Source organism: Amblyomma maculatum, chromosome 10 (assembly GCF_055883805.1).
Source record: "Amblyomma maculatum isolate TAMU_Amacu chromosome 10, ASM5588380v1, whole genome shotgun sequence".
Classification (NCBI taxonomy): domain Eukaryota; kingdom Metazoa; phylum Arthropoda; class Arachnida; order Ixodida; family Ixodidae; genus Amblyomma; species Amblyomma maculatum.
The window spans coordinates 160,055,858-160,200,036 of record NC_139353.1 but is presented as its reverse complement, the minus strand read 5'-3'; the positions used below and the strand labels follow the sequence as shown (position 1 = coordinate 160,200,036).

Sequence of the window (144,179 nt, the reverse complement as noted above, 5' to 3'; positions counted from 1 at the left end):
TTACTACCTGTCCTAAGTAGACATATTCGCCTACTATTTCCAGTATTTCGCTACCTAATGTAAACTGCTGTTCCTTCCCGAGGCTGTTGAACATTACCTTAGTCTTCTGCATATTGATTTTCAAGCCTACCATTCTACTTTTTCTGTCTAGGTCATCAATCATTATTTGCAGTTCATCCCCCGAGTTGCTTAGCAAGGCAATGTCATCAGCAAATCGCAGATTACTGAGGTATTCTCCATCTACCCTTATCCCTAACTGCTCCCATTCCAAGTCTCTAAATACTTCCTCTAAACAAGCTGTGAATAGTACTGGGGAGATTGTGTCTCCTTGCCTAACACCTTTCTTTATGGGAATTTTATTGCTTTCTTTATGTAGAACTATGGTTGCTGTGCAGCCACTATATATATCTTCCAGCACTTTCACGTACGGCTCGTCTACCCCCTGATTTCGCAATGCCTGCATCACCGCCGAGGTTTCAACTGAGTCAAATGCTTTTTCGTAATCAATGAATGCTATGTATAAGGGCTGGTTATATTCCGAGCATTTTTCTATCACCTGATTGATGGTATGGATATGATCGATAGTAGAGTACCATTTCCGAAACCCTGCTTGATCCTTTGCTTGATTGCAGTCTAAGGTTGTCCTGATTCTATTGGCGATTACCTTAGTAAATACCTTATACGTAACAGACAGTAAGCTGATTGGTCTGTAATTTTTAAGGTCCTTAGAGTCCCCTTTCTTGTGAATGAGGATAATGTTTGCATTCTTCCATGCTTCCGGTACCGTCGATGACACCAGGCACTGCGTATACAGGGTGGCCAGTTTTTCTAGCACGATATCCCCCCCGTCCTTCAGCAAATCTGTAGTTATCTGATCCTCTCCAGCTGATTTCCCCCTTTTCATAGTTTCTAGTGCTTTCTTGACCTCGTCCTTCGTCACTGGTGGAACGTCTGACTGTTTTTCCCTACCGCCAATCTCACTACGGTCCTGACTACTTTGGCTACTGTAGAGATCTGTATAGAACTCCTCGGCTACTTTGACTATCTTGTCCATATTAGTGATGACGTTGCCCGCCTTGTCCCTTATCGCATACATCTGGTTTTTGCCTATGCCCAATTTCTTCTTTACCGCTTTAAGGCTTCCCCCGTTCTTTACAGCATGCTCAATTTTCTCCATGTTATACTTCCTTATATCGGCCACCTTGCGCTTATTGATTAGCTTTGATATCTCGGCCAATTCGATCTGGTCTGTTGGATTGGAAGCTTTCATACTCTGCCGTTTCTTAATCAAATCTTTCGTCCCCTTAGACAGCTTACCGGTATCCTCTTTAACTATCCTACCGCCTACTTCTACTGCGCACTCAGTAATGATATCTCTGAAATTATTGTTCATTGCCTCTAGGGTAATGTCGCCATCCTCAGTTAGAGATCAGGATCAGCTGCGACTATATCCACCTGGCTTGGTAGTGCGGATGACAAGGACAAAATGGCGACAAAAATAGGAAGTGTGAGAGGCATTTAGCTGTGTCCTCCCATTGCCGCGGCTGGCTGTTTTAACGCGGCAGCGTTAAGGGCCCCGCGTCGCAGAAAAGGTGGTGTCGTCGTCGGCGGCCGCCATCCCGCGTAGTCCAGCGTTGGCTGTGAGCGCAAAGTCCTAGAAGCATTATTAAATAAAAAGGAGTAGGAAAAATAGCCGACCTGAGGAATCGAACGTGGGCCTCCGGGGGGCGAGACGAGCACGCTAACCACTGCGCCACGCCAGGCTTTCTTTTATTTCCTGACTTTTGTAAGGCAACACAAACACACACAAGACAGCATAATAAGCCTGCCAGGGGCTGGCTTTGTCGTTATAAAATTTCTTTAGAACCATCAAAGGTTCTACCTTTGGCAACCACTCAGGATTATCATCGGAAAACTTCACAATCTCGATAAACCAATGGAGAGCCTCGCTAGATGGTTTGAAATGGACAAAGGCGCGTCTATTGATTGCGATGTTCTCTCAGAAATGTCTCTTCGAGTAGAATATTGTGGCGTATAATAATAATTATGAGCATGTAACTTACAGAATTACAGAACACGCAGTTAAGCGAGTGGAAAATTTCTTTTATGCCGTACTTCCGCTCCGCTTGGCGGGCGTGTATTGATTCTTCTGGGACGTCGAAGCGCTGCCAGCCACCTTGCCGAAACGCGCGGGCCTCAAGTTGCAGTCGTATGTCGTCGGCAACATCGTTGCCGATCCGTGCCGACACGATGAAGATCTCAGAGACCATGCCATGTCTATCATGCGTTTGGCGCACGGAATAAGATAGACATGGCATGGCCTCCGAGATATTCATAGCGCCGGCTCGGATCGGCAACGATGTTGCCGACGACCTACGACTGCAACTTGAGGCCCGCGCGTTTCGCCAAGGTGGCTGGCAGCGCTTCTACGTCCCGGAAGGACTAATAAATACAAATGAGTATAGAAAGTTGCTCGATAACGCTATCGCGTTCCATTCTTAAAGGCGAAGCTTAAGCGTCCTCCAAATTTTTCTCCCTCTGACTTCGCCTTGACCACCGACCTTTGCGCACTTGCCCTTTTTCAAAATCGGCCAATCAGCGACCGCTTAAGTGGCGCCTCGTCGTGAGTTCTTGCGACCGCTTGCCCCGCCGGGGTGGAGCAGTAGTAAAACGCCCGACTACTGTGCCGGAGTACCCGGGTTCGAACCCGACCCCGGCGGCTGCGTTGCGATGGAGGCGAAACGAAGAGGCATCCGTGTGTTGTGCGATGTCCGCGCACGTTAATGATCCCCAGGTGGTCGAAATTACTCCATAGCCCTCCACTATGTCCTCTCCTTCTCTCTTTCCACTTTCACTCCCACCTTCCTCCCTTCCCTTACGGCGCGGTTGAGGTGTCCACAGAAAATAAGTGAGACAGACGCCTTTCCTACTCTATAAATCAATCAGTTTCAGTTTGCGACCGGTTTAGGGAAGATGGTGGTGGTAAGCATTTAATACAAAAAGAGAGGTTGCTTGGAGAGCCACCCCTAGTGGGCCGCTCCCCTTACAATACTAGGTGGAGTCCCTTATTCCGGGACGCCATTGGTCTGGGCCGCCACAAGAGCTCGCTGGACCAGCGCTTGTTGTGCCGCTAGATCCAGGCAGCCGAGCAGGGCTGCCTCCCAATCCTCTCGGTAGGGGGAGGGGTTATGGGTAAAAGAGAAGAATTTAGCTGGCATGCCCGGACCATGTGAAAGGTGTCAGCCACCTCTCCACAGAAAGGGCAGAGGCCAGAAAAGGAAGGGTCAAAATGTTTCAGTACTGCCGGGCACAGTAGAGTATTAGTAAGAAGTCTAAGAAGTATTCTTTCCCCCGCTTCCCTTAGCCCCTTGAGAAGAGCCGAGTACTGACGGTGCGGGTCCCGGTAATAGGCACAGATTTCTTGAAAAAAAATTAAGAGAGGATAAGTGTCCTGGTCCAGATCGGTAGGGTCTACGTCGGAGTCCTGGTTAGTGAGTGCGCGGGCGGCCGAGTTAGTGGCCTCATTCCCTGGTAGGCCCTGGTGGCCTGGAGTCCAAATGAGAAATCGGGTCTAGGGATCCTGATCCCGAGCTGCTCTCCGAAGTACTCTTTCTGCTGTAGGCGTTATCCAGCCCAGCTCATAATTCCGACAGGCCCCTCGCCAGTCGGATAGGATGAATTTGGATTGAGGGTGGTAGGCAGCCAGGGAAATTTCTACCTCCTCCACGTGGATTGCGCTAGGGACCTTAAAAGTGAGGTTATCCACCGGTATTTCCTCGTGAACGAGTGCAGCCGTGTACCATCCTCCCCTGGAATGGTGCGGGCCCGCAACATCCACATAGAAAACAGGGTTTTTATAGCCATAATGGCGGTGCAGGGCATTTGACCGCGCCTGACGCCGTCCATTGTGCTCTTTGTCCATTTTGGTGGGAAGAGGTCGAACATGGAGGGCGCCCCTCCATTGCTCTGGCTCTCGTACCCTTTCCTCAGTGTGATGGTTGTGCTGTATATGTAGCCGGTCCAAAAGGCGATGACCGGACACGGTCTGGGCAAGACGCGTGTATTGATGAGTGAGGTGCACCTCGCGTAGCTCCCGATAGATGTTTACTACTCCCAATGCAAGGAGCGTCGAATTGGAGGTAGAGATCGGGAGGTCGAGCACCCTCTTGATAATCTTGACGAGAGTGACCTCCAGGATGTCTTCATCATGCTTACGCAAGTTCAGGTATGGAGTTGAATAAAGAATTGGACTGGTCACAAAAGCATGGGTGAGTCGCACCGCATCCCCGCTACTGAGGCCCCCCCACTTGTTGGAGACGCGGCGGATCATTCGGGTCACTTGGTCGCCAAGCGTGCGAAGCTTGGCTAGTGTTGTGTCAGCGCGACGATTTTAATGAATAAAGAGTCCGAGGACTCTAATCTCGGTGGCTTCGCGTATGTGTCCACTAGCCAGAGAGAGAAGCATTGGTGTCTTGCATCTCGGCGATGGGCGTAGATGCACGAATTATGATTTTTGAGGAGAGTACTGGAGACCACAGTACGTAGCATAGTGTTCCACTATGCCCGCAATGTTTGCAGGCTGTCCTCCAGTTGACCAATGCTGCCCTCTGTAGCCCGAACGGCGATGTCGTCGGCATACAGCGCATGCTGTGTACCTTGAACCTCACCTAGTTGGGCAGGGAGATGAAGCATTGCCAAATTAAAGAGTAGCGGGGACAGCACTGCGCCATGTGGCGTGCCCCGCGTACCCTTAGTGTAAGGACCGTGCTCCTTGTCCTGAATGCGGATAAGGGCTTCACGGTCCTATAAGAACTGCCTTACGTAATTAAACGTGTTGTGTCCGCATTGTGTCTCGCTGATGTGAGCGAGGATGACACTGTGTATCACGTTGTCGAAAGCACCCTTCAAATTCAAGGCAAGAACCACCTTGTCATTGTGAAGGTGCTCGACAGGCGTGAGTACCTCGTGGCTAAGTTGAAGCAGAATTTGCTGTGCTGACTTCTGAGGTCGGAATCCGAAAATAATGTCTGCGAAAGTATTGCGCGCCTCTAGATATTCAGAGAGGCGATCTCGAACCATGGCCTCCATGAGCTTAGCTGCGCAAGACGTTAGGAAGATAGGTCGGAGCTGATCGGTATTGATCGGCTTACCCAGCTTAGGGATGAAGGTGACGAGCGCTGTTTTCCATTCTAGGGGGAGGGGTGTTTCTTCTTTCCAGATAGCGTTCATATATTTTAGCAGGGACTCATACGCCGGAACAGGAAGGTTGGCCAAAAGTTTGACCGTAACCTTGTCTCTGCCGGGAGCGGTACCCCGTTTCATGTTAGCAAGAGCTGCCCACAGATCATGGAGCGGAACGAACGATCCATATCCGGATTATCTCTGCCTGCAGAGATATTCCTGTCCAAGGGTATCTTGAACTTGACACAGATACTGATCCCGTAGATTCTATGCAAGTTGGTCCGTATTTCCTTTGAAATTATGGATTCCTCGTTGCAAATGTTTCTGTGTTTTTGTGCGGGTCTGAGTGGGATCTATGAGACTACGGAAAGCCTCCAAGTATTGCGACTAGACATTTGTCTAGCAGCAGAGTCGCAGCGATCCACCCAGTTTAGAGTCGGGTAGCTGGGCAGCATACTGAGCCGCCTTTTGGGTGAGCTCGCGAATCCTATAGCGCGGCGCTATCGAGGGAACCTCTTCGTTTCTCGCCCTTGAGAAAGGAGGTAAGTGTACGCTTTCTTGCGTCCCTCGATAGGAGGAGACACGGCACTCGTGATTTCCATAGCATATTATGCGGTTATGTAGCGTTTGACGGTTTGTATTAAGGGACATTCAAGTTCGCCTGGAGAGTAGCCGTGACAGCCTCTAAAACCACCTTTTCACTTCGCAATGTGTTACAGGTTTTAAGCGGTAGCTTCCCTACTAGAGGACTCCGGCTCTCTTCGGCGTGCGCTGACCATGACCTTCAAGGTTCAGCCATGGTCAAACCTTCAGTTTATAAGTTAGGAGAACCACTAGATGTTCAATGGCCAGACAAATAACCAAGCCATTGCATATGTTAAAGTTCAAGGTCATTGCATGGTCAAGCCGGAGACGTCAAGGTCAACCAAAATGTAGATATCCACGTGATTGACTCTGGACTCGTTAAAGGTAAAATTCTAGAGGGCGCTTTGGATCACAACAGTACGATGAGGCGAAAGTCTAAGCGCGGTGGATCGTAGCCCTCCACTACAGTACCTCTCTTCTCTTCTTTCACTTTCATCTTCATCCCTTCCTTTACGGCGTGGTAAATGTGTCGCCCCGCCGGGGTGGTGCAGTGGTAAGACGCCCGACTACTGTGCCGGAGTACCCGGGTTCGAACCCGACCTCGGCGGCTGCGTTTACATGGAGGCGAAACGAAGAGGCGTCCTTGTGCTGTGCGATGTCAGCGTACGTTAAAGATCCCCAGGTGGTCGAAATTACTCCGTAGCCCTCTACTACGGCTCCTCTTTCTCTCTTTCAACTTTCACTCCCACCTTCCTCCCTTCCCTTACGGCGCGGTTGCGGTGTCCACAGAAAAGTGAGACAGTTACCATGCCTTTCCTCTCCTATATATAAATCAATAAATCAGTCGGTGGAGAATTCTGAGATATACTGCGCTGTTTCTATCCTGTAAACCAATTTCAAACGCCGCTTATGCCTGCTGTACTAACGCCTCCTAGACATCTGGGTCGGCTTACGTTTGAGGTGTGGTGTGGCGTGTGAGGAAGTCGCAAATGAAAGGCGGCGCAGGGACGCCTGGATCAGATGTCCGAAGAGATCACCTTCGTATGTGCATGAATCGCCTGGTTACGTCATGACCTGTAATGACGGTACATCCCGCGCCCCTTGTAGAACACAAGCATTTCATCGAACGCATCAAATTCACTGGCGTTCTATATTTCATTTACAGGAAGGGAAAGGCGCAGTATCTGTCACTCGCGGAATACCGCCATTATCCCTCTGGCAGACAAGGGCAATTATGAGGAGCGTTTCACGATCCGGGACATAGCGCAGTTGGTAAAGCGCTCGCCTGTGGATTCAAGGAATGAAGGTTCAATTCACGGTGAAGGCAATGTTTAATAATTTGATTTATTGCAAAAGCAATACCTCTAGCACTTCGAGCCTTTGGCGTGTCGTGGCGCCTCCATACATGACCTTTCACGTGACCGTGTGACGTCACGCCGAACCGAGCGACGGGACCCCAGCTCGCGCCATCGGATGGTGGCGGTGAGTCCTTACAGGAGCCGCAGCGATGACGTCATGCCAGACCGAGAGACGGTGCCGCAGCTAGCGCCATCGGATGGGGCCGGCGAGTTCATACACGGCGCTGTGTCGCAGCCGAGAGAGGGCGCTCGCTGTTTGTGACGTCAGGCTAGGAGGATAAATGGTGTGCAAGGAAGGGTACTCCCCTAACGGGGCTGGGACAGGTGGGTCACCGCCGCTTGCGGCGGGGGCTGGCCTGCCACACAATTTTTATCTGTTGTAGGCCGTCATTGCACCCGCCACCGTTTTGGTGGTGGACGACGGCTGTTGCGGCGCGCGGGGAAACGCAGAGGCGTCCGTGTGCTGTGCGATGTCAGCGCACGTTAAAGAACCCCAGGTGGTCGAAATTACTCCACAGCCCTCCACTACGGCCCCTCTTTCTCTCTTGCCACTTTCCCTCCCACCTTCCTCCCTTCCTTTATGGCGCGGTTGAGGTGTCCACAGGAAACAAGTGAGACAGTTACCGCGCCTTTCCCTTCCTATAAATCGATCAATCAGTAAATCAATCAATCTGTCTGCACGAGGCAGCGGAGGTGGCTCAGCTATAGAGCCAGTAGCAGGCCCGTGCATTTTCTTTTCTTACAGCCACAACAACAACAACAAATGGGGCTGTGGCTCAGCTCCTCTCAGTGGTCGGGGCGCAGCCTTACGGCATGTCGGATGATGGGTATAAGCTGAGGCTGGAACGAGCTGCTACAGCCAAGCGGCGGCGCCGTGCTGAACAACAGCCAAGTAACAATGTATAGCCATAAGTTAATCAAGTGCAACCATGGCACACCACCAGCCGAACAAGGCGCAGCCAACGGTATTGCTTTCGCAATCTTCCAGGCTTAACCAAGATAAGCCTGCAGCCAACTTTTTTAACTCGCTCTCGAAAGCGTGACACCTCTGCTGACAACATTCTATCGACAACGGTGAGGCATTAAAGACTTTCGTTTTAAAACACGGTACCTGCGTGATAGGGCATAACTGCATGTCGTCCGACACCGAGTACATGACAGAAGGAGCGCCGGCGCGCCTAGGAATAAGGTGGTGGTGGTGGTGGTAGTGGTTATTTATTGTATATACAAAAGGAAAGAAAAGATGTTTGCCAGCCCCGGTATCTGCTGTCTGATATCTGAAGCACCTGAACTGGGGCGGCGGAAATAAAGGGATAGCGAGGAGTAGGTAGAGGAAATCAAAGAGGTGAGTAAAAGGGAGAAAGAAAAGGGTAGGTAAAAATAAAATATATACACTATGGTACAGTATACAGTAGTTTGCTTGAGGCCCACCCGCAAATGTCTTAGGTCACTGACTACTGGGCACATCGGGCGGGCCTCGGCAATAGCTCTGCGTCCAGGCAACTGTTCATTACGCACGCACTGGCACACTGTACAAAACACTGACGGCTGTCGTGGGCTATCGGCATTTATTGTGGGAAATAGCACATGCGGACCGTTCAGTCACAGCGCGCACTATCTGGCGAGGTGAAATAGGCGGGTCATGAAGCCCGCCTGTTCGATGTACTCACACAGGCCCACGTGTGCTCGCTCGCGGACGCGCGCACTGCCCGGCGGCCACAGGAGCACAGCTACGCTATCCGGGATAACCCCCTGCGCTCTGTAAGCCGCCAGCAACTCACGTCGTGGTACGACTAGCGCGGTGCAGTGCAGTAGATGTTCGAGAGTTTCTACCGCGCCATAGCCGTCCCACACGTCACACACGTCACTAGTGGCAAGTCCGTGGCGCATCCGTCGTTCCCCAGGCCACGCACATCCAATGCGTGCACGGAGGATCATTGCGCGTTGCAGCCGAGTCAGCGAGCGGCCGCTGACACTGTGAATGCGCTCACCTCTTGCGATGCGTGGGTCGGGGTGCTGCGTCCGGAGGTAATCGTCGATCACCGCACGCACATCCTCCAAAACGAGTTGCTCGTCGCTAGGAGGGAGTTCACGTGCTGCGGTCGTGAGCTCGTCGGCACGTTCGTTGCCCTCTATGCCGCAGTGCCCGGGGATCCACTGTGCCCGTAAGCACAGCCACGCTCCTCCAAGCGCTTGAGACGCGCGCGAATCTGACACTGCAGCGGAGTTCCCCAGCCGGTGGTTCGAAGGCGGCTGAGGGCAGCGCGACATCATCGCCGCTCGAGCATGGGAGCGGCGCTGCTCGAGTACGAGCAGCTCACCAATGCAACGCCCCCCTACGACCTCTTCTCGCCCTGGCCCGCTGCTACGGATGTTCAGCGAGAGATTGTCGGAATCGCGGGGAAACGCACCACACCGCTCTGTGCAGTGCAGCAGCTGACCAGGGCCGTCATCCACGAGGAACTCCAACATCACCTCCTCGTTTACACCGACAGCTCCGTGGCCAGAGATAGTTGCTCGCTAGCAGCGGCGGCTACCATCCCCGCCCTGCAACTGCACAGACAGCTGCACCTGTCATTCCTGGGTTCTTCCACCACGGCGGAGCTGCTGGGCCTACGGCTAGGCCTGGATCTACTGCTGGAACTGACTCCGCCGCCACCCAGGTGTGTCGTGCTATGCGACACCCTAGGAATAAGGCGAAATGTGGTTTTCATGTGCAAGGCCATGACGTCACGGCCATCTAAACCGATTGCATAACGGAAGGAGCGCCGGTGGGCCTCGCACGAAGTCCACATGTGGCGTTTATTTGCCGGGCCGTGACGCAACGCGTTCAAGCGAGCACGTTGCGATGCTCAAGGTGACATCGCACAACCAATGCCTCCTATAACTTTGGCACAACCCAGGGCTGCCTCCATTTTTAAGGCGAAAGTCTTTATTGGCTCATGCTGTCGTGGACAGTGTCCCGCTTTTGCGGCGGAGCTATTGATTTAACTGATTGATTTATAGGAAGGGAAAAGGTACGGTAACTGTCTCACTTGTGTTTCTGTGGACATCTCAACCGCGCCGTAAGGGAAAGCAGGAAGGTGGGAGTGAAAGTGGAAAGAGAGAAAAAGGAGCCGTAGTGGAGGACTACGGAGTAATTTCGACCACCTGTGGATCTTTAACGTGCGCTGACATCGCACAGCACACGGACGCCTCTTCGTTTCGCCTCCATCGAAACGCAGCCGAAGAGGTCGGGTACGAACCCGGGTGCTCCGGCACAGTTGTTGGGCGTCTTACCCTTGGTCTTACCACTGCACCACCCCGGCGGGGCCGACAGGAGCGATGGTGTACAGTACAAACACACTTGCCGGAGAAAGTGTGATAGATACTGCGCCTTTCCTTTACTGTAAACCAACTAAAATTATATGTAGCACTGCAACGAATTCCGACAAGAGGCCAATGATGGGAGCAAATAATAGGATAGGAAGGTTAGGCTTCCGCCACTAGGAGACCCTCTAATTTTTTTTAATTGGTTCATAGGAAAGGCGCAGTATCTGTCACACGTGATTTGATGCGCGCCGTAACTGAAGGTATGAAGGTGTGAGCGAAAGTGGAACAAGCCTGGGGATCTTTAACGTGCGCTGACATCACACAGCACACGTACGAAGAGGCGTCCGTGTGCTGTGCGATGTCAGCGCACGTAAAGATCCCCAGGTGGTCAAAATTGCTCCGTAGCCCTCCACTACGGCTCCTCTTTCTCTCCTTCCACATTCAGTCCCTCCTTCCCGCCTTCCCTTATGGCGCGGTTGAGGTGTCCACAGAAAACAAGTGAGAAAGTTACCGCGCCTTTCCCTTCCTATAAATCAATGAATCAATCAATCAGCTGTGCATAATAATAATAATAATAATAATAATAATAATAATAATAATAATAATAATAATAATAATAATAATAATAATAATAATAATAATAATAATAATAATAATTGGTTCATGTAAAGAAAAGGCGCAGTATCTGTCACACTTGCTCTGTGGACACCTGAACCGCGCCAATATGGGCAGGAGGAAGGAGGTGTGGAAGTGAAAAGAGAAAGAGGAGCCATAATAGAGTGCTACGGAGTAATTTCAGCCACCTGTGATTTTTATCGTGCACTGCAATCGCAAAGCACACACGCCTCTACGTTTCTCCTCCTTCAAAACTCAGACGCGGGCATTCATGTGAGCCGTGTCGTTCCCAGGATTCCCAGAGTGTGCTGGTACCCATGCAATTTCCGCCTCCGTAGTCCCTCGCCCCGTGGCCCGATTCAGCAATCGCGCCTCTGTGACAGATATTCTGCCCCTCGCCAAATTTCGGATGGCTGTTTTGGAATCGCTGAAGATCAAGTCAGCATTACTACTAGTAATAGCTAGTGCTATCGCCGCTTCCTCTGCAGTTTCGCCAGCCGAGTAGGTGAGCCGGACGTTCCGGGAAGGTCCACGAGAGATGGGCTGGTATCCTTTCATGACATTACTAATCATTTCAAACTTGAGCGGAGGATTTACCCACCCCCGGACAAGCAATTGGTGAAGGCGCAGGAATGCGTCTGGCGACGATTGCAGACTAGATGTTTCTTCAACCCATACGTGTTGAGCAAACTCTACCCGGACATTCAGCCGGAGTGCAAATGGTGTCAGGAATTGGCAACCTATGACCACATATTATGGAGCTGTAGCATAGCACCGCCACCGGCGAATATTATGCGTGATCCTTCCCTCGAGCAGTGGGAGGCCGTGTTGGCCAGCTCAGACCCGGTCGTCCAGACCAGGGCCGTGGAGTGGGCCACCCAGGCCGCCGTCAGCCATGGGTTGATGGCCATCTAACACGGATTCATCCATACATGCTCTCTGACGAAAATAGTTTTTCCATCCATCCAGACGCGGGCGGTCGGGTCAAAAAAAAAAGGAAGGCCCGGTATCCTTTTGGCAGGACGCCACGAAATGATGGACACATTTTATACAATTCAGTCACACCCCTATTGAAAAACCTATATATATAGGACCTATTCATATCGCGTTATTGGACATGGGAGTTGTGCCAGTGGTAGGAGTAGTAGGAGTCTCAAGAGTCGCAGGTTATGTGCGTTGGAGAATGTGGTCAGCGCCTCTCGTTGTGGGGAAAATGCGGATGCAGGCTAGAAAGACGTTCAGGTAAATAAGAAAATGTACGTAAATAATGAAATTGAAAAAAAAAGAAAACTTGTCGCGCCAGGAATCGAACCATGATCTCAAGGATTACACCGCATACCAGCCCAGCACGCTAACTACTAACCACGGCGACTTTTTATCTTTCTTTTTTTCTGACATGGTATGTATTATACAGAAAGGGTTATGTACACAGACTATTTACAATTCACTCAGCCATTGCTGAGATGCACAAAAGAAGACACAATTTTTTAAAAGGCAGGCTAAAATGAGCACCATGTCACCAGCGGGAACCAGTCAGGTTGAAAATCATTTTCATCGTAAGTGTCCTTCAGTTGCAGCATCGTTCTGCTAAAATGAAGTCTAGGTGGAAAAACAGGTTTAGCGTTGCTATCCGACATGCGTGTCTTCCACAAGCTATGAAGTCCAATAAAGAAAAACATGTCATATGGTTCGTAATCAGATTGTGTAACAGCAAGATACCGCACACTGTACGAATTTAGAACAAAACCTTTCTTTAGAGTTCTTTGCAGCACATCCCAAAAAAGAATTGCGTCTTTGCAGTTAATGAAACAGTGCTCAATTGTTTCAGGCACATCACACAGACGGCAGTTTACAGAAGATACAAAAATATTTTTCCTATGGAGCCATGTGTTAACAGGTAGAGCTTCGGTGTGTAATTTAACAAAAAATGTTTTCGTACAAGGAGAAATCTGCATTTTGCGCACCCTTTTTAACACATCATGACCCTTAAAACCAAAGTATAAAGAACGATACAGTGGTGGCGGAAAATCATTGCTACCAAATCCTTTTATAGTATCTTGCGCGAAACAGAATATAAGTACTCATTCGAGAATCGTACTGTCAAAAACCTCACCGAAGCATAAACTTCCTGCATAAATCCTAGTAACTGCGGGCGGTCAGTAAAATCTGAAGAAACCACTAAGTTGGGAAGCAGATTCATGAAATTAACTTGTAGGAATGCTCTAATAATCAGATGCGAACAATCACGAAAATAGAAGAAACGGGCAACTGACTGCCTTACATACAGATGCACTAAGCCGAGCCCCCCTGCACAAACAGGTCTGGATAGGTTATCACGCCGAATCGGTTCAAAATTGGATGACCAAATAAACGTCGCAAATATTCGGTGAAAACGCTGGATGTAATGCCTAGAACAGTGGAGGACCTGAAGCACATAATAAAGTTTTGTCGCCAAAAACATGTTGCAGGCATGAGCCCGACCGAATATTGAAAGCCGATAGGGGACAAATGTATCAGCATAACGCTGGACGACTGGAACGCGCTCTTTACAGTAATTTGAACTTGACTTAAATGCATGCAGTGGAATGCCTAGATATTTAGGGGGCACACATGACCATTCAACTCCTGCATATAGGGGGGTGTTGAGCCCCACGAGCCAAACCAAAGTCCGGAACTCTTGCAGTGATTCATCTTAGCTCCAGAAACAGCGCCAAATTCTTCTATGCTGAATATAACTTTTTCTGTGCTTGGTTTTCAGTGCAGAAAAACGCAAGATCATCCGCATATGCAAGCACTTTAACCTCATTTCCAAGAAGAGGGAAGCCATGGATACTACTGTTATATAAAACACTCTGACAAAGTGGCTCCAAGTAAAGAGCAAAAAGCAGTGGAGTCATCGGACAGCCTTACTTTACAGAAGAGTTGATTGGTACGGGGCTTGATAGGTGGCCATTTACAATTAGGCGAGTCCTACAATTTCTATAGCAAAGTTGCACCCCCTTCAGTGCTACAGAACCAACGTTCGCTTGTTCCAGAAAAGAAAACAGGAAAGACGAACTCGATCAAATGCTTTTGCGAGGTCGACCTGAAGTAAAGCAACCTGATCATGAGAGCAGGAGCACGATTCGAGGATTGTGCGTGCAGTATGTACATTACTTTGTATGGCTCGGCCCCTCAAGCCGCGCGTCTGGTGAGGACCAATGAGAACCGACATTGCGAACTGTAGGCGATTTGATAAACTTTTGGCGAAAATCTTGTAATCCACATTTGCCAGTGTGATTGGTCTATAGCCTTCCACTGAGCGTAGTTTTTCTTCATCAGGACTGTGTGGCATTTTGTAAAATTCTCGGGAAGGGCTTCTAGATCAAAACTTATCACGAAGACATCTAGCAGGATAGGAGCAAGAACAGTTTTAAAAGTTTTGTAAAATTCAGAGGACATGCCATCAGGACCAGGCGTTTTTGAGAAAGGTAATTGATTAATTGCTACTTCTACCTCTTGCTGCGTGAAAGAGCTACTAATTACAGAACAATGATCTTCTGATAAACGGGTCACCAGGGATATGAAATGCGAGATAATGTCAGAATTTCTTACAGGCGGAGTGGAACTAAACAACATCGAGTAATAATCCACGAATGCGGACGTAACCTCACTCGTACTCGTAACCAATGTGCCATTACGCATTAATCCCGGAATCAGCTTTGCAGTCGCATGATGACGTTCATCAAGCAAACATTGTCGCGTCGGCCGTTCGCAGTGCTAAGCACGCTTGACACGAGATCGAATTAAGGCACCCCTTTATCTTTCCGCATCATGCCTTTGTAACTCACTTTTGACACTAGCAATTTCGTCCGTATATGATACATATATTATGTTGAGGCACGAAAACGAAAGAAAAATAAGGGGGGATTCACTTTCTACCTCATACAGGTTACACAAGTTTTTGTTAAGTGTCTCCTCCTGATGTTTCCTGTAGAAAGATTTAATTGATCCAAGTTCAATTGCTATCGCACGTACTTCCTGCTTGAGCATTTCCCAAGCGGCGAACAATGGTAGATTTCTGGAAAAACATGATTGGAGCTGTGAGCGCACACGAATGATAAATTCTTGGTCATTTACCAGCGATGAGTTTAACTTCCAAAGTTCCCACTGCGGCCTAAACTTTGAATGGCCAATGCCACCGAGCCGGGCTACTACCATGCTATGATCAGAAAACGAAACCGGTGTAGTTTCGCAAACAAGCCAGCGGGAAACTAATGTACAAAATGCATAGATCCGGTCAAGACGAGCGTGAGAATGCCCCTGAATGTGGATGAATGATCTTTTATAAAAGCACGGCAGGACGGCCCTGCATCAACCAGTCCCGCATCTTCTGTAACACGGAACAAAAGTTCCCCACTCCTGTCACTGCGTACGTCTGGACTAGAACGATCTATGGGGTTGCAAACATAGTTGAAGTCACCCATTAGCATAAGATGTCGGTCACAGTCAAGTAAGCTGGCTATGTGTTAAAAAAAAACCTATTCGCTGTGTCACAGTATTAAAAGCATAAACATTAATTGTCCGCCATGGCTTCCTAAAGAGTAGAAGATCGCAACATGTCAACCGACCCTCGGCGCCGATATTAACAGTTAGGCCAGAACAAGGCGGCGTCTTTCGCAGAAATAGAAAGCAACCTGTCGACAAGCCCACAGCATGCGCAACATTGACATTAAACTCTGCCAAAACGGGCTGTAGCGCCCTATCGGGTTCCTCCTCTCTCTCTCTGTCTTCGTCTCTTGGACTGCCACAATATCTAGACGCCTGCTGTGCAAAAGTCGGCGACGTTGCATCTGTCTCTGGCGAGACCAAAGACCCCGTACATTGAGAGTGGCAAGCACTATCTCTTCAGAGACCGCCGTGGTGACAGCACATAGTTTTGTCTACAATTCCATTTACCTCTCGGAAGACGGCGAAGCCGCCTCCGTACCACCGCCAGGCCTCCTCGACCGCGAACGCCGGCACTTCCCTTTGTTCTTCGACGCTCGACCGCGACGACGATGCTTGTTGCCAGCTTGATCGTCCTTCTCACTGGACTCGGAGGCACATGATGCACGACGTTTCAAGACTGGCTCGTCGGCAGCCGCGAGCCGTCAGCCACAGGAACTGGGCCCTGGTCTGGACGTTGTTGTACAGCAACGGCCACAGGGGTCACAATAACCGCGGTGGCACTCGCTGGGTGTTCGGGAACGAGTGGTGGATGGACTGCGGTTGGCTCCTTGTCGGAAGCTTGACACGACATCTCGTCCAAGGCCTGAGACGCTGAGTTGTTCCCATTAGACGCATGAGCAGTATTTTGTTCCTCAGTATCCTGCGCATTAGCACTTGAGGACTCAATCAATCAATCAATCAATCAATCAATCAATCAATCAATCAATCAATCAATCAATCAATCAATCAATCAATCAATCAATCAATCAATTAATCAATGTATTTTATTTTTCCAGAAAACAAGCTGGATGGTCTCCTGGGCTAAAAGCTCCTCAAGAAGCTTGACTAAGGCCCAAGAGACCACTACGTGACAGTAGAATACAAAAAGAAAACACAGCAGCAGGATATAGCACCAACAATCGTTATATAGTTGGTTGATAAACAGTCGAAAACATGATATTGACATAGGACATTAAAAAGGAAGACAAAAATCAAACAATTTATTAAATACATCCTAAAACTGTAAACACGAAACAGTTCAAAACACGAAATTCACATCCGGGATGATTAAAGAAAAAGAAAGTAGTGAAACAAATGCAGTAGCTTCAACTTAAAAAAAAATGGGTTGTTCGATCTTAGCAATAAAAAAAAATAGAAACAGCAAACAGGAATTTTATTGCTGTAAAAGCAAAGACCTGAGCTCTTTTCGATTAGGGATTACTATGTGCAGAAGTTTTTTCATTATGACTGGTAGATTGTGAGCCAAAGATTGGAGCTTGTAAAATGTACGGAATCGTGGAATTTCCCATACATCCAGATTTCTGGTAGGCATATTAGTATTTCGGCGTTGTAAGCTTGCCGGTGATGTCATGTAGTTTGCAATATTAGGAGAGGAAAAATAGTATGTTTTTAGCAATCGGAATTGATAAATGCGTTCTACAGATACAATTTCATATAACCGAAAGGCATTTCTTGTACTGGAAATATATTCCATATTTCCGATGTGGCGAATTATTCGTTTTTGTATCATGAAAATCCTGTTTAAAATTCCTTTTGTGGTTGTACACCAAACTAAGGTGCCGTAAGATGAATAGGAAGCAAACAAAGCTTGATATATTAAGATTTTTGTTTTCACAGGTAGTACGCTGCAATAGCGTGATAAAACTCCAGTTATCGAATATAATTTCTCGGGCACAACGCCGACAGGAAGCTCGCCAGACGCATCAGTTATCTCAGACGCGTCCATGAAGTGCTCCCGTAATGCTTCGTCAGGAGGCCGGACTCGGTGCCGAAGCTTGTCCGCGTATGTAACCACACACTCCTCCGCTGTGTGGCCGAAACGCCGGCAATCTTCGCAAGCGGCGTACAGCAGTGCCGACGAATGTGGCCTACACGGTTGCAGCGGAGACAGAGAAGTGGTCGGCCAGGTATCAAAACGAGGCTCTGCACTCCACACACAGCTGATCTGGAACGTCACCAACGCTAACCCCTTCGGCAAGAGTCAAAGTCACATCTCGGCTGAGTGTCTTCATCTGTTCCATATCGGCAACTTTCCAGTTTTCCCTCGAAATCAAGGTGACTTTGCCATAAGCTTGTAGAGCTTCGCAAATAAAGGAGTCATCCAAGCGTTCAGGCAGCCAGAGAAGTTTCGCCTTTATCTCCTTCGGTTCTGGATCTACAACAACACAGCGACGGTTCTTAACCAATAAATCTCCACATGAGACTAGTTTCGCTTTAGAGTGCACCGATTTACATGTAACAATCTAGACATAGACATTTGAAATTGTCCGATAGAGCTTATTTCTTCCAAATCCACCACGTTCCGAAGCGCGTCTCTGAAGTCATGGGCACTGTAGGGCCGACCGGCGAGGTCAGCATGCAGAAAAACAGAGTCGGCGACAAGCTTACCAGTTGGGAAACGGGGAAGGACAACACGGTAATCATTACTGCTGTCATTAACCTGAGCAGTACCTCGGCCAGAGGCCGATTGAACCTTTGTAGCGGAGAGCATCGTGAAACGCTACCACACGGTACCGATAGTTAGTTTGCTTAGATGCACTGTTTTCTATTGCTAATTTGCTCTTTGCATCTTTTTCTCAACTGCGGTCGTCCTTCGACGATTGTCCTGTCGAAGGACGACCGCACGATTGTCCTGCCAATAGGGACCTAATTTTTCTATGTGAAGCAGAAAGCAGAATTACTTAGACTCACCGTGCTTAGACCAGACCATGTTTTCAGGAAAACAGGTGAAGCTGTCTGATGGCTTTCATAAAGTAAACTTCGTCTAATATGCGCTTCAGCTTATGGCATCATTAGGGGCTTTTAATGTAAAAGTTTATTTTGCGACATATTTTCATTAATTATTTATCACTTTACCCGGAGGATTGTTTTTGTGTTCTACATAGTGACATTACTTGAGTCAGTCCTTTACATGATAGCATTAACTTTGGATTCATGTGCACCGTCACCTACTCCACACACATAAAAGTTCGATTTTTAATTCACTTTGGAAATATCGTTCATTTTTGGCGATTAATGCACCTCTGCATGATGAATTCTTTAGTGGCCTTCACGATTGCTAGAATAAATTTGGCTAAATATGTGCCTTTATTTTCGCACCTTTTGATAGGTCTACCGCAAAAAGTTCGCCGTCGACCACCTGAATTTGCGGCTCTACTATGGCCAGATACTGGTGCTCTTGGGGCACAACGGTGCTGGCAAGACCACAATCTCCGGCTTGCTCTCCGGTGGGTACTCACCTCCTTGTGACGACCTTGTCTTGGCTGTCATTGAAGCAGTTACTGTTTTTTTAAAAAGCCGTGGTTTAGACACCAGAGATTATCAGTCCACTTTACATGTTTCAAACTGCGGCGAACAAAAGCGTTTCACGTAGACGGCTCCAGTGTTGTAACTTATGAAGAGTAGACAAGACCAAGAATATCGCAGCAACCAAGTTGTAGTAACGGGCCCATGTTAGAGCTCATCAGGAATAAATGGTGAAGCCTACTTTTAATATTAACGATATCCTGTGATTTGTTGCGAAATACCAATATGACAACGCACCATTCCGTATTAGTGACAATCAATAGTTTTTCGCACAACTAGCGGTAAAATATCTGCATATAAATTACACATAATGGAAGCCAGCAATCACAAATATCAATGAAGGCATAGGAAAATAATTCGTGAATCCCTAAACGAAATATTTTATTATTTTTCAAAGAAACCCACCGTTTACTACCCGACACTACTCGTCTTGCAGGGATGAGACTAAGTTTTTTACTTACAGCGGTAAGTAGAAGACAACTGGACATTGATATAACGATGCAGGAGAAAGAGGAAAGAGCAGGTGGGTTTTGATAAAGCTACGATATTGGTGGAAGAAGTTGGAGGGGATGGGGGGCACCTTTCATAAAGGAACCAAGACGGCTCCGAAACGTCGGGCTTCTTTACAGAGGCTCAAAGTTTTCATTCGAAGTTCATCAAGTTTCACTTATTTTGTACACAGTACGAGAAACATGTTATTTACAAATATAAAAATGTCGAAACAGAATATATGCATAACCCCAATATGTGCTACGAGTTTTCTTTCTACATATTTGTGCAAACAACATGTGAAAGAGTTTGTTAACTGCCGTTTGTCACACCTCAGCTGTGTATGTGAACGCGGGTGCTTTCACAGTTTGTCTGCTCCACACATCGTTATGTATATTATATCTGTATTACATATGTCGGTCGGTCGAATATTCGAATCCTTGTCGAATATTCGAGGTCGAATCCTCCCCAAGGTGGAGTAGATTTTGTAATAAGGGAGTAATTACTCACTAGCTTCCACCCAAGCACAGCTATACGGCTTCAAAGGAATCTATACAGCTGTCTTAGATACTTCGTAGGTAATAAAAATTTGTCTTGGTCCGCTATCTAAGCCGGGACCACCGCCTTTCCGGGGCAGTCGCTCTATCAAGTGGGCTAATGAGGACAGATATATATTTATTGTATTAGAACTAGGGCCTCCACTCGACCATTCCGCCATCATATGATGTCTAATGAATTCTTTGATTTAGGCGAGCTGGTTCATGTCTGGTAACGCGCGCGTTTGTGCCAAAAAAAGAAAAGACTGGAAAAAACGCCGAAACACTATTACATGTACAGAGCGCAAACCTACAATTGGTTTATTAAGAAGACAGCGACATTTGTACCGAATAAGTTGCCACAAATTTAAAATATTCATACACGTGAGCATGCAGTCCATGTCAGCATGTAGCTGCCAAGTGGGCAGCCAGATATTAATAAATCTAAACTGTAACAAACCCACTAACGGGACGAGCAAGAAAGAAGAATGATGAATCAACGACATGAACGGTGACAGAGAGTGCCTTGAAAACATATCTTAGTGATAAGTGAGGAAAAAGCATGCGCTATTAAAGCTCAACAAATACGACTAGTCGACAGAGTAAACGGCGAAGCAAAGCAGAGGTAAACTTGAAGCTAAAACAAACAGAAATTACTACGTCAATACGAATATGAGTTACACCAAATTGTTTCTGTGTCTAGACGCAAAACGCAGACAGAGCTGATGTGGTTGTCACCAGTGTTAGTGAAATGGAAGGTTACAGTTACCTCTCTCTCAATTTTAATTTTGTCATGTTTGAGCCATCATCGTCATCAGCCTGACTATGCCCCCTGCAGGGCGACCGCCTCTCCCATATTTCTCCAATTAACCCGGTTTTGTGCTAGCTGAATCCACTTGACCCCTGCGAACTTCTTAATCTCATTCGCCCACCTAACTTTCGGCCGCCCTCTGCTACATGTCCTGCCCATGCTCATTTCTTCTTCTTGATTTCCACTAGATTGTCAGTAACTAGAGTTATTTCTCTGACCCACTCTGCACGCTTCCTATCTCTTAATGTTACCCCGGCCATTTTTCGTTCCATAAGCCATCTGCGTTGTCCTCAACTTATGTACAACCCACTTGGCTAGCCTCCACGATTCAGCCCCATAGGGCTAAAACGTGGAGGCTAACCATCAGGGTCTCAGAGATGTCTCAGTATTGATCTATATTAACGGTATATACACAGGCTTACATATTGTGACTTGCAGCTTGCTCTTTTTTCGTCGTCTGCTTATGTTCATGCACGCTGCGCCAACATAAGCGGATATAAAAGAGCGTGAACATAAACAAATCATAAAAACCAAAAATTAGGGCGCCGGCTAAATCATATTGCAAATTACAGATGCAAGCCTATGTTTAGAAGCACCCTAATTCTAGCACATAGTAAAAGTACACTTCTAAAAAAGGGAGATATAACTGAGGCTTTCCATATTACTAACACTGGTGACAAATGCATTAGCTCTTCCTTCGCTTTGCTGCTAGACCAAGAATTCGCATTCTTAGATGGCCACGTGTATTTGTTATGTCTCTAGTTGTTACCGCAGTATATCGTGTCTGTTTTTTCTGGTTTAGTTTGGTCTGTGGGGTTCAACGTCCCAAAGCGACTCAGGCTATGAGAGACGCTGTAGTGGAGGGCTATGGAAATTTCGATCACCTGGGGTTCTTTAACGTGCACTGACATCGCACAGCACACGGGCGCCTTCCTATTCGCCTCCATTTGAAAAGCGGCGGCCGAGGCCTGGATTCAATCCCGCACCCTTGGGAATTAACAGTAGTCGAGCGCCGTAACCACTGCGCCACCCCTGAAGGGGGGGGGGGGGGGGGGCTGTTCTTTCTGTTTCCCAGTCCGTAGCTTGGAGTTTACACTGCTGGATATCTAGCCGTATTTATTCCGCTGTTTTTTAAATGATGTTTTGGCATGAGTAGTAGTTTTACGTTTTTACCGGTTTTGTTGTTTTTCGTTTTTGGTTTGTTTGTTTATCATGTGTACTTCTTGACATTGCTATTGCTACGATATGTTTTGAAGTCGCCTTCTTTTATTGTTCACCTAGTGATCCATAATCCTTCTTGCTCGTGCTGCGGAAAGGTTTCGGTTTAGGCTTGATGATATCTGGCTGCACACTTGGCAGCGGCAAGACATACACTGCGCTCGTGTTTCAATCTTGATAATGAGCGCCTTCTCAAAATAAAGCAATCCTAAATTGTGCTAGGGACACGTCACTTGTGTCACTTTGTTTTGTCCCGCCTTGGCGCAAGCAAATACCTTATTAGATATGATGTCTGAAGTCTCCTTGCCGTGGAAAAAACTAAATAATAATAGTTATGGTTGTGAGCGGAGCTGGAATCCATGGGTACGCGAACAAATCACCAAAGGCGAACATTCCATCAAACCATTATGTCATAAAGACAGCCCACTATCTCTAGCGCAAGTCTCTCGCTCTGTCCAATGAATGTCGTTTGTTCACCTGCTTCCGATCGTACGCAATGGATCCGAACACAACATTTTTTCGTAGCCGCCATAGGGCGCCCATTCGTGGTCCATATTTGGCGGCTGTGCTTTGAAATTTATCCCCGAACCGACATCTAAACCATCGTGAACTTCGACGTGCATGTGCAACTAATACGCAGTTTATGTAATCACTCCAAGACATCGCTATTGTATTGTATGTCAGCATGGCCAGAATTGGTCAGAATAGATATCAGAATCGGCCTGGTGCAGAGTACACTTCCAGGACACCACGTATTTTGTTGGAACTGTTTATGGGATGCCAACACTCCTGATTTTCTCCATGAATTGAGACTGTTGCTATCCGCGCATGTACATGGCGATGCACGGTTGGTAATGACTGGTGATTTTAACCTGCCGCACATTGACGGGGATGCTATATCACCTGAACACATAGAGACTTCGAGTGCAGAAAAACTCTTAGAAATTACGAAAATACTAGAGCAACACCTCATTCTCAGTGTTTACATGATCTTGTATTTGTTTCAAATAAAGTCGGCGATTGCGAACTGACTGTCAGGGAATGCCGAAAGTTGGGCGAGTTGGTTAACATTCATGATGGAAAATAGCGCGAAAGTACACGAAGGACGGAAGGAAGAAAGACACGGACAAGCGCTTGTCCGTGTCTTTCTTCCTTCCGTCCTTCGTGTACTTTCGAGCTATTTTCCATCATGACTGTCAGGGATGGCTTATTGGATCATAAGATGAATTTCCTTAACATATCTGTCTAAAAAATGGCTTCTACAGAGACTTCTCCTCAGGTGCTAGTGAAAGATTACGCACGGGCGGACAACAAATCTATATTAGATTACTTGGAAATTTTGTTTAGCGTATGTGAGTTAGCCTTCGAGCAGGAGTCTGTTTAGCACTTATGGCAGCGGTTTAAAAATATAATAAAGATTTGCGTGGATCGTTTCATTACTACACAGCGCAATAAGATGCCGAAACACAACCCATGGATTACCAGATATATCATACACATGAAGCGTAGACTACATAGATTACGTAAGAAGAAAATTACTCCTGTCACCCTGATAGAACTAAGTCACAGGATAAAAGCTGCTGTATCAGCATCGAAGCAACACTTCTTCGATTAAACATTTACGGACTATCTCAAAGCCTCTCACGATAAATTTCATCGTTATTTAGGCAAAAAAGCTTAAGATATAAACCACATCAAACTGAGAACAACAATTTTGACTGCAAAGTCTGATATAGCGGATGGGTTTAATAGTTTCTTCACGAGATCTGCCGAAAACATCAGCACCGATCACGTAGGTTTCGCATGGCCTTAGCAAGTTCAATGGAAAACATTTCTTTCACGCCAAGGGGCGTGCTTCAGCTATTACCTGATTTCAATCCGGAGAAGGCTGGTGGTCTCGATTGAATACCCACTGCATTTCTGAAAAGATATGTCGAATTGATGTCTTCTTACTTGGTCGCATTGTCGACAAATCGCTTCAAGTGCATTCCGTACCAGAAGATTCGCGTTGTGCTGCCGTTATTCCTATTGTAAATAGGATGGGCCCCTTCGTTGGACGCTCACGAAGAGGAAGCAGATGTGGAATTGCCATCGCGCAGATTGTGTTGGTCTTGATCTCCCCGCTTCCCCGCCAACCTCGACGTACTTCTACATTTGGTGGAGGTGTGACCTGATATCCTTGCCTCACGCTGGAGCTTCGCACCCGCACGCTCCCGGTAACTCGTACGGCTGACGACAAACATCCCCCCCCCCCCCCCCCCCGATGACCCCGCCGGCTGTCAGCTCTGGCTCCTTACGCCAGCGAGTCCCTGCGCTCTTCAGCGGGACTGGCGAGACTGACTGCGATGACTGGCTCGGCTCGCTTCGTACGAGCGAGTGAGCTCATATAATAAGTGGGACGACGCCACAAAGTTAACAAACGTCATCTTTTATTTGACCGGTGTTGCCAACTTGTGGTATCGTAACCACGAAGCCAATATCCCGACTTGGGACTCATTCAAGGCCAATCTTACAACCGTCTTTGGTCGCCCTTCTGTAAGAAAGCTCCGCGCCGAACAACGCCTGCAAGAGCGACAACAGCGGCTTGGCGAAACATTTACATGTTACATTGAAGATGTGGTCCATCTGTGCAGTCGCGTCAACGCGCAGATGTCCGAGAAAGACAAGATAAAACAGACACTGAAGGGCATCGAACATGACGCATTTCAAATGTTAACATCCCGCGATTTGACAGCTGCTGTCCAAGTTGTCAACCTTTGCCAGAGCTACAATTAGTTGCGCAAACAGCGTCTCCCGTGCCTGTCGAATCACTTTCTGGTATCTGATCTGCATCTTGGAGCTCCACGCTGCTGCAGCAGCTTAAAGATTTCATTCGGGAGGAGGTGGCTCACCAGATATCACTGCTGCCCACGAAGTGCAGGCTGTCCCAAAGTTTGGCGCCTCTTCTGCAGGTCATCGCCGACTGCGTGGTGGAGGCCCTCCGTCTGTCGCTCCACCAGCGCTCATGCCTCAGCCCGCCCCAGCTGTTGAGCCCCTCGCATACGCCGACGTTCCTATCGCTTCACCAATGACACCCGCTCCTGTCGCACCGTTGACTTACGCTGTCGTCGCTTCCCGACCACGGCCACCTAGCTGCCCTTTGGTCTACGCTGCGCCTCCAGCGCCTGTACAGGAATCTCTTCAATCGCCGCAGCCTTTTATTCCACCTGGTCCGCAGCGCTACAAATCCATGGCTAACCAGTGATAACCATCCCATCTGTTATTCCTGCGGATTCGCTGGCTATATTTCCCGCTATTGCCGAAATCGCACTCCCGATGATTTCCTACCGCGCCGAATGTCAGCTTCCTGGCAGCCGCCCCAAAATCACTATGCGGCTGCCGATCCATCTGCAATTTAAGTCGCGCATAAACGTGCCATCTTTTCTCCTCGCCGCTCAACCTCGCCGCGTCGCCGTTCTCTATCCCCTCTGCGACGGCGTTCCAATCGTGCGGAAGAGGAAAACTGAGTGCCGCAGTTCCTGAGGCGAGAACGGCGCAACGAGCGAACTGCCGAAGGCCTGTTGTATCTCCCGCAAATCAGCTTGAAGTTGCTGTTGAGGGCGTTGTCGTATTGGCTCTGGTCAACACCGGCGCTGCTGTTTCTGCCATGGCTGCAAGTCTTTGCCGTTCATTGCGCAAAGTAACGACACCAATCTCAGAATTCTCGCTGTGCACGGCAAATGCCCAGCCTATAGAGCGTATAGCGGTGTCCACAGCACGAGTCGTCATTCAGGAAGTTGTGTGGAAGGAAGTTCGGCGGTTTGTCTTCCTGCTGGCATGATCTTTTCTTGGGCTCGGATTTTCTGTCGCGTTATAATGCGGTGATAAACTGTGCTTGTGCCGAACTGGAGATTTGTGCGTTTGACGAACCGGCGCCCGACGTTCTTTTTCCCAAAGCTGTCGTTGCCGAAGATATTGACTTCCCTGCGTACTATTTGGCCTTGTGTCCTCCGCTTGTGCTTTTTCTCGCAGTACCGATGTTCTTTTACACCATCGCCAATCTTCCTAAACCGCAAAAGTCTTCCCCTGCCTTATGCCGTACGTTCTATATCAGCTGGCCTCACCGCGCTCTGGTTTTCTAATCCGTTCTCATTTCCCGTATCCCTGCGTCGCGGTGAATGCCTGGGCACCAGCCAGCTTATTGATTCTATTCTCACCACTGACGAAACTGCCTCTTCGCAGCCCGCTGACTTGGCTGCACTGACACCACCTGTTCTTGCGCTGGACCAGTCTTCTGCCGATGATTTTCTCCGCTCCATCGACGCCAGTCTTCCGGGCCTCATTGTTCTGAACTCCTCGCACCGCTTCATCAGTTCTGCTCTACATTCGACTCTCATCAGCATGCTTTGAGCTGCACATCAACTGCTGCCCACCACATTGACACCTGTTCCCATGGATGGATGGATGGATGAAATATAGGAGCGTCCCCTCTTTTATTTCCAATACCTTAAAGACCCCAGGATTACGGGGTTTTACATGAGGGGTGGCTTGATAGTATTGTCGAGATTAACAAAAAAAAATTTCAATGGCTGTTCTGAAATGGCTTGTGCTAGCGTGAGCGACGATGTCAGCGGGAAGATCATTCCAGTCGATGGCTATCCTTACAAAAAGTTAGTTACTGTGCGTTGTCGTTCGGGGAACGCTCCTTTGAATATAGGAGCGTCCCTCAGGGCCCCTATCGAGTGTCTGCCACCATGCGCGAAGCCCAAGTTCATACTATGCTTCAGAATGGCGTGATTGAGCCGCCTAACAGTCCGTGGTCCTCCCTGTTGTCCTGGTGAGGAAGAAAGGTGGTTCTATACGCTTCTGCATCGACTGCCATCGCCTACCGTCGCCTAAACGAACTCACGAGGAAAGACATCTACCCCCTTCCACGTATAGATGATGCAATGGACTGCTACAAGGTGCTGAACTCCTTTCTACGCTCGATTTACGATCCGGCTACTGGCAGGCGCCTATGGCTCTGGAAGATCTCCCTAAAACAGCATTTGTCACCCCCGATGGCCTCTTTGAATTCACCGTCATGCCTTTCGGTCTATGTAATTCCCCTGATACATTCGAGCATATCATGGTATTAGTGATCAAGATTTCGACGAAACATCGTCTGGCCAGGTGGGGACAAAGAAAATTATAGGGTCACTGACCTAGTCAAAGTTTAATAAAAAAACGTAATGACGCTTCGAAAGTCCTACGGCTTCCTTGTTCCCAATGGAGAAACCTTACATAAAGCATGTGCTTATAGCTTCTTCAAAATGCATCGCAATAATCTTGCATAATCAGACGGTAGATTCTCTTGCGTCCGACTGAGTGTGCCATGAGTGGTCTGAATCATCAAAGACTCTAGATACAATCGTCTAGAAGCGATCCGTTCTCTGGCAAGCACACGTTCCCCGTCCCATTTGATGGCGTGTCCAGTTTCTTGCACGTGTTCGGCCAGAGCGTTAGTAGCTCTGTCATTTCGTCACATCATTTTTGTGCTGCTGTATTCGTTTGCAGTAGTTTCCTGATTCGCCTTTATGACTGCGATCGCAATCTGCGCACGCAATCTTGTACACAACCCCAGGATATCTCTTAAGGGGCTTCTCGTCCAAGCCCGCATTGAAGAGTGCAAACTTGCTTTAAAACGCCTTGACAACGATGCGTTCTGTGAGAGGCGTGTCCTAGAGCTTGAAACTCCTGATGTTTTCCGCGAAATGCAACTGGTTGCCAACAAAGAAGCCCACTTGACGAAGGAAAAGCACGAAAGGGCCCAGGAAGTGAAGTTCGACAAACTCACCTCTGAAAAAAGGAGCATACAGGCGACACCAATGTTTGAGGTACGGAACTTTTCGTCTTACACTCTGACTCCGAGCGAAGCGCAGGTTCCAAGTCACGGACGTAACTTTAAAAAAGGGAAACCGCCAGATTCACGAAAAGTGATTTCTGCTCTTAAAAGCGCTCTCCAACTTTTAGATGTTGGTATCAGGGATGAAGTCCGCAAGCAGGCAATAGGCATATTTTCACGTATGCGCAAATCTCACCCTCGGTTCTTCTATCCCCCGAAGAGCGGAAGTCATTAGAAATCCTATGCAGTAACCAGATGATTGCGATACTACCAGCCGAAAAAGGAAACGTCACTGTTATTCTCGACCGTGAATCTTATAAAGCCAAAATTGAAGACTTCTGCAGGACCCGACAACTTACAGCCGCCTAGCCAAAGACCCCACTGCTAAAGATGCTATCAACGATTTTTCAATTTCCTCCGCCGTCAAAAAGGGGCCGATATTAGAAGCTGCTCTGCAGAAACCGATCGCCTCCAGCTATCTACGGGCTGCCGAAAAATTATAAGGAAGGGGTTCCTTTGCGTCCCATTGTGGATTTTACAAGGTCACCATTGCAATGTTTGTCTCCCTACTAGCACAATATTTTATCTCCTTTAGTTGGCAAGAACGAGACGCATTGGACTTTATTAACAAAGTGAAAAATGTCGCACTTGAAAGCGATGAAGTGTTGGTTTCCTTCTATGTTTGCTCCCTTTTCACGAGCATTCCGGTTAACCTGGCGGTGGAAACCTGCAAGCTACATTTGAACGAGGACTCATCTCATGAAGAGTGCACACCTTTCAAGGTACCCGATCTATGTAAGCTTATTTCCTTCTGCCTTGCAAATATCTATTTGTCGTACGGTGGCAAATATTATCGGCAGACCCCTGGCACAGCTATGGGTTCAGCAATTTTAGTGACGGTGGCTAATCTGAACATGGAAGCCATCGAGACAAAAGCCCTGGAAACAATCCAGCCATGGCCTAAATTATTCGTCAGGTACGTGGACGATTGTTTCTGAATCTGAAAGAAACAACTCGTCCAGCGTTTATTGGACCACCTGGACGGCATAGAAGTTCACCGTAGGAGAGGAGGTGAATGGCTGTATATCGTTTCTCGACACTCGTGCTATCTGAAAGCCCACGAGCCTGGATTTCACTGTGTACAGAAAGCTATACTACTCAGGCCATTTCTTGACTTTTATTCTGTCCACCCGATGGCACCCAAGCGATCTGTTGTCTGCTCCTTAATCAAGAGAGCAATAAACGCGTGCTCTAACGAGCAATCCCTCAAGGAAGAGCTGAGGACCGTCGAAAAGGATTTGACGAGAAATGGTTACGCAAGAAGTTTTGTGGCAAACACAAAAAAAAACTCCTACAGCGACCGCCACCTTCTGACGTTTCCGATGCTTCCAAGCCAAAACGCGCAAGCATCCCTTACATCCCACAGATCAGAGAAGCGCTTGGTCGGGTATTCCGAAAGTACGGCGTGCAAGTTGCCACGTTCTAACGAGCAAACTTAGGCACGAGCTTGTCAATGTGAAAGACCCCTTTCCCCTTAAGAGATAGCCTGGGGTCGTGTACAAGATTCTAGCCGCAGATTGGGACCGCCGTTATATCGGAGAATCAGGAAACTGATGCAAACGGATACAGCAGCACAAAAATTATCTCGCGAAAAGACACAGTGCTACTAACTCTCTGGCCGAACACGTGCAAGAAACTGGACACGCCATCAATTTGGACGGGGAACGTGTGTTTGCCAGAGAACGGATCGATTTTAGACGCTTGTATCTAGAGTTTGATGATTCAGACCACTCATGGCACACTAAATCGGACGCAAGGGAATCTAGCGTCTGATTACGGAGGATCATTACGATGCATTTTGAAGAAGCTATAGACACATGCTTTATGTAAAGTTTCCCCATTGTGAACAAGGAAGCCGTAAGACTTCCGAAACGGCAATACGTTTTTTTATTAAACTTTTACTTGGTCAGTGACCCTATAATTTTTTTTAAGTATGGTATTAGACATCTCCCTCACCTGTTTAAGAACGGCTACTTCCTGGTACGTTTTCAACCCGACTGACGTGCGTCCGACCGATGGGCTTCTCCCTTGGCTGGAACTCCTCTTCCTCCAGGTTTTGTGGTTCCCCGACGAAGACCGTCACTTCCATACTCCTCTGGAAACTTTTGTTTGCCCGAAACTTGTTTTCAGGTGCCGAAGCAGAACTCTTTTCTAATTCTAATTAGTACACAGGACGAGAAAGGCGCAGTATTTTTCAGTTTCTATGGACACCAGCACCGCGCCGTAAGGGAAGTGAGGAAGGTGGGACTGAAAGTAGAAAGATTAGATATAGTGTAGGGCTAGTAAATTCAAGCACCTCAAGATTTTTAATGTGCACAAACATATCACTGCACGGGGATATCTGAAGGTTTCGCCTCCATCTAATCGCAGACGTTGGTGGTCGGGCTCGAACCTGAGTACTGCGACACAATAAACCACCCTTGGCACAAATTTGTTTTTGCAGTTCATGTTAAGAAACCTCAGGTTGACAATATTATTCCGCAGCTTTCTGCTGTTGCGTCTCTGAGTCAACCAACTAAAAAGAAAAAGAAAATAGCAAGAAAATTTCACTTGTGATGGGCAGGAGAAAATTTTCTAGATAAGCCTTGCATTCAAAGATTGATGCTTGTTGGGCTAGTTGGTTAATCATGACTTCAATACCACTTCAGGTACCAAGAAAGGACGAGAAAGCACGAAAACAGAGCGCGAACTTCTATTTATATCACCAAGCGTGCCGTGTATATGTATATACACCAGCAAGTGTTTGGTTTGGTTTGGCTTTGGGGTTTATATAACGTCCCAAAGCTGCTCAGGCTATGAGAGACGCCGTAGTGGAAGACTCCGGAAATTTCGACCACCTGGGATTCTTTAACATGCACTGACGTCGCACAGTCCACGGGCGCCTTGCTTTTCGCCACCATCGAAAAGCTGCCGCAGAGGCCGAGATTCGATCTCGCATCCTTGGGCACAGTAGTCGAGCGCCGTAGCCACTGCGCCACTCCGGCGGGGTACCAGCAAGTGTGAAACATAGAAAAGGAGAAAGGAGACGACACTCGTCATGGTGCCACAGCATAGCACCAGGAGCCCAATTTCATCCATCTAAATATCTGAGTTCCTTCTGGCTCAAAAAGACCGATGGCATGCTCACACACTTATCTCCCGCACGCGCAAACTTCACCGCCTCGGTAATTTCTCGAACGCCCTGATCCTTATGCTTACTTTCAATTGTGCATTGATTAAAATCTGGACACATGGCTTTTTCCGATCCTGACGTTCACGTTTATTGTCGCAATAAGGGCAGTGCAGGCTGATCTTACCCTGATTCCATTCTTTTACGTTGTAATTGTGTTCTCTCAATCCTGTGTTAAGGAGGTATGGTAGGGTAAACGGTACATGTTACATTTAACGTATTATTTTAGAAACAAGTGCAGATATTTACATCAAATTTCGTACACTCACAACAGATGCCCCTGCGTACAATATGGAACACTTTGTTAGAGCTTAGATTGTTTACCTGTCCTTTGGCCCATTCCCAAAATGTCAGGTGTGTTTAATTATTCAATCTACCTTTTCTCTGTAACCACACAAAGGAATGTGATGATTTTAGGAAGTGTTGTTCTACATATCCATAGGTTATATCTGAACTAAAGACATGCCATATTCTTCAGGAATTTGTTCCCGAAAAAATAATACCGCTGCATGTACAGAGGCACAAGGGGGGGTGTCTCGAAGTGTAATTTTTTTCCAGTGTTATCATTCATATCATCTGCAATTTTTTTAGTTCCGAATATTTAGGACTGGCTAATGTACATTTGGGCAAAGTTTCACGGAAATCCGATGAATGTTTTCTGAGAAAAGGTACATTGAATTTGAGGAACTTGCAAAAAACACAATTTGAGAAAAATGAAGCTTTATGTTTGAATACTTCTCATGCATGCTCAAAATGCCCCAGGAGAATACATTTCATGGCTGACATTCTTGCAGGTGTCTCCAAAACCCTTCTTAGAGTTCTTTTTTACCCGTCGTGTTTCCTTGCTCTCGGCAGAGTCATACAATTCTGCCCTGTCAACGCGCTTTTTGTCCGTTCTGTCGAGGGCAACATAACAAAACACACCTGGAACAATTCTAAGAGCTTCTAGAACAGCTTTTCTTGCAGAGTTACCATCATTGTAGTAGGCTACAGCATCGTTAGCAGCTGTCCTCAAGGTGTCAGCACTGACAAATGTTGTCTTAGGGCAACGACACCAGATGAGTTGGTTCAGCGACTCATTGTTGTTCTGTGTTCGTCCGTGAAGACATTTGCTCAGAAGACCTGGATTTGACAACGCCTTGAACACTGGCTTGAGGACGTCCATCACGGCATCAGGAAGGTACCTTTTGTGGGAGTAGGTCTCAATGCTTCCCTCAACAAGGCTGCGGGTATACCCACACCATGAAGAGGGTCCCTTTGGGCTGAGTCCATGGTGGGGCTTGATATCTGTGGATAACTTAGTAAAGTATATCGCCCACACCGCTCGTCTCATATTATCCAGACTGTCTGTATTTCCCCGAATAGCTTTGCCATAGTAAACCTGAAGGGAGTCAATGTCCTTTTTTGTGAGGCGCCCTTTGCCGGAAAGTGGTAGACCATCGGCAAGCTTTTTCCGCTTCTCATTCTTCTTGATGTTCCTGCGCCTTTTGTGCCCATTCGCTTCTGGACATGTCCTACACATTCATGTTTTTCTATGGCCTTCTCGTATGGCTGCGAGTCTCTTACAGAAATGTACGCCTTACCGTCTCCATCACCAATGTAACTTGTGTACATTAGTTGGTGCTTTTCAACAGAGCTGCCAAAGATTTTTACTGCTCCAGCAGATTCCATTACACCGGATGGCCCATCGTAGGTAACTTTATATTCATTCAAGTTGTCATCTGTGTGAGGATTGCGGGCACAGATGTGGCAAAACTTAGACTCTACTTCAAAGTCGAGCACGTTTCCAGTGTCGGCCTATATCGCTGCTACGACGCTATGTAGAGAAGAATAACCCCGCTTCATCCACGTCCCATCCACTGTGACCGCAGTTTCCAGCTCTCCATCAGAGGCGAAGGCCTCTTTCTTCAGTTCTTCGGCAGCTTCTGTAATACTATTACTCACAGCGGTCGTAGATGCACAAAGAAGCCTCGCGTTGTACGATGCAAACTCTGTTGGCGGTGGCGGTAGATTGAGCACAGCACGCATGATACGACCAGATGCCAAACCTTTGCCGCAGGTGCGAAGGGCATAAACGAACCTTTGATTTACTTCAAAGACGTTGCCAGCAATGCGCCTTGATGTCTCAAGCACACTGAGAGCATCGCACTCGCTGCAGATGAACTTCATAGAGGATGCCAAACCGCTTCGCCTGTCAATAGCTTCTTCCAGTATTATAGCACCCTTGTTGCACTTTTTACACACAGCAACATCTTGAAAGAAACTGCAGAGAAGAGCGAATTCGATTAGACGGTAGCCAGTCGTACTTGCCCCGTCTACATCAAAGGAATCACTACTGATCCTCTCACCAAGAGTTTGAGAAGTTTGCGCTTCGTCGTGCCGGTTTCTCACTGCCCTTCTTGCTAGTGAACCGATTACCTTTGAAAGTTCTCTTTCTGCTCCATTTGCTGGACGATCGTGCCATCTTCTGGGCAAGCAATACGTTTGAAACACGAAACAGACACGACCGTAACCGTAATGATGCCAACAATAACAAACACGAAACACGCTACAAGAGCACCAGTAGCGGAACATCTGCTATCAAAGTAAATATTTTTAATACAATATAATCTTTTAATGCAGAACATTTATTTGCCACACATACCCAAGCAAAAAAAAACGCGCCATAATGAAGGAAACTGCGAAAGAACGATAAACAAACCGGCCTCCGAACTCCGTCCGCCATTTTTAAACAACAGAGCGCGCGGCACATTTTGGCCCGGCACTTAAACCGTTTTGAGCGGGCGCTCGAGGCCGCGCTTCCGCAGGTTTATTCTTCATAGTGCACTCGATTTTTCTGGGCCAAAATTGCAAATTCGATTTTTTGGAGGTTTACCCTACCTGACCTTAACACAACTGCCCGTCTGTACGATATATTCGGGGCCACATGACAATGGCACGCGATATACTACACCCTCTTGACAACTGACGAAGTGGTTTTGGTGACTAATACGACAAGGTCTCTCTTTAGTTGCGAATGGGTTTGTTTCCTTACATAGTACTGATAGTTTCAACGGAGCAGAAAACACAACTTGAGCCCCATTCGCTTTGCGATTTTTTACAGATTATGCGATGTCTTGTGCACATATGAATTACGGCTACTTTTCTGCAATCATCCTTTTAGTGTCCTAATGTTTTCTTTCTAAGCATACCTTCAGCCACAGCACTGACCTCATCCGCCCACCTAACTTTCTGCCGCCCCCTGCTACGCTTTCCTCCCCTTGGAATCCAGTTTGTACCCTAAGCGACCATTGGTTATCCTCTGTTTGCACTACATGTCCTGCCCATGCCCATTTCTTCTTCTTAATTTCCACTAGATTGTCAGTGACTTGAGTTATTTCTCTGACCCACTCTGCACGCTTCCTATCTTTTAATGTTACCCCGACCATTTTTCGTTCCATAGCCCTCTGAGCAGTTCTCAACTTAAGTAGAGCCCTCTTTGTTAGCATCAATAACGGCAGCGTTTGGGCGAGTTGGTTAGACATGTTAAACCTGGAAAGCGCATAAAAAACACACGAACAACAGCAAGAGACAGATGCACGAGCGCTTACTTCCAACTGATTTTAATTTCATGCGAGAAGCAGAATATATGTACACTTGAGATCACATGCGCATGCGAAGGAAAAAACTCAAACAGAAAAAAATATTATCTCGCTGCACATGTAAAAGATGAAAGATATGCAATCTCTTTCACAAGGACTGTCTGCAAGCAAGGCTTTCCTCAGGTGAGAGCCCGCCGAGTGCCAAGAAAAAATGGCGGCAATTCGCACGAGTGCTGGACCAGTCCGCCCAGATTTTATGGAGTACTGTCCTGCCAGGGCTTCGACAACTGGTCCCTAAATGGAATTCTAGGTCGCACAACCACGTCCATACATTTGGGGAGATAACGCGTCCCGAAGATGTGCGCCGTACGCTTCAGTTGGGACCCAAGTTCGCCGTGGAGCAAAATAAATCTAAACCACAACTTTTGGCCATGGTCCGTACGGTTTCGAAGCGTGCTCCAACAAGTGAGCATGGGAGCATTGTGTGGCAGGGCATCGACGTTTTAAAGAAATGTTCGAAGACAAGGCCAATAATTTCCCTTTCAAACGTATTGAAAGTCCTCAAGGAAGACAACTTATGTGTTCTTCCATGTGATAAGGAAGGTGGTTTTGCTGTGATGCCAAGATGCCTTTTTGATGAAAAAGTTGACAAGGCGATTGAGAATGTATTTCACAGGCAGCAAAGTATCAAGCTTTCAAAAATTAGGCTGAAGGCAAAAAAGTTATGTACTTCGTTTAATCTCTACCCCTTTAGCTCAGTCCGCCGAAAATTCCAGAGGTCTAAATCTTGACATGTTTTTTTCTGCTAAAACCCATAAATTGGATTGTCCTTTAAGAATAACCGTTTCTGAAGCGGCAACGTGGCAAAAATCAGTCTCAGACTTCCTGCAAAAGAACCTAAAACAGCTACTTGTTTAGGACCCCTTCTTAATAAAAAATTCCGATTGTGTGACTAATTGTTTTAAGCAAAGTGAAAGAAGAAGTTTCAGTGCTTTCTCTGTAGATATAAAGGACCTCTACTACTCTTTGCCCCAAAATGGTTTGCTGCAGTGCGTTGAAAGATGTATTGAGAACTCTGGTATAATTGATTTTCAGAATTCAGTGGGTGTGAGTGTCGGCGCTTTTCTAGAACATTTAGGAACATATCCTTATTCTACATTTGTTAGGTGGGGCGATGACCTATTTTTACAGAAGCAAGGAATATACATAGGGTCCAGTGTGGCTCCCATTTTAAGTGAACTGTTTTTATTTGAATGTGACAGAAGGCTATTTGCCTGCCAGAAAAACGTAGGGGTGTTAAATGTATTTAGTTATGTTGACGACTTTTTAATTTTTTTAAACACATCTGTAATCACCCTCGATGAGGCCGTTGGAAGTGTTTTAGATTGTTTTTCGAACTGTTTATCTCCACTTGTCATCACACATGAGCTCCCTGATAACAATAGCATACGTTTCCTTGATATCATGTTAACATTTTTTGAAGATCATATTTGCTGGATTTATCATCCCAGGGATGGAAAAGTGCCTTTACCTTTCAGCTCCGCGCACTCTAAACTCATTAAACGTAACGTGGCTCGTTTAGGTTTCGTAAAATGTTTGAAAAAGTCATGCCCACATTCTGTTGAAGAAAGCATCTTTTTACAGTCAAGAAAGTTGCAAGATGCTGGCTACCCATTGCACATGCTGGTCTGTTGCAGAAGGACTTGTTGAAACAAACAAAAGGAAAGCTAACTCACAGGAAGAGCCGGATAAGACAAAAGATAAAAGAAAGTTTGCAGTCATCCCCTATAAGCACAGGTTGTCACACAACCTAAGAAAAATTGGTAACCGAGTGAATGTAAACGTTCTGTTCTCTGTCCCGAGTAAGCTGAGTGCGCTAAGTAAGCAGAGCACGTCAGAAAACATGATGAAGTCAGGATGCATGATCAAGCACCAAAAGCCATTTGTAAAATGCACAGAAGGGGTTGTGTACAAGGTGCCATTGACTTGCGGTAAATATTACATAGGCCGAACTGGTAGATGCCTAAATGAGAGATTAGGTGAACATAATTACGCTGTGGACAATAGAAAAGGTGGGCATTTGAGCATTCATTGCCTCAAGTGCAAAAGCAAGAAGAATTGTCGTCCTCTCTTTCCTCAATGTAAAGTTCTTTATGAAAGCAAGTGTAAAACAACGCGTGAAATTGTTGAGGCAAGTGAGATAGCACGAACTGGCGATGATTGTGCAAGTGTTGCGTCGATTTTGCTGTCTGAGAAAGAGATTGCATATCTTTCATCTTTTACATGTGCAGCGAGATATTTTTTCCTGTTTGAGTTCTTTCCTTCGCATGCGCATGTGATCTCAAGTGTACATATATTTTGCTTTTCGTATGAAATTAAAATCAGTTGGAAGTAAGCGCTTGTGTGTCTGTCTCTTGCTGTTGTCCGTGTGTTTTTTATGCGCTTTCCAGGTTTAATTTGGTAGCCTCCACGTTTCAGCCCCATAGGTGAGTACAGGTAAGATTCCACTGTTGTATACTTTCCTCTTGAGCGATACCGGTAAGCTGCTAGTCATAATCTGCGAGTTCTTACCAAATGCGCTCCATCCCAATCTTATTCTTCTTGTTATTTCCTTTTCTTAGTCCGGATCTGCGGTTACTACTTGTCTTAGGTAGACATATTCGCCTAATACCTCCAGTGCTTCGCTACCTAACGTAAACTGCTGTTCCTTCCCGAGGCTGTTGAACATTACCTTAGTCTTCTGTATATTGATATTTAAGCCTACTATTCTGCTTTTCCTGTCTGAGTCATCAATCATTAATTTCAGTTCATCCTCTGAGTTACTTACCAAGGCAATGCCATCACCAAATCGCAGATTACTGAGGTAGTCTCCATCTACCCTTATCCCTAACTGCTCCCATTCCAAGTCTCTGAATACTTCCTCTAAACAAGCTGTGAATAGTACTGGGGATTGGATTGGAAAACATTTATTTCGTCAATGCAGATGCAGACGGTCCGCTCTAGATCGTGTCTCCTTGCCTAACACCTTTCTTTATCGGAGTTTTGTTACTTTCTTTATGCAGAACTATGGTGTATGTGCAGCCACTATATATATCTTCCAGAACTTCCACGTACGGCTCATCTACCCCCTGATTTCGCAATGCCTGCATCACCGCCGAGGTTTCAACTGAGTCAAATGCCTTTGCGTAATCAATGAATGCTATGTATAAGGGCTGGTTATATTCCGAGCATTTTTCTATCACCTGGTTGATGGTATGGATATGATCGATAGTACAGTACCGTTTCCGAAATCCTGCTTGATATTTTGCTTGATTGCAGTCTAAGGTTGTCCTGATTCTATTAGCGATTACTTAGCAAATACCTTATACGTAACAGTCAGCAAGCTGATTGGTCTGTAATTTTTAAGGTTCTTAGCGTTCCCTTTCTTATGAATGAGGATAATGTTTGCATTCTTCCATGGTTCCGGTACCGTCGATGACACCGGGCACTGCGTATACAGGGTGGCCAGTTTTTCTAGCACGATATCCCTCCTCCCCCTCGTCCTTTAACAGATCTGTAGTTATCTGATCCTCTCCAGCTGATTTCCCAATTTCGTAGCTTCTAATTCTTTCTTGACCTCGTCCTTCGTCACTGGTGAAACGTCTGATTGTTTTTCCCTACCGCGAATCGTATTACGGTCCTGACTACTTTGACTACTGTAGAGATCTTGTCCATTATAGTGATGACGTTGCCCGCCTTGTCCCTTATCGCATACATCTGGTTTTTGCCTATGCCCAATTTCTTCTTTACCGCTTTAAGGTTTCCCTCTCTCTTTACCGCATGCTCAATTTTATCCACGTTTTACTTCCTCATATCGACTACCTTGCGCTCATTGATTAGCTTTTATATCTCGGCCAATTCTATCTGGTCTGTTGGATTGGAAGCTTTCATACTCTGGCGTTTTTATATCAAATCTTTCGTTTGTCTCAATCGCACTGACCGCTCCAAAGCATCGACACCCTGGGAGATAGAGTTGTTTCTTTCTTCCTACGGTGCTAGTCGTGCTATTCTTCGGACCATTGCAAGCGGTTAAGCGACGTCTTTCCTGTGTTCCACAGCCCATTTTAGGCCAAGCTGGAGAGTGCGAAGAACGTCCGCCGGAAGCACGTCGCCTTCAATGTGAACGTGTTTGCAGGGTCTCACTTTTTTTTCAGACTTAAGTGCTCGAAGCCTTGGTGCAAACACCGCAGGAGACCTTCCGTTGAAGGGCGAAGGTGTCGCCGGTACTCCTGCCAAAGGCGCGGCGCTGCAGATCGAGGTGCTGTTGCGTTCACTTGCACAAACAGATACTCCCTGTAGAGGCGGGCCTTGAGGATCCTTGTCGCATGCCCAACCGACGGATTTATGGCTCCTAAATTAAATTATTAAATTGGTTCACAGGAAGGGAAAGGCGCAGTAACTGTCACACTTGCTCTGTGGACACCCGAACCGCGCCGTAAGGGAAGGGGGGAAGGTGGGATTGAAAGTGGACAGAGAGAAAGAGGAGCCGTAGTGGAGGGCTACGGAGTAATTTCGACCACCTGGGGATCTTTAACGTGCGCTGACATCGCACAGCACACGACGCCTCTTCGTTTCGCCTCCATCGAAACGCAGCCGCCGCGGTCGGGTTCGAACCCGGGAACTCCGGCACAGTAGTCGGGCGTCTTACCACTGCACCACCCCGGCGGGGCACCCTCCTAAATTCATCGTGAGCATAGGCGGTAAAAACGTGTTAGGTATGCAGAAAGTGCGCGAACCTGGCAAGCTACATTGGCCGCCAGTGAATAAACTGTAACAGGGTGGACAAAATATAGAAAGGCGTCCGATGTACTGAAACATAATCCAAGATTGATGCTCGTTGGGCTAGTTGGTTAATCATGCCTTCAATAACAGCGCAGGTACTATAGCACTCAATGTTACTTGCAATGGCCGCCAGTGAATAAACTGTAACAGGGTGGACAGAACATAGAAAGGCATCCGATGTACTAAACATAATCCAAGATTGATGCTCGTTGGGCTAGTTGGTTAATCATGCCTTCAAAAACAGCGCAGGTACTATAGCACTCAATGTTACTTGCAACGGCCGCCAGTGAATAAACTGTAACAGGGTGGACAGAACTTAGAAAGGCATCCGATGTACTAAAACATAATCCAAGATTGATGCTCGTTGGGCTAGTTGGTTAATCATGCCTTCAATAACAGCGCAGGTACTATAGCACTCAATATGACTTGCAACGCCCGGCAGCATGGCCGGAGCGCTTAGCGGAAACGTGGGGGGGGGGCCGGCAAGCGGCAGTCTTGAAAACCAGAGGAATTAATTTTGCTGTTCCAGCAGTATACCTTCTCCCCTGTGTCGTCTGGTCCTGAAAGAAGCATAGCTTATTGAATCACCAACGTTAGCGCGGCGACATTTGCGTCGTAATGCAAGGCGCATGTCGCAATTTATCCTGTATCGTTCATTTTTTATCACCTGATCTTGCTGATAATATCTGCGGCCAAAATTTTGCATCGATTCAGCTCTCGGAGGCCACTCCACAGGTGGACAACCACCTTCTGCACCTTTGGGAAGCGCGGCACAGCCTCGTCCGCAGATGGCGCCGCCAAAAACGTAACAGAAAGCTCAGAATTCTTATCGCCGAGCTCACTCAGCGAGCGGCAGAGTACGCGGCCCAACTCGCCTACTCGAACTCGATAGACCGCTGCAACACGGCGGCCAGACAAATGTCGAGCCGGAGCACGTGCCGCCTTTTCCATGCCCTAATTGACCCGACTCAAACCCGCGCCGAGACACAAGAATATCTCCAACTAGCTATTCATAGCTTCGACGGAAATACATCAAAATCAGCATGCAAACTGCGCGACCAGTATCTTTGCACTAAGCAGGACCCCGGAGGACCCGCGTACTCGTATGCAGGTTGAGAGAACGCGGATCTGGATCAACCGTTCCAGTTACACTACCTGAAGGCGGCCCTTGCTACACCGGACCGGGACAAGATAACTGTGAAACTGCTTGCCAGTCTTCCCGACCCCACCTACAAAACCCTCCTCGCTTTCATCAACTCGATCTGGCTTGGTGAGGCACCTCTACCAATTGAATGGAAGACCACCCTGGTAACTTTCATTCCGAAAGCCGGCAAAGCCATAAACACAGACAACCTCCGCCCCATCTCCCTCACGTCTTGTGTGGGAAAGCTGATGGAGACCATGGTGCGGGACAGGCTGTCTGGGTTTCTGGAAAATAAACATACATTCGCAGACACCATGTTCGGTTTCCGCCCGCAAAGGTCCGCTCAGGATGTTGTGCTTCAACTCGACCGAGAAATTCTCAATCCTGTCGAATATCCCTTCAACGATAAGGCAGTACTTGCCCTTGACTTGAATGGGGCTTTCGACAATGTCACACACGAAATCATACTGCAACATTTCTCCCAGACAAACTGTGGACATAACACATTTCACTACATCAAGCAATTTCTCTCAGATCGGTAATCTTTCATCCGAATACAAGACGAAGAACATGGCCTATATAAACTGGGAACGAGAGGCACCCCACAGGGCGCGGTCCTCTCGCCATTACTTTTCAATCTGGCCATGATGAAGCTCCTAGCTTAGTTGGCGACGGTCAAAGGCATCCAGCACGCGGTGTACGCCGACGACATAACCATCTGGGCCAAACACGGATCGGTTGGAGACATTGAGGCCTACCTGCAGCAAGCGGCGCAGATCGTAGACGCTTACGCCCGCCGCTGCGGCCTTCAATGCTCACCGTCCAAATCCGAATTTATGCACATTCGCCCGTCGCCTAAGTGCACCACAAAAATGGAACTATCCCTGGCCAGCGGTCCGATACCCGAACACGATGAGATTAGAGTATTTGGTCTCCATATCCACAAACATCGACGGGCTGATACAACACTAGCAGAACTGAGCAAGGTGGGAGACCAGGTGGGCCGGATGGTGCGCCGGGTTTCCAACAAACGCGGGGGGTTACGATGCACAGACGCTCTGCTGCTGGTGCATGTATTCGTGACCAGTCGAGTACTCTACTGGACTCCTTATCCCCACGTGCGCAGGTTTGATGAGATCGCCCTCGAAGTGATCATCAGAAAGATGTACAAGCGTGCCCTCGATCTCCCGATCAACACATCCAACCAGCGTCTTATAGGCCTGGGAATGATAAACACACTCGCGGAGTTCCGAGAGGCGCACTTGACTAATCAATACAGAAGACTTTCAAAAACACCGTCGGGACGCCGCCTATTAGCCCGACTACACATCCACCACCCAACAATTACGGAAGAACGCGTACGCATTCCTGAAGTCTGGAGATACGCCCTGCACGTACGGCCTCTTTCGGCCAACATGACACGTGACGACCACAGTGGCAAGCGCCTTGCGCGGGCGGAGGCACTGGCCCGTCACTATGGGAACACGGAATTGTCTACGTGGACGCCTCCGGCCCTCACCATGGGGGGTGGTACACAGCCGCAGTCGTCCATCAAAAATCACGGTGAATGGCCTGACGTTCCGAGCTCAAGACATAACACATGCGGAAGAAGTTGCCATCGCGTTAGCCAAGGACTCACGAGTCATCATCACCGACTCGAGAGGGGCCTGCAGAAATATTAAACAGGGGTACATTTCTCTCTTTGCGCACCACATCCTTCAAAACAGTGACTACCTCGGGGCCCCCGCGTCTGGAACGATTGTATGGGCTCCAGCTCACATGGGCCTCGATGGCCATGAAACGGCCGACGCCGCTGCCCGCGCGCTCACTCTCCGGGCAACGCCTTCAGACCCTTATGATACGGATCTCGGACTGAATCCGGCTCTCACTTTTCGAGAAATTAATTAATTATTTCAATTTGGCCATGCAATTATCCTAAGCTTGGCTGTAGGCCGTAACCGAAGAGGCCGGAAGACACAGTAGACACCGCCTATTCAATACGGGCACACGAGTACACTGTTGAAGCAGACACGCTCATACGCTTCACTCACTCGGGTGCCGACGAGCAGGCTCCGTCAACAGACACCGCCATAACCTCGGTTAAGGACGCAAATCGAGGTCGCCAAACTCGGTTTGCGATAACCGTGGTTTGGGGTGTAACCATGGTTTGGTCTGCCGTACAAATGGGCTAACCACGGTTTCGCGTAACCGTGGTTAACTCTGCTCGTATAAAGAGGGTATTACGCTGCCACTAATACTGAATAAAAGAAAGTTGCATCTGAAACAAAAAATCAATTTTACCACCACACCCTCCCATCTCTTCTGAAAGAAAATCCCAAGAAATTTTGGAGTGTGATCAGCGGGAATAAGTCGAATATAGTAGATCTTTCCGATGATAGCAACACACCAACACCCGAGAGTGAATGTTGCAAAGTGTTGAACGAATATTTTGCTTCATGTTTCTCGTCTACATCTCTGAACTGTTTACCCGATCTTTGTAGATCTGACTTTTTAACTATCTATCCGATAACCATTGATTCTGTTGGTGTATTATGTTTAATTGAATGACAGAAGGTTTCAGCTTCCTGGGGTGTGGATGCAATAACATCAAAGTTTTTGAAAAGTACTTCTACATGCTCATCTTTGATTCTTTGTGAAATGTTTATGCAGTCATTGGAGAGTTGTTCCATGCCCAATGATTGGAAGGTGGGGAAGGTGTTTCCCTTACATAAATCAGGTAACACTGTTTCAGCACTAAACTATAGGCCCATTTCACTATCCAGGGTACCGTGCAAACTTCTTGAGCACACAATTTACTCTCACCTTGTTTCTTTCCTCGAATCTAACAACTTTTTTAGTTCATACCAACATGGCTTCCGAAGACTTTTCTCGTGTGAAACGCAACTCCTCTCTTTCACTAATGATCTTTTTCGAGCCCTGGATGCTAACTTTGTTGTGTGGACTGTATATATTTGTCTTTTGCTAAGGCCTGTGACTGTTTCGCATGGCTTGCTACTAATTAAGTTCAGTGCTCTGAATATTGACAATCAGGTATTGGGCTGGATTAAATGTTTTCTTTCTAACCGAAGCCACTATGTCACAGTCAATAGTTATGACTCGCCTCTGATTTCTGTAACCTCTGGAGTATCTCAAGGTTCTGTGTTAGATCCTCTCGTGTTTCTCATTTATATTAACGAACTTCCTAACAATGTTTCTTCCCACATTAATTTTTTTGTAGATGACTGTGTTCTTTACCGTATCATTACTAATCCCCTTGATGAAACATGTCTGCAGTCAGACGAATACAATTTCTTCATGGTGCAGCGACTGGCTTATGAAGCTTAACACTTCTAAATGCAAATACATGCGTGTTTCTAACCGAGCTCATGATAACACCACTCGCTATCTTCTTAATTCCACTCCGATATCACCTGTTTCATCGTACAAATATCTTGGCGTTCACATAACACATAATCTCTCTTGGAAAATGCACGTGCACTATAGTATGTCTAACCAGGCTAACAGCACACTAGGCTTCTTACGCCGCCATTTCGCAGCTGCAGACAGTTCCACTAAGCTTCATTTGTATAGGACGTTAATAAGACCCAAACTAGAATATGCATGCTCGATTTGGGATCCTAATCAAATAACTTTATTTAACAGTTTACAGTCCTTCAGAACCGCGCCGCCCGCTTTATTGTTTCTAATTTTTCACGAACTGCAAGCGTATCTGCAATAAAATCAACCCTTGGTCTTCCTGTGCTTTCTCTGCTTCGTAAATATTTTCGCTTATGTCTTTTTCACCGAATTTATTATACTAATCCTATTCTCAAAGATCAGTTACTTCTTCCACCTTCTTATATATCCTCACGCATTGATCATAGCCTCAAGGTAGGGAGCCCGTACTGCCGAACCACACTTTGTTTGAATTCATTTATTCCTCGAACTGCGAATGACTGGAACCCTGCCTTCATCACTGCCATCACCGATGTCGAAAGGTTTAAGACGGCTACTGCCGATTTTGTATGCCCCTCCTCTCTGTAGCGCCTCGGGGCCTTGAGAGTATCGAAAATAAATAAATAAATAAATTCTCCGTTTACGAGGTGTTCTGTTGGAGGGGTCTATGTTATTCTCATAACGTGTGGAAAGCTTTATGATGGCCAAACTGGCCGATGCATCAACGCGCGTTTGGGGGTCCATGCAAGATATTTATGAGAATTAAAAGACCAGTACGCACATTTTGTTGCGTACGTAACCAAGTGCAACAGACGCGGGGTGCGGTTTAATGAGAGCAAGATGTTTGGAAAGATTAGGATAAAACGCCACGTAGTACTTGCGAGCGGGCTAGTTGGCTCTACGACTCCGTAATGATATGCCATGTACGTATGGCAGGGCAACAACCTGTCTTCTCCTTTCAGTCTCTTTACGTTCTTTTGTTCGGGGTCGCATCTTCTTCAAACAGCTTTCAGCCGCAGATATCAGCATGCTGTTCGGATATCCGCTTCGTTTCAACCTCTCAGTCTGCATGTTGACACTGTCGCCCATCAAGTGTGGGCAAGATTTGATCAGCGCCTGCCGTAAACAAGACACAGCCAGACCCCGCTTAATCAACTTAGTATGACCGGAGTCGTATGGAAGAAGGCCTTTGGCCCCTCGTGTTCTATAAAACCAACATGTGTGTCTTCGTGCAGCACAAGTCTGATTAACGTAGAAAGGCGGGCTAGTTGGTCTTGATAAGTGCATATTTTGTCAGCGTAAAATTAAAAACTATCAGTTGAAGTTCAGCGTTTCTCCCTTGTCTTTCTCCTTTAGTCTTGTCTTTAATTTTACGCTGACAACATATGCACTCTACTTGACAAGTCTGATATCCAGGTACTGGATCTGTGCATTTTCTGGTTGCTCAAAGGTGAAATCAAGCCCCGGATGTGCTTTAGAAAATAGTGCCACAATGCTCTCAACCTTGCTCTCTGTGTAATCTTCATACGACAGGTAAACCAAAAAATCATCGACATATCGAAATGCCTTAGCAACGCCAGCATCAACAGCAAGGAGGTGATGCTTCTCCGTTTGAACAATGTGACAGAACGTCAGACCTAATTTGTCATTATTTTCGTTTTATTTTCATTTATTTTTTCTGAATCTTTTGTTTACTTCATCATATTATAACCCCACGTTTTGTGTGAAGCTTTCTTCTTCTTCGTACCACAAAAACTGGCAGTTGGTAGCGAGCGCATCATCTGTGTTAACGTCCTGGTTCATTTCTCTTGCGTGTACATTGTTTTTTGTGTATAACCATGCAGCGCCGGAGGTCGTCGGAAAGCGGCACGTGTTTGTTTGGAAGCATTTTGCATTAAGATGTTTGGCAGCAGGTGTATCAGCACCCCATGATTATCTCTTCGCCTCCGAATATTTAAGGTTTTAGACGCTGCTATTCACTAACGGTTTTTTTGGGCTGTTTCCATACCACTGCGTTCCCAATGCTTGTTTTTGTCTTCCCTCTCTTTCATTCTACCCTTCTTTCCCCTTGAAACTTCACCTTATATAAGGTAATAATAATAATAATAATAATAATAATAATAATATTTGGTTCGCAGGAAGGGAAAGGCGCAGTATCTATCACACTTGTGTCTGTGGACACCTGAGCCGCGCCGTAAACGAAGGGAGGAAGGTGGGAGTTAATATAATGTACCTCGAGGTTTAATATAATGTACCTCGTGATAAAATTTAGTTGAGTGGCGCCTATGTCCCGCTTATTACTTATGGTGGGGATGGGTGGGCGCAATGTTTTTTGCAATTCAAGCATACACTCAGCATTGTAATTTAAACTTTTTTTTGTATGGTGTGACGTCTCTGCATTTAAAAATAAGGTTATATTTGGCTGACTGAGCCAGTTGGTGTGTTGCTTCCTTTGTGTCGAAGTGAGCCCAATTTTGCTCGTCATTGTATGGCGCTTGAGTTAATAATGCATTATTTTCCTTTCTTTAAGAGCGCGCTCATGATCATTAGCGATCAGAATCAGGCTTAGTTGTAGGTGTATTATGCTGCCAAAAGACCTGGCATAGTACAGCGCTGGCATCTATACACCGCCCTAAAATGCGCTATACATTTGTTGCGCTGCCATCTGTATCTTCTAAAGGATCTGTGCAAGTGGTTTCACAAACTGCCTATCAAAGCTTCGACTGTGCGGAGCAAATACCACTCAGAATGCTTGCCGCATATATATGTTCAGAAGAGAGCTGATAAAAATGTTCCAATACTGCACGTGGTACGACCATCGACGCCGCTATTTACATTCAGGCGAAAGACCCGCATGTCATTATGGGGGATGATCTGCCAGTCGGTGGCTAATTAATAGGCAGCTGAGAAAAAGGCGTCTAGCCTCCCTGCCCACCCTCTTCTACTATGCAGCTGCGGGATAGGAGGGAAAACTGGCAAAATGCTTCACAGTTGATCGAGCCGGATTGGATTAGTGACGCACTGGAGAGCACAGTGGGTGAAATGTGGCTTGTCTTGCCATTCTGGTTCGATGCGCAACGCGCGATTCACGTCCAAAACTTCTTCGTAACCGCGCCTGCAACTCTCTCAGTGAAGACACTGCATCGATTAGCCGTTATGTGCGTGCAGTCGTCGTTTATGTAATTGTGCATTAATGTTAATGTAGTACGCACGATATGAGCTAGCTTCCAAAAATGATGAGTGCCCAATACAAGCGGCTCACCACAAGATTATTATCCTTATATTGCCAACATCACTTGACAGACATGCACCTTTTCAGACAATGTTCATGCCGGATCACGGAGTGTAGGAAGTATGTGCTTCAGAGAAGGCTACTTTTGGGACCGTGTAATTCAGGTTGATCTAAGTGTTCATTACCTTGCTCAAAGTTTCCAATAGTTTTACGTTATTGCCTTTCGGTATGCCCAAATCCTAGAACATACATTCCATTAATAATTAAATTTTACGCATAGACTTTAAAAATTTGCCTTTGTGCCAACTGGCGGCTGCTACAAGCAAGTCGTATAGGCACTCTGAATAATATAAACGCTCATATTCTAATGAAAGAAAAACGTATAGAGCTCACCTCTGTGGACACTGGAATCATATTGTTACGTGGTGGCATGACAAGCGATGGAACACGGCGACACAACAGAAACAGAACGACGTGATGACATGACGATGAACTATGCTTGAATGGCCAGCGGGCCTGGCGCTAGCGCTCCGCCCCACGCCACTGCCCGCTTGGTCATCTTCGTAGCATTACTCGGGGCCACCGAGTGATCGTCCCGATCGATTGCTAGAAATCCAATGCATGATGTGACGATGAACACAGACACAGGATTGGGACATGAAACGCTGGACACCACAATGAATGCGGAGATGGGAAGAATGCTTGCACTGGAGCACCAAGTCCAATCTTCACCGTTTGCCGAAGGCTAAGGCTCATGGACACGCCGAACGGCTTGGGCGGGGGTGCTGTTTTCGCTCGAGTGGTCGTGAGGTCGCTTCGTCGTGGGGTCGGTAGGGTCGGCTTTGGGCTCTTCCTGGTCGTCGTGTGTTGTGGTCAGGGCTGGGGACGAGGCTGGGACAGCGGCTGGTCAGGTCTGAGCAAAAAGGGCTGGGGCAGAGCTGGGCGGCGATCTCCACGAGCTTTCGGCAGATGGACCCGGCGTACGGTTAGCTTCGACGGTGCGCAAGACGAGGATGGGGATGAACCACACCTCAAATACCTTCGTCATCTTCGGAGCAATATGTTATAGCTCTGCATGATCCTTGAAAAAAATTTAAACCTAATTTTAGAAACTCCTGCTCACGCACACTCGCTACATATTAGGGCGACATTTGACATTTTGCTGCCCTCATGACAAATAACTAAGATTTCCATATAAAACTAATGGTGTACGTTGTTTGGTAATAACAGGAAACTAAAGGGCCTGTATTCAAAATTCGCGTCGTCATCGAAGTGTCACTATCTCACGTGAATATGAGTAATCTGATTGGTCGAAACGCCGGAACCGGATGTTGCCACTACGGAATCGGAAAAAGTGGCAACACCATTTTTTAGCGTTTCCACCAATCAAATGGCTCGAGGTCGGGGAGATAGCAATACTTTCGATAACGACGCAAACTCGGAATACGGGCCTTGGTCTACGCAGGGAATAGTTGCGGGTTTATCGACGTTATTGATGTGTGCAGAGTTGAGGCGGGAGACGAGTTCTTAGCCGCTGCAGTCCGTTGGCGACGAAGGGACTAGGGTGCCTCAATGCCCTCAAGTGGTTCTCGCCATCGAGGAAGCCTGAACTGGGTTCTTTTAATGTGCCCAGTCTTTAATTGCGCCAAAATCACACGGACTCAACGGGGTGCACAGAACGCAGTCGCGACTCGCTTTTTCAATTTCTACTTGCATTGTATCGTATGCTGAAATCAGGCGGAAGAGGAGTAGCATCACTTTTGAACGTCGATGTGAATGAAGTGTAAATATTTGTGCTTTACGGAGACTACTGATTGAATATATATTGTTCGTGCATTTTTTAGTTTTAGTAACTGACTTTCTCGTGATTTCTTTCGGGCGCTGTTCAATTATTCTTTTCACCCCGCCTACCACGCGCCGATACCCAATTGTGAATGGGCTCTTGGGCTGGGGCTTGCAGTATTTGAAAATGGCTCCTTACACGGAGCCCTCCATTAACGATTTTCCTTGGGGCATTAGTCTTCGCTCAGTTCCATTAAATATAACTCGTTGCTTTTGTGGTTACTCGGGTCACACAGGGTTCGTGCGTCCTACATACGGCACGGCCACCATACAAGGATTTGACCTGGTCAAGAACCACGACGACGCCTTGCAGAACGTGCGCCTCTGCCCGCAGACCAACATCCTCTACGAAGAGCTCACCGTCTACGAGCACCTGTATTTCTTCGCCATTGTAAGTAGGGGCAAATAATCAGGGCCCGAAACTTTACAAGAGGTCGCTTTCTTTCTCAACCGTCACGAAGGCTAAAGAAAAACTCGAGAGGATTATTGCGGGAATGTCTCGTACGTGCTGCTCACTCGCGTCCGCTGAATTGCGAGATGTTAGTAGCAAGGTTATCGAAGTTGATCCAATGACTTACTGGAGCGAAGCGCTGGACTCTACTTGGCCTTGACATTATTTGTATCAAAAAGGCTAATGAAGCTCTCAAAGTTCATTGAGAGGAATGATAATACTCCCGAACATATTTCAAAAATACGTTTGGTTTATAGGGTTTAACGTCCCAAAGCGACTTTCAGAGACGCCGTACTGGACCACTCCCGAAATTTCGACCACCTGATGTTCTTTAAAATGAACTGACATCAGACAGCCGATGGACGCCACTGCGTTTTGCCTAAATCGAAAGGCAGCCGCCTGTGTCGGAATCGAACCGGTTATAAGCCAATGTTATCATATTATAGGGTACTGTTAAGCATTCCTTGATGTAAATAGTCTAGACTTGCATTTCGTGTCAGAATAAAATTTTAGTCTTTCCTGTGCTCGCAGTGGCTAGTTAAAACTACGATAGCGAACCAACTGGTTGCATTTTTAAAGTGTTTTAAGAGACACCTACAGGAGACCTTTAATAAGCACACTGATGGGAGCACCATAAAAACACAATTTGAGCCAACTATTGATTACTGCGGGACACTTTTGATGAACATTGTGATTTAAATGCTGTAAGCTTCTGACGTGTGCCAAATTCTGCTTTCGAACTTTTTGCGTCCCTCATGACATATAAGTCAGAGGTCCATATAAAACTTCTAGGGCGCTTTTTAAATAGTTACTGAAAAGTACAGCCCTGCGGAGGGACTAGCTGGGGTTTTATCGATTATTGATGGTTAGCGATGTGCAAAAAATTACGTTCAAAGCTTCTTTCCCAACAATATGCGGGATATGTGGTTTTGAGCGAGAGTATTATAATGGGCATCCACCGCCTAAATGATATGGTAGAGCACTGCAAGGCAACATAAGGAGGTCGCGGGTTTTGATCACACAGGAGACAAGTGTTCGAGTTCCTTTACTCTTTCCATTCTGTTAACTTGCAGCCATAAAATGATTAAACTGCAAATTTTCAATTGATAAAAGCGAAAAAGCTAGAAACCTTTCATTGATTTATTTGACGGTTGGGTTCCTTGTTAGGAATGTCACAACAGTTTCCTGAGTTTGCTCCCTCGTCGGCTGAGTTGTTTTCAGCAAATCGCACTGATAATCAGCGCCAAAGAAAGCTAAAGTATGCTGTGAGCTCTATAAAAAATTGCATTAAATAATTGTCTGACAAGTGAAATTATTGCAACGGCCACAGAAATCTCGCTTAGTGAACATTGCAGCCCATGTAGAGCCCTTCATCTAACATCATCATTACAGGTTAAATATAGCAGCGAAAAGACCTTAGCCACTCGCCAACAAATATGTCAATGTGTTCGAGCTGCGCTCAACGTCGGCTCTGAAATTTGCTCGCAATCTTGCTGCATCTCTTTTCTTTTGGAATTTCCTCCATCACAGCAATTATAACTACTTCTTAGCCAGCAACAAAGTATTCACTTGTTGCTATCTCTAGTAATTGAGTCGTGTATCACATCGAAAAAGTTTCGAAACACATCGAACTGATGGCAGCACCCGTCGGGCAGCAGCACGCTTTGCAGTTCAGCGACAATGTGACATTCTCCACGCCCGAAGATAGAAGGGCACGCCCGTCACAGCCGTCCAAAGTGACCAACTAAAACTCGGCATACTGCATATTTTCGCAGAAAAAAGTAGACAGGAGTTTTTCATGCCGCTTGGCACCACTGCAAAGTAACAAAGAAAGGTTAGCTCGAACTTCTTCGGTATGGCCACGTCAGATAAGGAGGTACGACTTTGCACACCTAAGTGTTCAACGACTTTGCCCTCAAGAAATCCGATCGACTGCTGATGGATGGTTGTTGTGATAATGGAACATATATAACTCGCTGAAAACGTTCTCATGGTTTCAGTAACAAAGCCGTTGGAGATGTTGACATCACTGTACTGCCGCGGCATTGACATGTGAGTAGTTTCAACTGTCGCCATGGCAGGATTTTTCAAACAATACGAATACAGTCATACGTATCCGGCTCTTAGCACCGCGCCTCTGAAGGAGACTATCAGCAGAATATAGTGATATGGTTAGTGTTGTCGCACTCGGTGTCTTTTTCTTTCGAGTTTGCTGCCAACCGACACACCCTTCTCTCTTCACTGTTGACATTTGCAGCGCCGCCGTCGTTTGCGCAGGTTCAGCGCATCGCTCCAGACGCCATCGCGGAGCAGGTCGAGCTTCTACTTAAGGCCCTTCACCTGGGCACGCACCTGCACACCTTCCCGCGGCTCCTGACAGCGACTCTGAGGAGGAAGCTGGCCATCGCCATCGCGATCATTGCTGATCCAAAGGTGGTGCCTACTAACCTGTGCTGCTGGTGCTGCGCCGAGTTGCCACGGGGTCAGATAATGGAGACATAGGAGGCCAATTACATGCCTATTAGTATAGCCGAATGAGTTGAGTTGAGCTGTATGCTACAGGTGGGATTAACCTTGATTATTCTGCAGGAAATTGCTCCACCGTAGCGTCACGTTTGTGTTAAAAAAGTCCCAATATTTGTGAAATCTGCCCCACCATGTGCACAGTCACTTACAATATACATATTGCACTCCGGAAGTCAATATCTATGCACACATTCACTCACAGTAAAACACAGTTCAGTCCAGCTGCCACCATTTATGCATACATTCACTCACAGTATAACATAGTCCACTCCAGAAGTCACCATCTACGCACACATTCACTCAGAGTAGAGCATAGACCATTGCAGCTGTCACCACCTAGAGGCTAGAATAGTGTCCTTTAAAAATTGTAAAATAAGGCGTGTTTCCACTCGGGTAGACAAATGTCCTGAAGTGCACTGTGAAGGGCTCCTGCCTTCTTGAAATAAGCGAGCATCACACACCTTTCTGCGTTGCACTTTGGACAGCACAGAATATAATATTATATATCCCTGTACACACAACATGCAGAACATGGCGGGGAAGATGTCATGCCCGTCTTATGCATCCAGGCAGGAGGACGAGCAGAGCCCGTGCGAATTCAAAGTTGTAGAGTGGCCTGATGTCTTCTCAGTCCCTTGGCGACATATGGCTTGTTGAAGTGGCACTCCACAGGGTACTGTCTGAAGTCATTTTTTATCTTGAGCGAATTTTTTTGAGGAAGTACCTGACAGTGCTTTACGAGCGAGACTGTCTGCCACCTCGTTGCCTCCGACACCTATGTGTGAGGGCAGCCATTTTTGTGCAGAGTCTGCACCAAGCATAGAGAGCTTATAGAAAAGGCATCAATAGCGAACTCGCGCTCTAAACTTTCAAGGGCAGATTTTGAATCCGTTAGGATGACAGCAGGTTAAGCCGGACAAAGCCGTAACGCTACCTCAATAGCAAAACGTTCGGGCGTTCTGGAGGATACGACTTCAGTAAAGCATGCAGACCTGAATGTGAAAAGCTGCTGCACTAGATTATCTTACCTCATCTACAGAACCATTACTGAAAATGTGAAGACGGCTGGCATACGCTGTTTCTAAATGTTCAAGTACGAGCGAACGCATTGCCGCTATAAGACACGCTTTGCGCTCACATGGAGAATCGCGACCTTTCAGTCGAGTGTCGGAAATGACCAGTGTGGTTTAGCCGTTTCCTTTGCCTTCGAACATTGAAACATTGCCTAGCTACGGTTTCTCTGAGGCGCCCAAGTTGCAATAGTAGCGTCTGTGAAGCGACAAGCTCGAGGTTTCGATAGTGGCTCATGAAGTACTGCATTGTTCGCTGCCGCCTGAAGAGCTGCAATGGCTCTTCTTAGGCCCTTTCTATGGAAAACTTCGAGACGTTCAAGCGCTGATTCCGAGAGGGAAATTAGAGGTAATTGGTAAAACATGCGACGGCTCACCAGCACTTCATGATATTTTATAACTGAAGAAGGATAGTTTACCCATTGCTCACCTGCAATGCTACGGATCTCACAGAGACGCTAAGATAGAGATGAGCAATCGCCTAGACAGCGTTTCGCCACTGTAGACGGAAATCAATATGACACCCAGATAAAGCGTGTGATTAATTTGGCGAATGGAACACTGACCAAGGTCTATCGTTAACCACGCATGATGTCTTCTTACACTTGGAAGCAGAACAAAGCCGGATTTTTCCACTGATAGAGACAATCCCAAATATTGAAGTTAAGCTTAAATCGAAAGTAGAGTCTGTCGAGCTATCAGGGGTAATCGCTTGTGTTGGTAGCCAGTAATCTAAATACAGATGTCGACAGCATATATTAATACGCACTTGCCTGCAATTTTCTTCGCAATAAATCGGGAAGGCCAGCCATTACGACATTAAAAAGCGTGGGGGAAAGAACACTTCCTTGAGGCACACCTCGGCCCTTTCGGCGCTTACGGTACTCCCTGACCGTACTCTAACCGCGCGACCACTGTCAAACGAGTAAATGAACATTAGCATATGAACCTGAATGGCCACACTTTGCAATCTGTTCAGAATAGAGCTTTGAACCACTCTGTCTTAAGCTTTTGCGACGCCAAGAAAAATGACTAAGGATGAAAGGCTGAAAGCTCCCTGGTGTTCAATGTGACTCACCAAATCTAAGACGCTATCTTGGGCCCTTAGGCATCGGCTCAATCCTGTCATACATGTTGGCAGTGTCTTGGTGTCCTCAAGCAACCACGATACGCGTTCATTTCCTAGCTCCTCCATCCGCTTATAGCCACACAGGTGGTCAGTGACACAGGGCGATACGAGGCAAGGTCTGTCATGTATTTGTCAGGCTTCAGCACTTGAACTACATATGCCACCTTTCATGCCGGAGGAATGTCGCCAGTTTCCCAAACTCAATTTATGATGTTTAGAAGCTCCTTCCTGAGATCCGGGGCAGATTCTGCAGCTTTGTGTTGGTGATATCGTCGGGATTTGATGCACACCGGTGCCAAGGAGACCACTGAGAGCAGTCTGAAGCTTCCTGAACGTGAACGCAGTTTCCATAATAGACGTGGAGGAAGTAGGTGGTGTATACAGATCATTTCCAATATTTGCAGATACAATCGCATCTGCAAACTCCTCTGCCAAGCACGCAATCGGTTTTTCCTAGCGCATTGAAAGAGTTTCAAAAAGTTTCAAAGGGTGAGGTTCTTCAGCAAGACTGCCAATGATGCGTCACATTGTCGTCACCGGTGAGAATACAATCTATCACAGAACGAGGACCATTACGACCTCCAGAGATCACTTGTGCGCCGCCGAATGGCGGAATTCAGCCTATTGTAGGCTGTGTCGCCCTTCTTCCGCATGAATTATCTCTCCGCCCTTCTCGATGCTCAAGGTTTCCTGAAGTTTAAATCTGCAGCCGGAAAATGATCAGGTAGCTTGACTGTCGTGGTTGTTGCCATGTTACTAGAACTCATTTTGTCAGTAACATCACCAAAAACAGGTTCTAGGGGCTCTCTGTACTTGTCCCAGGTGACAAGCAGGTTGATTTTAGGACCGCTCATAACGAGTCGGCAGCAAACACAAAAATCGGATAATGATCAATTCCCATACGATCAGGTGCTGTTGATCACTTCACGCGGACATCAGATGCATCAAACGTCAGGTTTATAGCGGTCGCGGAGGCTGGATGCCGGAAGAAAGTAGGACTTCCGTCATTGACAACACACAGGTTCAAACTGTCAATAACTTCTACGAGTTTGCGTCCACGGAAATCCGTGTTCCTGTGCCCTCACACAAAATTATGGGCGTTGAAATCACCGGAGATGATTCTGGGAGTTGGCAGCGGTCAGATAACTTCTGCAGAAACAAATCAATCGCTTCCTTTTCCGCGGGGACATGTATACGGATGTAATATAGAGAGTTCGAAAGCCGATCTTTATTCTCATAGCCGCTACTTCAATGTAATCCGTGCAAAGATCGGTAACGTTTAAAGAAACACGTGGAATTCCCCTTCGTTTTAAAGCGGTGCACTGTCTGCAGGAAATGGCTTAAGCTGCAGTTCTTTGGGTGACACATCCAATCAAATATCTCGCGCTTGGCAGGTTGGCTTCGGACAGGGCTAATCCAAATACGCAAGTCTCAAGAATTGTTTAAGTTCAATCACTGAATGCTCGTGACGACCACTTTGATATAGTTTGATTTGAGGAATTTTGTTCACTGAAGCAAACAAGGTTCCCGGTGTGTTGTGACTCTTTATACACAGCCACTTGAAGTTGTGACTGCGTTGATACGGCAATTATTCTAGATGTTCACTGCAAATAGGTCCCAAATTTGGCACAAATATAACAAACAATCCACAGAGAAAGACACATAAGATGATTGACGTGCGCTTCTACCAACTCTTTATTGATGCCAAAGTACAGAGCATGTACACAGTAATATCGGAGTATGCGCAGAAGAGGACAGATAAAGCAGTAGCAGTCAAAGTAAAAACATGTCCAGAAAGGTACATTCCGCTGAGTAAATTTGAACAGAAGTATCGCTAGCGCAACGATCGGATAGCTTATCTATATGATATGCCTCTAATAAAAGCCTTGCCTTATAATTCCAACTTTTGCCCAGAATCGTCGTCTTCTATTATTTAGTCAGTCACTCTTCTATTATTTAGGGATAGTCAGTCACTCTTCAGTGTGCAGTCGACAGTGGAAAGCAAAAAGGCAATAAGAAGAATTCAACGCCAGCTCTTCTGTGAACCGCATTCGAGAAAAAACAAAATCAATCAGTTCATCGCGTGGTACCTGCTACCGTAGTGGTTCGGCTTCGCATTTCGCAAATTTATCTGCATGTTCAGCAGCTGCCAGACACTGCCGCAAATGTGGAAAGTTTGAACATTTTTGAAGCGTCTCCAAGTCAAGGAAAAAGTAAACTGCTAAACGAAGACTGCCGTGCCACAAAGCTGAGACAGCCAACGCCATCACAATCTTAAATGTCAGAGATCAGGCGGGCCAACGAAAAGGCATTCGTGCCACACTTACAATATAGGGCAACATTCTTTTTCTATCATCATTGACATTGCGTCTACAGTCTCTCTGCTGAGCGAAGATCATTACCCAATATTGTTCGCAAATGTGTATGGGTTGTGCTTGCCTGCTATCACCCACCACAGCTACTCCGGAGAGGATATAAACATGATCGGATGCTTTCTAGCCCAAATGACTCATGGTAAAACCACTGCCGGGGTGCTGTTCTACATCACACCCAAAGGCACGTCTTTGCTAGGGGCTCGACGCCATAGGCAGCCTGGGAATAAACATCGCCGGTTCAACTTTCACCTGCCGCAGCGTCACATATGCAGACTCGCTCACCGCAGGGCTGCAGGATCTGTTTTCGCACCACTTGACGACAGGCCTCAGGCGCGTGAACTTCTTGCACCACATCCAGCGACGCTAGTCGTGCCGCTGGTTTCTACAAAGCTACGGCGCCTGCCCCTCACACGGCCAGAGCAAGTTTCCGAGAAGCTACTCTGCCTGCAGTCCCATTGGGATTGGGTCTCCCCCATAGTCGCCGTGAGAAACAAAGATGGCTCGTTGCAGTTGAGCGCGCACCTCTGCGAGGTCCAAGGCTGTCATCGCCGATGCGTTTCCTCTCGCGTACACGTGAGGACTCCTACATCAACTAGCAGGTTTGATATGATTTTCGAAGCTTGACTTGGCGTCTGCACGCCACCATTTTTGAACTTATACCGAAGAGTCGTGACCTAACGGCTTTTATAACGCATGATGGGTTGTTTCGATTACATTGATCATTACATTGGCAACGTAATTGTCTGGGGAAGGACACGCGAGGTGCACGGTGAAATTGTTAAACAGGTACAGCCTTTGTCAAAAGTGTGTGCCCAGGAGCTTTGTTTCTAAACCGTGTAGTGGCGACGATTAAGCATAAGGGAGGTCCTTCCCATTGAAAAGGGTAGAACAAAAATCTTGCCATCAAAAAGTTCGGAACGCTGAAAAGCCGCCAGGGGGCGCCGAGGAGTGAAGACGCTGCCACGTCGAGCTCTGCTGTTAATGGCCTTTTTCGGCGGCTTTTGGGTGCACCCAGCAACATCTCACTTCGGACCGATTTTCGGAAGTCCCGAGGATCAAGTGGAACCAACTCTCTAAAAGGTGGGACCACCAATTTGGTCTTTACGATACTTTGAAGTTCGGAGCAACAACGCCGCCAAGTTAAGCCTAGCGTCCGAGCCTAGCGTCCGGCCTAGCCGCCCTCGAGGGAAGGCCCTCGGAGCGTGGACGGCATGGACTGGCAGAGCGAGGAAAATCAGAGCTACCAGCCGAACTCTGACACTAGTAAGGACGGAAATATGGAGGCGGTTGAGGCCTTAGAAGAAAATTCATGGTTCCGCCGACAAGGAGGCAGATATGTGAAGGAATGCGACGCAGCGTCCCAAGCGAAGAAGGAGGCACCCGTGAAGGGGAGCGAAGGGACCGAGGCCGCCAAATCGCGGCAAAAAGCGATAGGAAGGTCACTCGCCGAGAGATCCGTAGGCACGGTCAGATCGAAAATACCGAAGGAGATGTTCCGCGTAGTGCTGCGACCGCACGGCGGCGCCGATCAGCTGACAAGGAAAGCGGGACCGAAGCTGCGCCAGGTCCTGGTTACGGCTGCAGGCCTCAACCTGAACGGGGAAGACAGATTCATCGCCAACCCGAAGAATCAGTCCCTACTAATTATGACCCCGGAGCTCGGCAGGGCAAAGCGGTACGAGCAAATTACGACCATAAAAATCGGGCCAGTTGAGATAGACGCAACTGCTCACGCGGCCATGCCGGAGGGCGGCAAGGGCGTCATATACGACGTTCCGCTGGACGTCACGGAGGAGGAAATTCGGCAGGGACTCAGAGATAACCCTGGCTACATTGGAGCGAGGAGGCTCGGGAAAAAGTCTAAAACCGTGCTCATCATTTTCGAAGACCAAGAAGTCCCGCGAGAGGTGTGGTTCAACGGATTGCTATACCGGTGCAACCTCTACAAAAAGAAATTCGATGTGTGCTACGCATGCGGCAACCTAGGACATCGGTCCGACGTCTGCCCGGACCCCACCAGCCCTCGATGCCGAGGGTGCAGAATGCTTAATCCACCGGAGGGGCACGAACAAAACTGCGAGCCGCAATGCCTACTGTGCGGCGGCTGCCACCCCCTGGGGCACAACCGCTGCAGAAGCATGTACCGGACCCCGCACATTCTCAAAGTCCGACAAGCAGAGAAAGAAGCCACCCAGGCTCAAAACAAGCAGCAAGAGCCAACGAAAACCCGGGGCAGATCGAGAGGAAGAGGCGACGCCGCGGGCACAACGGGCCGTGCGAGAGACTCCAGCGCATCCGTCACCAGAGATGAGCCCAGATCCAAGAGCAAGAACAGGGGGCCGCCACAACCACCGCCATCCAAGGAAGACAAGAACCACTGGCCGAAGCCCGGGGAGACGCCGGCCGGACAAGCAAAGACGAATGAAGAAGTTAACGCAGGCGGTAAGTCGGTCAGCTTCGCTAGCGGGGTCTCCAAAGAAAAAAACTTGGAACTTTCGGAATTACAACAGACTCAAGCCGAGCATAGCAAAGAAATCAGAATCATTAAAGAAGACATCAAAGAGATTAAAGAAACCCTCAAATCTCTAGTCGAGGTAATTAAAGAGTTAAAAGAGGCAAAAGCTACACCTGCACCGGCACCTCCGATGCTCAGGCCGCCCGTCATACGGGGCCCCGGTGGGGCGAGCGAGAGCAATTGTGGCAGGGACAGTGACGACTCAGATGAAATGAATATCGATCAGGCTAGACCTGCGAAACGTAAATCGGATGACACTAGTGTAATTGGACAAGCCAGAAAGCACGTGGCTTTTAGAAAATTAGTCAAGGATGAAATCATAGACTTCGAATTGAACCTGAATAAGAAACTTGAGGCGAGATTTGGAGTGCTAGAAAAGATGCTTCAAGCCCTTTGCAACGCATCGGGTATACAATATCAAAATCATAATGGATCCCAAAACGTCTAAAATTTGGCAATGGAATTGCCGGTCGTTGTCAATGAAGCGATGGCTCTTGCAACAGTACGTAGCTAGCCACAACACACAGCCTTTGGCAATGGCTCTGCAGGAAACGCGAGGTGTATGGAAGCTTTCGGGGTACAAAAGCTACGATAGCGGGAAGGGAAGTAAAACACGGGTCGTGACGTACGTCAAAAACAACGTCGCCGTCGTCCAGCACGAAGTAGGTAACAGGGAGACCGAAACGGTCTTTGTGGAAATCCTGACCGGTAAAAAGAACAGAGGCAGCATATTTCTACTCAATGTGTACAGCTCCCCGAAGTGCACGAAGGCGAGGTTTGGCCCGATATTTAAGAGAGCGATTAGCCTGGCAGGTAAGAACCCACTAATAATAGCCGGCGATTTTAATGCCAGACATCGAGAATGGGGTTACACGACCAGCAGCCCGAAGGGTCAAACGCTGTTGGAAGATATCACTGAGTCAAACCTCTACATCGCTAACGACATTAGATGCCCGACGAGGGTGGGCAACAGTGTGTCAGCGGACACAAACCCGGACTTGACTCTCTGCCACAGAACTGGCATAGTCAAGTGGACGAACAAGCATCAGGATCTAGGTAGCGACCACTACGTGCTAGAGGTAGAACTAAGTAGGAAAGTGAGCGTTAAGCGCGCTGTGTGTCGGACGGAAACCCAAGTGGATTGGGATAAATTCAGACAGATCAGAGAACGGGAAGAAATTGGAGATATAGAGTGCATTCAAAATTGGGCCGCCCAATTAATTACCCATGTCAACGAGGCCACCGAAGAAATTAAAGGCGAAGCTCTGCCTGAGGCGATGGATAGCAGGTTATTCGGCATGTTCAAAAAGAAAGAAGAGCTAACGAAGAAGCTCAAAAAGCAAAAGTGGAACCGCAATCTCAGGAGAGAGATAGCCAGACACAACGTCGAAATAGAAAAATACGCCCGGAAACTCGAGTCGCAACGTTGGGATAACAAATGCGACGAGATGGAGGGCACCATGAATGGGGCCAAGACGTGGCAACTGCTCAGGTTCCTGATAGACCCGACTAAGTCCAAAACGGTCGCCAATATAGAACAGGTCAAGGCGAGGTATAACTTTAAGGGTACGGACAAACAGCTCATTGACAAGCTCAAGTCCATGTACGTAGCTCCCCCCGCCACAGCGCATTACAGAGATTACAACGGACCGGCGAACAGCGAGCTTGACGCGTCCATAACAGTGGCAGAAGTCAGAGCGGAGCTGCACGGCCTAAAAAGGCGCTCGGCCCCCGGGCCGGACCTCGTTAATAACAAGATGCTCGCAAATCTGGACGACGAATCGATCAATGCCCTAACCAAATATTTAAATCAGGTGTGGGAGAGTGGTCAAGTACCCCAAGAGTGGAAGAGGGCTAAGATCACCCTAATCCACAAGCAGGGAAAACCACCGGGCTTGGAGAATCTCCGCCCAATATCGCTAACATCCTGCGTAGGCAAACTACTTGAGAAAGTTATTCAGAGGAGGCTAACCAAATACACCGAAGAGAATGATGCGTGGCCGGCTGAATTGGTCGGATTCAGGCCCGGCCTTTGTACGCAAGATACCATGCTCAGACTACATAACGATGTTGTCAGAGACTTCAGGAAAAAAAATACGAAAGCTATTCTAGGCTTAGACCTTAAGAAAGCTTTTGACAACGTCAGTCACGACGCCATTCTCGACGGGCTCGCTGAGCTTAGAGTAGGCGAAAGAACCTACAACTATATTAGATCATTCCTGCGAGACAGGACGGCGATCATCAGCTTTCAGGGCTTATGTTCGGAGGAGTTCCCGCTGGGTAACAGAGGCACTCCGCAGGGAGCTGTGCTCTCACCTTTCCTTTTTAACATCGTAATGAGGAAGCTCCCCAGTAAGCTTGGCCATCTCGATGACTTAAAACTAAGCATCTACGCGGACGATGTGACCGTCTGGATGTGCGAAGGGAACGACTCGTACGTCACATCCAGGCTCCAAGAGGCAGCAAATATAATCAGCTATCACGCAGAGGACGTAGGTCTATGCTGTTCGCCAGAAAAATCGGAGCTTCTGGTAATGACCAGCAGTAGTGGGAAGATAACTCCAGATATCAAAATTAAAGTCAACGGAAACGAAGTCCGGAAAGTAGATGAAATTAGAATATTAGGTATGATTATCAACCGCAGGGGTAGTAACAAAAGCCTGATGAAGAAATTAAAAGATCAGGCGGAGCTCGTAGTCAGAGTATTTAAGAAGACGTCCAACAGAAGGAGTGGTCTCACGGAGGCTAGTAGACTCAGACTCGTACAAGCTTTTGTCACGAGCAGAATGTGCTACGCGACTCCATTCCTAAATATCAACAAGACCGAAGAACACAAATTAAATACCATAATTAGGAGATGCACGAAGTGCGCTCTAGGACTCCCCATAACTACTTCTAACGACATTCTAGAGAAAATGGGGTTGCATAATGAGTGGAAAGAGCTGGCTGCGGCGGTCAGGCTGTCCCAGAGAGAGCGACTCGCAGGAACGGCGGCGGGTAGGCAAATCCTCGATTGGGTAAACCTACTAGCGCCCGGGGAAGGCGAAAGTGTCAGAGAAAGCATAGATCGAGAAATCAGAAAGCATCTATACGTCTCGCCCATACCGAAGAACATGCACCCCGTACACGACGAGGGGAGGAGAAAAAGCAGAGCTAAGCACCTCGCTAACAAATTGGACAAACTCCCGCCAGGATCGGTCGCCTACACCGATGCAGCGATCGGGAAAGAAGGCGACGTAACCTCGGTCGCCCTATTGGACACTGGGATCGCCATAGGAATAGAAAGAAATCGAGATCTACCGCCGGTAGAGGCGGAGGAGATTGCAATAGCCATTGCCATTGCACGACCAGGCGTGAAACACGTCATCAGCGATAGCAAAGCGGCGGTTAGAAATTTTAGCAAGGGTAGAGTCAGCAATCGTGCTGCAAAACTTCTGAACGAGTCGTCTCTCGCCGAAAGCGTGACCATAATCTGGACCCCAGCACACGCCGGTCTCGCCGGCAACGAGGCTGCCCACATGCTCGCCCGCTCCTCGCTACCTCGGGGTGCTGCGGACGCCTCCACAACATCTAAAACCAAAGAATGTATAGGTACCTTTAGGGATGTAACGGACAACTTGAAGAAAGACCGGAGGATATATCCGCCACCGGTTAGATCCCTGAGTAAAAAGGAATCGTATGACTGGAGAAGACTCCAAGCTCGAAATTTCTTTTCGCCCCTGTGGAGGAGTTGGACGGGCGCCAGAGGGCGGAAGAGGGACGGTGCAGAAACCGAAATTTGTAAATTTTGCGGCCACGTGGCAACATTAGATCATATAATATGGAGATGCGTTCGTGCCCCAGGGCGCAACGCGATTAAAACTAGCGATGAATGGGAGACCACGCTAAGAAGCTCCGACGAAAAAACACAGCGATTCGCCGTCCGCCTGGCGGCCGAGGCTGAAGACCTCTTCTCCTAGACGAGGCCGGGTGTCCTCTGGCCGCGGTGTGACAGACTGCCTCCCCGGACGCCTGCGTGCGGACTCGTAGGTGGCTGCTGCACCATATTCGGCGGAAATAAATGTTCTTCCTCCTCCTCGGAACGCTTAGGATGCATTGCAAGCCACACAAAGGTGCAGTGTTAAGACTGCCGACTACTGTGCCGGAGTTTCCGGGTTCGATCCCGACCGCGGCGGCTCCGTTTGGATGGAGGCGAAACGAAGTTGCGGCAGTGTGCTGTGATTAAATCAATTAATTTATAGGAAGGGAAAGGCGCGGTAACTGTCTCACTTGTTTTCTGTGGACACCTCAACCGCGCCGTGAGGGAAGGGAGGAAGGAGGGAGTGAACGTAGAAGGAGAGAAAGAAGCGATGTCAGCGCGTTAAAGATCCCCAGGTGGTCGAAATTACTTTTTCTCTGTCTACTTTCCTTCCCACCTTCATCCCTTCCCCACGGCGCGGTTCAGATGTCCACAGTACAAGTGTGACAGATACTGTGCTTTTCCGCTCGTGTGAACCAATTTTATAAGCCACACCACAATGCGATGGCCACATGCTGTGGCTCAGAAGCAGGCCCCCTAGGCTCTAAACTTTTCACAAACACTGTACTTCACGTACAAGTGCTTCAGGATTGAAGCGTGCATTATGCTAAATTGACGACAAAAATTTGAAACAGGTACTTGAAACTATAAGCGCTTCAGGATTGAAGGTAAATGATAAGTGCCTTTTCGCTGTTTCTGCGCTGCACGTTTTGGGACATGTCGTTAGTCGGAAAGGTTTGTGCCCATCACCTTCCAAAACAGACGCTGTTGTAAAAGCACCTGCCCCTCTTAATCACGGACAACATTGCGTTCTTTTTGGGGACTTGTAGGGTGCTGCTCCCGTTTATACCCCAATTTCTGATCTGTTCGAACCGTTGAGAAAGTTTTTTATTCACGTACCCTAAAGGCCCTTTACGGGCATTACATAGGGGTCGGAAAAAAACCCATAAAATCATTGTTGCAGATAACCATGAAAAATAAAATCTCAAAACCCTAAACAAACATGCACTGCGAGAAACAAAGATCATATGACTATGAAAAAGAGCATGATACCCATACATGAACCCCAATGCTAAACACTAAGTATGAAGGAATACAATTCTGACAGTAATTTATAATGGATAAGCGTGTAGTGCACGGCTGGTTGGTTGGTTTGCGGGTTTAACGTCCCAAAGTGACTCGGGCTATGAGAGACGCCGTAGTAGAGGACTCCGGAAATTTTGCACACCTCGGGTTCTTTAACGTGTACTGACATCGCACAGCACACGGATGCCACTCCGTTTCGCCTCCGTCGAAACATAGCCACCGAGGCCGGGATTCAATCCCGCTTTCTTTGGCGCAGTAGTCGAGCGCCGTAACCGCGGCGCCTACCCACGCTCGCTCGACGGTGAACGTCTAGCTTCATAACCTGGTAGCTTCTCTCCGCGTCCAAAACAAGATGCTACTTGCCAAAATTGAAGCCCTTGAAGCTAAATCTGCTCCTCCCCCACAATCTGCCCCCCCCCCCCCCCCAAGCAGAAGCTTTAGAGAGCGATGCGGCGGCACCGGCGACCTCGGACACCTCCTTGGCCATTCTTGAGGCCCGCCTTAACGCCAAATTCGAAACCATTATCGGGACGGCAATGGAGCGTATCATTGCCAAAGTCATGGAGGCCCTTCCTAATGATCTCTCATCATGTCGCGAATCTCCCTCACACGTCTCGCCTGCCGCTCCTCTTAAAAACGTATCCAGCCGGCCCTCAAAATTTTCGCGTCGAGAAATTGACATCGAAAATGAGTAAGATAGCCGCCCCCTCCCAGGAGTTGAATTTCAGCCCCGGGTTCATGGCTCCGGGGCATCTACCTTCCCTCCTCTAATCCCAAGATCTGAACATGGCGGGACAACCTCTGTGTCGGCGTTCCCCCTTATCTAAATTGGCCTCCCCTATCACTGTAACTCAATGGAACTGCCGAGGGCTACGGTCTCGCACTAAGCGGGACGACCTACGGCTTTTCCTCTAAATTTTCGAGCATGTGCCCGCCGTGGCGCCCCTGCAGGAGTTAGGAAGAGGCGCCATCCTAACATACTATAAGACGTTTCAGCAGGACCCCTCGTCTTGTCTATGCGTTCATAAAAATTACACAGCAAAAATGGTCAACTTGATCCTCCAACATTACATGGGAACATGTAATGTTGATTCTCCTCCCCCTCCGCAAGCGGGACCCACCACTACACATTCTAAATGTCTACTGCCCACCCAAATCGCCGAATGTATCATTCTCTGACCTTTCCAGCCGTGCGCTCAAAGCTGCGGGTCGGGACCACCTCTTGATTGTGGACGATTTCAACGCCTCCAGTCGAGTCTGGGGGTACCCCCGTGAAGAGAAGCGGGGATGCAAGTTGGCAGAGTTTGCGTATACGTTGGGCCTCACTCTTCACACAAACCCCGTCCACCCAACAAGTATAGGTAACTCCGTGACTCGGGATACGTGTCCGGATTTAACCTTTACTCGCAACATTCAGTATGCAGACTGGGTCAACACTGAGGAAACCCTGGGTAGCGACCACTGCATACTAAACCCTACAATTCGGATCAGACCATTAGCAAAACCCACAACAAAGGCTCGACTCCCAGACTGGTCCAAATTTAGGAAAAATTACAACACAGCGACATATATACTCGAGCAAGGCTACCAATCATGATCCGAATAATTGGTTTCTAGCCTTCGCTCCCCCGAAACTAAAATTCAGCTTTCCGAGGTGGTATCAGACGTAGATAACCACCTCTTCCATCTCCGGGAAGTGCGGCATTGCCTTGTCCGCCTGTGGCGTCGACAAAAGCATTTCCGAGCTCACCCAGCAGGCGGCCGTATGTGGCCCAGCTCGCAGACGCCAACTGGGTGGATCGTTGCAACCTGTCGGCTTGGGAGATGTCCAGCAGGAACACCTGGCGGCTCATCGGCGCTGTTATCGACCCAATGCAGACACACACAGAAACTCAGAAACATCTACAACGTGCCACACACAGCTTTCAGGGCAACACAACTCAGCTAGCGTACAAGTTGCGGGACCAATGCTTGTGCTCTACGCAGGACCCCCGCGGACCGGCGCACTCTTATGCAGGTTCGGAGAACGCTGAGCTGGATCAGCCATTCCAGCTCCACGATCTGCGGGCGGCCCTGGCGAAAGTGAAACGGGGCACAGCCCCGGGTCGGCAAAACACTACAGTCAAATTACTAGCTAACTTACCCGACCAGGCCTACCACTCCTTATTGGACTACATCAATTCAATTTGGCTTGGAGACGCGCCACTCTCCATCGATTGGAAGACTGCTCTGATCACTTTCCTTCCAAACGCTGGCAAGGTGATCAGCACGGAGAACCCTCGCCCCATATCTCTACCCGCGTGTGCGGGCAAACAAATGAAGACGATGGTATGTGACATGTCCGAGTTCATAGAAAATCAACACACCTTCGCAGACTCCATGTTCGGATTTCGCCCGTACAGGTCCGCACAGGATGTTTGGCTAGAACTTAATTGGAACGTTCTTGACCCGGTCGAATGCCCCCACAACGACAGGGTCATACTCGCTTTAGACTTGAAAGGGGCCTTCGACAACGGTACTCATAAGGTAATACTCACTCATCTTTCACAAACCGGTTGCGGACGCAATGTGTTCAGATACATTCGGCCATTTTTGACAGATCACCAATCCTACATTAACTTCCAGGACATCGAACATGGCCCGTTCCAACTTGGAACCAGGTGAACACCACAGGGAGCAGTGCTGTCTCCTCTCTTATTCAATCTGGCTAAATGCACCTGCCGGCCCATTTGGGTGCTGTCGCTGGTGTACAGCATGCGCTGTATGCCGATGACATCACCCTGTGGGCCACGCAAGGTTCCCTTGGAGATATTGAGGTCAACCAGCAGCAAGTGGCAGCCATAGTGGATCGTTATGCTCGCCGCCGCGGCCTTGAATGCTCCCCTTAAAAATCTGAATTTGTACACATACGCCCCTCACCAAAGTGTGTGGGGCCACAATTGAGCTCTTTTTAGAGACAGGATCAGTTCCTGAACGCACAGAAGTCCGGGTACTGGGGCTCTTTATTCATCAACATAGACGGTCGGACAATACCTTGGCGAAACTCCGTAAGGTGGGGACAAGGTGGGCCACATGGTCCGCCGGGTTTCTAACAAACGTGGGGGGTTGCGGTTCAAAGTCGCCTTTCGGCTGGCGCATGCATTCGTGACCAGTCGAATCTTGTATTCGACTCCTTACCTCCACCTTCGGAAACAAGACGAGAATGCACTCGAAGTCATCCTGCGCAAACATTTCAAGAGAGCCCTCGATCTTCCCGTGAACACCTCCAACCAGCGTCTACTAGGCCTGGGCATGGTGAATACGTTCCGGGTGATCCGAGAGGTTCACTTAACGAACCAATACACACGTCTTTCTAAGACACTCCGCCTCCTTGCCCGGCTACACATCCAACATACCACCCTTATGGAAGATCGTATACGGCTCAATTTTGAGTGGAGATGCGCCCTCCACGTACGCCATCTTCCTAAATACATGACAGGTGAACACCACAATGGACTGCGCCTGGCGCTGGAGGAAGCCCTGGGCCGCCTTTATGGGTCGAAACCCGGCATTTATTACGTGGACGCCTCCAGCCCCCACCATGGGGGATGGTACACGGCCGCAGTGGTCCACCAGTCCAAAACTGTTAACGGGCTTACATTTCGCGCCCGTGACATAACTCACGCGGAGGAGGTCGCCATTGCGCTGGCAGCTACCCACACTAATTGCAAAACTATTATCTCCGACTCACGAGGGGCCTGTCGGAACGTCGAGCAAGGCTGGGCGCCATACTTAGCCTACCGAAGACTTTAAAATCGCACCTATACCTGGGACCCCGCTTACCGGAAAATAGTGTGGGCTCCTGCTCATATGGGTCTCGAGGGGAATGAGGCAGACGACGCCGCTGCCCACGCTCTTTCTTTCAGGGCTTCCCATCTCGAACCCCTAAATCAGGATCTCGAATTCGATCCCGCGTATTCTTTTCAAGATATTGTTCTTTATTATCAATATTGCCATAGCCTTCACCCTTGCCCGAGTAAAGATATATCTAAGACGAAGGAGGGGCTTTTACCCTGTCTGTATACCAATACTCTGCTGTGCCCGGCAGCACTAAAACATTTTAATCCTTCCTTCACGGGCAGTTGTCCGCAATGTGCGGAGAGTCGGACATCTACCACATGGTGTGAGCTTAACCATACAACCCAGCTATTCCTCTTCAACCCAACCCCACCCGGGAGGACTGGGAGGCGACCCTGCTCGGCTGCTATGACGTGCAGGCCCAAAAGGCCTTGGTCGAGCGCGCACGGGCCGCGGCCGACACAACTGGGGTCCCGTATTAGGGACCCCACCTGGTATTTGTAAAGGTGGATTCAGACGAAAGGACCGGACCGCGGACGGTCCGCGCGCGTCAGCACAGATCTGCTGCCACGTGACCACGCGTCGCCGTGTCCATCTGGCCGTGGAGCATTCACACGAAGCCAGCGGACCATCCGCGTGTACCCTCCTTCCCCGCTGTTAGTGCGCGCTGCCGAAAACCTCTCTGCCGAGAGTTTCAACATGGACTCCGAGCGAAACCGTCGTCTCGCTGCTCTGGCTGTTCTACGTGAAGTGTGCGAGGACGACGAGGAAGCGAAGAAGCGTTCATTTATTGCAAACGTTCTTTATTGCAAGCATCATCAATATTCTATATCGGTGGGCAGCTCTCAACGAGCGCTAAAAACGTGACGGTCGCTTCATCACTGAGCGCTTTTTTCGCTACTTCACCCATAATAAGCACTAGAAACCGAGTAAAGCTACAACTCTGGCCCACCCACAAGCACAAACACAAAAAACGATGCACTTCAGCGAACACAGAGCGGACGACGCAGCGCATGCACAACAAACAATACGCTGTTCGAACTGAATACGAGACGAAAAGCGCGGGCGTAGCAACGCAGAGGCAGTAGCGATAAAGCAAAAAGAGCAAAAACAATCTCGGTATGCGGCGGACGCCCGGTCCGCGCGGACAAAAAAAGGCTCTTGGCATATTCAGCCCGCTCCGCCTGGACGGACACGCCGCTCGCCCGCCGTCGCTCAGAGCAGTGACGTCGGCGTCACGTGGGGCGCGGGTAGCGATGACGAGCGCGTACCATCCGCGCTCCGGTCCTCCCGTCTGAACCCACCTTAAGGGGTGGATCTTCAAAGATCCGGCTCATGCGTACCTCCACCCCTTTTAAATTATTAAACGTTTGTCGCCACCACCCTGGCGGGGCTGTAGAGCACTTCTGTTTGGTAACAAATGCGTCGGAAGTCCTTTCGGAACGATTTCTTCTGTTAGTTTATGCCAATAGTAAATAGCCAGGAACATAGGTGAATGACGCATACTTTTGGTGTGGTCAATCTTCGGTGCACTATAAAGCAATGTTCTAAACGGGAGAAAATGTGATGTGCTGGCTTAGTATGAGATTCTGGGAACGGCGATTGATTTTGATAAAGCTTGTGAAAGTGACATAGAGTTATTAGTCTACGCTTTCCAAATGAACTTAAATTTAGGGAGCATTTATTATTTGGGATACTTGAAAATTGGGCGTCTTTCCTTCCGATAAACTTAGGTGCCCAATTTTGAAGTGATGGCAGTTTCTTTGCAAGATATGATAAATGTGGGTTCCAGATGAAACCGGGATATTCTAGCATCGATCTTATTAAAGTTGTCTATTCTGACTGTTTAGTTGCGTGATTTGCAATGTACAAGAGACACTTAATGAAATAAAGGGTTTTAGATGCTTTAGTGGTTATGTAATCAATATCGTTGTGCCATGTCAAATCTGAAGAAATGTGGACACACTGTAGGGACGTGTTCAATGCCCACATACCCATATAATAAGAGATGGGCTTAGTGGGTTTAGTCGTCGTAAATGTTAGTTTCGTTTTGAAACGTTTATTTGCATATGCCATTGTTTGCACCTGCAATCGCTTTCGTGATTAGGTTACAAAGCATTAGTATCATGAGGGTCAGTAATCGTTATGTAAATAACACAGCCGTCGGCAGAAAACCTCATTTGTGAGGTTGCTGCGTATGTCAATAATGTAAATAAGAAAGAAGATAGGCTCAAGCACCAAAACTTGAGGCACACCAGACTTTATATGGGTTAGCGTGGAGCAAAATCCGTTGATAGACGCAAACTACTATCGATTAGTTAAAACGTTGGCAATACACTTCAAGACCTTGCTGTTTATGTTAGGACTGAAATATATAGGTCAACTCAAAAGTCTACGGCTCCCCTTTCTCTGTTTCAACTTTCACTCCCACCTTCCTCCCTTACCATAAGGCACGGTTCAAGTGTCCATAGTGCAAGTGTGACAGATACTATGCCTTTCCCTTTCTATGAACCACTATTTATTGTTACATGGAATGGGGAAGCTCAACGCAGTTTTGAAATTGACAAAAGCGCCGTGTCAGCTAATCCCGTAAATCAGATATTCAACCCAGATTTGGATGTAATATTCGCCACATATGCCACCGAAAAGGGTATGAGTGCTGTGCTTCAGCAAGGCGATGGCGAAGAAATGCGTACCATTGCATTTGCACCGCGAACTTTGGCCGTGGCGGAACGAAGATGTTGTGTGGGTGGCCGAGATGTTGGCATGTCTGTACCTTTGCAAAACAAATATTGTGTTGCACACAGACCATCAATGTTTGTTAATTGGTTTGGTCAATTGGTGCAGGACGTCGGACACAGCGGTTGTCCATATAGTCTGCTCACTATTCGATCGAGTGTCAGAAAGGGTCTGAAATGTCATTCCAGGTGCACTTTCAGATCATGCAGTTGAAGTAGTCTCGGTCGTGTCATCATCCGTGACAAACGCGCCGTTACGGCTCACTACTGCTGTAGACGAGCTATTTCAAGATGTTATGGGTTACGTCATAAAAGGGTGGTCCCCTAAAAGTCCGTGACAACTGATGTCCTTCATTAATTGACCTGTGAAATGAACTGTCTCAGGTGAATGGCTTGTTGCTCCGAGGGAAAAAGATTGTAATCACTGATGTACTGAGCACTACACTTGTCAGCTTCATACATGAAACCATCCTCGCATAGTAAAAACCAAGTAAAAGCTGTTTTACCTCTATTGGTGGCCCCGAATGGACAGGCAAGCTTAAGAAGTTATAAGTGTTACGTTTCGCCATTGGCATGTGCGACAACCGACGCGGCCACAGCGCAGCATCAGGCAAAGCAGCGAGTTGAAATTTAAGAAAATACATGTTGAAGGTATTATAATTTTGGCGCCTTAAGTAAGTAAATTTATTTACAGCAAAGAAATTGCGTAATCTATAAACTAACATGCAGGTTTAGTTGCTTGATGATTGCTTCGCCTCTGAGGACGGCTTTCTTCACCAATCGTCATGTCGGAAAGGTTCAGACATGAATAAAAATGTCCCAGAAGTGCTAGAAAATTATGGGCAGCCTTTAAAATCCGCAGCGTCACATATAAGCTCTATGTGATACAGTACGTAGAGCTGTGCTAATAAGGTGGTGTTCTCGGTTGGCCTACTTGGTACAGGTGCTGATACTGGACGAGCCGACAACGGGCATGGATCCTATGAGCAGGCACGAGGTATGGGACCTGCTGCAGAAAATGCGTCGCACGTGCACCATTCTGCTCACAACGCACGACATGGAGGAAGCCGACGTGGTCGGTGACCGCATCGCCATCCTCGCCGAAGGCGCCATCCGCTGCTGTGGCTCCTCACAGTTCCTCAAGCTCCGATTCGGTACGGCCGCAAGCGTGGCGACATCTGCGAACAGGGTTGGGATGAAAGGGCATATAGAACCAAAACGCTCGTGTCAGTGTGCTGTTTTTTACGCGATAACGTATGGAGCTCATCCTGTTGAAAGCCCGCCGTCGGCCATCGTCTTTCACCAAGTAGTAAAACTCTGAATTCATAATAAAGCAAACCGGCTGGGACAGGGTCCAGATATTGGCAGCGATAAAAACAGAAGTAATTAATTACGGTAAAGTAGTCGGAATTTGGGTTTGAACACAAGCCCTCTACGTGTAATCCTGGCGAGCAACGAAGAGTCGTTGGTATCAAGGGTGATAACGGCGCATCCAGTGAACACTTTGTCGTGCGTGTGACATATAACGTCTGTTTGGAATAAGATGTTGCCCTAATAACTAAAAGATGGTAAACCAAAGGAAAAACAAAATATCGCTAAATTAAAAAGTGGCAATGCGGCGGTAAAGACGCCATCGCGTCTGTTCTTAAGCAGGAGATTATTGCTCTTTATTTTAAACAAATTATTACAGTTATCTGTCATCGCTCTCTGGTTGTTTTTTCATCATTTATCCTCGTGTCGATTGTGCTGCCATGTATCTGGCTGTTTCACTTCTATATACTTAAAATAATATAAAAAATTTAAATCAGCATATCAGCATATAGTAGGGCTAGTTATACGCGGTTAAACCAAGTTTGAGGAGTGGTAGGTTGGTTTTGCTTGGTTTGGTAATGCCGTGTGTTCACCGGTCCTCATTATGACCTTGCACTTGAACTCTGATGTTTCTGAGAATCTGTCGCCTTCAAGGTCAAAATTTAGAGCATAAGATCAAATGTCATTATTCGTCGTCATGCGGTCAGTTATGCGCTCATATTGTCATAGCTTACCATAGCATACCGCAAAGGGCGAGACATCTCTAGAAAGGGTAAGTACCTTGAAGGTCCCAGAACGAAATCATCTGTTGCCCTGGATTGCACTTAATAGGGCAGAGCCATTGGTATCATTATACTGCGTTATGATCCCTGATAATATATCCCGACGCTGCGTTCTGAAAACAGGGCGGCCAGTAAAGACAACGAGCGCACACTGTTCTTGTGGGCTGCCAGCTCTAGTTCACAGATGGCTTGCTATATGATACTATAATGGCATTTGAATGATATTTCACAGCGAAAATCATCCGATTGAGCTAGATTCAGTGTTTATCTAGAACGTAGACAAATACTATGCTTGACGGCTGCAGCATTTGCTGCGTTCAGTTAAGAACCGTTTTCCGCTCGCGGCTTAAGTCGTACTTAAACCGCAAGTGGCACTGCCAATTACATTCACGCTGCACTCATTGCGGGTGCTGAAACGGGAGCATCTAACATTATGCATTGACCCGAGCATGTCATTTGAAAAGTGTCCAGAAAAGCCGCAGAGGTCAGAGTAGGGACGCAAGCATTAAAATTTGGGCAGCCGTCGCAGTTCTCCGTCCCGCAAAAATCACACTTGTCCACATCAACAGTGTCTGGCTAAAGGCTACACACGTGTGACAATGCAGTGCAAGGAATACATGTGCAACGCCTGTGTACATAGACAGTCACTAGCAAGCGATCGACACTCGCATCGAAGAAAAACTATGAAACAGGTAACATCGTGCACTTTACTTGTTTAAGAAAAACTCTCCTTCTATTTGCGCTTCTGAAAGATATTTCCACACTACTGGACAAAGCAGCCTTTGCATTGAAGAAAAAAACCGTAAAAATGCACAAAACAAGAGTGATTTACCTTGTCTGTTCCTTTGTCCTTCCTCTGCTGGGCACACTGTAAGTCCGCGGAATTTCGCTGGCACGATACGGTGTTCATTGCTGTTGTCGCAGGAACGGGCTACCATTTGGACATTGGCAAGCGACCCAAGCGCTGTGACGTGCCGGGCATCGTGTTGGTGGTGCGCAATTATGTGCCCACCGTGCAGCTGGTGGTCGAGACGGCCGAGACGCTGCGCCTGTCACTGGGTGTCACTTCGTCCGAAGGCTTCCCGGACATGTTCAAAGTACTCGAACGCTTCCGAAGCAAGCTCGGCATCCTCCGGATAACTGTCTCCGTCACCACCGTGGAGGATGTCTACCTCAGGTATTGCGCAGCGATTGCTGCTGGAGCGTCTATACGGAGCACACTGAGAATCATTGCGTAGCGGAAGTTCGTTCAATGCCACCCTTCAAAGCGGCTAACACCAACCATATGATGTCCCACTTGGTGTATAGCGCTGTATTAAAGCTGAGGAATCGTGGAATGAGCACTTGGAATGAATTTTGGATAATCGCCTCTAAGGGTGAAGCCTGTGGGAGTATGAGTGGATTACATTGAAATAAGTTTGAATAGAATGAATTGAGGTGAATTTTAGTGGGTAAGATTGAATTTTTAAAACTCCGTTAGACTGGGGGTCGAATATGTTGATTTTGATCCGCATGGATCTCAGTACGATACGATGGACACCTGGATTGCAATGGATCGAGAGTAGATTTTTCTAGGTTAGGTTTAATTAATGTTATGTTGACATACGATGGGTAAGCTTGTATTGTGGTGAATTGCCAAGAGTAAAAGTGCGTTAAGGTAAATTAGGCCGGGTTAGGGTTGAATAACTTTGATTTAGCTGCATAAAGGTGCATTAAGGTGAATGCGGATGAGTGAGGATGAATAGTGGATTACAGTAAATCACCGCTGTCGCCTTCACAACATGTATGCATTCGAGAGAACTCTCATAACTTTTTCGCTTTGCTATATCGCCACTGGCTTTGTCTAATATAGCCTTCATCGTTTGGGTGAAAGACTTCAACTCGCATGCAAGCGCTGTTCACAAGCGGGAGGACTGCCAAGATTTCCTCCGTGGAAAACTAAAAAAACAAGTAACAAACTCAAAACTAAACAGGCTTGGGTGGCGCTTCGACAGATTTGTTGATGCAGAGGACACAGGTCGTCCTCGCGACACTGGATGCCCGAATATAAGGACTAAAGACGAAACTACAGCCACGTAGCGAGACGAGTGTGGAGCGCACGACGAAAGTCAGATGACAGCGACTATACGCCGCCGACGACATCGCGTAAAAGGGAAACATAGCTTTCTGATCTACCGTTTCGAAGGAATATGGGTCTAGGAAAGCCGCGCTAGAGCGAGAGAGTATAGGGAACGTCTTCTTCAGACACCCGGCGCCGCGACTGCTCAAACCGATTGTTCAGGTTTCGGTTTGCGGGCTTTAAAGACAGAAAGCGACTCACGCTTTAGAGATTCCGTAGGGAAGGCTCTGGAAATTTCAACCACATTGGATTCTTTAAGTGCACTGACATCGCACAGCACATAGGTGAGCTGCTTTTTCGTCCAAAGGAAAGCTACTTCCGCGCCCCGGGTTCGATCCCGCAGCGTTTGGTATATAGTAGCAGCGTCATAACAACTTCGTCAACGTGGAGGGGTAAGTATATTGTTTAAATAAGCCGTTGCTTTGTTTATAATTTCTCCCTTGTCAAAGGCTGATTGAAAAACCGCGGATACATCAGTGCTGACTGTACACGTAGGTTGTACAGTTCCAAACATATGCAATAAATTGACTAGATTTAAGTAATCATGTGTGCGATTCTTGACTCAGGAACAAAGCTTATGTTGCTAATTGAACATTGTAAATATTGAAGTGGAGGCCCGTTTCTAACTCTTTAAACGCATTAGTGTTTTAAAATGTTCGAGTGAAATCTTTTTTGGAATGACGTAAGTTTCGCTTATTAGGCATTAAAGAATGCGACATCATGACGACGTCACATTTGGTCATGATGTCATGTCCGCTCAAATACCGCTCACATCGCAATCTGGTGGTATTGCGCTGAATCTCACGAAGAAATGTGCCTATAAAAGCTTTCGACTTAAAACCCATTCACCATTTTTGTAAGACATGCAAAATCCAGCACACGTGACTGACGACATGTACCAGTACGTTGCACCTGTTGCCTGAAATACGCCCGACGGCACTTACTGCAACCTGCAGTGTGCTGAGTGCCCTGACAGAAGCCGCTGTGCAGTGCAGAGTTGCACACGAGCATGCCTAGTTTCATACAAATAATGAAGCATGTTAACCCCACCGTGGTGGTGCAACGGTTAGGGCACTCCATTACTGTGCCCCAGGTACGAGATGGACTTCCAGCCTCGGCGGCCGCTTTTCAGCGTTGGCGAAAACCAAGCCGCCTGTGTGCGGTGCGATGTCGGTATAGAAATAATAAAGAACCTCGTTGGTCGAAAATTCCACAGCCCTTCTCTACTGCATATCTCATAGCCTTATTTGCTGGTACGTTAAATCCCATAAACAAAGCAAGTGAGGTAATAATACAATAAACATTGGTTCAAGGAAAAGAAAGGTGGAGTATATGTGACACTTGTTTTGTGGATACCCTACCCGCGCCATATGGGGATTGATTGAAAATCTTTATTTTCCACCAGAAGAAGCCGATCACTCTCGCCCCCGGCACGTAGGCATGGGACACGGGGGCCGCCGCGTCAAAGGCTGGCTGCCAGGCATTGGGCCACGGCAGCCTTCTCTGCCAGGTGGACTGTGTTCCGCTGAAGCTCAGGATCCGAGCTTTGGAGCAGGGTCTGCCAGTTCTCTCTACTAAATATATGTTCTCCCCCGGAAGAGTGCGAGAATTCATATATTATGTGGTCGAGGGTCCCTCTCGCCCAACAATCACAACTTCTATCATGATCTCTCGTCTCGGCGTAGCGCCTCCATGTAGCAGCATAGTTTTTATTCAATTTCGGGTCTGGTGGGGATACCAGCCTGCATGCCAATCGATAATGGTTGATTATTTCCCCATAAATTAGCAACCACTCCTCGTTACCTCAGTCGTCGGGGTTCCCATGGCTGCCCGGAAGTATAGTGCTCGAGCTACCTCATGGGCCGCCTCGTTGCCAGAGGCGGCACGTGCGCGGGTGTCCAGATTATCGTAATTTTTCTGTTCAGTGGTTGTTGGCTAAGGATATTTGCCGCTTCTGGCGAGATCCTGCATTTTCTAAAATTTTGAATGGCAGCCTTACTGTCGTTTATGATGAATTTTGCTTTTGTTCCTGCGCAAACTAAAGCGATCGCCACTTCCTCCGCAAACTCTGTATTGCGTCTCCGGATAGCCGCAGCGGAAACTGGCACTCCTCGGCCGTTTACGACTGAAGCCACGGCTGCCCCAATTTGGCCTCCAGTCGCCTCAACGTAGGCTACCTCACTGTCATCCACATTTCCTAACCTTAGCTTTAAGGTCTCAGCTCGCTTCTTCCTTAGTTCTTTATTAAATTACAGATCCATAATTTTAGAAAGTGGGGGGGGGGGGGGGGGGGGGGGGGGGGGGGACAACCAAGGCGTTTCTTATCTCACTTTCTATGTCTACTTTTTTCTCAATCCTTTTCTAGGTTTATTCCTACTTTCGTCAGAATTACCCTGCCCGTATTCTTCGCGCTAAGTCTCTCTATCTGAGATACTTTAACAGCCTCTACTAACTCCCTCCACGTATTATGTACTCCCAAAGCGAGCAGTCGCTTCCTTGAGGTACACATTGTGGTTTTCTACGTGGGCATAGGCCACCAACCAGCGCGGGTTCCAGCATCGCGCGAGCCGAAGCCCCGATCAGCCGTCACCACGCGCACACTGAAACACCGCAGCGCGCACTCAACCTCCACAAGGAGGAAAGCACTTCGCTGCTAGGACAAAAGCCTCCAAGTTCACAATGGAGACGTTTATTGAAACGGCATCCTCCAGCGGTACACACACGCACACACATACACGTATATACAAACGCACATACACACACATACTCAGTACCATGTCCCGGGAGCGCGCGAGGAGCAAGGCTCCTCTGCGCGCACGAAGTGACACGGAGTGCGCGCCGCAAGCACGCAAGGGCATGCTGTGATCTCTCTCTTTCGCGATGGTCAAAGGGTTCCTTTGAGAGAGAGTGGGCAACCACCGCAAGGTACGCTTGTCGTGGATCGTTGGATCCCGATCGATAGGCACGAGCTGCGCTCTCAGGTATGAGCCGGAGCGGACGAACTCGATTACACATTGGTCTGGTGGTGGTTAAAAAATTTATAAATAACAATTAAATGATTACAGAGAGGTGCTTGGGTTAGAGACGCATCGGTCTCCTCCCCTCACAATACTAAGTGGAGCCCCTATTCCGGGGCCCCATTGGAAAGCAACGCCGCCTGCGTCCGTTGAACCAAGGCCTTTTGAGCCTTGAAGTCTTAACAGCCTAATAGGGCCGCCTCCCAGTCCTCTCTAGTTGGGTTGGGGTTGGGGGAATGAATGGGTTTGACTGGCACGCCCAGACCACGTGGAAGGTGTCAGCCACCTCCCCACAGTACTGGCACGCACCATCAAAGGACGGGTTGAAATGTTTAAGCACTGCCGGGCACAGTACAGTATTGGTAAAAGTTTTGATGAGGAGGCGCTCGTCAGCGCGATCCAGTCCCTTACAAGGGGCCGGGTAGCGCCTGTGCTCCTACTTGTAGTAATCGGTGATGTCTTTGAATGTAAGGGCCAGATTGTCTGATTGGGAGTAGGCTTCCAAGGACAGGGAGATAGCCCGGGGAGAGAGTGTGCTGGCGGCCTAATCGGCCTGTTCGTTTCCCTTTGAGTTCGTGGTGACCGGGTGCCCAAATGCGCGGACAAGGGCCGGCAGATAAGAACAGTAGCGTTCGCACCTTGCGATGTCTCGGAGGGGTCTCTCCTTGGGCCCCGCTCAGAGGGTCGCGCGAGCGCGGCCGTCGAAGCGGTGCCGTGTTCCCGCCAAAAGGCGCTAATGAGAACAGCCACTGGGACGCCAGGGCAGAGCTGTGGCCGAGCGACAGTGACAAGTCGTCCGGATATCTCCCCGCCGCCTCAGGCGGGAGGAAGGGAAAGAGGAGAACAACAGGGAAGCGGGCGGCGGCGGCGCAAAGGGCAGCCGCAGCAAGCCCGAGTCCCCCAACATAGGTAGCTCTAGTGCTCTCTTTATGCATTTGCGTAGAGGGCGTCTATCCTTTTTCTCCGCCGCTTTCATATCCAAGTATTGCGTCGCGTAGCTAATTCTGCTAATCACGTGCGCTTGTACTAGGTTTATGAGGTTTCTCTCAAAGTTCTCTGCCCTTGAATGCTGTGCGTTTAATAAGGTCCAAAATCTGTATCGCGTGATTCTCGACCTTCTTTATGACCTTTCCATTGTACCCATTGGACTGCAGGATCAATTCGGTATTTCAGTATTTCTTTAACTGTCACCTCTATCTTTATATCCGTCGATGTTTTGCATCGGAGCTGTTTTGGTTTATACAAAAAGTGTTCCGATTTCTGCCACAAGCACGTGAGCCCTTTCTTTTTTAACGTGGCAATGGGAAAGCTCCCAGGGAAACTCGTGGAGTTGGAGGGGCTAAAATGCAGTATCTATGCGGATGACATTAACCTTTGGGTAAACGTACGTATATATCACTGCAAAAAATATTCGTAAATTATACGTAGGAACTCTCAGTAAAAGAGAACACAGCTGCTCTGTTCTATCTAAAACGGACAGAACGGCAATAGTGCATCCATGAAAACGGTTGCTATGATGTCGACAAAATTTACTTCAAAACGAAGCGCTGCAAACCAAGGGCTGGGCTATGTTATGCTGTCGTTTGTATTTTGAGGCAGATGAGGCAGCCTCACGATATGAATGTCATTCATGTTTAATTTCCTTCCATCTTCGGGAAAAAAAGCTGTATAAAGTGCTTGTTTCTTGCAATAAACCTGAGGTATTAGTGGCATCTGTCTTGTCTTCAGTGTGTTTGTAGCACTCGTCGCGTGCTACAAACACACTGGCAAAGCCGTGAACTTATTTATTGCATCCGCCCACCTAATGTGTCACCCACTGCTAAGCTTCTTTCTGATGGATTTTATTATATTACCCTACGCGGCCATCGGTTACCTTAACTGTGCATCATGTGCATTGGGCTTGGTCATTTTTTCTTTTTAATTTCGATTAAAATTTTATTAACTCGAATTTGCTCCCTGGCCTACTTTGCACGCTTGCTTTGTCTAACATGTTACTCTTGTCAATTTCCCGTTTTTTTGCTCTTTGTGTCGAAATATTTTCGCTCGCCTCCGGCAGGAATATTTACGTATTCAATTTCGCAGTAACTATTTAGGCTTTAGCCAATAGCCTTTTAGTTAGAGTGGCTTGTGTCAAATTCTTTCACGCAGTTTGCTTGTTAGCGCCTTCATTTTTAATTAGGTGTGAAGACATCTTATTTATTTTATTAGTACGCCCGTCAGGTCGTTCGATGACGTAAGGTTGCTATTCCTGTGTTCCGCCTACACCGTGAAGCAGCAAACAATGTACTCTGCTGAAACGTGCATCTGGAATTTTAAATTACGCGATACTGATGGTTTGAGCTCCAGCTGAGATTTAGCGCCGAGGAGCGAGGTAGAGACGTAGTTGACCACCTCATGTCTAGAAGTCGTAAATGCAGACAAAGTTCGGTGCGAATTAACCGAACACTGTTATTCTTTGGCTGGCCCGGTGGGCCCTAAAATGTTCGCGCAACCGTTTTGCTCCCAGGATCGCGGACGAGCTCATTGAAGAGCATGGAGAGGCTACCGCTGCCGGCGAACCAGGGCCGGAAAGTCAGGGCCCCGTAGATATCGAGTTCCTGCGCTCCCAGTGCGATGGCTGTGTGTGGCGCAAATCAACGCTGCAGGCAATGCGGGCGCTGATGCACAAGCGCTACCAGTACACGCGGCGCCAGTGGCATCTGCCCGTGCTGGGCATATTCGCACCGGCATTCCTCCTCGCTCTGCAGGGAATCCGCGAGGCCAGAACGTGAGTGGCTACGATGTGTCCTGGAGCCTGTCTTGTTTATTCTGAAAATCAATGATTGATCCGCTTGGCCCAAGGGCGTCCCCGTAGTGGGTTACAGAGCGATAAAATAACACTACTTCATTTACAGAGCACACTACTTGACTTGAAAGCAGGTTCCATTTAGATTCCATTCGCTGATGGAAAAAAACGCTACTTGACGTGAAAGCAGATTTCATTTAGATTCCATTCGCTGATGAAAAAAACAAAAAGAAAACTGGCATGAATAAAAGTTTTTACTCGAACTTGAACGAGAAGCATTCATCCGGAATACAATAAAGGAAAAGGCAGAAAAAAGGTAAGGCTCTGGAGCGCATATATTCAAAGTTGAGGGAACAGGTAGCATTTGTACATGTGGCGGGTGGAATAAGGGGGAAGGGGGGTGAGAGGTAGTTATGAACGGGGGAGGGGGCTCGATCTTGGCACTGTCATTTAGTAGCGATGACGTTGATGTGGCAGAAGAGGCTGCAATAGCTCTTTCTTGTGTCGGCACAAAGGCCACGTATGTGTTGAGCGACAGTAAAACATAAAGCAAATATTTTGGTAGTGGGAAGACGTCTCCCATGGCACTCAAAATTCTAAGAGAAAAATAAATAGGACAATTAATCTGATTTGAACCCCAGCGCACGAATCTGTTAGTGGCAACGAGGCTTCTCACAACCTGGCTCGAGATCTCTACTTCAGTCTAACAAGACTCTAGATGGAAAACAGATGACGGCATGGAGGCGTCTGCAAGCAGATGTTTATCCAAATCCGGTCTTAAATAAATATATATATTCCAGATTTTGAAGATCAGAGCTGCATGATTTGCGGGCAGAGGGGCACCATGAACAATATAATATGGGAGTGTTTGCATTCCCCAGACATGGCAAACACAATTTATAGTAGAGAAGCCTGAGAGGCTTTTCTGGAAAGCCCAAACCTAGAACACCAGCTACTAGCGGTTCGACTGGCTGAAGAGGCCGCCGATATCCAGGGGACTTTGGCCAGTATGTGAAGCGTAATCTCACCTGCCCCAAGGCGCCTCTCCTCTATGGGAAGGACCTGTGGTAGAAAGGAGCCTTTTCTGTCGGACAATAAAGTTTATTCACTTACTCACTTGGTCACCTTTATTAGGTAATACGTTTTTAAACTTTCTACGGTTGTAAATGTGCTTCTAAGCACATTTACAGGTTACACATCAACATTTAAATTTGAGTGTTTTTGCCGCATGCATACCATGGCCGAATTTCATCACACGGGGTTTTGCCATAAGCGCACTGTGCTGAGCTTTCGTTTGAAGTTTCGCGGCTTCCTAAAGAGACGCGTATTGTCCAATTATTGTGGCGTAAGCAACACTACGCTGGGTTTGAGCGATTTCGCGGAGCCCCGGAGAGCCCGAAGTGCTCATGGGCAAGGAGCGAGTGGCGTCAAATGGCGCACATCTGGGGAGCAGCGCGGAGCCGCCGCCTACTCCTCCGCTGCACGGATGGCTCCGAGGAGCCGTCGCCGTTCCGCCAGCTTTGCAATTTAGGGCTTCAATGCTGGTGAACCGAATGTGGAGCGAAAGCTTTGGCTGCAGGCAACCGAGCGTTGCATCGAACTCAACAAGCGTTCCGTATAACGCATCAATATTCACTGGCGTTCTAGGTAGAGTACACGACCACCGGCGGCTGCGTTTCCATGGAGGCAAAATGAAGAGGCGTCCGTGTGCTGCACGAAGTATGTGTGCGTTAAAGATCCACATTTGGTTGAAATTACTCCGTAGCCCTCTACTATGGCAGGGTGGCTAGAAGAAGAGGTGTGATGGACGTGGCGCGCTTTCCGTTGAGAGGAGTGGCCCTCCGAGCGTGACAGCCGCTGGGGCCAAACGGAGCGCTGCAGTCAGCATTCCGGAGGAGACTTGCACGCGTCCAAGGAACGCCATGCGACAGGCGCGGTGGTGTATCGCCCAAGCACACTTGCCGTAGAAAGTATGGCAGATAATGCGCCTTTCCTTTCCTTTCCTTTAAACCAATTATGGTAAGGTGGCGAAAGGTGGCTGTTCCTGGCCATACGGGGCTGAGACGGTAGGTCAACGACGCTTATGGCGGGGGCTAGCCAGCCACCGAATTGTTATCTGTTGTAGGCCGTCATTGGGGCTGGGGCAGGTAGATCACTGCCGCTTGCTGCGGGGGCTAGCCTGCCAGTGAATTTTTATCTGTTGTAGGCCGTCATTGCACCCGCCACCGCATCGGTGGTGGACTACGGCTGTTGTTGCGGCGCGCGTCTTTCTTTCCTTCTTCCTTTTCTTTCTTCTCTATTTTCTCTTCTGTCTGCACGAGGCAGCGGAGGTGGCTCAGCTACAAAGCCAGTAGCACGCCCGTGCATTTTCTATTCCTTCTTCCTACAGCCACAACAACAACATTGCACCCGCCACCAAATGGATGGTGGACGAGGGCTGTTGCGGTGCGCGTCTTTCTCTCCCTCTACTTTTTCTTTCTTCTCTACTTTCTCTGTTCTGTCGATTGGGGGGGGGGGGGGGAACAGAACAGAGAAAGTAGAGAAGAAAGAAAAAGTAGAGGGAGAGAAAGACGCTCTTTTCTCTTTCACTCCCACATTCTTCCCTTCCCTTACGGCGCGGTTGCGGTGTCCACAGTAAACAAGTGAGACAGTCACCGCGCCTTTCCCTTCCTATAAAGAAATCAGTTTCTCTGTTCTGTCCACACGAGGCGCCCGTGTGCTGTGCGATGTCAGCGCACGTTAAAGATCCCCAGGTGGTCGAAATTACTCCGTAGCCCTCCACTACGGCTCCTCTTTCTCTCTTTCCACTTTCACTCCCACCTTCCTCCCTTCTTTACGGCGCGGTTGAGGTGTCCACAGAAAACGTGAGACAGTTACTGTGCCTTTCCCTTCCTATAAATCAATCAATCAATCAATCAGGCAGCGGAAGGCCGACTACTGTGCCGCAGTACTTGTGTTCGAACCCGACCTCGGCGGCTACGTTTTTATGTAGGCGGTAACGAAGAGACGTCCGTGTGCTGTGTGATGTCAGCGCACGTTAAAGATACCCAGGTGGTCGAAATTACTCCGCAGCCCTCCACTACGGCTCCTCTTTCTCTCTATCCACTTTCACTACCACCTTCCTCCCTTCCCTTACGGCGCGGTTGAGGTGTCCAGAGAAAACAAGTGAGACACCGCGCCTTTCCCTTCCTATAAATAAATAAATCAATCAATCAATCAGAGGCAGCGTAGGTGGCTCAGATACAGAGACAGTAGCAGACCAGTGCATTTTCTTTTCCTTCTTCCTACAGCCACAAAAATTGCATGTAGAACTGAAACGAATGCCGATAAGAGGCAAACGATGATAGTCATAAGACAGGAGAGGAAGGGTAGGCCTTAGCCATTCTCCCTTTAAGAGGCAACGCAGAGAAGTCAGCGGTGGCCCCACGCGCCAGCTCCCAGCTGTGCACCGTGTGACGTCACTCCCTCCTGGCGCATGCGCAGCTAGCCGGCGGCGGCGAAACCCCTAAGTCACCCGCCCAGCGGAAGAGTCGGCGGAGGCTCCGGCTCGGCTCTCTAGCTGTGCTCCGTGTGACGTCACTCGCTCCACGCGCATGCGTACCTTTGCTCATCTGGGACTCCGCGTAATGATTCATCGACTTGCGTAGTTTTGCTTTCGCAACAAAATTCTGCTCTGCTCCAGGAAGTGCACGTTGGGCCCCACGTGCACTTCCTGGAGCAGAAAAAGTGCACTGCTGTGCAAGGCACCGATGCGCAATGCCTCATGGCCATCCGCCAGCCCTCATCAGGAGACATACCAATGTCGCTCGGAGGCGTTTGCTGCCGTCCACAATGACGCGCCGCGCACCGAGACAGCGCGGTCGCCTACAGGCTACCCGTATTTGCCAAATTTTTACACTCTGGATATCTAGTAACGTTGCTCTGGATCGCCTCTTCGGTAGACAGACGCGTTGCGTCATCTAGCGACGTTGACACAAAACGCCACAGCACAGCCCTAGCATGCGGCAGGGAACAGAAAACGAGCAGAAGAGGTATAGGCTTTCGGAATTTAATTCCTCAAGCAGTCCTAAGATAAATTCTGCATATGCTTTTGCATGCTTTGATCCTCGTCGTATGGATTGTTTTACATCGCACAAAATAAAATCATTTCCTGAATAATCCAGCGAATTCTGCACGGAGTCGAAACCTCTCGTTTGTATGACAGTGAATGACATATTTTTACCTGCATCAAAAATTCATATAGACAACTACTGCTCTACATTTTCTGATATTGTTAACTTCACTCTGTGGTGATTATCTCGAAGAAGCCATCTCCGATTTGCTGTCGCATTAACAGCTGTCGCAGTTATGCGGCGCGCAGTAATCCCATGAGTCATGAAGGGTATCGCCTTCAAAACATATCTACTGCGCAGGGTGGCACGAGCGAAGGCGGTACAAGATGTCTACATTTACGACATCCAGCTCATGTACAACTTCACCACCAAAGCTCTGCTGTCGGCCGACGAAGATTCCGTGCTCCTGTCGCAGTACTATCGCCAGCTCATCGAGGAGAAAAACATCCAGGTATGTTCCCGCAGATCATTTTATGAACTTACCTGCCGTGCACGTTAGACCCGTAGTGATCGGCGCTACTTTGCGAAAATAGAAGAAATCTTGAAGATTATGGTCGAATTCGAAGTTCCCGGCACCAGTTCGTGGTTAGTCACTCCGCATTAGCAGCCAACGAATTGCTCATTCTTGTTTTTGACTCGGCAAAGAATGGTACGCGAGAATTCTACACTACGTCTGGAAATAAAAATAATTTTTATTTGACAGGAGACAATGAAATACCACTCTAACATACCCATATTAAAAATGCGTCCCGATATATTAGGCAGCTTCCACATGTGGGGCGCCACTTAACGACGATGTAGAGTCGCGAGCACGAGGAGCGTAGAGCTGATGCGTGAGAAAACCGAGGTGTAAAGGGAGACAGCGCCACGGAGGACATGGCATTCAAACGACTAGGTGGAGCCGACGGGGTTTGGGTTGGTGCTGCCGAGAGTCCCCTTTGATTAAGCCTGGCTACTCTTCTGCCAATGTAATCTTCCTTGAGCTTATGACGCAAGGTCACCGGCGTTTTGCTGTGGTCTTCAGCACTCCTAATACGCCATGGCTACATTTTGACAATGTCTTCGGTACAAGTCCAGCGACGCGTCACAGTCCATCCACATTAGTCCGCCCAGTCTGCAAGACATCCCCGCGTCACCTGGGGCAATCATGAATTGAACTTTTTCCTTCAACGTGCATTGCCGTGAGCGCGCTGGATGTGTTTGCTTTCCTCGTATGTTCATCGTTTATCGGCTCTTTAACTTTAGATTATAAACAGGAATTTGTCCCGCACATAATAGCGTTCCCCTTCTTTAGTTGGGATCGCGTTTCCGATTCGCGACTCTAGGATGTGTTCTATTTTTGGGCTCCGAATCTGGGCACAACGCATTGTCCGTGAGTATTCGTTCAAACCTCCCAAAGACTTAAAAGGAGCCGACGAGGCCCCAGCAGCAGTCCACTTCTGGGAGGGAACCTCGAGCCGCCACGTACTCCCGGGGACCCAAGCTGCCGCAGTGCATTCAAGGAAGCGCCAGCTGTCCCTGAAGGACCACCGCTTTCTATAGCTCACCCGTCCGCATCGTTCAGTGATGGACTGCCGCTGCGCTCCCAGGTACTCTGGTTCAGAGCTTGCTTCCCACGTTGTAATTCGACTATTGATTTCATCTCGAAACGCGTGTCTAATTATCTACGTAACGTAAATTAGGGGTTTGACCCAATAAGTTCTTAATGTTAATGTTAATAAGTATGTTTCTTTCCACTACAAGCGGTGTATGCTATTTTCAGAATATATAACGGCGTTTGTTGTTGTTACATGCCAACCCGCCTTCTTCTGATTCTCTACGTTTGCTTGGCATATACGCCGGGCATCGAATTACCATCCCTCTTTTTCATCTATCGGTGATGCGCTGGGCTAATTACCGAGTGCGCGACAATTAACTGGCGTTCGCGATAACACGTTCGATGCAAGGGAAACGTGGCGAATTGAGTGCACTACATATTAAGTCTTGAAATGTGCCTCTATAGACTTGAGGAGTGTATGCGTGAACAGGATCTTTTGTTCGCAAGCTCCTATTTAAGTCAGTGAAAGTATTTGCGGAGATACAAGCATAGCTTTAGAAACATTCTTTGCGATGGGTAGCCAGCCTGGCATGGCCAGCACTAAACTTAGGGAATTGGTGCAGGACAAGCAGCGTGAGGAACAAGCGTTTGCATTGTAGATAGTGAAGAATGAGCGCGAGGCCGCGAAGCTGCCGACGAACGGACGAATTAGATTTTGCGCATGAAAATACATTCTAGCAACATGAAGAGGCCAGTGAAAATTAAGGAAGTCTGAAAAAGGATGGTCTGAAGTCAAAGACAAGTAGACAACTTATTCCACTTGATATAAAGGATGATTGAAGTGGTTGGAAGCCATGCAAAATACCAGAATTGTCTATAAAACGGTTCCGCTGCATATCTGAATGGGGAAGTACTCACCGTTTATGGTCGTTTACCAATGGGGGATGCAGCCGATTATTTCATGCCTAAAGCACCCTTTGTAGATTTTTCGGACCAGGACGGACGGCTTCCGGGACAAATTCAATTAGGAAAACCTGCAAATGAGGAAACCGCAGCCCAGTTCTCAGCACAACTCAGCAACTATTTTGATCACTGTATCAAGCTCTCAAGTACTAACTTTACCTCAAGGACCTGCGAAAGGTCCTGATTAGGAAAATGTTTTGCATCGGTGTCATTCGCCCACTGCGCAGTACCTGAATAAAGGAAAGCAAAATTGCTGGAAGACATGCTGGATTCACCTTACCAGTTTTTAGAGACTCAATGAAATCATAATCTTGTCAAATCGAAGAAGAATAGCCGAGACGATACTGGGAGGCTAAAGTCGGTTGATACAGTAGCCGTCAGAGGACAGCGCCCCTCTGTCATTTTTGTAACCGCCCTGGGCATCAAGCCGGCCCATCCGATGGCCTGCACTGGCAGAACATTTCTCCTCAAGAAAACAGCACACACCACTATCGACAGGGTTTAGTTTGGGGGATACAAATGTCTTCCACCTACCTGTATGGAATGCCATTCATGGTTAATAAGGATCAGCAGCCGCTGAGCTGCATACATCGAGAAAAGCAGCTAAACAGGAGAGTCCTGCGTTGAAGCTTACTGCTTACTATCAGTTCACCATATACCATATTAAAGGCCGGAAAAACGTGGGACCCGGTTATCTTTCCTGGATGAAGATATTTTCCCATCGTATTCTTTTACATTATGTTGACATTGAAGACTTGTATCCTGCGTGTACGTTTACTTAGTAGCTTGTTTTATGTATGTCTCGTGTTATGTCCCAAAAGCATTACGTGGGCCTGTGTGCCACCGTCTGGGAATCTAGAGTGTTATGCGATAGTATTCCAAAAGTGGGGACTGTGCCACAAAGGTGGCGGCGTCCCTCAATTTGTCTGCTATTGAATGTATACAAAATCGCGGAATTATCATTTCTGTAAATGGGGCCTGTATATGTGTCGATTGGTCACTCATGCCTGAGTGCGTTCGGCCACCTTGCCTCCGTAGTAGTTGCACTTGGTTAGCTCCAACTCTCCTTTGCCTGATCGGGGGTGTACGCAATGCTTGGTTTGTCTATTTCTTACTTTTCTCTCTCTCAAGTTAACATTACTACAGCCAAGGCCTAGAGTGATATTTCTATATCCGTAACTTTTCTTCCTTGGCAATGTGGCCTTAAGCAAAACCAAAGTTGTGGCGTACGTGCAGGTTGTGTTGGTTCTGTGTTACTTTTTCCGAACCCAACCCGGTCTGCCACTGTCAAAGGGTGGTGCAACTACATGACCTTTCCGTGGTGAGTGATCTAATTTGTGCGTGTCTAGTATGTCCTTTATTTTGGACTCCGAAGCCGGGCACAAGAAGTCGTTCGCTAGTGTCCGTTCGCAACTCCCGAAGGACTTAAAGAGCCGACGAAGCACGAACGGCAAGCTGTTGCTTGGATGGAATCCCGAGCCGCCGCATACTTTTGGGGTCCCCAGCTGCCGCCGCACCGCATTTACGAAACGGCCAGCTACCCCGAAAAGACCATCGCTTCGAAAGCCGTCCCGTCTACGTAGTTATGGGATGGACTGCCGCTGCGCTCTGCGGTCAACAGTATGTGTACTCTTGTTCTGATCTTGCTTCCTACTGTTGTAATGTGACTATTTCTCGCATCGTAAAACTCGCGTTTATTTCTCTGTGCAGCATAAATTAGTGTGTTTGATTCGATATTTTCATCACTCGTAGTGTTGTACTTTGGAATGATAATGATGCTTTCCACTACACACGGTGTATCCATCTTTTGAAAATAGAAACTTTGTTGTTACAACCAACATGCTTCCGTCTCATTCTCTGCCTACTTACTGGCTACTCCAGGCATATAACCACCACGCCTCGTTTATCATGTCTAGGGGATGCCCTCGGGTAACTACTGAGCGCAGGACATACTATTCACGTACAGTTTCCTGAGACCTATTTTGAAATACGCAGCCCATTATGTTTTCCTTGCTCGTTTAACTACTCGGTGAAAACACATAAAAACATTATAAACCCAAATTGTTTTTACACATCGAATGATTATAACATTCCCGTGATCGTGACCATAACCTTTTTACAGAATACCACGCTTCTGCCTCGCGATTGAAAGGAGTCCGACAAGGCTGGTGTTGAGATGATTGTGGTGCAAGAATTAGGATGACAGTTCTCGTACGCTAAACGCAAGGTCAAGGCACGTCGAAACGCAGTCGTTGCTTCTCTCGGATACCATTGTGAAGTCTAACGTACTTTTGAGTTGTGTCTTCGTACTGTAGCTGTGACATAAAAATGAGAAATTGGTGCTGAATGCTTAGTCATTAAGGTTTAGCTTCTCTATATTTAGCTGCCCCGCTTCTGCAAAACAGTCAGTACTGAGTAAAGCTTACTGCATAAAAAGTTAGGGATTTATAATTTGGAATGTTGTTTACTAAACATTTCTTATGCAAGGGAACAGAAATAGGACATTGACTATGAAGGTATGAAATAATGTAAATACGAAAGCATTTGTATTGTTCGAGCCAATGATCCTGCTCAAGTGAAAATTACTGGAAAAAAAAAACAAGCTTTCTACAATCCTTATACTACCGTCATCAGGAGGTCACCATTAGAGGTGGATGGTTTGCAGATATATTGTTCCATTATTCAATCGACTGAGGCCATCAGGACTCAGGCGAGCCAGTTAAGCAAAATCCTTTGGAGTCACGGGATTAGAATGGTCGCGGCTCGTCTAGCAATGATTGCGTAATAATAATGTTATTATTATTACTCCACAATCCTTGCTAAACGAGGCGCAGCCATTCTAATGCCGTGATTTCAAACGTGTTTCCTAACTGGCTCTCATCAGTCCTGATGGCCTCACTCGCATAATAATGGAACCATATCTGCAAACCATCTACCTCCAATAATGACCTCCTGGTCACGGTAATGTTACAAATTTCAATTGACAATACAGTATACCTGTGTACAACGCGTAGTTTATTACTTTTTTGTGATACATGATGCTGCTGCAGAGACATTGGTCATACCGTCTGAGGCGAAAGCCCCTATACACTAAATAAATGATCGCTACGAGCATGGGTGTCTGGCGCTAAGCGTCTTTAGCTCAGTATCAGTTGGTCGAAGATTGAAGCAAAGCTTTTCTCATTAGGTGTCGCAGAGCGCTATTGTACTTTTATCTGTTTGTTTGAACTCGTTATTTACAGGCGCACCGCGTTCGTGACATCACTGACTATCTACTGGATGTGGGCGCTCGCAGCACGGATGAGTATCTGACCTACGCGGTAGGCAGCTCCTTTCTCCTCGTCGGCAAGAAGTCCAGGCGAGACCAAACAGAAGGCGTCGTACAGCTGGGTGTATCCAAGGACTTTAAGGGCAGGTTGGCCATTGCCTGGTACGTTCGCAGGTTCTTTTTTTCCACACCGGTGTTGGAAGGCTTACAACGATCTTTGCTCTCCTAGACATGTGATTTATTTTGGTAGAATGGACGCACGCGATATAGGCTGGCTAAGCAAAAGTCGTGGGTTAACGTCAGAAACCTAACAAAACTGCCTGTTTAATTTTTTTTTGTCGACAAGGATCAGCGAGCTAACGTAAGATGGTATTCCGAAATTCTCGCTACACTTGTAACGATCTCTCTGTTGACTGATTTCTCAAGACAGCATGGCTTCAACAACTGTAATATGTTGAGCTGGCCATTCATAATGGAATATAACTCTTATTCGTTCACTACAATAATAAACCCTCAGCTTTTTCTATCCCCAAATTAAAGAATCCACCCCTACCACTGAACGGCTCTTTTATGTTTAGGCGTAATATTTTTGCCTTATAATAACTATACTGTGAATGGATGAAGCACGTAGATGAATGCATACATTTCTAATTTATTACAGACACTTCTCTCACAACTCTAACTTCATATTTTTAAACATCTAACAGCTGCTGAAGATTTCAACATTGGCATGAGTACGTACCGTTCGTCGTGAAATGATTACTATATTGTTATATTATTGAAAAATTCAGCCAATTTAATCGACGCACCAAACAGGATTACACCTGGAGGCCATTCTACTCTAGATTGATTGAGCACGACTTTCTTGGAGTATAACTTTAAATTTGGTATTTTATCGCATTTTATGAGTGATCATTTGAGCTGTTCTTATGTTTGATAACAAATTGGTCAAGAGGAAAACATTCCCACCATTGATGTACCAACTAGTTCCAGATATGCAACACTCAATTCTTTTCTTGACGCTCTGTTGTCAATACAATGGCACGTTATCAGTAACCTTACAGATGCTATTGACGCGTACAATAAGTTCATGGATATACTGACTCAACTATACCTTTATAGTTTTTCTTCAAGAACACTAAAAAAAATACCCGGAAATCACTGATATACCTGAATTACGAAATGAAATGAAAATCCGCAACAAGCTATATAAGCATTTGCTATACGCACGATCAGCAGATGATCTTGTCAGTTAAAAAAAAAAGCATCTAAAAGAGCTAAAAAGAAGTTGCGAAATCTACCAACAGCACATTACGCATCTCTGCTGCATACTGAGTGCCATCAACATAGTGTGTTATGGTCGATGTTGAACAGACTCTCTGTTGACTGCTTAATCATGGTCACTCGCATAAGCCATTATTGATATAAAAAATTAACGGAAACCATTATCTGATGCTGATCTAGTTGATGCTTTAAACGCTTATTTCACAAGTAACACAACTGGTCGTCGTACATCCTCTCAAGCTAGAAAATATGTTTACCTTTATAATAACAACACAATATACTTTTATTCCGTAACACTGGACAAAAGCAATTGTTACATAGATGGTTTTGAAGCACGCCCAATAATATCCACTTGACAATATTACCTAAAATATCGCTTATAAATTTAGCAGGCGTTAAAATATTTTAAATTTTTCTTGGTAAATTGCAGCTTGTAAGTGCCACTGTGTTCATTAAAAAGATCACATTCAGATGAGAAGTATCAGCCTAGCACCTTTTATCGATATTTTATACGACGTTCGAAAAAATCGTATTCGAGTATGACAAAGTTTATTGAGAAAACAACCTGTTAACATGACACTAATTCGGTTTCCGAAAAACAGATCAGCTGAGCTAGCGTTGCTGTAGCAGATACAAAATATATTACTGATTTTGGAACACAAAGGAATATTTTGCATTTTCGCAAAATTTTCTAAACCCTCTGAGTTTGCTGCAAAAATTATTCATGTGTAAGAGGACGGGCATTATATTTTAAGAAATCCTACCTTTCCAATAGAACGCAAGATGTTAAAAGGCTACCTTTATATCGAAGGCTAAAACAATCTTCTGAGGAGTTCCGCACGGAAGTATTCTAGGGCCTCTACATTTTAATATCTGTCTGATTGATATCATCACTAACAAAATTCCTATAAAGAAAGGTGTTAGGCAAGGAGACACAATCTCCCCGGTACTATTCACAGCTTGCTTAGAGGAAGTATTCAGAGACTTGGAATGGCAGCAGTTAGGGATAAGGATAGATGGAGAATACCTTAGTAATCTGCGATTTGCTGATGACATTTCTTTGCTAAGTAACTCAGCGGGTGAATTGCAAAGAATGATTGATGACCTAGACGGGAAAAGTAAAAATGTACGATTGAAAATCAATATGCAGATGACTAAGGTAACATTCAATAACCTAAGGAAAGAACAGCTGTTTACGTTAGGTAGCGCAGCACTGGAAGTAGTTGGCGAATATGTCTACTTAGGACAGGGGGTAGCCGCAGATCCGGAGCATGAAAGAAAAACAACAAGGAGAATAAGACTAGGATGGAGCACATTTGGCACGCACTCCCAAATTATGACTAGCAGCTTACCGGTATCGCTCAAGAGCAAAGTATGCAACAGTTGCATCTTACCTGTAATTACCTATAGGGCTGAAACGTGGAAGCAAACAAAGAGGGTTCTACTTAAGTTGAGGACAATGCAAAGGGCTATGGAAAGAAAAATGGTAGGGATAACTTTAAGAGATAGGAAACGTGCAGAGTTCTGCATTTTATTTCGTTCTGCATTTTATGTCATGAGCCGCATTTATAAGGTTGGGACTTCATGTTTCGCAGTATACAGGCCATTGCTACCGCTCTAACAATTGCAACTTCTTGATCATTTTAGCTTGCTGTCTGCTCTCGCGACTTGCAACTAATGTTCTGGTTGCCTATGTGCGCTATTTTGTGCACTAGAATCATTTTAACACGTGGAGTTTGACATCGCTGGCAAATTTACCGACGCCGGCTCTTGGGTGGTGCTCTGCTACCGTGGGCGTAATTTTCGCTGAACACGGAACTTTAGTAAAAGCCTTCAAGGAAAAAAGTCCGACCAAGCTTCAATACCGGCAAGCGCCGCAGCGATGACCCTAATTGCGTGTAACTAAACCTGATTTGTATGTGAACATTGCGGGAAGCGTTGCGATGACCAAGGGCTCGGCTGCTTGATACGCAGAGTAAGAAGGAGCGCAAAAGCTTGAGAAACACGCCAAATATTATGTATTACAAGCGCTGTATGTTGTTGCTTTTTCTCTCATGGGCCCATCGCTCGATAAACTACTCTCTTCCTGGTTTTAGTTTTTCTTTCTGCTGTTTATACTGCGCCGTGGTGCAGGCTACGCTCGCCTACGATTGAGCTCGCATTGAACATTTTGGCAGTAATGATTGTGTTAGAGTGCCCTTAAGACCAGCTGTGAAGTTGGTTATGCATGGTAGCCCACGTTGTTCAATTCCTGCTTTAGTTGTGCGTTAATCGTCAGTGTGTCATGAGATCGAGGCGCGGCGGTTGTTGTCTCTCTCGAAACGCTCGAAATGACCTATCGAAACATGGAAACTCTAGAAAAAAGATACAGCCTTTGTTTTCTTACAAATGCGTAACGACTTCGCAGCAAAAAGCGCTTGCTTGAACCATATTTTTCATATGCCCCCCGATGGTCGATTGAAAGTACGCTCCTGTTGGCCCCATAGGGATGCTACTCCGGCTGACGCCGCAGGCCGCACCGGCTATACTGGGGCACTGGGACCAGTGCGGCCCCAGCGCACATACAGCGCTTCTCCCAGTGCATCGCGGAGGCCAGCGACACACCCAGCGTCAAAAGTCTAATCCCAGCGTTTTTCTCCCATCACACCAGTGCAGCCAGTGTCTTCCCGTTACTGCTCCAGTGAATATCGAAGACCTCCAGCGTGCCCAGCAGATCCAGTGCAAAACCAGCGCAAAAATCTTACTGGTTTCGCACTGAAGATGCTGGTTTTTGCAATAGGGTAACAGCGGTGGTATACGCGTGTGTAGCTCTACACTGTTCCAATTGCAACTCATTCAATTGGGCGAAGACGAGCAGCCTCTGAATTTTAAGCCCCAACTGAAAATGCTTCGGCAGCCTTTCGCGTTCCGAGCACTGTGTTTTAGAGAGGGGACAGAAAAATTGAATATCAGTGCAACAACGGCAGTTTTTGGGCAACAAGCGGATGATATTCTTTGCGGAAAATATTTACGAGATGCCGCCAGGTAAAAAAAAAACCATTTGAATTCAGTCACATGAGGTTAATACAAGTATGAAAGAAAATGTCCCACTTGAAGACAGCGATATGCTAAGAAATTGGTTACCAACTTATTTAGTGAAACAGCGCTACAATATATTTTTTTAAACACGCGTCTCGTAAACTTTTGCTGACGAAATAAATGGGAATATGGCCATAGGGATAGCAGCGATTGCTTGCAGTAAGCAAATCTTGCGACGAAAAATTGGCTATATAATTGTTGATATAAGCAACTTTCGATGAGGTCATTATAGGAAATAATTTCAGGTCACTATTCAATAGGTATCAATTGTCCATTTTATTTGGTATTTGGATGTCAGCATCGCGACAGCGTGAGAAAAACGCAAAAACGCCCCGTCAGAGAAATTGCAGTATAGCAGCTCCCGCCGTTGAGAGCTCATCGCCACTCCCCGCACATACTAGCAAACAGGTGGTTTAGTCATGCTGGCAATGCTGAAATCCGACTGTCTGGTAGTGAACGCTTGAACACCCTGCCTAATTGTCACCCAGCAGGAGTAGCCCAAGGCCGAGTAAATGGATCTGGAATTATCATCATCATCATCAGCCTGACTATACCCACTGCAGGGCGAATGCCTCTTCCATACTTCTCCACTTAACCCGGTTCTGTGCTAGCTGGAACTGGAATGGATAATGGATACTTAAGAATAGAATCCTACTGGAGGTTGGGAACTCCCGCAGTAGCCGCTCAAGCAGTAAAGAGTGTGTATAAATAATCGACTGACCCAACAAATGTGGCGCGATTAGCATTGCTCCTAAACATTACATGAAACGGCTACATTCGCTTGCTTTCTTTGCTCTAACTGTTACGGTAGCCCGTCTCTAGAAATCATTTAAGGACAAAACGTAGATGGAAAGCTGCCCTGCCTTGCTTGCTTCACCGCCGTCGCGGCCAGTGGTGCGCCACTGCCTCTCTGTGTCACATAGAAGTTACACACTAATTGTAATTGGGAAATGAACTGTAGAAGAACGGCTGATTGGGCGAGTTGGTGAACCATGATGGACAGTAATATAGTAATAAGTTCTGCGCCGTCTTTGTAAATGGGCTTGCAGCCTTCACCGACCTGATCAGAAGCATAAAGTTTGGTCATTTCTGATAGAATGGCTTCGCTGCTGCTGAAAAAAATTGTTTCTTTCAGCTAGGTACTTTCAGAAAACAAAACTTTGCATGCGAAAGCTCCAAAATGCATGCGAAAGCTCCAAAATGCATATTTGCGTTACTTGTCGCGTGTTCCGCGGATGGGTCCGCACATGCCAGCATGGCGGTTGTTGACAACTCGGCCGCTAGATGGCGCCACATACACAAAATGGCAGAATCAAGGAAAGCAGGATCGGATTCAAGATAACGCGGGAAATTGTTTAAAGGGAGATAACGCAGTGAACTACATTACATCAGTTATAGCCGAGTCATTTAAAAGTGACGATAGGGTAATCTCCGCAAATCAGGAAGCAACACAAGGTAGCAGAATACAAAGCAGCTTAGAACTGACCAATCTAAACTGGAAAAAGGCCGAAAAAAATATTCCTAAAAACACATCTACAGGAATAGACGGAATTCCGATCAAGCTGGTTAATGAACTCGGTACAAAGAGTAAGGAAACGTTGTTAAAAGCTCTGGAAACAGTAATAGCGAATAAGCAAATTCCGGACAGCTGGCGGCAGAGTAAAATGAATTTGATTTATTAAGGGAAAGCAGACAGGATGCACATGAAATCCTACAGGCCGATTACCATAACATCTGTTATGTATAGGTTAACCATGCAGGCGGTGAAAATAAAGGTGCAAGCATGGGTAGAAAGTAACAAGATACTCGGAGAACTTCAGAACGGCTTTAGAAATAATAGGCGCTTAGATGATAGCCTGCTCGTGCTTACCCAATGCATCGAAATATCTAGAGTTGAAAATAAACTTTTGTGTTTGGCCTTCCTGGACATAAACGGGGAATACGACAACGTAAGCAGGGAAGTCCTGTGGAACATATTAAAAGAAGAAGGTATCGGTTATGAGATAATAGAGTTCCTACAGGAAATATACCGGGATAACAAAGTAGAAAATACGTGGGAAGGGATAAGAAGTACGGAGGATGTCAAAGTATGCAAAGGGTTAAGACAAGGCTCTCCTCTATCACCGGTGCCGTTCATGCTTTATATGATAAACCTGGAACGGAGGATAGATGTCAGTAACCTAGGTTTAACCTGTCATATAGATTAGGTGGAAAGGCGGTAGAGCAGCGCCTCCCCGGTTTGATGTATGCAGACGATATTGTGCTGCTAGCTGAAAGTCTGCTAGCTGAAAGTCTGGAAGAATTGCAAACACTAGTTAAGTATTGCGGAGATGAAGGGGACGCTCTAGGCTTCAGTTTCAGCGCAGTTAAGTGGGGTCTGATGATTTTCAACGGCTCAACTGATCAAGGTCTTAAAATACAAAGCCTTGAAATACCTAGAGTAACAGAATATAAATATCTGGGGGTATGGGTAAACGAAGGATTAGCATACATTGGAAAACATGAGCAATCACTTAAGGCCAAAGGGCCAAGGAATGCCGGGATAATGAACCATAAGGCATTGTGGGGATACAATAGGTATGAGGTTTTGAGGGGTATTTGGAAAGGTATTATGGTGCCCGGACTTACTTTCGGAAAAGCGGTTTTGTGCCTAAAATCAGAGGTACAGTCGACATTAGAAACAAATCGGAGATCCGTTGGACGATTAGTACTAGGTGCCCACGGCAAAACTACAAATGAGGCGGTACAGGGAGATATGGGCTGGGCATCTTTCGAAGTACGGGAAGCTGAGAGTAAAATATTATATGAGGAAAGCCTGAGGAAATTGGACAGTAACAGATGGGCAGCTAAGGTATTTAAATACCTGTACCTAAAAAGCGTTGACTCACAATGGAGGAAAAGAACTAGGAAGCTAACTAGTAAGTATGTTAGTAACAAGGACGGAGAAATAAAGAGCATTAAGCAACAGGTGAAAAACACAGAAGGTAAAAATTGGATAAATTCGATGGAAAAAAAACAGAGTGTGGAATTATACCGAAAGTGGAAAATGCAGATCAGGAAGGAAGATTTTTTTGATAACTCAAGAGGCAGTGCCCTACTTTTTGAAGCTAGATCAGGGTGCCTTAGAACACGCAGCTACAAAAAGAAATTTAACAATGGAGATGACGCATGTGCTGTATGTGGAAACTCCAGTGAAATAACAATTGACCATATTATCATCATCATCATCATCAGCCTGATTATACCCACTGCAGGGCGAAGGCCTCTCCCATATTTCTCCACTTAACCCGGTTCTGTGCTACCTGCATCCACTTGACCCCTGCGAACTTCTTAATCTCATCCGCCCACCTAACTTTCTGCCGCCCCCTGCTATGCTTTCCTTCCCTTGGAATCCAATTTGTTACCCTCAGGGACCATCGGTTATCCTCTCTTCGCACTACATGTCCTGCCCATGTCCATTTCTTCTTCTTAATTTCTACTAGAATGTCGGTAACTTGAGTTATTTCTCTGACACACTCTGCACGCTTTCTATCTCTTAATGTTACCCCTACCATTTTTCGTTCCATAGCCCTCCGGGTTGTCCTCAACTCAAGTAGAACTCTCTTGGTTAGCCTCCACGTTTCAGCCCCATAGGTGAGTACAGGCAAGATGCAACTGTTGTATAGTTTCCTCTTGAGCGATACCGGTAAGCTGCTAGTCATAATCTGTGAGTGCTTGCCAAATGCGCTCCATCCCAATCGTATTCTTCTTGTTATTTCCTTTTCGTGGTCCGGATCTGCGGTTACTACCTGTCCTAAGTAGACATATTCGCCTACTACTTCCAGTATTTCGCTACCTAATGTAAACTGCTGTTCCTTCCCGAGGCTGTTGAACATTACCTTAGTCTTCTGCATATTGTTTTTCAAGCCTACCTTTCTACTTTTCCTGTCTATGTCATCAATCATTATTTGCAGTTCATCCCCTTAGTTGCTTAGCAAGGCAATGTCATCAGGAAATCGCAGATTGCTGAGGTATTCTCCATCTACCCTTATCCCTAACTGCTCCCATAACAAGTCTCTGAATACTTCCTCTAAACAAGCTGTGAATAGTACTGGGGAGATTGTGTCTCCTTGCCTAACACCTTTCTTTATGGGAATTTTGTTACTTTCTTTATGCAGAACTATGGTTGCTGTGCAGCCACTATATATATCTTCCAGCACTTTCACGTACGGCTCGTCTACCCCCTGATTTCGCAATGCCTGCATCACCGCCGAGGTTTCAACTGAGTCAAATGCTTTTTCGTAATCAATGAATGCTATGTATAAGGGCTGGCTATATTCCGAGCATTTTTCTATCACCTGATTGATGGTATGGATATGATCGATAGTAGAGTACCGTTTCCGAAACCCTGCTTGATCCTTTGCTCGATTGCAGTCTAAGGTTGTCCTGATTCTATTAGCGATTACCTTAGTAAATACCTTATACGTAACAGACAGTAAGCTGATTGGTCTGTAATATTTAAGGTCCTTAGAGTCCCCTTTCTTGTGAATGAGGATAATGTTTCCATTCTTCCATGGTTCCGGTACCGTCGATGACACCAGGCACTGCGTATAGAGGGTGGCCAGTTTTTCTAGCACGATATCCCCCCCGTCCTTCAGCAAATATGTAGTTATCTGATCCTCTCCAGCTGATTTTCTCCTTTTCATAGTTTCTAGTGCTTTCTTGACCTCGTCCTTCGTCACTGGTGGAACGTCTGATTGTTTTTCCCTACCGCCAATCTCATTACGGTCCTGACTACTTTGGCTACTGTAGAGAGCTGTATAGAACTCCTCGGCTACTTTGACTATCTTTTCCATATTATTGATGACGTTGCCCGCCTTGTCCCTTATCGCATATATCTGGTTTTTGCCTATGCCCAATTTCTTCTTTACCGCTTTAAGGCTTCCCCCGTTCTTTACAGCATGCTCAATTTTCTCCATGTTATACTTCCTTATATCGGCCACCTTGCGCTTATTGATTAGCTTTGATATCTCGGCCAATTCGATCTGGTCTGTTGAATTGGAAGCTTTCATACTCTGGCGTTTCTTAATCAAATCGTTCGTCTCCTTAGACAGCTTGCCGGTATCCTCTCTAACTATCCTACCGCCTACTTCTACCGCGCACTCAGTAATGACATCTCTGAAATTATTGTTTCTTACCTCTAGGGTAATGTCGCCATCCTCAGTTAGAGCTGAAAACCTATTCTGTAGCGAGATCCTGAACTCTTCTGCCATCCCCCTCACCGCTAATTCGTTGATGGGTTTCTTTCTTACTAATCTGTAGCGTTCCTTCTTCATATTTAGGCTAATTCGGGACCTCACCATCCTGTGGTCAATGCATCGCACTTTCCCGACTACCTCTACATCTTGCATAATGGCGGGGGTTGAACACATTATGAAGTCGATTTCATTTTTAGTCTCTCCGTTAGGACTTTCCGGTTCTTCCGTTTGCTGAAGAAGGTATTCATGATTCGTAAGTTATTGCGCTCTGCAAACTCAACTAGTAACTCCCCCCTGCTATTCCTATTGCCAATGCCATAGTCACCTACTGCCTTGTCTCCTGCTTGTTTTTTCCCTACCTTGACATTGAAATCGCCCATTGTTACAGTATACTGCGTCTTTACTTTTCGCATTGCCGATTCCACATCTTCATAGAAGCTCTCAACTGCCTGGTCATCATAACTACATATACCTGTACAACCTTCAGTTTATACCGCTTATTAAGCCTCTCATTAATACTATAGAATTCATCTATATTACCCGCTATATACTTATTGACAAGGAAACCTACTCCTAGTTGTCGCCTCTCTGGTAAGCCTCGATAACACAGTACATGCCCATCCTTCAGTACAGTATATGCCTCATTCGGCCTCCTAACCTCACTAAGCCCTATGACATCCCATTTCATGCCCTCTAGTTCCTCTAACAGCACTGCTAAGCTAGCTTCACTAGCTAGGGTTCTAGCATTAAACGTTGCCAGGGTCAGTTTCCAATGGAGGCCTGTCCAGCGGAGCCAGGCTTTCTTAGCACCCCCTGCTGCGTCACAGGTCTGACCGCCGCCGTGGTCAGTTGTTCCGCAGCCGCTGGTGACTGAGGGCCGGGGTTTTGTGGAGCTTATCATAGGAGGTTGTGGCCAATCACTGCACCAGGGTGGCCAACTCCTGTTCTGGTGAGAGAGTGCGTTGACGGAGGTGTTCACCGGCATCAGGTCGCACCCCAAACCTTTTTATGCAATTCCATCGACACGCGGATTTTTTTTTCATCCGGTGGAGAATCGCGCTGCACCGGGATTTGAACCCCGGTCCTCTTGCATGCGAGGCGGATGTTCTACCGCTACGCCACCGCTGCAACCTGTTATTATAATATTATTATACTCGAATGTAATGGTATCCATCCGGAAGTTGGTGCAGGCGCAATCACTGTTCCTGAAGCTCTGGGGTTTAGAGATAACAGTGGCCGGGTTAATAAACCGGCGGTGGAAACTAGCAAAAAACGACTGAAAGATTGGTGGCTTAAAAGCAGAGAAGTGACATAATGTTAGTAATGTAGGAACAAAATTTAATAAATAGAATGATGGTTTAGTTAACCATTCTAAATCAATAATTAAGATATAGGGAGAAAAATGGGAATGATAGCTACTGCTACCACCCCGTTTCAAAGGGGACGCTCCTATATTCCATCCATCCTCCCATCCATCCATGCTCGGAGGTTAGTAATGTAGAAACAAAAAATTAATAAATAGAATGATGGTTTAGTTAACCAATCTAAATCAATAATTAGGATATAGGAAGAAAAATGAGCATGATAGCTACTGCTACCACCCCGTTTCAAAGGGGACGCTCCTATATTCCATCCATTCCATCCATTCCATCCATCTATCCAGGCAGTGCTCATGATAAAACGGTCTATAGGATATGATCATATGTGCCCAAGTAGCACAAAGTGGACTATGACGTGGGGGCCCGCGTTGGGCCCGTGAGGGCAGCCCATGCGGGCCTCATGCGGGGTTTGCAACACGTACCCAGCGGGTACGTGTTCATGATTAGTTTCATAATAACAACAAGATTAAGATTGGGATGGAGCGCATTTGGCAAGCACTCACAGATTATGACTAGCAGCTTACCGGTATCGCTCAAGAGGAAAGTATACAACATTTGCATCTTACCTGTACTCACCTATGGGGCTGAAACGTGGAGGCTAACCAAGAGGTTTCTACTTAAGTTGAGGACAATGCAGAGGGCTATGGAACGAGAAATGGTAGGGGTAACATTAAGAGATAGGAAGCGTGCAGAGTGGGTCATATAAATAACTCAAGTTACTGACATTCAAATGGAAACTAAGAAGAAGAAATGGGCATTGGCAGGACATGTAGTGCGAAGAGAGGATAACCGATGGTCGCTGAGGGTAACAAACTGGATTCCAAGGGAAGGAAAGCGTAGTTGGGGGCGGCAGAAAGTTAGGTGGGCGGATGAGGTTAAGAAGTTCGCAGGGGTCAAGTGGATACGGCTAGCACAGAACCGGGTTAATTGGAGAAATATGGGAGAGGCCTTCGCCCTGCAATGGGCATAGTCAGGCTGATGATGATGATGATGGTGATGATGACCCAGCGGGGCCCCGCGTGGGCTGCACAATTCTGCCGCGATCGGTCTCTATCTCTATCCGTGTGGGCAGCCCAAATAGCGCTGCCCGCATTCAGCCCAGATAGACGAATGTGAGCAGCATACCACAATCACTAATGGGTCCTACGTTTGTTCAGGCAGTAGTACCCCATTGATCAAGGTTTTAATTTTTATGTCGAATAATTCCTCCAATACCTCAATTGTACCGGCGCAGGCTTTGCGGAGGCCAGTCCGTTTCAGGCTGGTGAATATGTTCCGCTCATGGGTTGATCTGTCATTTTCTAGACTGCTCAAGTTAGTTCCATTAATCATCAAGTTTGAAACGAGCATTATTCCTTTACCTTGAATTCGACACTCAGTAACGTAGGAGAAATTTATTCCCAACACTAAAATGATGTGGGCTCGCCCACATCACCACCAAAATGTTGGTTTGAATATTTATTTCGGTGGTGTGTGTAGGATAACAATGGCGCAGGAACCATTTAGAGATAGTTGTGTACATACTCGTAAAACGGAACAGTTACACCTCTATATTTTCTGCGAATGCTGTATATATAATGTAGTTTTTAGAGTAAAATATCGTCTTTATTCTTGACATGGATATGCTTAGGACGGTTATGTAAAACCTCTAGAAGAGGCAATTAGCGGCTGGTATAACATGAAATACATAAATAAAATGGCGCCTTAAATATAGATTGGAGAAGTTCCAAAGCGATAAGCCCACCTACGGCCAATTTGGGGCCCACTGCGGCCTTTCATTAATAGTCCCAATTGGGCTGATCTTATTTTTACCGCATAGAATATGGACATTTGGTGCATGTTCGCGCAAGTACCCCAAGAAATACCCGTGTGGGCAGTGTGGGGGCATGCCCGCTTTTCAGCCCGGCCGCAAACCATACGGGACCTATTCGGCTTTTGAGTGGGCAGCCCCATTAGGACTAGCCCGTCTTCTATTTGCTTTAGGCCCACATTTGCATCGAATCTGCCCTAAAGTGCCCCGCAAGAGATTGATGTGGGCAGAAGAGGGAAGGAGCCCTTTCTTGCCCCGCTGCATATGCGGAAATTATCCAGGTTTATGGTGAGCAGCCCCATTTGGGGTAGCCCAAGAATTTTCTGCATGAAGCACATATTTCCATCTAGCCATCCCTCGAGTGCCCCTAAAGGGTCCTACGTAGGCAATGCGCGGGCATACGCGTATTTAGCCCTGCCGCAGCCCATGCGAGACCTATTGGGCTTTTGAGTGGGCAGCCCCAATAAAATTCAGTCCAGTTCAGTCGCTCAGTCGTGTCCGACTGTCCGCGACCCTATCGACCATGTCACGCCACGCTTTCTGGTCTCTCTCTATCTTCCTAACATCACATAACTACATCTGCAGCGCCTCGAGGATGCCATCTAACCATCGCGTTCACTGCCTATCCCTTCTCCGGCGACCGTCAACCTTTCCCAACATCAAATCTTTCTCCAGCGACTCCTCTCTTCTCATCAGATGACCAAAGTAGCTGAGCTTTAACTTTAGAATTGGACCCTCCAATGAGCAGTCAGGGTTTATGGTCGACATTATCAACTGACTTGATCCTCTGGCCGTCCAAGGAACTCTCGGGAGTCTCCGCCAGCACCACAATTCAAACGCGTCTATTCTTCGGCGGTCAGCCTTCTTCACAGTCCAACTCTCGCATCCATACATGACAACTGGAAAGACCATAGCACGAGTTATACGGACCTTGGTTGGCAGACTAATGTCTGCTCTTTACTAGGCGGTCAAGACTATCCATGGCTCTCTTTCCCAGAAGCAGGCGTCTCCTAATTTCATGGCTGCAGTCTCCTCCCGGGGTAATCTTGGAGCCCAAGAAAAGAAGACCTGTCACAGCTTCCACTTCTTGTCCCTTAATGCTCTAGGACTTGATAGGGCAAAACGCCATGATCTTTGTCTTTTTAATGTTCAGTTTAAGCCCAATCTTCTCACTCTCTTCTTGTACGCGCGTCAGAGTTCCACTTCACTTTCTGCCATCAAAGTGGTATCATCCGCATATCTAAGGTTGTTGATATGTTTTCCAGCAATCTTCACTCCAGCTGAAGACTCGTCCAGACCGGCCTTGATCATGATGCACTCTGCCTATAGGTTAAATAGGCAGGGCGACAGTATGCAGCCTTGTCTCACTGCTTTATCAATCGGAAAACAATCGTTAAGACCATATTCCCAGTTCTGACTGTGGTCTCTTGTCCTTCATACAGGTTCCTGAGGAGACAGAAGAGGTGAACTGGAACTCCCATCTCTTGGAGAGTTGCCACAATCTACTGTGATCTAGCAGTCAAACCTTTTCGCATAACCAATAAAGCAGAAGCTCCAGCGAAGGTTGGCAATCTGGTCTCTAGTTCCTCTGCCCTTGCGAAACCCAGCTTGCATGTCCGGAAGCTCCCGATCCACATACTGCTGCAGCCTACCTTGGAGGATTTTCAACACCACCTTGCTAGCATGCGAAATAAGCGCGATGTTGCGGTAGTTAGAACAATCTTTGGCACTGCCTTTCTTTGGAATGGGGATGTAAACTGACCTCCTCCAATCCTGTGGCCACTGCAGGGTTGTCCAAATCTTCTGACATAATATATGTAGATTGTTAACAGCATCATTTGTTGAGGTTTTGAAGCAACTCAGCTGGATTACCATCAATTCCGCTAGCTTTGTTCTTAGCAAGGCTGGCTAAGGCCCATTCAACTTCACTCTTCAGGATGCCTGGCTCGAGATCAATAATCACAACCGTATTGTTGGGTTTGCACATCCGGGTCCTTCTTGTACAGTCCTGTGTATTCCTGCCACCTCTTCTTATATCTGAGGCTTCAGTGAGGTCCTTGCCTCGTTTATTTTTTATCACGCCCAGCTTAGCACAGAAGCTTCATTTGATATCTTTCATTGTCTTACACAGAGCTCTTGTGTTCCTTAATTGGCTGTTGTCCTCAACTGCTTGGCACTGTATGTTCAGGAAGGCATTCTTATCTCTCCTTGCTATTTTCTGAAAATCCCCATTGAGAACCTTGTATCTTTCTCTTTCCCCCATAACTTTTAGCCCATTCTTTTTCTACACACAGCCCAAATTTTCTTTACATCTGCCCTAAAATTCCCCCAACGGGACCTTTGAGGGCCACATGTGGGAATGTGTACTTAGTTATTCCTTTCCACGCCTATATGATGCCCAGATGGCAAAAGCAGGGGGCTGGCCCGCCTGATCCCTAAAAGGGGCCCTCATGGGTGTTATTTTGTTTGCTTAAGCCCAACTCTCCCATACGGGCAGAAGCTGGGCCACGTAATGTGTGCTACTTGATTTGCCAGCTCTTGGTGCCATCTGAACTCCTGTTGTATCTACTTCGGGTATAGTTTGCTCAATTCGTATTAATTGTTGAAATACCTAGCGCAATCTTATCAAAACTCATTCCTGTGCCTTGACCACTTGTTTGTCCCGGGCGAATAAATCCCGGGCACACAGTCTGCACTCTTTCTGTCCCTTGGAATAACATGTTTAAAAAAGTTTGCGATTAGCTAAGGTCTAGCAATGACCCTGAGATTCAATTCAATGCCGTCAAAAGGGGTCTGCGTCGCCAAAGATCTCCATGTTCTACGGGACGCGAGCTAACTTCACTCAAACCTCCAGCCTTATTCACGATAAATGGTTATTAGCCTCAGCCTTGGGGCGAATAAATCATCCACTACAGTTTGTGATGATTTATGACGTCTTGAAAATACACCAGCCCAACTCTCGCTTTTATCTTCGAAACCGCCGGATCATTTTCTCGGCTGACGAAACCTCGGACGTTCATGTGATCCGCCTCGGTTTGGAGTTGTCAGTGTGTGCTGGTACCTAGACGATTGTACTTCCCTAGGCTCTCATCCCTTGGCCTGATAAAGAATTCTGGATGGCTGTTTTTGAGTTGCTAAAATCAGGTCAGCTTTATTTTTAGATTTAACTTACGCTATAGCTGCTTCCTCTGCATTTTATGAGGAACGCGTTCTGATAAATTCAGAGGTGACCGAGCGTCATCGTCCGTCCCCCACTACAACTGCAAAACGCCGTTGTTTTATACTCTGCGGCATCTACGTAGATGGCCCCGATGTACTTCACATACTTCGCTTGTAAAGTTCAGACTATTGGCTTCCTTCTGCCCTCACGATGCACCAGTGCTTATTTTTGGCCAAAGGCTTTATATAGAAGCCTTTTTGCATTTGCTGCCTCACCTGAACTTTCATGTACCCTTTCGGAGCGCGTGCCCCAATGCCGATCCTCTTCAAGCGGTCATCGAGGAGTGCGATAGGCGGAAGCATTGTTATTGAATTATAGAATCGGGGGGAGGGGGGGGGGGACATCGGCGGCGGACACGCCGCAGCCGGTGGTTAAAATCACTAGTTTTAGGGCGGATATGTTTAGACTTGCGGAAAGAGCAGGAAAACTAAAGGAACGCAGGGCAGGTTGGAGGCTCAGGCAGGCAGGATCAAAGGCCCACCAGTCGAAATTGAGGAGAGTCTTGATGTCTTCACCAATAACTTCAAGGCTTTCGAAACTCAGGTTATGCGCATGTTTCAGCAGCTCAATGCTAGACTGCCTTCCGTTATTGGTGAAGCGCTGAAAGGAGTTTTAGCTCCATATGCGAGTGCAAGTAGGATGCAACTGCTGTATACTTTTCTCTTCAGGGCACCGGAAAGCTGCTAATCATAATCTCTGCGTACTTGCCAAATGCGCTGCATCGAAGTGATAATTTTATAGGTATTCTTTTTCGTAATGCTGATCTACGGACACTATACCAGTCCTAAGTAGACATATTGGCTCACCACTTCCAGTGCTTGCTACATACTACAAGCTTCTGTTTATTTCCAAGACTGGAACTCAGTCTTCTGGATATTGATATTACGCCTAAATCTCTGCTTTGACTGTCTTAGTCATCAATCATTGCTTGCAATCTATTCCCCGAGTTATTTAGCAACGCAATGTCATGATCGATCCGCATATTACTGAGGTATTCTCAATAGACTGTAATCCCTAACTGCTCAAATTACAAGTCTCACAATACGTGCTCTAAATACTTCTGAATATTACTGGGGATGTCTCGTCTCCTTGCACAACACCTTGCTTTATATACCGCAATATTCCTCTCCTTAAAGTCGTCTACTAATTACCACTACACTTATTAACGCTTTTCTGCTACACTTATTAACGCTTATTAACGGCTTTTCTGCCGGTGTCGTCTGCGGCGTTGGCCGTGAGCGATAAATCCCGGCATGCACTTCATAAATAAAAAGCAACTTCCAAGAAGGGCTGGGTGGGAATCGAACCAGGGTCTCCAGAGTGTGAGACGGAGACGCTACCACTCAGCCACGAGTCCGATGCTTGAAAGCGGTACAAAAGCGCTTCTAGTGAATGCGGTGTTGCCTTAGAAACGTGCCGTAGAACGTTATACTGCGGTGTATATCGGTAATTATAAGCATGTTACTTACAGAAGTCGCAGTTACACGAGTAACGAAGTACGTTTCCGCTACATTTCTTCTGCGCTCTGCGCACATGCAGAGCCATCTTGCTGCAAACACAGAAGAACCCCTCCTCGCAATGTACGGTGCTGCCCCGACACGTGGCGCGCCACTCGCCCCTGACGCTATCGCGTTCCACTCTTGAAGGCGAATCTTAAGCGTCCTCCAAATTTTTTCAGGCCGCATTCATCGTCGCTATGAAGTGCACCTTTCGTCATCGTGGTCATGATCAGCCGGGCTATACCCACTCCAATACGCTATAGCGCAGCAAAAGACGAGGACACAAGAGTGAGAGACGAACACCACGAGCGCTCGTGGTGTTCGTCTCTCGCTCTTGTGTCCTCGTCTTTTGCTGCGCTATAGTGTATTGGAATCATGTACCAACAAGCCCAAAAAACCACGCTACTGAACTATACCCACTGCAGGGCGAAGGTCTCTTCCATATCACTCAAACTTACCCGGTCCCGTGCTAGCTGCATCCACTTGACCAACTAACCTTTTGATGCTCTCTGCATTGCTTCGTTTTCCTTGGATTCCAGTTTGTTAGCCTTATCGACTATTATCCTCTCTTCGCACTACCTGCCTTTAGTGGGCTTTTATATCACACTAAACACATTTTATTTACGGTGATGAGCTGCCCTTCACTGTCTGAAAGGTGCGTTAATCGTTGTATTGCTAGGTTTAGTGAAGGCACCTGTCACTTCAATGCGTATCAAAATGGAAATTGATTTCTCTTTCGGAAAAAAATGTCTCTGTATAGAAAACATCAAGAATCATGAATATAATAACATATTTCTAGGAAGTGAGCCATAATTTATGCAAAAATATTAATATAAAGCAGTTTTTGTTAACATGGAAGCGTCACAAACCCCTTTCTACAAAATCCAATCGGGCATTGTCAGCACAGCGAGCAAAAAGTGGCGACTACGACCTTGGTATAGAGAAAATCTGTTTCGTCGCAGGTATTTTGACATCTTGGGACAGTTGGCAGTAGGTGCAATCTCGGGTCACTGCTTTCAGATGGCAGGGTTCTGGCATCACAAGTCGGGCAAACCGCCTGTACGCCATGCATGCACATTCGTACAGCTTCGCTAAAGCGGAGCTACGGATCTATTGACCAGCATCATTCAGTGGCGTATGCAAGATGCGACGGCGCTGCTCGCGCCCGGCTGGGCCGACTGGCGAAAACATGAGATCAAAAGAATTCAAAGCCGATTTATTTTATTTCGCTGGGCGTTTATGATGTCGTTCGGTGCAGAGTAAGCAAAATTTTAGAACGCATTGTAAAACTATGACAAGTCCTCGCAAGAGCGGAGTTTTTAGAAAACATCGCCAACGATAGGAAGATACAAGTAGGCAGAGAGGCCCATTGGAGTGCAGAGAAGGACAACTTACCAAAGTATTTGTCCTGTTTTGGATAGTAGCAATAAAGACGGAAGATGGTTCAAAATTCGAGAATGTTTAAAAATATTTATCCAGAATAGTGCGCCATTTTGAAGCACACCAATCCGAGAATATTACGCCATATTGAAGCCAACCATTTTTTTAATGTGTCTTGAAAAATGTGCATTGTAAAGGCCTACATACCTCCGAGAGACTAGATCCCTCCGCGTGCTTCTCGCAATCGACCACAGCTTATCGTGTTGTTAGACACGATGCCGCGCAGGGCAGGCTGCATTCCATCTTAAACACTGAGATGAAAACTTTCTGAAGGCAGTCATCAGGCAGCAGCTTAAAAGAGCCGCACGCGGTAGAAAGGGACCAAAATGCTCCGTGTGCTCACACATGTCGGGTTGGCGGACGCCGGCATGGTCTGGGCTTGAACAGAGTCATCTGCGCCTCCGTCTGTTACATTATGCTGTTAACTTTCATTCATTTGTCACGACGGCTGAGAAGTTCGTTTAGAATGTCGTACACCTTGAACGACCGACATTAGTAAGCCAATTCACAGGACATGGCAGCATATCAGACTATAGACCAACACCGTGTTTATAAACAAAGGGGGCGCTCAAGGAGCCGCAACCCAGGAGGGGGGAAGGGGGTGAAAAGTCGGGTTAGTGTCCGTAGGTACATGGAACTGAAAGATTCCAATGCAGTTTTTTCACTTCACAGTGCATCTGTGATGTCGTTATTCGGTGCAGGGTAACCATGAACATCCCAGAACACATCGTGAAAGTATGAAATCTCATTACTGAGGCGAAGTATTTTTAAAAGACTGCGAAACGTATGGGGGTGCGAGTTGGCAGGGCGACCCATAGAAACACACGTAAACAGAACTTACCGCAACGTTTTTCTCATTTCGCAGAGCACCAGAAGTTGTGGGCAGTCATTAAATGTTGGCCAAGGCTTTGAAGAAGTGTGTGACAAAGTACGCTGCGTCATTTAGGAGGCAGTCTACTTTTAAAACTCCCCAAATATTCTATGTTGTGAATCCGGACACCCCCAAAAGGCTCACAGCAATTTGGGCGTATATAGCAAATCGGGCAGTTTTTTCTACAGTTTGATATACTGTCTTAATACTGTTACTCATGTGATGAATCCTAACCAGAATTACATTTAAAGAGCAGTTGTCAAGCGCCCTACGACAATATGGACAGAACGAGAATCGCGCATTACAGCAGACGACGGCGCAGCCGGCAATACTCACCGCGCCCGCCTCCAGCTTCGAAGCGTCTGCTAGCGACGACGCCGGTGGTGCATGTTCGTTTGCAACTGTGCGCGGTCATTTTATGGTGCTGTGAACAGTACCGAAGGTCGTCAGACTTGCACTACTTGCAAGGCAATAGTAGTGTGCGCTGCAGCAATGTGGGACTACGAGAAAAGCTTGTCGGAATCGGATGACCAGAGCTACAATGGAAAGCTGTGCATTGACGCCGTTGTGCATCCGGACCCATTTACTTTGCCTGAAACACAATAGGAAGTGACTGACGCGGGCACTCTGCGACCATCGGGCATGACAAACATTAAGGTGTATTTGATTTGTTCTCCGAGTCGCCTCACGGTAGAGACCGTCTAGGCATACAAGCTCCTGGAGGCATAGAATTGTTTCGAGTCAGGTGGGTGCGCGCAAGGTCATCAATGGGCATGTATACTAGTTAACTATTTTTTTCTTTTATTTCGTTTTCCCTGTGGTATCGCTATGGTTTTTATATATCGTTCTGCGCTTTCTGTGCGGTTTCCTCTTCTTTTTGTTTTCTTTCCATACGGCGCAGACCATGCAGTGGTCGCACGGACGTCGGAATATAAAGCCTGTTAAAATGTTTTTTTTTCGACTTGCTCACCACATGTATGCATCGCAACGCAACTACATATGCATTCATTGTAATACTTATCGCCTCTACCTAGCCACGACGTTTTCAAAACGGAATGACATTGTGCCCGTTATTTTGCGTTTTATTCATCTCAATTTACAAAATGAACCCTGCCTCGACGGCATCACTAATTACTGCATTACGCGGCTTATGCGCGTTGCCAGCCCTTGGAATGTTTCTTTTTTTTTTTACTTCCGCCATGAAACATAAAGTTGACTGAGCATGGTACAGGATGTTCACAAAAAAAGAAAAAGAAAAAAAAAGCCACTTGGGCAACTCGCCTCCGGGTTCGTCTGCAGAAACACACCGCACATATTTATTGATAAATATGCTTTACTGATTTCAGACGCGAATTTTTGCTAGGCACGTATATTCATGGTCTTAAAATAATGCACCATCTCTTAACAAACGACTGCTTTTATAAGCGCAAAGTCAGCTTCTTTGCGAACTGTTCTTTATATATATTTTGTTTCGGCCGCGCTACCTCAATCCATTTCTAACTCGGGTTATAGATAACGAGGGGTTTTAGAAGTAGACTGCCTTCGCAATAACGCAGCATACTTTGTCACTCACTTTAAAGCGCTGGTCAACGTTCAACGACCGGCCAGCATTTTTGGTGCTCTGCGCAACGAGAAAAATGAGGCGGTAAGTTCTGTTTACATATGCGTCTATGGGTCGCCCTCCCAACTCGCACCCCCATACGTTTCGCTGTGTTTTAAAAATACTTCGCCTGGAGATTTCACACTTCCACGATCTGATCCAGGGCGTTCATGGTTGCTCTGTACCGAATAACGATATCACAGATGACCCGTGAAATGAGAAAACTGCTTTGGAGCCTTTCGCTTCCATGTATATGAGCACTAAGCCTACGTTTCACCTCCAGTCGGCCCACACTGGCGACAGAAGCGCCACCGCATCGTGCTTACGTCACAGATTGGTGTTGGTCTATAAGAGAAGCTTACGGGATACGGACACACACCCAGCGGATAACGAGACTATCTGCGGTGCGTACGGATTCACAACACATATTTAGTGCAGCGTTTTAAAAATAGATTCTCGGGTATTACATATTTCTCTATTTTCTCACACATTTATTCAAAACTCTCCGTAACGCTTACCGACCGGCCACTCCTGGTGCTCTGTAACAGGAGAAAAATGTTGGCGCAAGTTTTGTTTACACGTGTTTCTCTCGGTCACCCTCCCAAGTTGCACCCCCAGGTGTTTTAAATATATTGATTCCTTGAAGTGGCATTTCACATGTTTTTCAATCTGTTCTATGATGTAAATCGTCGTTCTGTACCGAAAATCGACATCATAGGCGTCGTGTGAAATTAGAAAGCTGCTTTGAAATATTTCGGCTCCATGTATTGTTATGAGCGGTAAGCCTACTTTTAACCGCCAGTTTGCTGCGCTGTTGGAGGCTGAACTTGAGTGCTCCATCATATTTAACTTGATAGCCGTAAATTCCCCGATTACATCCGACGTCGTTGTTGTCGGCGTTGTGAACGAAAACCAATCACGGCAGGCGGCAGCTGACACGCATTGAATGATGGAGCTGCCAACTCGGGCTTATCTTTTCATATGGGAGGGTGATATCACAATTGGCCTGCCATGACCGTTATATACCCGTTACTCCTAGGCCTAGCAGGCACGTTCATAAGGCTTGGTATAAAGCGGGGCTTTAGATGTAGGGGGGCAGCCTATGTTATCGGGTCACATTCTTACAGGTGGGATGCCTCTTTTCAGAAAAAAAAATGGTATTGAACGTCAAGAAGAAACTAATCATATGTATAAACGTGGAATTTTTGTATTTTAATCAGATACTTCAAATACAGGAAAACAGTTTCTAACTGTTGTCAAAAAATGTAGTCAATATGTATCCCATACCAGACACCATAACTCTTATACCGGGTGTCCAAGATAATTTTAGCCAAGGGTTAAAAAAGAAAACATTTGAGATAAACCAGAGAAAGCACTTGTATAGAGCTGCCAGCCATATGGCGCACTACAGGCAATATATTATTTTCCAATTAACGTATTAGTAGTTAATTTATTTTATAATTTACAAAGCATTACTTTTAGACAATAAATGTCATTTGCAAAGTTGGAAAGCATTTTCTGAAACCACCATTCTATTTATTGTTGATAAAGAAAGCCTCACGTATGTAGTTTTTCCAAGCTCTAAAGAAAGCCCGCGAAATAAAAACAACATGTCACCTTAATTCGTAGAGCAGACATTTTTCTTTTCATTGCGAAGGTTGCGAATATACAAATTTGCTTCATTTAGGCATGAGTGCGTGTACGTAGACACTAATGAATAAATTACTGTGCAAGCGAAAACTTCTGCGGCTCTGGATTTGTCTTGGCTTCACTGAACCGACTACGATAGTGTTGGTGTGGTCACATAGGTGGTGGTCGGCTCTAAGTGAATGTAATTTTTATCAGCATGGATTGTTACACGTATGATAATTTCTATGAACCGACGTGTCCCAACGGCGTTCCCGCTAATGTACAGCAGTCGAGAAGAAACTCAACCAAACCGAAAGCTGTTTCACGAAAGACACTTTAAGCGCGGGCGCAGAGCCCTATTCCTCTAACTGCTACTCATGTCATCAGTGTTTTTCCGGCGGGGATGGATGCAGGTACAGTGGCGAGCTGTTCCATAGCGGCGTTATTTCGCTGAACATGGTGCATACTACCCTGCTGAGATGGACTGTGGGCGACGACACAGCCTCCATCAAGGTCAAGGTGCGGCCTCAGAAGCAGCTCGAGGAGACCGTGGCCTACGACCCGCAGTCGCCCGAAGTCATTCAGCGCCAGTTGGAGCGCTTCACATGGGGCGCCACCGCCCTGGCCTTCATGACGGCCTCGTGCGGCATCTTCCCGGTGGTAGATCGTGCCAGCGGCTGCCGCCAGTTGCAGCTACTTACGGGCCTCACGGTGCGCACATACTGGATGGCCAACTTCATCTACGATTACGCCGTCTACTCCCTGTCAGCCAGCTTCCTTTGCCTCAACATGTTCTTGTTCTTCGGGGCCTTCTTCACCGAGATGATGCGTACGTGATGACCGTCTTGTATAATAAACAGGCGACATTTATGTTGTTTGCTCAGTGGCTAAGAGAATCGCCCAGAGTGCAGTCGAAGTGTAGTAAAGATTTAGTACTCAATATAGTCCACTAAACAGAAGTTTTATGGATGAGCATTTTTTTCTCTTCAAAAACATACAGGGTCGAACCGGTTGCAAACAGCCTGATCTGTTTGTTGTGGCTCATATAATACCTTGTCCGAAATGTGTAGCTTATCAGTTCGTATTTTAAGCTATTATTCAACATCTTTTTCGACTTAATTGTTAATAATTTTTATCACCGCATATTATCCGTCTAAAATCTCCGTCTGCACAGGCGCTATGCGGTTTTGTTCCTGGTCTCACCAGCAGAATACATTTGCACTTTCAAACCTTCATTGCCTGTCTTTTGTCTGCCCTGTAAGTGTCGTCGCTGTTTAAGCTTTAAGTCTTCAGCAATGGAGGTTTTGTCATTTATCACAAAATTAAACGAATAACTATCGGAACTGTTTATGAATGCTCAGGAAATTGACGCTAAACAAGATTCAGCTACTCAGGTAAACAAGCGCAGTCCCAGTTTAGCCAGTATCAATTAAAGGGCTTCACAATTTCGGCAGCTCAATCTGGCCTGTGAGCAACCGCCACAACTCTGTTTCCCTTCCGCCGATCTGTGCTCATGCATGCGTTTTCATTGCACCATTATAGCAACCACATTGGCAGATGAGAGCTTATCTGATCTCCGAATGTGGTTGCTATTATTGCATACGTGTCACCTCTTGTCGCCACCTCCGAAGGCAATGCATGATCTTTTCAAGGGTCAAGCATGGGGACGAACTCCCACAGTCTTCGTTTATTCAACTTTATTGATAACCTTTAATCATCACTCACGCTGCCTCTTACAGTTTGAAATCATTCATCGTAATGCCACAGTACAGACTTTAATTATTTTGCCAATTAATAAATATAAAATAAATACCTTAGCTGTTTAAGCGTTTCCGTCATCCATTGTAGCGCCAGCTTTGCAATAAGTTCGCCAATACTTGCGCTGTCGCAATAGAAAATGCACAGCACCAGTATTTCGTCGCAAGGAACCTGCTACACCTTGAGTGTTTCGTTTCTCTTTTGCATCATATTTTAGATGTGCGAAACGCCGCATGATGCTGGCAATTTTCTAACGGAACGTTGAATCTGTAGTGAAGGGCTCCGAAGTAATTTAGACCACTTCTAGCGTGCGATTTCATCAGAGAGTACACGGGTGCCTTGCTATTCGCCTCCATGGAAACGGTACCGCCACTGCCGAGGTCGAAGACGTGTCTCCGAGCTTAGCTTTCTAGTTCTCTAATCACTCACCCAGCATGGCGCGGCTCATGCGGAACACCGTGCAGTTTACCACAGCTGTAGACGCTGGAAAAGTCAGGCCAAGCTACAGTTGTTGTTGTGGCTCTAGGAAGAAGGTAAATAAAATGCACGGGCCTGCTACTGGCTCTGTAGCTGAACCACTTCCACTGCCTCGTGCAGACAGAACAGAAAATAGAGAAGAAAATAAAGGAGAAGAGAAAGGAAGACGCGCCGTTGTCCACCACCAAAACGGTGGCGGGTGCAATGACGGCCTACAACCGATAAATATTCGGTGGCAGGTTAGCCCCCACCGCAAGCGGCGGCGACCCACCTACCCCAGCCCCATCAGGGGAGTACCTTCATACATCGGTACCAGGCTACAGGCAGGTTGTGAAACAGGTTTTGAAACACAACGCGCCAACGCAAAGGATAAAGTTAGCAGTGAGCCGCTAATAATCATGGTTGTTTCGATAATCTTCATCTTTTTGTATTTAACCCTACTGTATTCCACATCGCCCAACACAGCTTTTGTCAAACACGCCGATATTGTCGTTACCTGCAGTGGTTTCATAGCTAAATGAGCTCTTTTGTTTTTTTCGCCCTCGCTCTACCATCTGATCTGCTTACCTTTCTGGTTCAATGCACATGGTAACTTGCGCTAAAGACAGGTACAGAAGAGAAGCGGACACCACAAGCTAGCGTTCGTGCTGTCCGCTCCTCTTCTGTCCTTGTCTTTAGTGCTAGTTACATGTGCTTTGAATCTAAAGATGACCAACTAGCCCGACTGTCCGCTTTAAATTATCTTCCTGCTCACCTCAGTTGGTAGAATAACTGCACCGGAAAGGTGGGGTTCCCAGTTTTGATCTCTGGAGCAGGACTGATTGTTTTTTAACTACAAAATTTCTAAAAAAGCTGTATAGCTTTTATTTCTAGTCATATGGTTGCGCCTGGGTAGATGTCGGTGAGAATTTACTCCCCCATCGCAAATCTTCTGCTCTTTGGGGGATTCCCGTAATCATGCGATCAAGCACTTTGGTGTTCGTGTAGGAGAGTAAGGTTTCTCCGCTAACAAGACGGAACTTTCCAGAATATTTTATATTGGCTCGAATTGCGCAAATCCTTGCTTTTGGAGTCCATTCAGCTAACCGCTTAGCGCTGGGGGTCGATCATTATCGGTCGAGAGGATTTACATCAGCTGCAATTAGACCTGATTAATGCATCAGAGAATTGTTGCAATAAGGTTGCAGAATGACGCAATAACGTGTGATATGGATCAACTGCATCTAAAAGAACATTGGGGAAATTGGATGATGATTAATCAACTTTGACCCTACTTTTGCTGGATAGATACCCTAACTTTCATTAATCAACGCTCATTCATTCCACTTGGTTAAGTTAGACCTTGTGTTTCTAGTTGTCAAAATATAAATTCAAGAATTGAAACTAAAAAATGCGCCCGTGCCTCCGAAGCCACTGCACAGAGAATCTATGCTGCAGAAGAGAGACAGGCACTGTGGCTTCGTGCCCTGATACGGATCTTAAGTGCCACCCGCATTTATCCCTTAGTGTTGCGTGTTTATATGTATAGAAATTATAGTGTCATTAGGCTGTTGCGAATCAATTTGCTTCCTTTTTGAATAGCTTAAATATAACACCTGATAAACGGCGTTTTCGCAGGTCCCCTTTAAGTTACTATGCCAAAAATTTCGTTTTAAATATATTTACTTTGCTTCGAAGAGATCCGGCTGTATAACTCCTAATTTCGAACTTCTGAAAGACGAGCATCAAATGTATCATGATGGCAGAAATGGTATATTAGTGATAATACTAGTGATAATACCTTTATTGGCGTCACGTACATGCATTACACCGGGGGCCTGAAATTAAAGCTGTCATCGATGAGAGTTTGACAGAGCCGTAGGCCTCCCATACACTTGGCATCGTAGCAGCAGTGTCCTGACTTTATGAAATAGATATTGACAAATGTTTATCAAAAAACAGATGTTTTTCAAAGCAAACCATTCAGGAAAAAGGCGAAATTTGAGAAACAACAAATAGAACAACCGTAGTATCACTACGGAGTGGCAGAGGCAAGGAAATGCTTACAAGATCATCCATTCATTTAATATTGTATAAGCTATTTGATAGTACAGTTTTCGAATTGTACGTTCGAACTCACTAGGTTAGTTATATTGTCGGCAAGACATTTTCCTGTGCTGGCCGTGGATTAATGCCTTAGGTCTTAACGCTTTGCCCCATTAGAAAATGATATAAGCTGTTAGTAATTTCCACAACTCAAAGAAATCGTAATAATAATAAATTCATGACGCTGGATTTCCGCTCATAAACCCGCAGGAGATATCGATAGTTCCCAAATAACAACATGGATGATGTTTGTTAAGGGTAGCGTATTCGGGTGCGCATCTTTCCAGAAAAACCATATTGAATAATAATAACCGTTAGAGTATATAAGGCTCGAATCTGGCTCCTTCAGCGGGGCAGGGTGACAAAGAGCGATGTAGCTACAAGCTGCCTTCAGGCAATTCAGGTAAACGTGGACAAAGAAAGATAGAATCAGGTGAGGAGAGGCCTATTTGTCTGCGCATTGTCAGAGCAAAAATAAAAACTACATGAACGATCGATTTTCAAAGCGTCTGCCCTTACAGTGCAGTACATTTTACAACTCTTAAACCACAGCAAATGTGAGTGGGTCGGCCATTTTAAGCACCTGATTTACAGCCATTGAAATCCTTGCACATCAAACAGTTCCAGTTGAATAAGCAACACCGCAAAGTAAACTCTTTCACTCTCTCAGCCCGCTCCAAACAGAAAAACGTTTTTTCTAACAATGAAACGCTCCCTAAACATTTCATCATAATCATCATCATCATCAGTCAGATTATTTAATTATTTATTTATTTTACCCTCGGGGCTTGCAAAAGCATTGTAGAGGGGATGGATAAATGTACAAACGGACAGTGGAATTGGATTGTAGGAAGGAAAATGGGGGGAGGGGAGGGGGGGTAAAGAACAAGAGCAATAAACAACAAAACTTCACCTAATTTAAACACACGTGTAAGCGGCAAAATATCAAGTAAATTGACCGGAACAGGTGATACATGTAAGACCAGTTATTTCTGTACCAATGTACGCAGGAATGAAGTACACACAAAAAAAAATGAACGAGATGTGCTAGCATTAAAATGTGTTATAGCAACCAGGTCAGCAGGTAAGTTATTCCAGTCATGGTATGTTCTTGGCCAAAGTAAGCGTCCATAAGCCATCGTGTTTTGGCGAGGTGTAGCAACTGTGCACCGGTGATCGACACGTGTAGGAACGTAAGCGTCGTGGATAATACGGCTCGATCTAAGTTGGTCGTTGTAGTAATACATCTTATAAAAAATGCACATTCGGGAATTCCCTACTTAGACTTACTTTCTTGTTAGTGACGCTTGCAGTACGGTGATATATTGCGATAAAACAGGCTGAGAGATTTTTTGCACTCTTCAGGGAGTTATTTATTGATACGAGGCCGGGGTCCTATATGGAAGAGGCGTACTTAAGGTTGGGTCAGATAAAAGCAGTATAGAACTGATTTTTTTTTTTAGCGAAGGTGATGCAAGGAAGGTCCCGTTTTAAATACCCTAGCATGCGAAGGCTTTGGAAGTTATGTAGTTATATGGGTCTTCCAAGAAGGGGTATTCGTAATATGTACGCCGAGGGACTTATAAGCTGTAACAGAATCTAGTGCGGAATGATTAATAGAGTAGCCCCCAGCAGGGCGAAGGTCTCTCCCATACTCATCCAACTGACCCGCTCCAATGCTAGCTGCATCCACTTGACCCCTGCGAACTCCTCAACAGCCCGCCTAACTTTGTGTCGTCCCCTGCCACGCTTTCCTTCCCTTAAAATACAATTCGTTATTCTAAGCGACAATCGGTTGTCCACTCTACGCACTACATTGCTTCCTGATTTCCATTTGAATGTCATTAACTCCAGTTATTTCAATGGCCCACTCTGCACGCTTTCCATCTCTTAACGTTGCATCTCCCATTTGCATCTTCCATCTATGCAGTCCTCCACTTAATCAGAACCCTTTTCGTTAGCCTCTGTAATACACGCAAGATGCACCTTTTGTATGCTTTCCTCTTGAGTGCACTGCCGGTAAGTCTCTAGTTATAATAATCGAATATTTATAAAATGCTCTCTATCCCAATCTTATTCTCCTAGTTATTTCCCTTCCAAGGTCTGGATATGTATTTACTACCTCTCTTTAGTAGATATACTCGCCTGCCACTTCCAGTGCTCCGCTACCTATTGTGAACTGCTGTTTCCTTCCTGAGGCTGTGAACATTACCTTATTCTTCTGCGTATTGGTTTTCAAGCCTACCTTTCTGCGATTCCTGTCTAATTCACGATTAATTATTTGCAATTCATCCCCCGAGTTACTTAGCAAGGCGATGTCATCAGCAAATCGCAGATTAGAAAAGGTCAGTAAACAAATAATAAAGTTATTTCCGACTTCATGCTGCAGTGCCGATCATCGTCATCTTTGTGTGCTACGGGGTGAGTGCCGTTCCTCTGTCCTACCTGTTGTCCTTGGGTGCACATTCGCCAGCCACCGGATACGCGCTTGTTTTACTCACCAGCTTCTTCGGGGGTGAGTGTGAAGAGCTGTGTGAATGAGCTATCTGACGTTTTACACGCTGCGTGGCTCCGAGATCCGCAACTTGTTAAACAATAATTAAGACCGGTCTAATCAGCTTGGTAACACTGTCCACCAAGAAAGGTACAAGCGGATCGGCGCCTGGTAGTCTCAGGTAGCCGCTCAAAGCAGAAGACGTCAATTACCTCCCAGACCGTCTTGTGACGAGGTTCAACCGTTCCTGTGATGATGGTGTAAAATGGTGATAAGGGTGATGAAGGTGTAAGCCAGGACGAGGCTTAGCCGGTTGTGAACCATGTACACCCCAAAGCATCGCTCCAAGCTTTTGGTTCGGTAAAGCCGGTGGTCAGCGCGCCTTTTTCCCCACAAGCAAAGCGAACACGCGGCGCTGTTACTGTATTACCGCTGCTGACATATTTTTTTTTCTTTGGGGGGGGGGGGGGGGGGGGGGGGGGGGTTATGAATGCCCGCCTTAGATCGATGATCGCGGTCACTTCCAAGCCGACAGGTGAAACTGCGGCAATAGAGTTCCAATGGGAAACGTGCGCAGTCTATGTCCTATAGCGCAAGACGTCAGTTCCATTTCGGGGACATTTTTTCCTATTTCGCAAATAGGGCCATTTTTTACGGGGACTTTTCTTCCGAGACAATTTTTTCCGAAGACGTCTACTCCGGGGACGTTTTCACCGGATCCCGTTCAAAGGAGGTTGCTTCTAACGCAGTCGCTTTGAAGGCCCTGTTCAACGAAGACCGGGCCTTGCCTCGGCGCCGGCGCTGCAAGCGAAAAATAAGAGATTGCAGCTGACAGTGCCGCACACTGATTGGACATAGGGTTGCCTGACGTTATGCTTTGCCAGAACTGCCAACTCGGGCTTCTTCGAATATAAAATTCGAAGGTGACATCAGAATCATCAGTCATGCTACCCCTAGGTCATACAGGCGCGTTTAAACTGCTTGGTTAAAGCGGGGTGTTTTATACAAGTATCAGGGGGTGATAGCTTTGTGTGGCCAATGAATGAAATGGAGCTAGAAGCCGAGAGTATTTTTTAGGTTGAACACAGCACGCTGAGAGCTCGGATCATCAACCATCCTAAACAAACTCCCGTCTTACAATATATGTACAATATACATATAATTGGCTTTCTATGTACGTAGGCAATAGTGCCATAGCCTTGTTTAAGCGTCCCCCATAATTTGCTACGCTTGCTTATGCGCAGGAGCCCAATAAAAGTCTTGCAACGTACCGCACTGCTTCCCTGGAAGAACTTCCTAGCTCCAGTGTCATCTGTGAAGCACTCCTCAATTTCGTTCTTTAGCGCTCTGCATATACCCTTGAGATAAGCAGTACAATCACCGAAGACGAATTTCTCGAACTACTCACCCTGCCTAGTCACTTAAATTATAGGGGCAGGTATCGGTTTGATCAGGCTCGGTACAAATAATTCAGCTTTGAAGCATGGTGTCATTTGATCCTTTTGTAACACATAAGCGATGTTTTTCGCCATCCTTGCTGTCGCAGAGATCTCTTATAGGCGTGTTCCACTGATGGTGTTGCGCAAATCAAGCCTAAATTAATCTTGAGCTAGCGAAAACTTTATAACACAAAGCGTCTAACTTAAATATTGAAATTTGGGGGATACTAACGTAGCCCACTGCACGCCTTAAAACGTGAGGAAAGGCGTCGTCAAATGAGAAAAATTCTTTATCATGCTTAACCCAGCGAAAACCTGCGTTTTTTGAGCCACCTAATTCTTCTTGAATTTAAGACATAGACAGTCAGCATCCTGACAAGGTTTTTGACCCGTTTTGGTGTCACTCGAACAGTCATCTAAGATGGTCTTTCAGCAATCAACTTCTTTACTGAATGGACTTGCCACAGTATGCCTTCGCATTTTAAACTACACGAGCAAGGTCAATAGCAGTAAAAGGGACGAGAGGGAGCACATTTCTCTAACTGGCACATAAATTCAATGTTCTTGACTTTTATTGGTCGTTATATTTCTTGGATGTTTGTTTCACACCTCCATAACTACTTTCTACGTAGCCTTGACATTCACTTTAATCGGGCTTCCAGCCTTTATGAACAGTGGCACTATTGCCGCCGAGCTGTTGAAGACGGCACCGGGCATCACGTTCGTGCTGCGCAACCTGCTTCCCATCCTGAGTCTTGCCCCGTCATTTGCCTTCATGGTGGCCCTGCTAAAAACCGTGTCAATAAGCCAAATCGCCTGGATCTGCAGCCGATGTGAGCACTTCTGCCTTCTTCCACCGATGACATTTGCTTTAACATTCTTCGATAGCGCTAAAACAACATGGACGGAGAAGAAGCAGACGGGCCTGTCTGTTTCTTCTCCGTCCATGTTGTAGCACTTTCGAAAAATTCCAAACCTGTACCAACTAGCCCGATCCACCACCCTTCCCATTTGCTTCAGGTAATGGAAATTAAGAAACTGGCTTAAAATTTAATGTAGAGTGAAACACACTGAATATCATTAGGCGTTGTGTTGCTGAAGATTCTAGCACTGTTTTCTGTAATCCGCTTTAAATATAAACATGTTCAGAGTATTTTGCTTCATTGAACTGAAACGCAAAAGCAACGGATATGACGTTCTTCTCAACGCAGCTGCATAGTGTTTACATTTGAAAGCCGGTTTGAGGCACACTCTTGCTTTTACAGAACAAAAAAGCACTATAAGTGTAAACGAGTTCAATTCTCGTAATGCGAAATCAAAGCATAACAAATTCTTCCCCCTTAGTAACGTGACATTCAGAATGGAACTATAAAAAATGGCAATGATCCCACAATGCTGGTGCCAGAACATCAGAACCTTCCCCCAAAGACATTCTCCCATTAGCGGCCCCAGTAAAGTAGCTGGCTGCCTAATATTTAGACCTGATTCGCAGTCTCCCTGGAGTCCTACCGGCGAATTTGTATTGAGCCAACGGGTGGATTCAGCGTAACGGCTGATGAGGAGCGTCGCAACAACGATGATTTCGTGACCTACTGCTGCGCGGAGTTCCTCAGGACGGGCGGCAAAACACTACCCGACTTGCGTCCAAAGCTGCAGGACGTCTACCAGGTGTTTTTTATGCTCGCCCAGGGCATTGTTTTCACCATACTCCTCCTCTACTTGGACGCCGGTGGCATTGACCGTCTCAAGGGAATGTTTGCTGTCGATGTAAGTGGTTAAAAATAGTCTTCGCAATTCGCCACTTTCATAGCCCAAGATTTATGCCCGAGAGAACATTTCTGATTACTCGCAAAAATACAAAGCCTTTTTGGAGGATGAATAGTGTCGCTTTGCATCAATACGTCATCTATGCCTGCATCGCAGAACACGTGCAAACCATGATACACCGACGGTGCCTTCCTTAATCGGACTGTTATGTCAGCGTTGCAGACGCAATAAGCTTTAAAAAAAAATGCAAGCTGGAAATTGTATTTCAATAATCGATCAAACATTCGGATAGTTTGTCATGTCTCAATTTTAGTTAACAATATATATGGAGGCAGGCGGGGGGGATAACGCCACGTGCCTAGAACCACGTCGCCTCCACGCTGAGCCGAAACGACGACTGAGCGGCTGTTAATTCGTGAGGAGCGCTAGTGCTAGGCTAGGTTCGGACATTAAAAAGGCTTCTTCTTGGGTCCATCTGTACATACACACAACCCTAGTCTACTCAAAACACCTGCAGCTACTTGGACCGTGACTATATATATCGATATCCAGTGGAAGCTTCAATGCGCCAGCTTACTGAATAAAGAACATTATTCAGTAAACCTATAGACAGGCAGAATAATGGTCTAGGGTCCCTTGGCAACAGAGCTGGTAAGAGAGGAATTCTGTAGCAATAATGAGAAAGTGGTAGGTACCGTAATTAAGCTATATTAAGGAGTAGAAATTGCAGGCCATTGAGCCCTGCCCGCTTACATCTTGTCGTTTACACGACGTAGTTTAAAGCAAAGCAGCAATGGGGGCTAGTTGGTTTACCATTTCAAAAATTTTCGCGCTACGATATACACAGATACACAAAAAGCAGGAACCACGTACACAGGACAAGCGCGGTGTCGATGTCGTAGAGGCGAAAGGAGTGGGCCTTTGGAAGACAGCATTCTCAGCGCGCTTTTTCCTATGTACGTGGTTCCCGCTTTTTGTGTATTTGTGTATATCGTAGCGCGAAAGGTCTTGAAATGGTAAACCAACTAGTCCCCATTGCTGCTTTGCTTTAAACTACGTCGTCTAAACGACAAGATGTAAGCGGGCAGGGCTGAATGGCCTGAAATTTCTACTCCTTAATATAGCTTAATTACGGTGCCTACCACCTTATCATTATTGCTGCAGACTTCCTCTCTTACTAGTTAGTGTAACGTGAAGAAACATGAACCGTCCAGTCTGGATCAGGGAGCAAAAATAATATTGATTCCAGTCGAAATCGAGAAGAAATGCACATGGGCAAGATATTAAGGCGAAGATAGCTAACGGTAACATATAGGAATTCAAGGAAAAGCAAACGTAGCAAGCGGTGGAAGAAAGTTACGTGGGCGGATTAGGTTATGGAAGCGCGGTGGTCAAGCAGGTGCCGCTTGCACAAGACCTTGTTAATAAAATGTACATGCCAGAGGCTTTTGTGGCGCAGCCGATATAGACCGGCTGATGATGATAATGATGATAGACATAAATGTAATGGGGAAGAATTTCTAATTAGATCTCTGACTGCCCAAACCTTTGAGTCCCTAGGCTTGACTTCAAACAATATGTCTGATGTTCACTGAAGACGGATTTGCGCTACTAGATTACCACCGTACAATTAAATTAGGCCTTTTCTCGTCCTTCTGGTAGGCGTCATATCAGCTTTCATTTTCTTGCTAAGTGGATTGATTGAAGGCGTACTTCATCTGCTATACCTGAAAAATGGTCTCATTTACAGAGAAAATATTAATAGAGCATTCACACTTCACATCCTGCCTCTACAGTTGCATTGCTTGCCCGCGAGGTTGGATGCGAAGACGACAATGCCGACCCCGAAGCGCGATACTCTTTTGGACGACAGCTTTGATTGGCCTGTTAATGGTACCCGATCCCTGTTACAATCTGCATTATTTGCTTCATCCATTCAATACCCGTAGGCGCAACAGAAAGGAGCGGGGGAGTTAAATCATTAGCAGAACGACGACAAATGATGAAGGAGCTATAAGGCACTTTGAACAGCGACCTTTAAATTGCTGCTGTCACAAATGAAGACTGAGGAGGTGGGAAGGCGGTTTCAATCCGTCGCGGTTCTTTCAAGAAGGAAGAGTGGTATAAACTAGTGTGACAAGATGACACTTTGTGCTTATGATCGATGCGAGATGAGGTGTAACTGGGTCCGTAGAAAAGATTTTCTTTCAGGAAAGCATTGAGTATGTTCTATGAAAAAGATAAAGGCGAGAGTACTTGCGACGTAGTGAAAGTTCAGGCAAACGTTTTTTTTTTTTTTTTTTTTTCGTGGACGTTACGCTAGAATAACGTGAATAATTAGGAAGCTTAAAGCGCGCTGCACTGTTCTGAATGATTTCAAGGGAAATTATGAGATTGGAATTAGCATGGGTCCATGTGGCACAAGCATGTTCTAATTTTGGGCGGACAAGCGTTTTTAACAAGATAAGTTCTAGGGCGAAAGGCGTAGATGCAAGGTTACGTCTTAGATAACCTAATGTTCGGTTAGCATTGTTTGTGATATATTCAGCATGCATGTTCCATGGAAGATTGCACTATTGTGAAGGCCAAAATACTTATAAGAGTTAACAGCCGACAGGAAAGTACCATTGATAGATTAGGGGGCATATCAGAAGCAGTAAAGCGCAATGAAACACGCATACATTTGCATTTGGTTGTGCTGCATTTGCCATTTGTTACACCAATTTTAAACACTACCCAGAACACTTTGAAACTTACTGGAATCATTAACGTTGGATATTTTGTTGTAGATGGCACAGTCTTTGGCGAACAGCCTAATTTTTGAGTTGGAAATAGTCAGGAAGGTGATTAACGTAGATGAGAAAAACCAGGCGCCCCAGTACTGATCGTTGCGGTACGCCGGAGGTTTTGAGCAAGGTCCGGACATATAATAATTAGCGATTACATACTAGTTCCTGTTAGAGAGAAAAACCTTAATCAATGCTAATATGTTTGGTTCATTATTAACAAGGAAAAGTTTAAAAATCAGTAAATCGTGAAAACAGAATCAAACGCTTGCGAGAAGTATAGAAATACACAGTCAGTTTCAAGTTGCTGGTCTACTTTAATAAACAAGTCATTAGTAAAAGAAAGGAGTTAGGTTTCACAGGAAAAGAATTTTCTAAATCCATGCTGTGCGTTGTTAGAGAAGGAATTCGTCTTGAGGAAATAATGAGGTGTGAATAAATTATGTGCTGTAATATTTTAATTTCAATGGATGTCAGTGAAATTGCTTGATAATTATTGGAGCAACAAGTGTCACCTGACGTATGGACCGAAAACACCTTATCCATCTTCCAGTGTTTGGGCAGGCTAGAAAGCTGTAAGGACTGGTAAAAAATATTTGATAAAATAACTTGCGAAAACTCCAGTGCAATTTAGCATTTCTGAGTTAATGAAGTGAGGACCACAGGAAGAAAATTTTTGATTTCTGATAAGTTTGCCGATGCCGACCGAGTCAAACAAGATAGGTTTATTTCATGCCCACGTGTTTTGTGCCCATTAGCTTTATTTGGTTTGGTAAACATCACCAATACTTCGCTTGATATAAACGCGAGAAAAAATCGTTCTTGGGAAAGTACTTCCGATATGATATTTTCACTACAACTTCGTCGAAGTCTGGTCCTAAGTATCGCTTTAGAACATTTCCCGTTTAGTTAATCTGTGTTCCTATCCCGAGATTCGTGACAGTGGTTCAATGGGGCTATATGCTCTATATATATAGCTATATGGCCTCCCTACTCAAGCGTGGTCGTTTAGTGCGTATACTGCTGTCTTTTCGCCAAAGTGGTCTACTATACAACAGTTCGCAATAAACATTTAATTTACTGCTTTCTAGCTGCCATCCGGGTGCGCGCGTCCAATACGAGCTAAGTATTTATAGCTTGGGGCAGGAAAAAATTAAATACTCTGTATCTATTGTTACCTCCGCAATTGTACGCACTACATATGCTTTCTTCTTTTAAATACGGAAGCTGACACGGTGCTTCTTATTCTCCGCGCAAAGAGCAAAAAAAGAAAGCCATCCAGCAATACTTGGCATAAGAAGCACCTTTTTACAGGTTAAAACGCAGTGCGAAAGCCAGATGATGCTCTCACTTATTTGTACAAGGTACGAAAGGGCTGTGGAGCGAAATACAAACTAACATGCGAGCCTACCATAAGCAACAAACATTTTAAAACTCTAAAAAGAAATCGCCGCGAACAAGTTTCTGAAGTCACCCCTCACTAAAAATGCAAACCCCATAGCAGGTATCGTGTACGCTTCATTTACACATTTATTTGTTTCAAAATACTGTAGGCATTTGTTGTGTATGTACCTCTGGGCTTTGCTTGGTGCGCAACTGCAGGCTGGCGCTTCACGCGTGGTGCCAGTTCACACCGCTATGGACGAGGATGTCGAGGCAGAGGAGACGCGGGTCAGAAAACAAGTAATCGATTCCAGCACTGGCGACGATGTTTGCGCAGTCCTCGAGTTCACCAAGGTAAGATGACGTTTCTACCGGTAAAGTCATGAGCTTCCCTGCTATAGTATGCAACGAACCAGACCTAACTTATCGCTGTGCGAGGAACACGCACCTGGTAGTTTTAGTGTAAGGAAGTCAATTCCGCACGAAGGGAAGCCTACCAGAGCTCTCATATGAGACACAGACTGCATGTTGCAGTCGCAGCTGATTGGCTATGAAAATGGATGGACGGAGTGACGGATGAATGGATGGATGTTGGGAGCGTCCCCTTTGAAACGGGGTGGTGACAGTCATCACCTTGCACAACCTTTATTTTCTATGTTTTCAACTTTGATAACCCTCCAACGTTAATGAATTTACTCTTGGACCCAGTCTGACCTGAATATAACCGTGTTTAATTTTGATTTAGCTTCTATTCGTCCCCCTGCTATTTATACACCAATCTTCTCAACGTATCTTGCTTACCTCTACCGCCGATTTGTTCACGCTTCCTTTGTTACCTTTAAACTCCAGGGCCTCGGCTAGAGTGACTATATCCGCATCGACACCTCGATAGATGCTGACACACTCTGCGTTTAATATGTTCAATTGTTTCTGGGCACCTAGCGAGCACAGCACAAGTTTCGTCTTATTGATTATACTATCTTTTGTAGCTTCGGGTTCTAAGTAATCCTAATCTAGCTTCAAAGAGAAGGCCGCTGCCTCTTGAGTTGTCATAGAAGGTTTCCTTATTAATCCGAGTTACCCATTTTCAATATATTTCAAGGGCGGGCTTCTTTTCCTTTGAATTATATTAGGTTTTGGCCTATGTGTTCTTTACCTGCAGTTTAATGTTCTTTATTTCTCCATATTTCCTTCCTAAATACTTGCTGGTTCATTTGTGGTTTTTTCCCGCCACTGTGAGTCAATACCCTTTCGGTATAAGTATTTAAATACTTGAGCTGCCCCCCTGTTGCCGTCCATTTTTCTGAGGCGTTGTTGGTACAGTATTTGCCTCTGGGCCTCACGTGCCTCGAAGGACGTCCAGCCCATGTCTCTATGTGCTGCTTTGTTTGTAGTTTTGTCGTGGGCTCCCAGTGCTGACCTTCCCACAGATCCCTGACTTATTTCTAACTCCAACAGGGCTTCTGCCCTTATGCACAAAACCACGTTACCGAAGGTAAGCTCTGGTAGCATTATTCCTTTTCAAATACCTTTAAGTACTTCATATCTGCTGTACCTGCATAATGCTATGAGCTTCATTATGACGACATCCCTTCTTCCCTTCGCCATGGTCTCCTGTTCATGTTTTTCCTCGTATACCTGTCCTTCGTTTACTTTACTCCAAGATGTTATATTCTGCCAGTCTTGGTATCTCGCTCTCTTGTATTTTAAAAGCATTTTGTCAGTGAAATCTTTATTAGTGTCACGTGGTGATGACAATTGGCCGATGATAACAGATGAAGAGTCTCGGAGTGCACGAAGGAAACAAACTATGAGAAATAAATTGACTAGGGCCTTTAGCGCTGGTAATAAGGCTTTAGACGCGCAGCATGGATAATTTCTGGCCACGACCGGCGCCCCCGGGAGGTGGTCGTACCGTCCGGGACGACTTATTAGTTAAGGTGTCAGGTGGGCCGAAGGACTTTGTATGGGCGAAGTATCGCCACAAGAGCTTTTAACTTAGTCCACGATGGCATATCGGTGTCCAAACCAAACCTTTACCTCTTGGTTTAAACTCCGCGTCGCGTCGTCGCCAATTGTATGGTCGGGCGTCGTTGCGTTGCTACTCTTTGATGCGCAGGCAGGCGAGTAGTCGGGCTTCCTCCGCCAGCTGAAGGTAGGCGGCGACGTCGAGGTTGTCTTCTGTCACCTGCGGCAGCATCGCGTCGAGCGTTGTCGTTGGCTCCCTACCGTGCACAACTGGGTCACCCTGGTTGTCTTCCGGACGGCCTTTCTTATACGCGATGAGCAAGTACGGCAGGGTGGTGTCCTAGGTCTTCTGTTCGGTGTCGGCGTACATAGCAATTAAGTTCTCAATTCCTTTGTCTCGCTCCGTAAATACATTAGTCTGGTGATGGTACGCTGTTGTATGTCGGTGACATATGTGGCTTTACGTTTAGGTGGTGTGCATGAGCTCCGCGGTAAATGAGGTTCCCCTGTCTGTTATGAGTACTTCGGGGCAGAGTGTAGAAGTTTAATGTGTTTGACGAAGAACCTGGACTCATCGGCCGTGGTACCACAAGGCAGGGCTTTCGCTTCGGCGTAGAGGGTAAGGTAGCCAGTGGCCACGATGATCCACTTGTTACCCGCAGACGAAGTTGGAAAGGAGACGAGAGCCACCACATTTTGCTGAAACGAACTATTCGGGGGTGGTATGGAGTTCAGTAGCCCGGCTGGTCTCATCGGGTGCCTCTTGCGTCGCTGCCACTCACTGAATGTTTTCGCATAATGATCAACGGCGACAGGCAACCCTGGCCTGTAGTACTTCGACCGAATTCGCTGCAATGTGCGCACGAACCCAAGATGCCTTGCTATCGGATCCTGGTGCAACGCCTGTAGAATTTCCTGCCGAAACGTTTAGGCACAACAAGACTCTGGCCGGTCCTGTTGGGCGCCAAATTCACAAGGAAGTCATGTCTTAATGCGAATGACAACAAATGACATCGCCCGTGTGCTGTGCGACATCAGTGCATGTTAAGGAGCCCCAGGTGGTCGAAATTTCTGGAGTCCTCGACTACGGCGTCCCTCATACCCTGAGTCGCTATACAACGTAAACGCCACGAACCAAACCAAACCAAATGACACCTGGACACAGCAGGAGGGAAAACGGTCTTGCCTTCCAGGTAATCGGCTAAGACTTTTAAATCAGGGCCCAAACGCATCTGCTGCGCAAAAATGTTGGCGCTTACCGGTTCCAAAAAGGCGTCGTCGTCATCGTCTTTAGGGAGAAAGTTGACGGGAGCGCTGGACTGCCCGAAGAGAGGAGAAGCCTATAGGCGCCGCTTATCTTCCTCGAAGGCTTCTGCTTGAGGTGCTTCCCATTCAAACGGGACAAATCCTTTTGTACGTTGCGTCGAGGGTTCGGTGATGCGCAAAAATTTCTAGACAAATAGTCGGTAATACGCGCACTGTCCAAGGAATATTCGTACTGCTTTCTTATCAGCGGGCTGAGGAAACTGAGCAGTCGTAGCGGCTTTCTCCGGGTCTGGAGGAATTCCTTCCTTGTTTGCGATAAGGCCCAGAAAGAACAGCTCCTCGTAGGCGAAGTGACACTGCTCTGCTTTGAACTTTAGCCCTGATGACTTGATGCCGCCGAGCACTGTCCGTAGCCATTTCAGGCGGTCTTCAAAGTTCGAAATGAAGATAACGACGTCATCTAAGAAGACTAGACAAATCTGCCACTTCAAGCCAGTTAGTGCAGTATCCGTTGCTCACTGGAACGAGGCTGGTGCGGAGCCAAGACCAAAGGGCATTACTTTGAACTCGAAGAGGCCATCTGGTGCGATGAAGGCTGCCTTCTCGCGGTCTCTTCCATCAACCTCAATTTTTCAGTACCCGCTCTTCAAGTCCATACAAGAGAAATACTTAGCATTGCAGAGACGTTCTAGCGTGTCATCGATGCGAGGGAGTGGGTAGACATCCTTTTTCGCTACGTTCAAGCAGTGGTAATTGACACAGAAGCAACGTCTGCCATCTTCTTTACCAAAACGACCAAAACCTCCCAGGGGCTCTTCTGTGGCTGGATCATGTCATCAAGAACCATTTCCTCAACTTGATTTTGTATGCTCTTGCCTTCTCGCGGCGATACATGATATGGGCTGGGATGTAGCGGCCGGGCCTGTTCGTCTATGATGTTAGGGCGCTTTGACAATGGAGCTTGCCGCACCTTCGAAGCTAAAAAAAAACACACGCTGTAGCTTTCGAGAAAAGTGCATATCTAGTCTTGTCTTTATCGGGGTAGTGCTGCGTTTATCTCGAACGTGCGCTGGTTGGCTAGGTTTGGTGCGTCCTCCTCAGGTTGGCTGGGAAGGGCTAATACATTTCGGATGTCCACTAGCTCGTCGAGGAAAGCGATCGTCATGTTTCGTGACCAGCACATGAGCTTATCCATGACGGAAATGCGCAACGCCTCTTTCAATTTCTCGTTCACGCTCCGAAATCAACTGCGTGTTTCCTACGACACCGCCTTCAGCGGTTTCGATGTCGCCGAAGACGACAATGCTTGAACGGGGCGGTAAGCTCAATACTTCATCGAGAGCGTTTAAAGCACCGTGATGTGTCGAAGGTGCAGAAGCAGGTATGTCTTTCTCCGTCGAAAGTTTAATAACTCTGATTGAAGGTCGATGATGCCCGATGTCCACTGAGAATGTCCATATCCAAAATTACGCTGCGCGACCACAAAGCTGGTAGGGCAGGCCATATACGGCAAATCTTGCAGTATCTATTTACTGATTTATTTTACCCTCATGGCTTACAAAAGCATTATAGAAGGAAGGGACAAATATAAAAAGTGCACTCAAACTACAATGCAAGAAACTAAACAAGAAAACTGAAAAGGGAACGACAACTCTTATTCAAAACACTCAGAAATATTACAAAATTCGCTGGTGGCTACAACAGGTCAGAGCATATCAAGCTAACTATGCAAGTAGAAGGCAGACTCTGCGCCAAACACAGGCAAGAAAAATAGAAAACCGTATAATTAAAGGATATTTGTAAGTGCTGCACGAAAGCCGGTGTTATCGCTGATATTGACCAGAGCAGAAGGTAAGTCGTTCCTGTCACGGCTTGGTTTCGGTAGAAATGTATGTGCATACGTCAGTGCATTTTAGCGAGGGATAGTAACTTTGTAGGGTGGTCGATGCGTGTGTAAACGTAAGTACTGTGCGTGTGACAAGGCATGATTTGAGTTTCTTGGTGGATTTTATGAAAAAGCGAGATTCGAGAACAGTTATGGTGGACAGCCAGGAAGGAGAGATTCAGATTGGTTTCATATTAGTGACGCTTGCTGTGCGCTGGTAGTTATTGAGAATAAAAGGAACTGAACAATTTTATATTCTTTCAAGGATAATATTTAATGCTGTATGGCAAAGATCCCATATAGAACATGCGTACTGAAGACTGGGTCGGGCATAGGCAGTACATAATTGGTTTATAAGTAATGAGAGTCCAAGTTCATGGGTGCGTTTTAGATAGCCAAACGGGCGATTGGCTTCAGATCTTAGGTAGTTAATGCGAGTCTTTAAATAAAGGCTAGTCATAATGTGCGCTCCAAGATGCTTATAGGTTGAAACGGAATCAAGCGGAGAGTAATTAATAGAGTAGTGTAAATCAAGTCTTTCCATTTCACGGCGTTCAGCTCCATTTCCCAGAGGGAGAACCAAGTTGAGATATTATTTTAGTCCGAAGTAAGGAAACATCACAATCATTAGTTATTTTCTGATAATTACACAGTCGTCGGCGAAGAGACACATCATGAATGTTGGAAGGTCCTGAACATAGATGAGAGAAAGTAGTGGAGCCAGTCCGGATCCCTGATGCACTCCTGATTGGACAGGGACTTTAAGAGAGCCGGCTTCGTTAACGGTGACCTACTGGGTTCGATTTGCGAGAATGCGAGGATCCCGTTAAGCAGTACTTTTAGTAGATCGTCCTTATGGCCTTATTAAGTTTCTTTTAGCTGTTCAGCGAACAATCCCAAGTGGTCATTACCTTCTTGAGCTCGGTGGAGAATGGTCCACTGATGACTGAGTATTCAGTTCCTGTGTCCACAAAGGCGGTCGTGTCAGCCTTGGTGTCCAATCTCGGCTCCGTCGTTTACTGGTGTCGCGGATAGAGCACACCATCGTCAGTTTGCTGGTCGGGTTTTTACCTGGTCGCGTCATTGCTGTCATCTGCAACGGCAGTGTAAATGTTGGGGCGCTGTCTTTAGTCGTCGGCGGCGGAGGATCTTCCTAAGTTCGCTATAAAGCAATCTCACCTCCAAAGGTTGCTCCCTTAGTTCCCCTGCGGGGGCTATGTGACCTCCCTTGGACGGAACTGCAGCCCTGTGATGCAAATCGGGCTCTGTACAGTGATGGGGAGCAGTACCGATGGTTCAGAGGCACGAACTCATGGCTGCGCATATTGTTCTCAATTTCTTGCAGTCGTTCACCGGGGTGGGGTTATGGGGCGTCATTTGCGAAACCTCGGAGGTTGATTCATCGGTACGGGAAGTGGCGAAGGATGTGTCCAACCTCACCACAGTGGAAACAAATCGGGCGGCTGTCTGATCTCCTCTAGGCATCGCACTTGCTGGAGCTTGGGGGTCGACCTAGGCTTGGCTTGCTGGGGCCAATGGGCGTCATTCAAGAGCGGCTTGTTTGTGACGAAGGTAGATTGGCCTCTTTTGCAGGAACATAGTACGAGGTACTGAAGCAGCGTAGTTCATTGCGGGGGGTTCTGACAAGGGAAACGTCGAAGCCATTGCTTGGGGAACCCCCAGGGTCCGCTGGGCATCCTCACGGATGGCATCCATGAGCGAAGCAACCTGAGGCAGTGTTCGCGATAGCATGATTTGGCGAAATTCTTCACGAACGACTTCACTGATCATCTCTCGGTGGTTATCTCCGCTTGTAGGTGTGGCGTCGTAGTGGCTTGCAGACAGCATTTGAAGAAGCCGGTTGTAGAGGTGAGTTCTTGCTTCTTAAGGCACTTCGATATTTGCATCTTCCTGGCCGAAGTCCGCAAAGGTCTTTGGTAGCTGGCGAAGAAGCCCTGCAAATAGTTGATCACTCACGCCACGAATCAATTGGTGCACGCTGGTCTCCTCTGCCATGCCGGGATCGGCGCGACGGAAGAGGCGCTTCATCTTCTCAGGTCGTGACAAGACCAATGACAACAAATGCACAGTCTGGGATTGCACTAAAAAACGCTTTATATCTGAGCCCGCAAAAGCACTACGTTATTGGGTGGCGGCGATAACAGGAAACGTGCTCGCTGGTGGTCGAACAGAAAATGGTTGCCGCACCCGTCAACGCTAAATTTAAAGGCGGCGAGGAATTAACTAGATAAAGCCGCAAACCTGCAACATTGTGGAAACACATGCGTGTGGCCGGAATCTTCGAGATAGATCTCGACGCATCTTGTGCGAATAAGATAATGAAGCATCGTAAGACAACAAGCATGAACAAAGAACACAGAATCGATCCGCGCGCTGGATTCACAATGGTAAGGCCGCATGCCGGCAGCTGTCGAAGACAAAGATTTGAATGCTTCGCGTCAATACATCAGACCCAACTTAAGTGCGCTAAAGCCGATTGAATCTCTCTCGCACCCGCATATATTACCCAAAGCTTGTAAATTTTCATAGCTATTGGTGAATAGAACAATGTCTTCCGCGTACATCAATCCCGGAGGCGCTTGTTTTACGTCTCTTTGACGAAGCTTATACGCGAGATTAAAATCGAGACTGCTTTCTTGCAGACACTTTACCAAATATTTTCTTCTTATCTACTTTTCTATTATAAATTAAATTCATCCTCAGCTGTCTGGAATTTATTTATTATGACCATTTCCAATGGCTTTAAAAATGTGTCCTTACTTCTTGGGCCAAACTCATTAATGAGGTTCATTGGAATTTCGTCCATGTACACACAGGAATATTTGTTGCTCTCTTCTTCCTATTAGGGTGGTCAATAGTAAGTTCGTTTCCTTCATGTTTAATTTCACTGTTCTAATAGCTTCTAGGATCCTCCTGCCATTTCATCAATTTCAGTATTTTACTTTTCAATTTTTTATAAAAACGAATTGCGCTCACGCGCAATCAGACTACTTCATGGGGTATTTCTCTATCGTTTCTTTAATAAGATGTTATTAGGTCTAGTTGTTTGCTGGTTAAATTGGTGGTTGTTCTTCGTATTACCTGATTCGTCCTTTCGTCCAGGTGTCTCATCTCCAGGCTGATACGATTATGGTCGCTTTCCAGGCTGTATGCGCCTTCCTCATCTATTTCCATCCTCGCGAGCTTATTGTAGATTCCTGGTGATATCAAGCAGTAATATATGTTCGTGTGCCTAGGCCAGATTTTCCACGTGATCTGTCGTTCAGTTGGTTTATCTGTCCACAATAACTATGTTAGGCTGCTCACAGAATTTTAGCATTAACTTCCCGTTGCCGTCGGTGTATCCATACAGGCCCTCAATGTGTCCATTCATATCACCCAATAAGACTATCTCTTCCCCGTCTCCAAACTGTTTTTATCTTCACAGATACATTTAACTAAAACCCTGTTTTCCTCTCTGTATTTTCCCCCTGTCTATAATTAGGTTACTCCAGCCATATCTTTTTCTCTGCTATTGTTCCTAGAATCCAGACACGTTCTTTGCATGCTTTGCATCCTTTGCCAATTGGTTGAAATTTATAAAGTGCCTTCTGAAGATGCGAAATCGGAACAGTAACTAATGGGAGCCGTCATGGAATACATAAAGCGCTGACACTGGTATTGACCACCCTGTCTCGAATTCCTGCGCGTTATCTCACATATTAGTTGTCACTGTAAAGGAGGTGGTGACGAATCATAACCGGAACGCCTGTCTTGCGTTGCGGCGAATTCATTACAGAAGAGCCGTAGTGATAGGATCATCTGCCTCACATGCTGTAGGCGTGGGGGTAACGCCTAGTGCTGTCTCGTTATCTACCGTCAGTGAATGCAATCTTTCAAGTTTTCTGACAGTCCGCCTCTTAGCAGGCCTCATCATGGGGCGGGAGGGGTCATGCTCTATTTCTAAGGGTGTTCTTGACCCCACCAACAACATAAGCCTCACAAACGCAGGCCAATCATAACATTAATGCAACAACCACAGATCTGCGGTGAATGAGCACCAGTAATGAAGGTGGGATATCCCGCAGTCTGCAAAGCGCTTAGCACTAAACTATGAGCACGCTGCCGACTGTCTAAATACTGTCTCGCCTCAGTGCTACACACGATTACCTACCCACTCAGCAGAAGCGGTCACTTTGCGAAGAAGTGCAATCTTAAATTACTACTTTGACGAAATATCTAACTTTGAGGAATGTGCCGTGCGTGGAAAATTCTCACGTGGTAACTGGCAAAATGTGCGTGCAAAAGATTGGAGGCCGCGTACTCTCCGCTTTAAGGATTGGAATGGCAGCATTAAAGGCTCGCGTCTGTGGGTCGCTTTGCTGCGCAAAAAACACGGAAGAAAAGAACACGAGAAGTCTACTATCAACTGATTTATTCTGTACGCCAGCCGCAGTTATACAGGTAAGCACATCACATGTGTCACTTTGGCGCTCCAGACATGACATGAATGACCTTGTTGTCTTTTTGGTTATGACGGTAACTATTTCAGAAACAAGGTTGCAGCAAAAATGAAAAAGCACACGTCAAGGAACAACCCGAGACTTTCGTAAGAGGCACAAAATAGCTCTAAGCTCTTTTGAACTTTGCACGTGTTTCACTAGAAACCCGCGCTCAGCCGACTATAAGCTTATCGAGGAATAGAAGATGCACTGGTCGACTTTGTTTTCTATGTGAAAAGTGAGCAAAGCTCTTGCTTACACTCTTGTTCAAGGTCTGCTTCTTTAAAGCCGGGTACGCACGTGCATACCATTACGTGCTTAACTAAGTTCGCAAGCTTATCCTTTTGCACTATGTTTTGAGAATAGTCTCGTAAATGGTCCTGAAGTCCATGTCCTGTCTGCTCATATACCATTTCCTGTCATTTATTGAACGCTTTCATACCCTCCAGCGCCGTCTGGCTAGTTTGGAATCGGCCATTCGCCCCCTCAAACAAGATCTCAACAGTATCGACGGCCGCTTGGATGCTCTTGCGGCTCGCACGGATCAGCTTCTCACTACAATCGATAACAAATTCTCAGACATTGAGAACGTCGTCGCAGACTGTCTCAAACACCAGTTTGTACTTGAACGTCGCCTCCAGCAGCATAAGGAGGCTATCACCCAAATTTACGCCATATTCAATCGCCTGAATACTCATATCAAAGTGCAGTTCGAACGCATACTTAATTTAATCTCTAGGTTTCAGACTTGCCTGCAAACCAGCACTCATTCTCTAAACCCTACCCGAAGAAACACGTTGGCTTGCATAGCGCAATCAAATTAGTTAGATGCAAACATATTGGACCTCAATAAAATTCAGTGCAACTGTCGCAACCTTAACATTACCCGCACTCCATTATATTTCCACCTGGTGTCCCTGATGTTCTTAGGTGGCGCCTGGCAGAAAAGGACGCCGAAGTTGGCTTGCGTGGTGTGCGCGGAACTTTGTCTGCTGGTCCAGCTTCGTCCCGTCGTTTTAGTCACGTCTAGCCCTGTTGCGCGTGACATATTTTAGTATCGGCGCAGGGTATCGATCCCAGTATATATCCCGCACTCCTTCGCACGCCCAGGATTCAGGTCCTGTGCCAATCGAGACTTCTGTGCACCGCATTAGCCGAAGGAACCTAGGCCTACCACCATAGCACGAGCCGTTGGAATTCACTGCCGCAGCCGCCCCTCGACTTTTCATGACAGTTCAAACGTATTACACTCTACAGAACCCACGACTGCTTAAGGCTTTCCACGGCTGTCAGACGGTAAACGTCGAAGACTGGCTCTTTCAGTTTGAACGGGTCGCCGCATTTAATCAGCGAGACGATGCCGCGAAGCTCAGAAACGTCATCTTCAGCCTGGAAGATGGCGCTCGTACTTGGTACGAGAATCGCGAAGGCGCCCTAACATCGTGGCGCGAGTTCTGTCGCTGCATCCACGACACCTGCACCAGCCCGGATCGCCAAGAACGACCGGAAAGGGCTTTACACTGTCGCTTACAGAAACTGGAGGACATGACCATGCTGTTCCGACGATCTGACCCGTCCATGCCCGAAAAGAAAAATGTGCGCAATCTCATGCGGGAGAATGGTTTTGCAGATCGTCGATGCGCAATCACGTGACACATGGGTGACGTAGCCTTGACGTCACGTCGCGTATCTCGCGGAATCTTTTTTTTTCCTTGTGAGGAAGCGCTCGCGGCAGTTTGTTTTGTCCACGCCATGGCTCCTCCTCCAACACAGTCTCCTTTCCTCCCCCATGGGTCCAAGCAGTGCTGGCATGACTATGGGGAGCAGAAAACCGAATTTTCCTCCCCTGGGGGAATGAGTGAGCGCAGATTCTTTGCGTTCACAGTCTTTTGCGTTCATCCTCTTTCTTCCGATGGTCTTGCGGGTTAAAGCTGGTGTTCGAAGCGACGCAGGGACTTCAAGGTGTGAAACTATACAAGATTGTACTTATCTTATGAACTAACAATTTCACGTCACTACACACACACACATACATACATACATACATACATACATACATACATACATACATACATACATACATACATACATACATACATACATACATACATACATACATACATACATACATACATACATACATACATACATACATACATACATACATACATACATACATACATACATACATACATACATACATACATACATACATACATACATACATACATACATACATACATACATACATACATACATACCTACATACGTACATACATACATATATATATATATTTATTTATCTCGTAGGATTGGCAGTGATGGCGCAGCGGTAGAACATCCGCCTCGCATGCAAGAGGACCGGGGCTCAAGTCCTGGTGCCACGCAATTCTCCACTGGATAAAAAAAAAAAAACCGCGTGTCGATGGAATTGCATAAACAGGTTTGGGGTGCGACCTGATGCCGGTGGACACCTCCAGCAACACACTCCCTCACTAGAACAGGAGTTGGCCACGGTGGTGCAGTAATTGGCCGCAACCTCTCATGGTTAGCTCCATAAAACCCCGGACCTCAGTCACCAGCGGCTGCGAACAACTGACCACGGCACCACGGCGGCGGTCACACCAGTGACGCAGCAGGGGGTTCTAAGAATTCCTAGTTCCGCTGGACAGACCGCCCTTAGAAACTGACCCTGGCAACGTTTAACGCTAGACCCCTATAGCTAGTGAAGCCACTTTAGCAGTGCTGTTAGAGGAGCTAGAGGGTATGAAATGGGATGTCATAAATCTTAGTGAAGTTAGGAGGCCGAATGAGGAACATACTGAACTGAAGGATGGGCATGTACTTTGTTATCGAGGTTTACGCCGGAGTACAAAAGCTTCCAATCCGACATGCCAGATAGAATTGGCCGAGATATCAAAGCTAATCAATAAGTGCAAGGTGGCCGATATAAGGAAGTAACATCGAGAAAATTAGGCACGCGGTAAAGAATTGGGGAAGCCTTAAAGCGGTAAAGAAGAAATCGGGCATAGGCAAAAACAGTCTACAGATCTCTACAGTAGCCAAAGCAGTCAGGACCACAATAAGATTGGCGGTAGGGAAAAACAGTCAGACGTTCCACCAGTGACGAAAGACGAGTTCAAGAAAGTATTAGAAACTATGAAGAGGGGGAAATCAGCTGTATACGCAGCGCCTGGTGTCATCAACGGTACCGGAACCATGGCAGAATGCAAACATTATCCTCCTTCATAAGAAAGGAGATGCTAAGGACCGTAAAAATTACAGACCTATCAGCTTACTGTCTGTTACGTATAAAGTATTTACTAAGGTAATCGCTAATAAAATCCGGACGAACTTAGACTGCAATCAAGCAAAGGATCAAGCAGGTTTTCGGAAACGGTACTCTACAATCGATTATATCCATACCACCAATCAAGTGATAGAAAAATGCTCGGAATATAACCAGCCCTTATACATAGCATTCATTGATTACTAAAAAGCATTTGACTCAGTTGAAACCTCGGCGGTGATGCAGGCATTGTGAAATCAGGGGGTTGACGAGCCGTACGGGAAAGTGCTAAAAGATATAAATAGCGGCTGCACAGCAACCATATTTCTGCATAATGTAACAAAATTCCCATAAAAAAAGGTATTAGACAAGGAGACACCATCTCCCGAGTACTATTCGCAGCTTGTTTAGAGGAAGCATTCAGAGACTTGGAATGGGAGCAGTTAGGGATAAGAGTATATGAAGAATACCTATATAATCAACGATTTGCTGATGACATTGCCTTGCTAAGTAACTCGGGGGATGAACTGCAAAATAATAATTGATGACCTAGGCAGGAAAAGTAGAAAGGTAGGCTTGAAGATCAGTATGCAGAAGACTAAGGTAATGTTCTCACAGCCTAGGGAAGTAACAGCAGTTTGCGTTAGGTAGCGAAGCACTGGAAGTAGTAGGCGAATATGTCAACTTAGGGTAGGTGGTAACCGCAGATCCGGACCGTGGAAAGGAAATAACAAGAATACGATTGGGATGAAGCTCATTTGGCAAGCACTCGCAGATTATGACTGGCAACTTGCCGGTATGGCTCAAGAGGAAAGTATACAACAGTTGCATCTTTCCTGTACTCACCTATGGGGCTGAAACGTGGATGCTAACCAAGAGAGTTCTACTTAAGTTGAGGACAACCCAGAGGGCTATGGAACGAAAAATGGTAGGGGTAACATTAAGAGATAGAAAGCGTGCAGAGTGGGTCAGAGAAATAACTCAAGTTACTGACATATTAGTGGAAATCAAGACGAAATGGGCATAGGCCGGGCATGTAGTGCGAAGAGAGGATAACCGATAGTCGCTTAGGGTAACAAACGGATTCCAAGGGAAGGAAAGCGTAGCAATTGGCGGCAGAAAGTTAGATGGGCGGATGAGGTTGTGAAGTTCGCAGGGGCCAAGTGGATGCAGTTAGCAGAGAACCGGGTAAATTGGAGAAATATGGGAGAGGCCTTCGCCCTGCAGTGGGTATAGTCAGGCTGATGATGATGATATCTCGATGACTATTCGCGCCTTTAAATGCTATATATATATATATATATATATATATATATATATATATATATATATATATATATATATATATATATATATATATATATATATATATATATATATATATATATATATAGCATAAGTAAATAGACGTACTTGGTTGCTAGAGGTTACATAAAAGTGAAAAAATGCTTCATACTGTTTCCAAGTTTATTTGTAGTCGACGTTTCGGCAGGAGCCCTGCCTTTCTCAAGACTGATGGTACATGATTCTTGTTTGTCTTCTTATAGGGTTGGCCAGAGGTGATACAAACAATATGGGCACACACAGGTGAGTCAGCTGGACACGCACAACACACACATACACACACAGCTGCGGAGAGCAGGCTAGGCCCAATGGGCCATCAACCCAAGGCACCGGCCGCCGCGAGTAATCTGTATACAGTACAAGACACAATACAGGCAACCGCGGAACAACCTTGGAAGGGGAAAAAAGAAAAAAAAAAAAAGAAAAGAAGACGAAAACAGGTGGGGGAAGGTGTTTCCTGCAGGTGGTGAGAAAATTATTTTTCTTGTTCTCACTAAAAGATGGGAGCGCCCAGCGTGATGAGAAAACCAGGTGGACACTGCTGGTTAGAAGAACCTGACAGCGGAGAGTAAAGTTCGAGCAACTTGCGACGGGAGATGAACCTCAAAGAAAGAATAAAAAAAAATAAATATGTGGGACAGTAGAATGGTGAAATACTTTGAGGTTTTCGCTAACAGATGTGAGGGCTAAGCAAAAGAAGAAAACGGGTGGGGGAACGTGTTTGCTGCAGGTGGTGAGAAAATTATTTTTCTTGTTCTCACTGGAAAACAAGAAAAATAATTTTCTCACCACCTAAACTTGCTGATGCCGGCCATAGCTACGTTAGAGGCTGTCGTGTGCGTCAATATCGAAAGGCGGCGCCTCTAAAGCCAGCGGGTTTGCTCCAACCTATTGCGCCTCCCGGAACACCGCTTGGCCAAATCGGCATCGACCTTCTGAGCCCATTGCCGCTGACATCAGTCGTTAACAAATGGACCATTGTCGCGATCGACTATCTCACACGGTATGCGGAAACCAAGGCGGTGAAGCGTGGCACGTCATCTGAAATCGCCCAGTTTTTTATGCAGCAAATCGTGTTGCGCCGCGGCTCGCCGTCCCTAGTAATCACCGATCGAGGCACGGCGTTTACGGCACAACTTATGCACGACGTATTTGAGCTCAGTCACATTAGCCATTGCAAAACCACTGCCTATCAACCACAGACGAATGGCCTCAAGAGACAATAAAATCATCGCCGACATGATTGAAATGTACATAGACTCCCAGCACGTGACCTGGAACGAGATTCTCCAGCACGTCACATATGCCTACAACACTGCCGTCCAAGAGATGACGCGCTTTACATCATTTCGCCTGCTATATGGACACGACGTTCAGAAATGTTGCATGCAGTGCTTCCGTGCTGCACGGATAATACTCTCTTCCCAGACACCGATCAGCTTGCTCAGCGCGCCGAGGAAGCACGTCAACATGCCCGCATCCACATCAGCAACAGCAGGGCAAGGATAGCGTCGCTACAACCTCCGTCATCGACACGTCACATACCAACCTGGAGAGCAAGTTTGAGTGTGAACATCGGTGCGCCGGCCCGGCTTGTCTGAAAAACTGATGTCACGTTACTTTGGAGCTTCCGCGGGTATGCGCCGTGTCACAGAAGTGACATACGAAGTCCTTCCAGCGGGTACTGTGCAGACCTCGCGTCGGCAACCACGCTCCGAGGTTGTGCACGTCCGCATGAAACCGTATTTCACGCTGTAATGT

The 144,179-nt window shown here is 46.7% G+C and overlaps 3 protein-coding genes and 1 pseudogene across 3 annotated transcripts in view; 2 read left to right on the top strand and 2 right to left on the bottom strand.

Moving 5' to 3' along the window:
* Positions 1–6,715: 6,715 nt before the first annotated feature.
* On the bottom strand, positions 6,716–25,077 carry LOC146177791 (uncharacterized). The gene is given in 4 exon segments (XM_084581639.1): positions 6,716–6,777; positions 12,562–13,080; positions 13,083–13,459; positions 25,013–25,077. Coding segments are annotated over 4 exon segments (1,023 nt in total).
* A 6,884-nt stretch (positions 25,078–31,961) lies between these two features.
* LOC146177790 (uncharacterized) lies at positions 31,962–33,241 on the bottom strand (annotated as a pseudogene).
* A 38,766-nt stretch (positions 33,242–72,007) lies between these two features.
* On the top strand, positions 72,008–124,007 carry LOC146177789 (phospholipid-transporting ATPase ABCA3-like). Its single transcript, XM_084581638.1, has 9 exons — positions 72,008–72,188; positions 74,052–74,304; positions 80,770–81,030; positions 85,461–85,611; positions 90,903–91,090; positions 114,389–114,804; positions 120,685–120,810; positions 122,891–123,061; positions 123,721–124,007. The coding sequence occupies exons 1-9, from the start codon at positions 72,008–72,010 to the stop codon at positions 124,005–124,007; spliced, it is 2,034 nt and encodes a 677-aa protein (XP_084437764.1).
* Positions 124,008–128,404: 4,397 nt separating this feature from the next.
* Positions 128,405–144,179, top strand: part of LOC146177788 (phospholipid-transporting ATPase ABCA3-like) — a 69,968-nt gene continuing 54,193 nt past the window's right edge. The window contains exon 1 of the mRNA XM_084580583.1: positions 128,405–128,518. Coding sequence (XP_084436709.1) covers positions 128,420–128,518 — 99 coding nt within the window. The 5' untranslated portion in view covers positions 128,405–128,419. The remainder of the gene's footprint in view (positions 128,519–144,179) is intronic.

Coding starts and splice junctions, on each gene's coding strand:
- LOC146177789 (XM_084581638.1), top strand. CDS start 72,008: ATGGATCCTATGAGCAGGCACGAGGTATGGGACCTGCTGCAGAAAATG. Junction 81,031..85,460: donor GGAATCCGCGAGGCCAGAAC/GTGAGTGGCTAC, acceptor TCTACTGCGCAG/GGTGGCACGAGCGAAGGCGG. Junction 85,612..90,902: donor TCGAGGAGAAAAACATCCAG/GTATGTTCCCGC, acceptor CGTTATTTACAG/GCGCACCGCGTTCGTGACAT.